Source organism: Cupressus sempervirens, chromosome 3, assembly GCF_028749045.1.
Source record: "Cupressus sempervirens isolate cs-2001-9-10 chromosome 3, ASM2874904v1, whole genome shotgun sequence".
Taxonomy (NCBI): Eukaryota; Viridiplantae; Streptophyta; class Pinopsida; order Cupressales; family Cupressaceae; genus Cupressus; species Cupressus sempervirens.
In genome coordinates this window covers 494,878,080-495,022,258 of record NC_143120.1, presented here as the reverse complement: position 1 = coordinate 495,022,258, position 144,179 = coordinate 494,878,080, and the positions used below count along the sequence as shown (strand labels likewise).

Below are 144,179 nucleotides of genomic sequence, written 5' to 3'. Positions count from 1 at the left end.
ATCGCAGCCTCGTTTTGGTCTAAACATTGAGAGAGAGTATCGTGATAACCTCGACGATATAGGGTATTGGCTATGATAACATAGCAGGATGATTTTCGAATGAGGTTCTAGCGTTGGGTACGTGTGAGGTGAGGGGATATGATACCATCGTTAAGGTAAGTGTGAATCTCATGGTACCAAGGGGATTGGGGACCAACCAAGATATAAACACGGTTTGAATCCTCATTCGCATAGGCGGGTGTGAGGAGCTGCTCCACTAAAAACTCATACTGTGTAGCTGCTTGGGGAATTTCTAAGAGCAAGCCTATAGTAGCCATAGCATCTGCTGCTTTGTTCTATATTCGAGGCACTTGTGTAAACTAAAGCCTTGTAAAATGCTGGGTTAGCTGATCAACTAGCTCTTTGTAGGGTAATAGCTTTTCATCTTCAGTTTGATATTCATTTAGGGCTTGCTTGATGATGAGCTGAGAATAGCCAAAGATTTGTAGCTCAACAATGTTCCATTCTGCAGCTATCTTTAATCCTGCTATGAGGGCCTCATATTTAGCTATATTGTTGGTGCTAGGGAATTGTAGCTTGAAGGCTTTTGGAATGTAATCTCCTTGAGGTGTGACCAACAATATTCTTGCCCTTGATCCATGAGATGTGTATGAGCCATCAAAATAAAGTTTCCATGGGGGTTGTTCTTCAATTAGACAGATATGCTCATCTGGAAATTCTGTGATCAATGGATAAGCATCTATTAGAGGTGCATCAGCTAGGTGATCTGCTATAGCTTGCCCTTTGATTACCTTTCTGTCCACATACTGGATGTTAAATTCGCTAAGGAGCATAACCCATTTGGCCAAATGGCCTGTAAGTATTGTTCTGGAGAGCATATACTTGAGAGGGTCAATCTTGGAGACTAGTTGGATGGTATGACTTAGCATGTAATGGCGAAGCTTTTGAGTTGAGAAAACAACTGCCAAACAAGATTTTTCTATAGGAGTGTAATTGAGTTCATAACCAACTAGGGTTCTGCTGATGTAGTAGATGGCTCTTTCTCTGTTGTGGTCATCGAGCTATGCTAGAAGTGCCCCTAGAGCAGTAGGTGTTGCTAATATGTACAAAATCAGGGGACGACCAGGAACTGGTGGAACAAGATAGGGGGATTGATGAGATACTGCTTGAGATGGTCGAAGTTGCGCTGACATAAAGGATCCCACTTGAAGTTCTCATCCTTCTTCAGTAAATGTGAAAATGGTGTACACTTATCTGCAAGCTGGGAGATGAAGCGCCGAACAGATTGAAGCTTTCCCTGAAGAGAACGAAGTTGTCGCAGTGTCTGGGGAGGAGGCATGTCTAAGATAGCCTTGACCTTCTTGGGGTCGATCTCTATACCTCATTTAGAAACTATAAAGCCTAGAAGCTTGCCAGATGTGACCCCAAAGACACATTTCTTGGGATTCAGCATGAGATGATATTTGGCTAACCTATCAAAGACTTTCTCCAGGTCAGCAAGATGATCCATGAAGGTATGAGACTTGACCAAGATATCATCCACATAATCCTCCAAAATGCTATGGATGAGATCATGAAAAATGGCTGTCATAGCTCTTTGATAGGTAGCCCCAGCATTCTTTAGGCCAAAAGGCATCATGTTGTAGCAAAAGGTTCCCCAAGGGGTAGTGAATGTTGTCTTATGTTGATCCTCTTCTGCAATCTTGATTTGATTATACCCAGAAAATTCATCCATGAGGGACAAAATTTCATGTCTAGCTATAAGATCTACAATCATATCTATGTTGGGCAAGGGAAAATCATCTTTTGGACAAGCTTTGTTAAGATCTCTAAAATCAGTGCAGATTCTGATGTCACCAGAAGGCTTAGTGACGGGGACCATGTTGGAGATCCGCTTTGAATAGTCGATAGGTCGGATAACCTTAGCAGCTAACATTCTTTCTAACTCAGCTTTGACCAGTAATGCCACCTTGGGGTGCATTTTTCTAAGCTTTTGTTTGACAGGCTTGATCTGTGGATTGACTGCAAGATGATGAACTACAAGCTTTGGATCAAGCCCTGCCATGTTCTGATATGACCATGCAAATTAGCCAATGTTCTCTCTGAAGACCTCAAAGAGGAGATCAGCCTTGTCTTGTGATAGGGATGCAGCAATGTGAACAAGCCTAGGGATCTCTGAAGAACCGATGTTGACTTCCCTAGTATCCTCAATTAGAATAGAAGATATCTTTGGTCGATTATCTTGAGGAGGTAATGCTAAATCCTCGTGTTCTGCTTGTGGCTTTGGATGTTCTTGCTGAGGGGTTCTCTTCACTACCTTAGCTAGTCTTAGATTCACCTTAGTTCCAGTTTTGGGTGTATCAGAACTAGGTTGGGGATTTTCTCCAAAATCCCCCTTGGGATCTAGCTTGTAGATATAGGCAGAATCTGGCTTTGTTTTCTTGTGAGGTGTTTCAGCTCCCATGAATCTTAGAAGCGCTTCCTCTAATGTGAACTCATCAATGTGTATGACGCTTGGTTGGTCCCAATCTATGAGTTGTGGATGGGCGAGTGGTAGGTCAATGAGGTGGATGGATAGTTCTTGGAGAACAGAGTCTCTGAGGGAGATTTGGTCTAGGATATCGTCGTAGGCTCTCTTTTCAACTTCCTCAGGAATGTCTTCGATTTCGACAAGGTCGCAGTGAATGTTCAAAAAAGCGTGACCGTCCGTATTGGTGCCCTCAGTTGTGGGTATGCCAAAGCTAAGACCTGACTTCAATTCCCACTTGTGTGCGTCGATGGGGCACTGCATGCCTCTTTCTTCTGGTCCTAGACCACCACCTTGATAGTTCCATTTGTCAGTGATGAGCTTATGTTCTTGGGGATACTTCTGGCTGAAGTGATCAAGGCGTCCCTGATTCCTTTGAGGTGCATCCTTATGTAACCAATTGTTGATATCTTGAGTGAGCTCCTCATGAAGAGGGATTTTCGAGGATACAAAGGTTGTTGGGCCAAACTGTTTGTATCAAGGAGGTGGAATCTCCTTAGCTTTGTGATATGTTGGTTGTCCATGGGCATGTGGATCAAGTGGGAGTGCCCCAACAACAAATGCATCCGATAGACTATACTCTCCACAGCCCTTGTTATTGATCTTCATGGTAGATAGTGTAGAGGCGAGGATGGTTTCTGGGTCATTACAAGTGTGGGATGAGCTGGCAATGGATGTGCCAATATCAATTCCAGGGCAATGGTTTGTATATGAAGCTTCAACCGCATTGCAATAAGCAAAGGGTTCTAGATCGACATGGATGTTACCTCAGTGCCTTGATGCAAAAATTTGATGCACTGATGGTAAGTGGATGGACCGGCTTGCATGGCATGAATCTATGGGCGACCGAGGAGGATGTTGAATGGTAGGTTTAGATCAATAACATGGCAGAGTGTTTCTTGGATGACTGGCCCAACCTTGATTGGCAGCAAAATAGTTCCTTCTGTGGTTCTTTCCAAGCTGTCATAAGCTTTGATGCTGATAACCTCACTGATGATATTTGCCTCAGTATACCCAGCTTGTTTTATGAATTTTAGGGTGCAAATATTCAAGGCTGATCCATTATCTATCATTACTCTTTTCACGGCAAAATTGGATACCATGATGGCTACGTGAAGCGGAAGGGTGTGATCTGGCTTGACCACGGGTATGTCGGTGGGTTTGAACGATAGGGCACATGAGGATGAAAGGTGTCCAACAAGATTACGAAAATTAGTAGCATTGATATCAGAAGGGACACGAGATTCTATGAGAGCACTGTCAAGGGTGTTCTTGTACACAGGACTAGTGCGAAGAAGGTCTAAAATGTAGATTTGGGCTGGCATGTTCCCAAGGTGTTCCAAGATATTGTACTGGCTTTTTGATGGAGCTGATGGTGCTGGTGAAATGGGTGGGCCTGCGATGTTAAATTGGGCTCTTCGAGTGGTGACTACACACTCATTGTTTGGTCCTTGGATATTGATAACATTGACAGAAGGCTCTTTCTTGGATATACAACCTATAAGGCTACCATAGTCTATATAGGATGAAGTGTGGTCATTGTTCTTCCCATGTTGTTGGTTTGGCTGACGGTTGTTGGTGTTGTTGTTGTTGGTTTGGATAGGTGCTTTTCCAGGATTTTGATTGTTGTGAGGAGGAAAAGCATTTTGATAGATCTGTAAGCCTGCATTGGGGGAGGTTTGGGCACCAACAGTGATTTCCTTCCGATCAATGAGGTCCTGCACATAGTCTTTCAGTTTCATGCATCTGAGGGTAGTGTGACCTTTTATCCTATGAAATTTGCAGTACTCATTGTCTTTGTACCATGCAGCTTTGGATTGGCTTGGGTCAATTTTCTAGGTAGGAGGAAATTTGTTGAGGTTTTCCTTGACTAATTTCTCAAAAATGACATCCAATGGCTCACCAAGGGGTGTATAGTTTCTAGGTGTAGGTTGGAATCTGGGCTTTTGTCCTGCAGCTACATTGATGGCATTAGCTTGATTGCTAGACCCTTGAAAGTTTGGTCTTGGATTGTGGTTTTGATAGCTGTGGTTATTCTGCTATTGGTAGTTGATAGCTTGCTGATTGTTTGGTTGATAGGGTGGGTTGGACTGGTTGTGAGAAGGACCAACAATATTCACATGTCTGGTGTTAGTGATGCCATCTGTTACAACATGCTTTTTTTTGTTCCAATACCTAGACTTGTCATTGGAATGTGATTGATTTTGGTTGGCTTCCTTGTAAATCTTGACCACACCATCTTTAATGAGTCCTTGCTCAAGGATCATTCCTTTCTCTTTGATATCTTTGTAGGTCTGCAAACAGTTCATGGTCATGTGGTGAGCCAAGCTAGGATGGGCATTATCAATAAACATTTTCACCAAATGGCGCTCTGGCAAGGTGCAAGATATGCGGGTGGTAAGGGTTTGCCATCTTTGCAGATATTCGGGAAGGCTTTCTCCACCTTTTGGCTTGGTGTGGACAAGATCAACTACTGATAGCTCTGTTTCAACAAGATGGGCATATTGGGCTACAAATGCCTCAGATAATTCAGCAAAAAATTTAATTGTGCCATAGGGGATTCTATAAAACCATTCAAGAGCTGGTCCGGCCAAGCTTTTGGGAAAGAGATGCAAGAGGAAGACATCATCGTATGCCACTTCTTAGCAGTGCATGTAAAATTCTTTGATATGTGTGACAGGGTCTCCTTTTCCTCTAAATTTGTCAAATTTGGGTGTCTCAAAATGCTTGGGGAATGGTGTCATGGTAATGGCTCTGTCAAATGGGTAAGGGCACACATTCTCAAACTTGAAATTTTTTGGATCATTTCCCTCTTGGATGTTCTTCAAAGTTGTTTTCATGGCTTCCCATTCTGAATTAATGGGTGATGGCTGGGGTGCCCCCAATGTAGGAGTGCCTTGAGCTAGGTATGCACTAGATGGGGCCACTGAATATGAATGGCTATGAGGGATTTGCTGATAGGGATTGTACATTGTTTGGGTAGTTGCATGGTGGATGACAGTTTGCTGAGGGGGAGGTGGCGCATAGTGTTGCACGTGCTGTGAGGCTTGCTGTTGATATGGGATTTGAGGTTGGGATTGAGGAACATAAGTTGGCTGTGGGATAAATGAATTGCTTTGTGGAGGTAAGGTATAAGATGGTTGTGAAGCTTGGAGAAAGGATCGAGGGGCTTGTGGGGTTTGACCAAGGTATGTGGGTTGCGTCCCCATTTGGGATGGTACTTGCAAATAATTGGTGGTTGGCTGGATTGGTGGCTTACCTTCTAGAAGTGGCATTGAAAAGTAGTTGGTAATAGGAGGTAGTGGATTAGTTGGTGGTGGAGGTAGTGGGAATTGAAAGCTAGAAAATGGAATTGATGGGGTTTGATAGCTTGGTGGTTGGATTTGAAAGCTTGGTAGAGTGGTGGCGGGAGCTTGGGTCACTTGAGAGCTGGGCAGAACATTGGTAGTAGCTTGTGGGGTTTGATAGCTTTGTGGAGTGAGGGTAGTAGCTTGTGGATTTGTGGCTGATGACACTGAGCTCCCAAGACCTAATAGAAATGATGGGATTGTGCTTTGGGTTGTGGTGAACAAGCTGGGGGTGATGAAAGGTTGATTACTTGGCCCCATGGGTGGCATCCCTATTGTATATTGTTGAGGTTGACCAACGATGCTAGCATTGATTTGGGAGATGGGTGGATTTGGAAGGCTGGGTTGGGGAGCAGCAGCAGCAATAGTGAAGGGCGTGAACGGTGAGGTGTTTTGGGTAAAGGGGGTTTGGAGCGAAGAGGTATGAACCAAGGATGGAGTGGTGGTGGCTGGGTTGGCTTGCGGCATGGAGATTTCAACTTGGGTGGATGATGGTATGTTTGGGTCTGTTGGATCATATGGATTGGCTGGAGGCTCTTCTTTTGGCATATATTGAGGATAATTTGGATCATAAGAGCCTATGGGTGGTGGCAGCTGCCGAAACAACGGGTGAGATGGATCTGATAATGGAGGGGGTCTTCCAAAGTCAAAGGTTCCTACATTGTCCCTTCGAAAATTAGCCATGATTGTCTCTTTGTTCTTGTCTATAATGGCGTTTACCAATACTACATTTCCTGGTTGGTTCATGAAAGCTTCAATGTCAGTAGATGATGGCATAGCTTTCTCTGGGCTGAAGGATGGCTGAGTGCTCAAGGGGGGTGAGGTTGTTCGATCCAAATGATAGGGCTCCATTGTTTCTTTCTTCTTGGCTAAGCGAGTGACGGGTGGCATGAAAAATGCTCCTAGGGATGAGATGCAACAAATGCTAGTGGATGCAAAAGGGAGGAAGGCTTTTCTATGCAAATGATTTCCTAGGTTGAGGCAAAGCTATATGACAAAACCTAAGGAGGATTGGGTTGGGGATTCTAACTTCAAAGATATGTTGCCAAAGCACAAAAGGTCTGCTTTCCTATGTGCAAGCTTGGTGGTGATTGTGTCAACTTAAGGATAGATTGATGATCCTTTAGGAAGAACATGAGATTGACCACTCGTGGATCCCAACCTTTAGCTGAAGGTGATGAGGGATAACAAGTGGCAAAGCTAGATTACCCTAGACAAAGCTTTGTCAAAGGGATAACCTTGGTGAGATTGGTGGTCTTGAAAGATTTTAGGAATGGAAAACTTTTAGCAAGGTGACAACAATATTTGAAGGCTTGGATGTGAAGATTTTGGATTGCTAGCTAGATGGTTTGGTCCTAAATGAGATGGATGAGCTAATAATGCTTAAGGGGATAACCTAAGATGGCTGACTTTTCTACAAAGATGACTCTAAGGTGAAGCTTATCCAAGAAGGTGTGGAGAAACAAGGGTGTCTAATCATAGAAATCATGCCTAGTTGGTAAGGCATAAGCAGGATTAACTCTTGGATGTTGGCTAAATTTGATGGTGCACTCTAACTAGGCCTCTTTAAGTGCTTCGTCGATAGCTTTATCCTCTGCTTTGTAGAGTTTGGCAATTCGAGGACTTGGTGTTAGTTCCTTTCTCTTGGCTGAAAGTTCTTTGTATGCCTGAGATGGTTTGAGTTTAACTTTGTGGAACTTCTATTTGGGTTTGGGTTGCTCTGACATTAATTCTTGAATTTGCTTGGCTTTGAGAGACCTCGGTTATTTTGCTTCAACTTGTTCAACTTCTAGAGTAGGCAGTGACTACGCTAAGTGTACCCTAAGCTAGGATTGACCAAGTTTGGCAAACATTCATTCAACAAATAAAAAAGCAAGCAATAGATAGGAACAACCAGATAGAAGTTTTTGATTCTCAGAATGTGATACTTGCGCTGAGGAGTGTGTATGTTTAACAAATGTTTCGATCAGTCACTTCAAACACATTAACACTCTAGATGGTTGTCTACAAGGTTGACAGCTGGTTTAGCTAGGGAGTCCTCAATATACCCAAAGGTACGTGAGGCCCAAATCTGTAGATGAAACCAAAAAGATGTCACACAGCCGAGAGGAGCGACAACCCACTTCTCCTCTTTCACTTCTCAAGGGTATAAAGTTCCTTGAGGCTTAGCCCGAGTGACAAAAATCTTGATTCCAAGAGAGGTGTCTTTCGATTCACCTCCTGATTCTTATACTCCGCCAGAACGCTGGAGTTGAGGTCATCCGAGGGGTGATGAAATCCCAAAGCAAGCCTCCTAAAAAGAAATAAGGTTTTGGATCCTAATCTTATGCACCCAAGATGGCCTCGAAAGACAACAAGGGGAGAGAAGACTTGGATGACCTTGGGCTAAACAAAAAAAACACGCTTGTTCTTTTACCAACTGACTCTTATGGGTGCTAATCTAGACTTTGCAAGCACTCATGTTTAAGAGACAATGTTCAATTCCAACTTGAAGCGCCAACAAAAGTAAATCGATCAAAGAATGCAAACAAGAAGAAGAGTTAGGGTCAACAAAAGCAAACTCACGTGCCCGAAGGCCCTCCATGTCAAGTATCGATTAATTTCCTTTAAAACATTCAAGAGTTGGTGTGATTTTGTTTTAAGCCCAAAGCAAAGATATGTGAGACTCGATTTGTCAAGCGCACGCCCGGAGGCCCTCCACGTCAATAGTTGAGCAATTTTAGTGCCCAAACTTGAAGTGTGATCGATTTAATCTAGAGTTTTGGTCATTTAAATTTTTTGATAAAGTTAAAGCAAACGTTCAAAGACCAAGTGAGTGAGTTAGATTGTGGAACATTTAACACCTTTTTCAAGTAGACCCATCCCCATAAATGGCACTGAGATTGCAACCAATGGTTGAATTGATAGGTGATTAGAAAAGAGGTGAGTCCAAGGAACTACTCAAATTGATTTTTGCAAATTTGTATTTAACTTAACAAAGTTTCTTAAATGTCAAAAAATCAAACTTTACCTAAATTGCATGTGGAAAAGAGATTTGTTTTGTTCAATTTTAGAAGCTCCAAATGAAGTGTTTGATATTGCAATGGTTAATTGATCCTTGGCATTCAAGATTGGATTTGTTGTTTTAGTCATGCATTCAAGGAAAATTTGATTTTAATCCATAGCATTCAAGAGTGTGTTTAGCAACATGCATTCAAAGACAAGTGATTAAACATTCAAGTTTTTTCCTTTGAGCATTCAAGATTGAGATTTTGTGTGTTGTTTTAAGAACTTTGAAGTGCTTTGTTTTAACCTTAGATCATTCAAGATTGTTTTGGACTCAAAAGTGAAAATGACTCTTTGGACTTTGGTTTTCATTCAAGATTTTGTGTTCTAGTTTGCGTATTTTAAGCCCAAAAATGATATTCCTAGATTGTTTTGATGCATGAAAAACCTAAGAAACATTCAAGATTTTGCAACAAGACATTTGTTTGGAACAAATAACAAAGCTTTTAGGACAATTTTTGGCAACCATTTAGGACTCTTAGTTTTCATGAGATTTTTAAAAAAATTTTAAAATATTTGCAAATGAGGTTCATTTTATCCTTGATTGATGCTTTGAGTTTGATTTAGATTTTAGTGTGCACTTAGTGTTGATTTTGAACCTTTTGAAATGGAAACTTGAAGTTCTTTTTAAATTTCCAAAAATGAAGTGTTCCTAACTTTGCATGAATGCATCTAAAACCTTGATGTTGCAAGGATGCAAATGATTGAATTGGTTTAGTTTCACTTGTTAAAAAGCTTTTTTTTTTTTTGCAAATTTTTAGTTTTTAATAGATTTAAGTATGATTTAGGGGTTTATTTTAAGCACTAAAAAGAAGTGTGTATGATTTTGCTTCCTTCAAAAAAAATGGCCAAGATCTCCCACAAGAAGAAGAAGAAGAAGTAGATGGAATAAGAAGAATATAGACAAGAAGAGGAAGAAGAATTCCAAGTGCTTTGTCCACCTATAAGCTTGAAAAATCTGCAAACACTATGAGATAGATTATGAGTTCCTTTGTCTTTTTCATGCTCATGTGGACCTACAAAACCAATTTATACAATCCTACCAATCACAAAAACAAACAAAATTAGCCAAAATTAGCAAATGACATACAAAACTTGACTAAAAAAGCTAATGAAGATGACCCATGCGGGGTCCCACTGGGCATGCCAAAATGTATATGAGCAATGTTAGTATGCTAATAGAAACCAAATTTAAATAAAGCTTCTACAAACTAAACAAAATTCATAAACTTCAAGATAGACTAAGATGAACTCTCAATTGAGAATATGAGCCATTAATGAACTCTCTCAATGAGAAGCTCTCTTGTTGAGTGGCTTTGTCTAAATAGATAGGATGTATGCTCAAGCTTATGCTTCAAAAAGGGCTTCAAATGGAGTTGGAATTTGGGTGTGGGTGTATGGTTTTGATGTAAAATGGCTTCTTAAAATGGCATTATGACTTTACTTCATGGATTGTGTTATTTTGCAAAGGGGAAGGATCCAATTTATAGGCAAGAGGCTTGAGGGATTGAGGGCTAAGATGCAAGGATGGGAAAAAGCTCATGGAGGGCTCAGATTGCATGAGAAGAGAGCACATGGATTGTGCTTCCTTACAACCAATTAGGGAGTGACACATGTCACAGGGTGAGAGGATAGAGGAAAGGGGAAGGATGAGTCAACAAAGGAGGCTCAAGGGATAAAATCTTCATAAAGACCCTCATAATGGCTTGTAAGAGCAATAAAAGGGCTTAGAAGAGTCATTTATGACCTTGTGGGCTTCATAAAGTTTTATGGTTGAGATATTTTGAGGGAGATGAGAGCAATTTCGACTTGGGCTTGATTAGAAGGGTTTTAAGCTTGCTTAGGATTATGCAAATGATTAGAGGATGGAGTAGGATGGTTTAGGATTAGCTTAGGGATAGGCAAGTGGATGGCATTTAATGAGGGTGGGTGAAGGAGGAGATATTTGTTAACTTTGGCTTGGGTTAGTAAGTCTTAACCCATGTTTAGGGAATGTGACAAGGTTAGGAGGGGATTAGGATTAGGTTTAAAGACATCTTCTAGAAGAGTCTAGACTTTGGATGAGGATAAAGACTTTCTAGAATAGTCTAGAATTTCCTAGGATGAGGATGAAGACTTTCTAGAAGAGTCTAGAACTTTTTAGGATGAGGATAAATTAGATTTTTAGGAAATAAATAAAGTTTTATTTATTTCAAGGGTTTGGGTTGAGGAGATATTTATTAAAACTTTTTTAATAAACATGAGGATTAATATTTAATCTTAATTAAATATTTTGAGTTGGGATTAGGGGTAGGAAATGATGGGATTAGCCTTTAGTCAAAATTAAAGAAGGATTAGAAAATTTTGGAAGAGGTTAGTGGTCTTAAGAAAATTGACCAAGTTTTGGGCAAAATTTTATTTATTTATTTATTTTGGGTTTTTTGGTCAATTTATTAATTAAATAATTAATAAATAAGGAAATAATGTTTAAATAAGATTTAAACATTTTTGGGAGGGATTCCTTAATTAAATATTTTTAATTAAGATAAAGGGATTTAATGGCATAAAAATAATTAATTAATTAATTAATAAATGATGATGTCATCAGGAAATTTTCAAAAAATAAAAATACTTTATTTTCTAAAGGTTTTTAGGTGTCTACAGGTGATTAATCAAGTGAAAAATCAGAATGTCACTAAGAATGGCTTGCTCAAGTCTTATAAACATAGAGTATGGGATTTTCTTGAAAGTTTCGATGCAATTAATATTTAGAGCATCCCTAAAAAAGAAAATAGACATGTTGATAGGCTTGTAGCAGTGGGTACATTTTATGATGTACCAAGGAATCTTGAGGAAGAGAAGAGGCAACAAATCAAAGTGGTAGTTAGGTATACAATTCCTGACAACAACACCAATTGGAAAGTTTTTGAATATAATGCACAAATTGTAAATTTCTTACAAAATGAGGTTGAATTCTCAGAGAGAAACCAATCTAGGTTACATGACCAGTATGGAGATCAAATCATCAATCTCAGTTCCAACAAATTGACGAAAGGTTTTATTACCTTGGAGCGTGTTTTCAACCTTGATGACCAAGCAAGAGGTAAATCATGAACTTAACTACTAACAAAAATGATTATACATCAGTTGTGGTTGTTGATGGAAAGACCTTAAACATAGGGAAGATATGCTTTGAAACTAAGCAAGAGAATTTCATTCACCTATGTCAAGAATTTAATGATATATTTTATTGGACATATGATGATTTAAAAGGTTTTGACCCAAGGTTATTTCAACATACTGTAGACTTAATTGATAGTGTCAAACTAGTAAGACAAAAATAGAGGCCAATGAATCCTAAAGTTGAGCCATTAATGAGAAAGAGCTATCCAAGATAATTGAGGCTAACATAATTTTCCCTATCAAGCACTCATCATGGGTAACAAACCTTGTCCCTATTAGGATGAAGAATGGAGAGATTAGATTATGTGTGGATTTTAGGGATCTTAACCAAGCTTCCCTTAAGGATCACCATCCCCTTCCTTCCATGGAATAGATTTTGTCCAAGGTTAGTGGCTCAGAGAGGTTCTTATTTCTTGATGGATTCTCTGGTTACAATCAGGTACTAGTCAAAGAGTCTGATAGATACAAGATTGCATTCAACACCAAGTGCGGCACCTATGCTTATAGTAAGATGCCTTTTGGACTAACGGGTGTAGGTACCATGTTTCAAAAGGCAATGGAGATGGCCTTCAAAAACATAATTGAAAAGTTTGTATCGATTCACCTTGATGATATCACAGTGTATTCAAAGAATGTAGAAGATCATTTTGGTCATATTAGATAAGTGTTCATAAGGTGTAGAGAGTTTGGGGTATCCCTTAACCCAAGCAAGTGTGTCTTTACTACCAATCAAGGAAAACTATTAGGACGATTTGTCTCAAAGGATGGTTTAACTATTGATCCAGAGAGAACAGAGATGATACTTGCACTCTCCCTTCCTAGTCATAAGAAGGGTCTAAAAAATATTCTTGGTAGAATAAATTTTCTGAGTAGGTTTATCTTTAATTTAGCTACCATGATGAAACCTCTTACAACCATGCTTAAGAAGAATATGGTATTTTTGTGGACCAAGAAAGGGAAGGTAAGTTTTGAAGAGATCAAATCAATAATAGTCTCAACCCCTACTCTTATCAATCCAAACTTTGAGAAAGATTTATTTCTTTATACTTTAGGTGGTGAGTCAAGTATCTCTACTATCTTGACCCAAACAAATGATAAGGATGAAGAACAACATATTGCCTTCTTTAGTGAAGGGCTTAAAGGATATGAAGATAAATATAGCTATGTTGAAAAGCAAGTCCTTGCAATCATCAGAGCCTTGAAGAAATTTAGACACTTTTTGTCTCATAACAAGATCCATTTGTTGGGTACCCCATGCCAATGTAAAGGATTTCCTTTTGAGAAAAGATATTAGTGAGAAGAGAGTTGGCTGGATTACTAAAGTAATGGAATATAATGTTGACATCCAGATTACCAAGTTGATAAGAGGGAATGGGTTATGCAAACAAATGATTTTATCTCAGGAGTCAAATGAGGAAGTTATCATGATATTGACAGAACAACAAGAAGCAAGAAATGGTAATCCAAAGAATTGGATGAATGGAATGATGACCTTCTTTATAGGAAGCAAATACCCTCAAGGATTGGATAGAACTAAAAGGAGACATTATAGGTTGCAGTCAATTCCTTATGTCATAGTTGATGGTATCCTTTTCAGGAAAGATTTTAATGGAGTCCTATTAAAATGCATTGGCACAGACCAAGCTGAAAGAATGATCAAAGAGCTTCATGATGGTCCTGATGGTGGCCACTTATATGTAAGGACAATTGCAATGAAGATCATGAAGTCTAGTTGCTACTAGCCATCCTTGTTCCATGATTGTCATAAATATGTAAGGAAGTGTGTAAAATGTGCCTTCTTCTCTAGTAAGCAAAGGCTTGCAGCTCTTCCTCTTCATCCCATCCAGGTGGACCAACCTTTTGCTCAATGGGGATTGGATTTCATAGGCCCTATCAATCCTTATTCTAGCTCTGGTCACAAGTGAATTTTAGCTGCTATAGATTACTTTACCAGATGGACATAAGCAATAGCATTAAAGGATGCTATAAAATCTTTTGTTATTGAATTCCTTGATGGAATCGTGACCAGGTTTGGTGCCCCTTCAACCATTATTTCAGATAATGCAAAATCTTTTATAGGAACTCAGATTTGTGCATGGGCAGTTGATCATAATATCTACTTGAGCACATCCTCAAACTATTACCCTCGAGGCAATGGATTGGTCGAGTCATCCAACAAAAACCTAATCAGGATTATGAAAAGGACTATAGAGGACAATCAGAGATGTTGGCATTAAAAGTTAAGGACAACACTGTGGGCTAATAGGATAACACTTGAGAGGGCCATAGGAAATTCACCCTTTATGTTGGTATATGGTAGGGAAGCAAGGCTTCCAATTTCATCAGAGTTTCCATCCCTTGAACTAGCTCATTAGCTGGAGCTAATGGAAAATGATGCCATGATAGTAAGAATAACATAATTGATGGAACTGGAAGAGAAAAGGAAATAGGCCATGCAAACCCTAGAAACACATCAACAACAAGTGAAAAGGAGTTTTGATAGGAAGGCCAGGGTCAGAATCTTCAGAGAAGGTGATTTGGTATTAAGATGGGATGCAAATAGGGAAAAACCAGGGAGACATTCAAAATTTGATACACTATAGAGTGGTCCCTATGTGGTTATCAGTTGCAAACAAGCCAATGCTTTTCAATTAAGTAGGCTTGATGGTGAAATTCTGCCTATTCCAGTTAATGGAGTATATCTTAAGTCCTGCTTCCAACAAAGGATGAGCTTTTCATGTATATAATTTAGGATAGTTTCCTTTCTTGTTTCTTGTTTTCCAATAAGTGCATGAGCACATGTGTTTTGTAGAGGTTGTAGAAGGTTTTTGGGTTCCTGGTTCCAGTTGCAAAGAGGCAGTTTTGAAGTTTCTTGGGTACGTTTTATGCAATTTTTAGGGTTTTGCTGGGCAAATTTTCACATTTTTATGACTTTGTAGCCCAATGGATGCTTTAGGCCATTGGTCTACGCATAGCTAGCTTGCATCCCCTCTGAGTAGCCAAAATTATTGGCCAAATTTGCCTTCCTGCCAAAATCAGCACATTTGAATTTAAAAGATAAATAGCCACTTCTCATACTTTTTAATTTTTAAATACCATGGAAATGTAATATCGTGAGGTCGGGAGCCAGAAGTTAAGGGCCTATGATGCTATGAAATTTTGTAAGATCGCATGAGGAAAGTATGGAGTGTTGCGATGTTATGGTGGTCGTAATATTAGGGAGCCTAAATTGTGAAGGTAAGATGCGATGACAAGGGGTCCACCATAAGATCGTAATATCAAAATGATGTTAAAGGTCATCATAGAATCGGTAAAATGAAACATAAGGTCCTCTGATATTATGATATGGCGTAGAATTAATAAAGTGAAACATAAGGTTTACAATGCTATGATGTGGGATAGAGTTGGGGATGTGAAACATAAGGTTTACGATGTTACGCCAGAGTCGTAAGATCGAGGAATTGTAGGATTGGGAGAAGAGAGAGAAAGGCTTAAGATTTTATGTTGGTCAAGTGGTTGGAGGCCTTAAAGGGCTCATTTGTGATGTTACAATAAAAGCCTTAACCGTAGCATCGGGAGGGAGAAATGTTAGTGATACGATGCTACGAAAGTCAGAGGATATCGTAAGATTAATGAATCATAGGATCGTAAGGCCAAAGATGAAGACATGAGATATTATGAAGTTGTCAAATCCCATGAGATCGTAAAGGGAAATTTGCTTGATTTTGATCTTACGCTTGAGAGACACGTGTTCAAGGAGATAGCACTACAGTTGACATTGGCAATTGGGTTGACATTTTTTGTTAACCACTGAAGGTAAGTTTGAAGGAGGTGCAGTTAGTTAAAGTGGTATGGTTAATCGCATGGAGAATTTGCAAGGTGGCAACACAAAATCATCTTGGTTGCAATATTTACTTGACCTATTGACTATGCTGGTTCGTCAAGCCAACTATGAAGAAGAGATGTTTTTTGCACAATCTGATTGTCATGATTGATTTCAACCACTCTCGAATGAATGCCATGCCCGGTGAATAGTGGAAAACACTCCACCATCTTTGGTTTTATCCATCTACTTGGTCAGAATGACTTAATGGCATCGTTCTATCTTCTCAAGGCTTTGTTTTGGAAAAATATTGGATTTCATTGTATTTGAATCTGTACCAAGATAAGATTTTCCCCATAGTTGTATGATTATTCTCTAAAGCATTTAAGATAGTGGTTGGGGAGTAACTCCAGTTAGAAATATCTCAGTTATGCCTGAGCTATAAAGGCAGATTTTGTAATCTTTGTAAGGGTTGATTTTTTCTGATTCTCTAGTACTGCTTTCATGCGTACTACTATAATTTCTCATGCCTATGAACCATTGCAATCCTCTGTCGAGTCTCTTTCAACCATTAACACACTGTGCAAGGTTCTTTACCTCTGGCTAATGTTTTTGTCTATGTTCTACAATTTGCATGATTGTATCTACTTTTGACATTTGAATGATATTAAGTGGAGTTTCTTCCTATAGCATTCTTTTTTTGTCTACTCTACATGTAATTGTTGAATTAAGCAAGGTCTGAATCTGTATTATTTGAGGTTACAACTGGTTGATTATGCATTCATGGGTAGAGATAAGTTCAAACACTCTATTTTGGTGCATCATCCCTTTAGGTTAGAGTAGGTAGATTTGCTTTCATGCATCCCTTCTCCCTTTTCCTCTCCAAGAGTAGTTAGGTGCATCTTGGTAGCAAAGGAAGTTGACCTTCTCTAGAGACTCAACCTCATAGTTTAAGTCCCATAGCTTGGAGGTTGTTTCCATGTTTCACAAGGTTGTCCTTAGGTAAAAACTTTGGACAAGGGTGCAAACTTTTGTGACAACAATCCAATTGTTATTGGATTCTATAATTTTGATATCTATTGATCGCATGTTCCATATGATTTTCATTCCTCCTAAGGCCCCATTTGATTCTTTCATTTCTATTTTCCATCTACCTAGTCTTTTCTTTAATTTGTCTCCCTCTTCTTTATTTAATTTAGTTTCTTATAACAATATTATATCTGATTCAATAAGCTAAGACTATGTTTTAACAATCATTGCTTACTAGGGGCATTTAGACCCTTAGCATTCCATGTTATGATCCTCATTGATCACTGGTCCTTGTCTATTAATTCTTCAATTATTTGTTCAACGAATTCATTATCCTCTCCATTATTCTTTTGTTCTTTTTCTTTTCTAGCCTTCTCACTTTCCTGCGGGTTAAATGTATCATTCAATATCCCAAATTCTTCCCAGTTCTAGTTTTTTTTTTTGTTTGATCGGTAAATGGCCAAGGCCTTGATTATTTTTATTTATTCAAATAAATAAATTACAACAACATTTCCTCATTCAAATGGGCACTGGTAGGAAAGAATGGAGAAGGAAACCTCCAGTCTAGCCTGGGACAAACGTCCTTTATTATTACATCTTAAAAGGGGGCAAACCCTAGTCAAAATTACAACATGTTTAATTACATCTTATTTAATTACATCATCAAAGGGGCATACACTAGTCAAATTACATCACATTTAATTACATCTTTTAATACCCTTGACGTGAGCAAATATGCCTGCTTAATAGAGTCAAGTCTTGCCTTTACACTAACGTTTCTCCCAATTTGAGCAACTCACTCATCCCTCCTTCTTGGCTTAACATTCATCATGGTTAGTGAAAAAATAGACATCTAAACTAATAAATGATAACCTTGGAAAGTCACCAAAAGATTTTGTTCTTCATATATTGGCTGAATTATATCTACTAAATTTATAAATTTCGTTATACCTCTACTCACAAATTAAGAGCAATATTATGATTTGATATTTCCCAGTTCTAGTTATTACCAATATGCTCTACCTCGAAATTTTCCTCTACATGTGTAGATTTTTTCTCCTACTCTTGAACTTCTATAAAGGTTGCTACTTCTAAGGGGATCAAAGATCCCTCTGTTCTACTTAAGTCTATGTTTGATTCTTCTCCAAATATGTCTTTCCCATTTGTCGATGTCTGCCATAATTTATAACTCCTTTTCTTTGATTTCTTCCAGATTGTTATATTGCTCCCATGAGCTGAGTTAGTTGATGGTATTAAGCTTCCACCTTCCTGATGTTCTCTTCTCTCTTTTATTTCATTGCAATCTTGACTGTAGGATTCTGATATTGTATTTTGATCAATAGTCTGATCTTGGTTGGTTCCTTGTCTAAATGCTATTTATTTTTCTTTGCTTACATTCTCTTGAATACTTACTTCCTACTTCTGAGTTTCTCTGATTCTTCTTTTTTCTAAAGATTCTCCTCTAATCTAGCTTCTTAAGTTCTTCCCCTTTAGTTTTGAATCAATTAAGTTTTTTCTCTTTACTTTCTTTCTCATCCTATTGTGGTCTATACCCATGCTCGAAGTGATTCTTTTTTTTTTGAAGATTCTCCTTTGATCTTGATTCCTAAGTTCTTCCCCCTTAGTTCTAAATTAATTAGGTTTTTCTCTTTACTTTCTTTCTCATCCTATTGTGGTCTATACCCATGCTTGAAGTGGTATTGTTCACTTATCAAAATTTGGTCTTCAATGTCATTTTAAAGTAATATGATATCACGAGTCATTTTATTTAATTCCTAAACACTCTTCTATGTCTCCTTTGAAGCTTTATTCTCTTTTTGGCATGTCTTAAATTGTATACTCGACCCTTGCTTGCCCAATCCCCTTTGCCATGAGCCAATATCTTTACCTTCGTTATACAGTAAATTCATGAGCCAATATATTTACCTTTGTCATATAGTACATTTCAGTCAGTATTAGTCCTATTTCGTAACTTGTATACAATTCCTTTAGAGTGGTAAATTTGTTATGAGTCTTTTGAAGATCTTCTATTCTCTTATATATTTCCCCATTATTTCTCATGTCTCTTTGTTTTGTTCTTTTCTCTTCTATATTTCTTTCCACTGAATGACTATTTTGACCAATGACTTCCCTTTCTATTTTATATCCTTCCTACTTACCCTTACTGTCCCTTACTTTCTTTTCCTTCTGAGCTTTTGATTCCTTTGTTCTTTCCTTCTTCTTATTCATTCTTATGCTCCTGAGTGCTTCTTTCATGTTTAATGTTTTGTAATCAATATACAAATTGGGTTTAATGATTACTGTGATTTCTCCCTCATACTTTGTAAAACATAGCTTGTAGAAAGATCTATTTATTATTAATTTTTTTGTTTTTAATTCTTCCTAACCATACATTGTTTTGATTAAAAATTTATATTGCTAGATTGGTTATATTTAGCTTCGATGCCTAATAAGTTCCCTAGGGATTTACCAATTTTCACTAGGGTTTGAAGATGTTTAATTTTAGGTGAATTTTTTTTACATTTTATCCAGGTGGGTATTTGCTTAACCTTTTCATCATTCCAATTTGGTTCCCAAGCTAAAAACTAATCTAAGAATCTTTTACAAAAGCAACTAGAAATTGAAATTAATCTATTCTTGATTTCCTTATTTTCGTAGTGAATGTAAAATGACAATTTTGGAAAAGTACTAATACTTACTCGTTGCTTGTTGATCTTTTCTACTCTTTTTAACAGATTTGATAGATACCTACTTGGGCCGCTCTAGTATGTGTATATGCCTAGCTCTGAGCATTCCTTGCATTTTTCTTCTACATACCTGTCACTTATGATTAGTATTTCAAAAAATTATTTGTGATTAGATGGCATCTCCATAGAAGGAAACGATCCTTTATTAGTAATGTCTTTCTTTTCATTTATTCTTTTATGTAGAGGAATGCATACTTTCAGGGTTTGAGTCTTAATAGTGGAAACCCTAATTTCCTCTCCAGGCAATGATTGTTGCTAGTTTTGACCTAATGGGACACAATTTGCTTCTAAGATTTTGAAAGGCTTTGGTATCTTTTGAGTGTTGTTTGTGTCTAACTTAACTATGGATGGGATCTGATCTATGGCCCTAGCTTATTTCTTTGCATATTGTGTTTTGCCGAAGAAATGTTCTTGGCTATTGATGAGTTCTCTCGCCGATAGTTTGTTGATGCCAGTTGTTATTATTTTTTGATACATCTTTCTTCTCCTATTCCTTCTTGATTTTACTCGTTGCCAACCCTCTTCTTCCTTGGAGGTCAAGTTTGGGTTTCCTTGCATTTTGATAATCTCCCCATGTCTTTCTTCATTTAATTTGACTATGGTGTTGAAGGCATCTCCTTTTTGAGCATTGTCTCCATTTTTTTTGTTTGATAATACTACAAATTTGTTGCTGATAGGAAGACGAAGGTGCGTTTGCTGATCATTTTGGTTTCCTTCTAATAGATACATAGTGTTTTGAGTAAACATTTTTGCCCTACCAGGGCAAAAGCTTTTCACTAATGTTTGATTATTGGGTTCGATTATCTTATTTGTGCATGTTGCTTTTTTCGAGTAGTCTGCATTTTTTTGCATATTTCACATATTCTACTTCTGTCATCATGTTTCATTAAGTTACTAGTTGTTTAATCTTTTATAATTAAAAGATAGATATATATATATATATATATATATATATATATATATATATATATATATATATATATATATATATATATATATATATATATATATATATATATATATATATATATATATATATATAGATATATATATATATATAATTTTTTCATTTTTTAAATTTAAAATTTATTTTTAAATGCTTGAGAATATTTCTATTAATAATCATATAAAAAATAAAAGATAAGTTACATGAGGTTTAATTTTTTGATTAAAAGCTTTCAATAATATACATACATACATACATACATATATATATAAGAATTTTCCTTAGGGTAGAATTCACCCAAGACCAAGGAACTCAAAACACAAGCACAAATTAGACCAAAGTATGATCAAAATAATTGTATAGTATTCAATACAATGTACAAGTACACTAGGAGTGCCTCAATGTAAAGGCCTTTGAGATGCATCTTGAATGCCTCAAAATCAACATCATGATAAGTCCTACAACTAGGCACATGCCCACCAGATATGGGTTATCCTCCATTAAGCATGGAAGTAAGTGCAATGATGAGAGGATAAGCCTACAATGGTGTGATACACAAAATAGTGTTGTAGACAACATGTGCTAAATTAGAGTTGCGTACTTCTATGTTGTCTACATGGAAACTCAAGAAGGTGCACAAACTTCTAAGTGTCTCATAAAGAGAAATAATAAAATAATGCACTAACCTAAGTAAACTTAAGTAAAGTGTAAATAGTAAATACCTATTTACACCAACACCCCCCCTTAAGTGCAACTTGGGGGAATGCACTTAAGCTCACTAATGCAGGATGGGTCTTGGCTATGAGGCCATGTTAGGTACCCATATACAAAAGCAATGCTATAGAATGATGCAATGCAATCTCTCATAAAGTGGAGAAAGATGGAAAACCTCATGGGAAAAGCCCTCCTCCAAAAAGAGAGATGAGTACAATAGAGAAGATGAGAGAGAAGACCTCAAAACTTCTGCAACATCCCGCACCCCCAAGAGATCTCACAAATGAGTATACTTGACCTCAATGAAGGGTTGGGTGAAGATATCAGTGACCTACTCTGTTGTAGGACAGTACTATAGTGCAATGATCTACTCATGTATAAGCTCTCTAATATAGTGCATATGAACCTCAATGTGCTTAGTCTGTTGATGCTAAATTGGATGCTCAGAGATCTCAATGGACTTTGGTTGTCACAATGAAATAATTGTAGGCTTAGGGAGATCAAATCCAAACTCCTCTAGGATGTGTTGTAACCAAAGAGCCTCTGTAGCTACATTGATAGCTCCTCAATACTCGGCCTCTATGGAAGAAAGAGCAACATTGTTCTGCTTCTTACTTTGCCAATAAATAGGGCCAGAACCAAGGTGAAATATGTACCCTGAAGTGGACTTGCGAGAATCTAAGTCTCCTGTATAGTCTAAGTCTATGTATCCAACCAATTGAAGCCCTATACCTACTACATCAAGAGTTTGTTGTGCCTAACGAGGTTTAGTGGAAGAAGAAGAAGGAATGGCCTCAACTATTTGTTGACCTTGCGAAGGTGGTGTCCTGTTAGTCAGAGTTGGAGGAATCTCATTTTTCGAGTCACTTTCATCACTATCCATGAAGGAGGAAGGAGGAGTTGAAGAAGCCAAACTTGGACATGTCTCTTCAAAGTGAACACTCCTCTCATAAAAGATTTCATGAGTCTCTGGATCCATTAGTTTGTATGCCTTGAGATGATCAGGATATCCAACAAATATGCATGGTTTACTTTGTGGTTCTAATGCCTTTCACTTTTGTGGAGGTATCCTTGCCCATGCTAGACAACCAAAAACTTTGAAGTGCTTTACACTTGGTTTTCTGCCACACCATGCCTCAAAAGGTGTTATTCCATCTAAGGCCTTATGTGGACTTATGTTTTGGATGTAGTTGGAACAACACATGGCTTCAGCCCAAAACACGTGATCGAGAGACTTATGTTGAAGCATACAAGTGGTCATTTCCTTAAGGGTTCTGTTCTTTCTTTCAGCTACACTATTCTGTTATGGCGTATATGCAACTGAATGTTGAAGATCTATCCCCTCATGTGTGCCAAAGCCTATAAGTATGGAGTTGACATATTCTTTGCCATTATCTGTCCTTAGGATCTTGATGGCTTTCCTTGATTTTTTCTCAACTTGAGCTCTGAATGTGATAAAGTTGTCAAAGACTTCACTCTTATGACCAAAGAAAAAGACCCAAGTGTACCTTGAAAAGTCATCAATAAATGTGAGAACATGGCGGGCCTTACCAAAGGATGGTACTAGAAAAGGGCCAGCTACATCACTATGAACCAATTCTAGAACAACAGTTGCCTTCCAAGACTTCCCCTTGTCATATTTCTCTTCGAAATGTTTACCTGCTTCGCAACCTAGACATACACCCTCTAAAAAACTTGACTTAAGGTAGACCAATGACCATTTCCTTGCCACTTAGCTGCTGAAGGTAGCGATAATTAAGGTGTCCAAATCTTTCATGCCATAGTTTACTTTGTGTTTAAATGAGTCAACAAGGCAAGAGACGTGGACTTAGGCACAAAATGTGAGAAAGAATAAAGTCTAGTCTCATGGTTTGCCTTTCCAACCGCCACCATTGAATCATCTTTGAGAATTTTCACCACTACTGTGTCGGGGAGGAACTCTACTTTGTTGCCACATCCATGGTGAGTGATTTGATAGATGGAGAGAAGGTTGGTGCTAAGGTTAGGAACATGAAGTACATTCTTGAAGATGCCATTTTCCAACTCAAAATTGCCTTTACCTTCTACTTAAACTTGAGTATCATTTCCCACATAGATGCAAGGTACATTTGATGTTTTTAATGAGGAAAATTGCTCCCTTAAAGCACCCATATGATGTGTTGCTACTGAATCAAGAACCCATTCCTCTGCATTGTTTGTACTTGCAACTAAAGCTTGTCCCTTGCCCTTTGAACTGGATGAAGATCCCTTGTCCTTATATGCATTTGGTACATCAATTTTGTGTTTCCTCATAATGTTGACCAATTCATCAATCTGCTTATCTTTGCACTCATGTTCATCATGACCATTCCTCTTACAATAAGAACATGTTTTCTTCTCCTTCTTGTTGGAATTGTTCCCCTTTTGATTATTCTTGGAAGATGACTTTTCTTATTGTGAAGAAGAATGTTGAGTGGAAGAAGATTGATTTGAGGAAATTGTTGTTTTGAGGAGGACTATTATGTGTCATCTTGTGGCTTAGCCTTCCATTGCTTCTGCTTCTTGTTGGAGTTTTTACCACTTGAATTATCTTCATTTGCTACCAAGGCTTTGGTTTTGGAAGACTTGAGAATTTCCATACCCACTAGATTGTCATGTTCTAAGATCAACATTTCTGAGAATTTCTCGAATGAAGGCTTAACATAGGCACTACCCATTGCCAATTTGTGTGTATTAAAGCTAGAAACAAAAGGAGCATATTCAGGTGGAAGATAAGTCATGATGTGTTTGATCATCTTTCCATCCTTGATGGGTTCACCACAATCCTTCAGTTGTGCCCTATACATTTCTACTTGGGTGAGATAGTCCTTGATGGTGTTGAAATTTCTAGGATTCAACTTGAGAAGTTTATCCTCTATAGTGTAAGCCATGTCTTCATCTACTGTCCCATACAAAGCTTCAAGTTTAGCCCAAACCTCTATTGGATTTGTAAGCTTCCTAATGTGAAATTTGATAGGATCAGAGATATTTTTCAACAAGGTTCCTAAGGCCATCTCTTGTTTGGATTCCCAGTCTTTTTTATGAGTTGCATCAGCATTAGTAGGAGGTTTCTTTGCTACACCAGTGACATAACACAATAAACCTTTTTCTACCAATGGCTCTTTCTGTTTTCTTTCCAAGTAGCACAATCATGTGGAGTTAACTTTGAAAAAGAACCCATAATGCAAGAACACAAGATCAAGGAGACATAGTACACAATACACACCCCCCCCCCCCCCCCCCCCCCCCCCCCCTTTTCACTCAATCAAAAAATCCCCCCCAAATGAATGATTTTGGCACTTTAGATATAGTGCGTTTACAATGGGCCACTTGCCAAAAAGGACAAAGTGGACTTTTTGATTTTGCTGATTACAACCTTTTTATAGAGTACAAATCTAAACTATTACAATATAGCTAAAAATTACAACAATTGTGAAGCAATACAATGCAAAACAAGACCTATCTTTGAAAGTGATACTTTTGTCCAAATAAGACTACAATCTAATTGCAGATTTGAAAACTAGACGAAAATATATGCGCTTTCAAAAAAAAAAGGAACCTGAAAAGGAGTCTAGATGTGCCCATACGATGCGTTTAAAGTTGCAAATCGCAGGATTAGACAGGTGCAGTCACCAAAAAATGCTAATTCTAACAAATCCGTGCACCAAAACCAAAAACTAGCTGCACCACTAAAAAATTCAAATTTTTTTTACCCAAAATAAAAAAAATCGCACGTGATTTGGAGTCTAGATGATCAAGTTATGGCCGTTTGAAGTTGGGCTGCCAAATCAAAACTGGATCTGAAGAGGGGTCTGCAAAGGAAAACACTGTGTTAACTTTGAGGGTCAAACAACTGTCACAACAGTTAAAAAATGCCCTAGAATGATGATCAAATGACTGTCAAATTTAGGCTCGTGATTTACTGACATTAGCAAAAATGACAGGCCCGTGATGACATTACCTTGTACAACTGCTGACGTGACATGTATGGATTCGTACAAAAATTGTACACAAAATTACAGAAAAATCCTACATGGATAGTTGATGTGTAAAGTTGCTAATGTGTTGTGACTGTCTTTGACTACGCTGACTGGGTGCTGGAATCCACGTGTCGGTGGTTTATTGAACGTTGGGTCTGAGCTGGCATGGTCAGAGAGATCAGTATTACCGTGCCACATGTCAATTTGTGCACTGCCGTGTGTCCTTGTGCAGGGGGAGCTTACCGTGTGGCGACTTCACTGGCTACTGCGTGTGTGGGCGGGGTCGGAGGTCGTAGCGGAAGGTTTTAAAAAATGCGGCATCAAATTTTATCACAACGGTTGCCGACTTAAATTTTTTGGTTGCCGAGTTTTATTTAAAAATCCCACATTTAGCGGGTGTTGGGTCTGTGGTTATTTTAAATAGAAGAGCCCGTGTAGAGTAAGCAAATAGACCACCGATTATGGACTGCTCGCACAGACTTTGGCTTGGTCAGTGGAAAGTAGTGGTCGTCGGTATGTGGGGAATCTAGGCCGCCGATCTTAAAGGAATATTTGCTGGACTTTAAGTGTGAAATATGCGGCCCAAAAGCCTGCAAAAATAATAAAGAATATTCTGTGAACTGTGTAATATTCCACACTGCTCAAGGCCGGGCTGTGACTACCCGGTGCTTGGGCTAAATTTTTTTCTCTACCTGGCCAACAATTTCAAAAATGTAAAAAAAATTAGAATTAATAGATCTGAATAATGAATTTATCAGATCGAAAAAAGATCATACCTGACTTTGCAAATCGGGCCTTCGAGTTCTGATTTGCAATTTTTTTTTGCCTATCGGTTGACTATGGCCTAAAATAGGCAAATTTATAATCAATCTTTACCAAATTGTTGCTCTGGACGCAATAACGAAGTCCACTTTGGCTCTAGACGCTCCCAATTGCTACTAATGCTTTAGATTTGAATCGGGTCTCTTAGAGAGATGAAGCAACCAGGTCTCCAATGGCTATGTGACGAGTATCTTCCTTAGCTCTAATACCATGTAAGAATCTGCCTTAGGGTAGAATTCACCCAAGACCAAGGAACTCAAAACACAAGCACAAATTAGACCAGAGTATGATCAGAATAACTGTATAATATTCAATACAATGTATAAGTACACTAGAAGTGCCTCAATATAAAGGCCTCTGAGATGCATCTAGAACGCCTCAGAATCAACATCATGATAAGTCCTACAACCAGACACATATCCACCAGATGTGGGTTATCCTCCATTAAGCACGGAAGTAAGTGCGATGATGTGAGGATAAGCCTACAATGGTGTGACACACAAAACAATGTTGTAGACAACATGTGCTAAATTAGAGTTGCGTACTTTTATGTTGTCTACATGACAACTCAAGAAGGTGCACAAACTCCTAAGTGTATCATAAGGAGAAATAATAAAATAATGCACTAACTTAAGTAAACTTAAGTAAAGTGTAAATAGTAAATACCTATTTACACCAACAATATATATATAAAATTTAAAATATTTTAATTTTTAGAAAAATATCTTGATTCAATTAAATTTTAAATAAATATATTTATTCTAGATTATTGATGAAGTTGATTGAAATTAAAAGATAATATTTAGTATTATAATTTTATAAATTATAAAAAATATCAGTTCAAATCTAATAATATTAAGTAGGTTAGAAATAAGATATTTTTGTTTGGAATAAATTTTAAATAATGAATATATTAAGTTATGTAGCTATTATTTAAATAGTAATTCTCTAGTTTAAATTAAATTATTGAAAATATCTAAATTGCTCATATAAATAATTAAATTAGATTGTTAATTTTATTTTTAAAAAATATTAGAAAATGTTCATTTTGCTTGACTAATAGTCATTATTTTACTATAATTTTTATTTTTATATTTAAAAAGTAAGCTTTTTATCGAAGAATTATTTGGAGGATGTCGAATGAAAATAGAACAACTCAAATGAAACTAAGAAAACAATATTTGTCATGTCACATGGTAGGATATTAAAAATATTAGCTGAACAATCAAAAGAATGAGCAATTTTGCAAGGCAAAAACCATGTGAGATTAAAATATACCACCAGTTTGGACATAAGACATGGTTTGAGTGCGAGACACTAAATTGCATTTATGGTAGGAGTTCATATTTTTGTTTGGAATAAATTTTAAATAATGAATATATTAAGTTATGTAAATACTATTTAAATTTTTATTAGAATAATAGTAATTCTCTAGATTAAATTAAATTAAATTATTGAAAATATCTGAATTGTTCATATAATATTTGTTATTTTACTAAAATTTTTATTTTTATATTTAAAAAGAAAGATTTTTTTTTTTTTTAAAAGAATTATTTAGAGGACACGAATGAAAATAGAATAACTCGAATGAAATTTAAAAAATAATATTTGCCATGTCACATGATAGAATATTAAAAATATTAGCTGAACAAGAGAATGGATAATTTAAACCACATAAGATTAAAAAGAGTAGAGACATGGTTTGAGTGCTCAAAGAAGAAGTCTATCAACTTAATAATATATTTTTATGAATAATTCCTTCTTTATTGAAAATATTATTTATTTCTTTATTCTTTCTTTCTAGTCTACAACCGGCTTTAGACTAGATTAACATCAAAATGGCTCATCTCAATCTGTTCCTCCACTCAGCGCTTCGTCCAGCTACATTTAGTCCACTGAAATCTTTTTTGAAGAAACCCATTAAATCAATATTTAAAAGTCCCGAGATCCACCCTGAATTCTCCATTAAACATTTTCCTACAGTTGTTTTCGCTGCTGCTGGAGGAAGGGGAAGAAGAAGCGGGCAACTCAAACAATTCAAAAGAGGGATATCTACAAGAAAAGAAGGCTCTAGCAGTGTTAGAAAACGAAGTTCAGAAATGGATGAAGAGGAACCCAAAGATTTCAATAAAAAGAGGATGGAAGGGCGGGATAAAGCAGGTCCCAAGCAGGTTAAGCTCAAGACTAGGAGTATAAATCCTGTCAATACCATTGCTTATGTCCAGGTTGGTTTTGTTTGTTGCTTCTGATATTTTTTTTATAGATACTGTGTTTCAGATCATGTAAGCTTTTATGCCTTTCTTTTTGGGTTGCTACAGGTCCTCGGGACTGGGATGGACACCCATGAGACATCTCCCTCTGTTCTGTTGTTTTTTGATCATCAGCGCTTCATCTTCAATGCCGGAGAGGTGATTTCACATGTTATCAGGACTTTACTTAATGGAAAATGTGCCAATGTTTCGAAATAGTGTATTTGCTTTGTAGATACGTATTTAGGATATGATCTTGATTTATGTCGAGGCCCAGGTTTCTTTTTCTGCAAGTTCCGATTTTAAGGGTTTAGGGTTTATATTAGTTCATGAGTTATGCCTGCAAGATAATCACATTCATTGATTTTAAAAGCAATCACCTACAGCACATTATAAAAGCATCAGAAAAGACTGGCTAAAAGACACCCATGAGACATCTCCCTCTGTTCTGTTGTTTTTTGATCATCAGCGCTTCATCTTCAATGCCGGAGAGGTGATTTCACATGTTATCAGGACTTTACTTAATGGAAAATGTGCCCATGTTTCGAAATAGTGTATTTGCTTTGTAGATACGTATTTAGGATATGATCTTGATTTATGTCGAGGCCCAGGTTTCTTTTTCTGCAAGTTCCGATTTTAAGGGTTTAGGGTTTATATTAGGTCATGAGTTATGCCTGCAAGATAATCACATTCATTGATTTTAAAAGCAATCACCTACAGCACATTATAAAAGCATCAGAAAAGACTGGCTAAAATCCAATACTTTTGTTGTTAACTTATGCCCGTAAGTTAAAAAGTTTACCTTTTCGATCACTAGAGGCACTTCGGGTGTAGATGGACTCATTATTTAGGCCGTGAGATCAAAATATAGAGGTACAAAATTTGAACAGTACAAAGTGTAGAAGTACCTAGCTTAAAACATTACGGATGGAGTTGGCAAACGAGTCAAAGCTGCATCATTTTACACACTTTGCTTAAAGAAAATAATTTGGGCATACAGGAATGAAAGAGGCGCAGAGCTGTGCCTTGGAGCCACTGGCAAAATCTTGAAAACAAAATTCTTTTATTTGAAATAAAACAAGCCCTGCTTTGTTAAAGGAAAGGAAATTGAACTATACTACATATTCATTTATGCCCACACAACCCACGAAACAGTCAATATTTTTATAGTTCACGAGGGTAACAAGGAGAAACCTTTGATTAGAATTTTAGTCAGGGCAGAGTAATATGTAAAACACCTGATAACAGTAACGTCACCATTCTGAAACAACTATTGCTTGTGCTTGACTTTGCCCTAATTAGAAGGTGGGGACAATATTTGAAGTTGGGTCTAGTGGTGACAACAAATACGTAATACATTGATTTCTTTTTTGTGTCAATCTGTATGGTCCCTTAGTTCATGGCACACACTTGGACTGGATTGTCAAAGATTCAGTTACATATCAAACTAATCAGAAAGTGAGCTACATAAAAATATAACATGTTTGATTTAGAGGGGAAATGTGTGGTACCTGATTGTTGAAAGCATTTATTAGATTTACTAATAAATGCAGGAGATGCCATGTCTTTCCTGCACAATTGTCTCACATTTGTTAATGTTTTGTAGTATAAACTGTGGTCAGATTTTCAAAGAGAGTTATCTTTTTGTCAAACAAACTTTGTCAATCAGGCTAGAGTCTGCACCCTAAAACACTAAGGTTACAAGCTTCAGAATGCACATTCTTTCTTTTCAACAATCAGAATAAAATCCAATTTCAATCTTTGCAGATATGTATCGTCTTGGGCCTGGATTTATTTCCTTTATATCAGCATTTTCTACCAAAAGCTTTTCTTGACAGGTTGTTATCGAAGGTAGCTCCTGATAAACTAAGAGAAAGATTTGTTGCTTGTCCTGAAAGTAAAATGTTCCAAGATCTTGACAAAGGTAAGTATTTGAGTCATAAGGGTAGGTAAAAGCTGGAGTAACTGGCTCTATGAAATAAAAAAAAGCATAAAGAGTTAATGTAAATATGACAAGATGAAAACAAGCTCCAATATGTCCCTTCCGCTTCAAACAGAGAGTTATTATAGCAGCCATAGAATGTATTTCTTTTTAGATATATGTTTGGGACTTATATCCTGAATGGCTGATTAAACATGTATATAAAAAAAGGCAAACTGAGCATTAAATTTTTCTCGCCCTTAATAAATATATTTTGAACTTATTTGTATTTTTCTATTTCATAGCATCATCTTGTTATTGTGATTTATGGATTTTTTTTTTCATATTAGTAGTGGATAATAGGTTAAGAACCCTTGTGAAATACTGCATTCGTAAATGTGCACTAATCTCAATTGTGTCTATTCAATGCAAAAGAATTCAGGTGCCTATTGTTCTTTATTGACAATAATTTCCAGTAATTTACGAATTTTAAATTAATAATGTAGACACTGGGAACATCACGACTTTCAGGGAAACTGTTAAAGTCTTTTGAAACATTGACCAAATTAACGAGGAAGGTTAAATTAGGAGGCTTTTCAAAATTAATGATCATTGTTCTCACATGGCGATAGAATTAATTTAAGTGGAGAAAGTATCTCAGGTATTGAAGTTTATGGCAGTTTTCGTGTGTTATATATCTTGAATTCACACAAACACCTTCCTTGTAGGTTCCATAGCTTGGCGAGAGCCATTGCAATCAGGAGAATACTTGCTCAAGCTGATTATTGGTTATATTGTATAGGAAATGGTTAATATAATGTGATATATTGCTGTTGTGATTGACCAGGGTCCAGGAATAACATCATTTTATGTTTGTTTTTGGACGCTTCCTTCAAATTAATACTTCTTATTGGCATTTGAGATGATGTTAGGGGAAGGGCATGCGATCAATGTAAATGTTTGTTGGTCAGTTGTTTGAATCAAAGCATCACTAGCATCACATGCAGGTTTAGACAATTTCATTAATACTAGTTTTGGCATTTCTTGTGCATTTGGAAGGTGATTACACAGCTGAATAGACTTTTCTTTTCTTTTAGGGGATACAACGGTTCTTTACTGAACACAGGTTGAAGTTATCAAGAGTAAGTTGTATTTTGAAGCAAAGTTTTTCTCGGTTTGTGAATATTAAAGGTGATTGCTTGCAAGATAGATAAGTAAAGTTTATTCGTGCATTACCTTTATGATAAGTGAAGTTTATGTGTGCATTACCTTTATGACAAGAATTATTTTGTATTCATAGTTTTGTTGAGGCCATTGCATGTATTGGCTAAGAACCTATAATTTTTGGCCTCAGTTGGATCACATATTCCTCACTCGGGTTTGCTCAGAAACTGCAGGTGGTCTTCCAGGTTAGTAGCTAGGAATGGTCTCACTAGTTATTTTATTGTTGTTTGAATATGTTTAAACAATCCATAAGAATCACATTGATAATTGTTGAATTTTTCGTACTGATGTCAATTCCTTGGATATGTTTTTCTTAAGCATTCATGTCATGATTTCTTTTGTGATTTGTGTTGCACAGGCCTTCTTTTGACCATGGCTGGCATAGGAGATGATGGAATGACGGTAATCAAATTTCATCGTCTTGCACCTAACATAATTTGTTTGGGAAATGAAGCTCAATACTGAAGTTCTAAAGATATCATAATGGCATTAAATATTTCTGATGCGTAATCTGATCTACAACTAGTAATAGAAATTAATAACTGATGCAAAATTTCACTGTGTTACTTGTAACTAAAATAAATGACAATCAGGAATAAAATTGTTGTACAAGAGAACTGTACATACAGTTTTTATCCTGAAAATCCCTTGGAAAGTGTAAAACCAGCTTTGGTAGTGACTCATACACGACTACTGAATTGTTGCTTTAAGCTAGAGAATTTTCTTTAGTTGTGAAGGATCATAGAAAGCAATCCACTCCTGCTTGATTGGGTTACAGTTACACACTGTTAAACCTATGGGACAAAACACAATGATCTCTACTCCTCTATGTTCTATAACACTCAACTCTACCTCTCCCATGGTACAGTTCAACTTTCTCTTACCCTTTTATCGATTTTAGGATGTCCTTGTGTGCAAGAAAGTTCCAGAAGTAAATCTGGAAGGAGAACCTCAGACTGTTCGCTTCCAAATCTCATTTTTTGGTATCAGGATAAAAGTGCCTTATATTGCAAGTGCCGCTTTCGAAGTTACCAGGACAGTTTTGAAATCACCGCTTCAGAATAACCAGCGGTTTCAAAATTGCCCCCTATAGGGGCAGCTGGTTTCATTCTGGTTACAAAACTGAGTAGCTTCTGAGAATTGCAACTTCTGGAAGTGATCACTTTCTTGATTTTTATGGATCAATTTCTCATTGGAAAATATGTTTTACTTTCCTTAATTAATCATGTTGACCAACTGGCATGTTTTATTCTTTCTAACAGGTCAACATCTGGGGCCCCTCTGATCTAGAATATTTATTAGGTGCAATGCGGTTGTTTATTCCAAATTCTGCTGTTGTCCATACCCATAGTTTTGGTCTAGGGCTTGAATCAGAAGGTAGTGCAGTGCCTCATACTTCTAATGGAGGCATATCAACACAGCCAATAGTACTTTACAAAGATGAGCTTGTACAAATATCTGCTGTTCTTTTATTCCCCAGTAGTGTAAAAAGACATCATCAGGAAGCAGAATTGGGTATAGAAGTTTCTGATGGGACTAATAACAACACAGAAAATAATATGGAGTCAACTCCTAAGCGTCCTCGTTTAGGATCAGAAGCATCGTCAAAAATTGCAGAAACAACCATGAAACTCCAGGAAAATTATGAGCCTGGTGATATTGCTGTTGTGTATATCTGTGAGTTGCCTGATATCAAAGGAAAATTTGATCCATCAAAGGCTCAAGCACTTGGGCTAAAGCCTGGACCAAAGTACCGTGAACTCCAGCTTGGAAAGTCGGTGATGTCAGATAAAGGTGATGCAATGGTATGTTAAATATTGTAATTTGCAGCCTTCACTTTTGTTACCCTCTGTAGAAATTATGTTCGTTTCATTTTATAATCTGTAATCATGTTTATTGCATTTTCATGTAACAGCAATAAATTCTAAGATTAATTGACTCTGTAACTATGCAGGTACACCCAAGTGATGTGTTGGGTCCATCATTTCCTGGTCCTATTGTTCTCTTTGTTGATTGCCCAACAATTTCACATTTTCCAGATTTACTGTCTGCACCCGCTCTCAGTAAATTCTTTACAGGCATGGATGTTGGCTATGAGAAGCTTCAGAAACCTGTCAATTGTTTTGTTCATCTTAGTCCTTCTTCTGTCACAAAATGTTCAGATTATGTAGAATGGATGTCAAAATTTGAGGGCGCTCAACATATTATGGCTGGGCATGAATTGTATGTGTTTGAGACAGATAATTATTTTTATCTATTGGTTCCATCAATTTTTGCTCTGGTCAATATATGCTTTAAACAAATATGTATGTATTCATATTGACAAAACACATGATTCATTCTGCTTTGATGTTTAACTGTTTTGTTAACAAGAGATGTTGGTCATCAATACACAACCTTTTAAAATTTCTGAAAGCTTTTCTGAATTTTTACAAGATATCAAGATTTTTAGTTTCTCACAAATGCATTATCTTGTTTTTTTGTTCCATATTTTTAACAGAAAGAATACACGATATCCCATATTGAAATCCAGTGCAAGACTTTCAACACGGCTTAATTTCCTTTGCCCACAATTGTTCCCTGTTCCTGGCTTTCGGTCTCTAGGTGTTTCAAGCATCTTGGAGGGAGATTCTGCTCAAATAAGCCAGGTTTTTCTATGGTGTGCCTGATGGGCAGTATAATTTGATTTCTATATATTAATGCATATTGTCAATTATGGATCATTGCAAAATTTGATCAGTTCACAGAAATTATTTCCCAGGACCTTGGAATGTATTTTTAGCAGAATTTCTAATTATTTCAGGATGAGGATATGATATCTCATGGATACGTTCTTGCTGATAATCTACTAAAGGTATGAAAGTCCAGATATTTTCTAGCAACTTTTCAATTTCTGAAATCCTTTTTTCAAAATTTGTGTTAGTTTGAAGAATGGTATGTTTGTTTTATCTGCATTTAATGTAATGAGGAGTATTTAATATGCCCTTTTGTTATTCAATCTTATTCAATGTCTTGCAAAGAAACGTGAATCGGAATCGGATCGGAATCGGCAAGGTCGAATCGAATCGTGAATCGGCAATGAATCGGCAATGAATCGGCGATGAATCGGCAAATTTGAAAAAACCCGTTAAATTTAAAGATTTTAACAATTTAAAACTTATTTCATGCACCCTTTATTGAATATAACTTAAGCACACTATAACATCATCAAATAGAAGTTAAAACTTAACATACATAAACATGAAACATAAAATCCATCACATACGTAACTATGTTATCTAAGATTCTAAAATGTAAATTGTAGGCTAGCTGAAGTAAATAGAAATCAAATGATCATAATGATTTAAATCATAGAATGTATGTAAGATGATCCATAAGACATCAAATCATAAATTTATGTAAGAATCTAAGATGAAGATCCATGAAAGTTTGAAAGTTTGAAACATATGTCTATCAATGATTCAGTATCAATATCTGTAAACAAAATATAAAAACAAGGCTCCAGCTCAAGCCTCAGGCTCATAGTCATCATCATCCTCAACATCATCCTCAAGCTCGGCTACAGCCTCAGCCTCAGCCTCTGAGTATCCAGTCTGCCTAGTAGCAAGGCGTCTAATGTAGGTCCTAGAGGACTGTCGAGCCATATCTCCCGCATATAAGATGGGCTCACGAATGTCGCTAGGGCCTGTGTCTGTGCGTGCACGTGTGCGTCTACCAATGCCTGAAGAACGTGCTCTAGCTGCCTCAGCCTCTATATCCACCTGGTCAATCCACGCACGGTCTTCCTCAGTGAAGACTGGATCTACAACCTCTGTGAGCCACTCTGATTCTGGATCAATCTCCTCCAGAATGATCGGAGAGGAGTCAGTGCCCAAAATCTGTCTGATCCTAAGACGGAGGTTGTAATGAACGAAGACAAGATCATTCAACCTCTGCACTGTCAACCTGTTTCTCCTCTTCGAGTGGATGTGCTCGAACATGGACCAACTGCGCTCACATCCAGAAGCGCTGCTTGGCTGACTCAGAATACGAATGGCAATTTTTTGAAGTTTTGGGGTTGTGGCCCCAAACATTTGCCACCATCTATCTGAAATAAGGGAAAATAAAAATAATTAGTCTCATTTACAAATTACAAATTACAAGTTAACTCTAAAATTACATAATCAACTTTAAGTTTAGAATCTAGATTCATGAACATTGAATATATTATTTAATTTTTACCTGGCTGTATTGTTTCCCGAGCATCTATGGCTACCTTGCTAGAGAAAAGTGGCCCTTCTTTATTATTGAACTTATCAAGTTCAATAATTGCAGCACTGCTATCCTCATCAGTACTCAACCTCTGGATCACTGTATATAATCCGGTGAGAACCTCCTCATCCGCCTTGAAGTCAGGACGGAAACGAAATGCCGAATTCAAAAAGTAAGCTGCTGCATGGATGGGTCTGTGGAGCTGATTCTGCCATCTCCTATCAATGATGTCCCAAATAGGGGCATACTTCTCTTGCACTCCTGCATACTGAGCTTTAATGGCCTCCTTGGCCCTATCCATGCCCTCATATATGTAGCCCATAGAGGGCTTCTCCCCATCAGCAGTTCGTAGGAGAGATACAAGAGGCTCAATGGCCTACATATAAAGTAAAACAAAAATTTGAGTCAAAACTTAAACATAGAATAATTCAATAATATAAGGTAAAACTAAATCATTAAACAATTAGCATAGTAAACTGTAAAATATTAAATGTTAAATTGCAATAAAATTACCTTAAGTATTTCTCTAGCAGGTTTCCAAAAACCATCATCATCAAATATGCAATCCACCACATCTATCCCTGCAGTGGTCGTAGCATAAGAAGATGAAATCCACTCCCGCCCAACAAACATGCTCCTCAAATCATCCCTTGATGTCAACAAGGACTGCAAGGTGATGAAATTCGAGGAAAACCCCGTGATCCCTGGACGAGCTAACTCTTTGTCTCCTGTGTACTTCCTCATTGTGCTAAGGACAAATGAATGATTATAAATAAACTTACATATGTTTTTTGCCCTTTCCACACATGACTTGACCCACTCAAGTTTGCCAATTTCCTCCAACATGAGGTCAAGGCAGTGTGCTGCACAAGGGGACCAAAATATGGTGGGGTGCCTCTCCATCAAAAGTTTGCCTACAACAATTTTAAGATAATTAGAAATTCAAATTTCAAACATGTTAGAACTTAGAACTTAGGAAACTTAGAAATTCTAAGTTAGAATTAGAAAAAGTTCAAAATTCAAATAAATTTATTTTCAAAACTTAAAAAGTTAAAAGTTTACCTGCAGCAACATAACTTGCTGCATTATCCGTCACCACTTGCACCACATGTTGTTCCCCCACCTCTGCTATAACTTCCTCAATAACCTCACATAAGTATGTGGCGTTTTTTACATGAGCAGAAGCATCAATGGATTTGAGGAACATGGTATATCCTACAAGTAACAAAACAACGAATTATAATTACTATTAGCAATCAACAAATCAAAATTTGAAATAGTCAATCACGATTCAAAATTATGTATGTAGGAAAGTAGAATGATCAATCACCTCCACAGGATACAAGAAAATTGAGGAGTGTTCTTCCCCTCCTATCTGTCCAACCATCAGTCATGATGGTGCAACCCTTTTCGATCCACTCCTTTCGGTTGTCCTCAAGCTCATGCCTCATATCCTCAACCATTTCCTCCAGGAGGTATCCACTCAACTCAGCCTCAGTTGGGGCTTTAAACCCCGGACCACAAATGGCAACTGCATCTATCATGTTCTGCCAATAAGGAGTCCTGTCACAAATAGATAATGATATTGATTAGAAATTTAGATGTCAAAAACTAAAATCATAAAACAAGTAGATATAATTAAAGTTTTACTTTTACTTTTAACTTTAACTTTGAAGATAACAAAGAAAAAAGAATCAATTACCTGGCTGCAATAAATGGAATGTTGCAAAAGTACCAGAATTTGCAAATCTCTTTTCTGGCAGCATCATGAATCTCCTTGTTCAAACCCATGCCCTCAAGCGTGGGTTGGGAGCCAGGAGTAGTGCGGGGCACAAAGTAACTATCCATTCTGCTTTTCCGCACTCTAGGCCGAAATAGGTTGGTGTTGGACTCTGTCTCAGTATGAGACCGACTACCACTAACACTCACATGAGCACTAGCACTAGGATGAAAAGGAGGCCTAGAAGAACCCTCCCCAACACAACCTACGGATGCGGAAGCTGATGCAGATGCACTTGCAGATGTAGATGCGGTTGCGGATGTGGGAGCACGGGAGCCAATACCTCTTAACCCTTCAAGTTGCATTTTCTTAGTCAACTTGTCTTGTTCAATTTTTTCTAATGCCACTAAACAAGAGCGTTTTGCCTCAGCGGTTTGTTGAGTACAAACTGTGACATCATGGCCAGGTATGCCAGCAATGTGGTATTTCAATCTATAGATACCTCCCGAATTTATTTTTTCTTTGCAAAAAATACATTTTGTTTGATATTTGGTTCTCCCAGGAAACTCTTCATTATATTTCCAGCATTCATCTTTTTTACCCATTGTGGAAATTGGAAAATGAAAGCAAAGGGCTGCTGCAATAAAAAAATTCATGTAAAAAATCAAAGTTTGCAACTAATAAACAAAAACTACAAAACAACAAACCCTAGTTTACAATTTAGTAAAAGTTAAAACTAAAAATAAAAAACATTCAAGATTTGCAAATGAACACTAAAAAAATTTAACAAAAAATGCATACTACACTAACATGCAAAAAAAAAAACCAACACTTACCTCTTGCAAATGAGTTGAGGAGTGTTGATATTGACTCCTTAATGCTCCCAATGCAATTTATGGCCTCCCCAAATGGACTTCTGATCTCTTTGGTGCTCTTCCTTCTTGCCGGTTGGAAACCTATGGATTCTCTTTTCTCTTCTTCTCTCTCACTCTTCCTCTCTTCTACTCATACTAAGCAAATAGAAGGCTCTTTAGGGTTATAACAAAGAGGAAAGTCAACTTAGAAAGCAAATAAAACATGTGTTTTTTTTTAAAAATTGAACTTTCTATCCTTGCTGCCGCGGCCGATTTCTGGCGATACCCGATGGCGATTCTGGCGATTTTTTCCATGAATCGCCGATTTTGGCGATTCAGGCGATTCATGCGAAAAAATCGCCACCAGCGATTTCCGATTCCAAAAAAATCGGGAGCCATGAATCTTATCGCGATTTCGGCGAGTTCGGCGATTTCATGGCGATTTTTGGAACTATGATGTCTTGTACCTAGTATGTTATATGAATTTGAGATATTTTCTGTAATACTCAATAATTTTTCATGAAGGTGACTAGGAAACTTGTTATGTGACAGCCAGAATATTTAAGAAGGTCCATTTTATTTACTATAAAGTCAAGTTACTTTTTCGGATTTGGGTTCGATGGTGTGGGTTCGCAGGTTCGTTCAAATTTTATTTGGGTTGGGTTTGTCCATACAAAATATAAAAATCAGATATATATACATATTTACAGCAGAAATTATTTTCAAAATACACAATCATATTAACAGTCAAATAACAGAGCAAAATACACCAACATATCCATACTCAAATATTTGTCAAACTCGAATGTCATGGTACTCGTCTTTGATCAAATATCATATGGGTCATCAAAACTATTATCATCATTATCCATATTAAATGACGTATGTGGTGGTAAATGAGAAGTGTTAATTCTGTAACTCTGGTAATCATAACTGATCTGAACTACAGATCGTACTGATCCAGTAAAGCATGGATATCCTTATGTAGGATTTGCCTCTTTTATAACCTTATATAATTAACCTTATCGGCGGCTTATCTAGGAACATTTAATAATGCTCATTTTGCATAGTTGTTAGTATAATTACTATCTAATTATAATTTCTAAGAGACGCTGATCTTGGAAGATTATCATTTGTTTATTCATAAGGGCTGACCTAGAAGAGTCATGTCCTTTGTAAGGACATCCCTCTTGGGTGCAATATAAACATAAGGTAAGTATGAGGATAGAGAACACACAATACACAATCAAGTCTGCTCCTCTACATTACTGCCTTATGCGATTTATTTTCAGGGATAAGAAAATCTCCAGAATAGTTATTATACTATGGGTAACACTTCTTACAAGTCTGATATACAAAGGATCATCTTCAGCAAGTAGAATAAAGGCATTATAAGTTTGGTTGTTCGGAATTTGCAGAAATTTTACATGGTATCAGAGCTCTGGTAGTCAAACCTAGGCTCTACAAATTGACAATCAGATTTAAAATATCTAGCAACTCTTTCTATCTTCAATGGCTAGCACAATTAGACCTGAAGATAGGTTTGATGGAAAAAAACACTTCATTGCTTGGAAATTCAGAATTATGATGATTCTTGAAGACAATGATGTAATATAGTTTGTTGATAAAGAATCCAAGAGACTTGATGCTGATCCTCATAAGACTATCTAGATTAAAGGAAACAGGAAAGTCATGCAAATCATATTAGATGGGGTTAAAAATGAAATAGTATCTATGCTAATGAAACATCAGACAACATTTAATATGACGAGTGCATTATTAAATGCATATGAGGTTAACAATGCGACTAGAACCTTTCACTAAAAGGCAACTAAATCATATACAGATAAAGAAGGGAGAATCTATGAATTCATACTTCCTAAGGGTGGCTAGTCTAAGAGATGAACTTGCAAGTATAGGGACCATAATTGAAGACAAAGAGCTAACACTTATGGCTATAGATGGGTTACCGGATTCATGGGAAACATACTCACAAGGAGTAAGTGCTAGAGACAATTTTCCAAACTTCAATAGACTTAAAGGAGATTGCCTTCAAGAAGACTCTAGGAAACTTAAGAAAGGAGGAAAATTGAAAACTGAAGATGAAGAACTTCATGTTCTCAACACAAATTTCTATAAAGGTAAGAAGAAGCACTTCAAGAAGAAGAAGGGTAATCAAAGAAATGACAAACCTCAGAAAGATTTATCCAAAATAAAATGCTTCAAATGCGAAAAATTTGGACACTAGATCTAATGGCCCCGAGAATTCAAAGCAACAAATAAGCTGTACAAACGTTACTAGGAAAGAAGAAAACTATGATCCTGAGAAACGTGTATTGTATTCTATACTATCAAATGAAGTATCAAACACAACATGGGTAATTGATAGTGGATCATCTCGACGCATTACAGGATACAAAGAAGTACTAGACTCAATATCAAAAGAAGTTAGTGGAGAAGTTACCATAGGTGATAATTTCCAATCATTCAGTCAAAGGAATTTGGGAATTGCACCTTGAAACTAAAGTCGGGTATTTCTCTCCATCTCAAAAGAGTACTCTATGTACTAGGAATAAAGAGGAATCTAATCTTTGTTACAGTACTTGAAGATGATGGACATAATGTTGCATTCATGGACGGTAAAGTGATGACCTGGTCTAAGAACTCTTCATTTAAGAAATCAAAGTTGATTGGTCAACGAAAGGGATTCTTGTATGAATTAAACATAGAACTTATTCAAGCCTTAATTCATGAAGTTGCTGATATAAATGAAATGTGGCATAGAAGGTTAGGACATCTAAACTTCAAAGCCTTATCAACTATGGAGAAGATGGTCACCAATTTACCTAAGTTGAATAAAAATCATTCAAGCATATGCAAAAGATGTGCTCTGGGTAAGAACACCAAAAGTCCATTTCTTTTAGCACTAGAAAAACTAACAATATTTTGGAATTAGTCCACCTAGATTTATGTGGACCTATGTATGTTCCTTCTCTTGGAGGATTTTGGCACTATATACTTTTTATAGATGATTTCTCTAGGAAAACATGGATTTACTTCTTAAAATGTAAAGAATCAGAAGAAATCCTTAAGGGTCCGTTTGGTGAGCGGAATAGGAATACGTATTCCAAAAATTTTGAATTTCTTGTTTGGATGCACCAAAACGGGATTGGAATACGAGGTAAAATAGGAATACGTATTCCAATTTTGGCCCAAAAATAGGGTTTTGCAATTCCAACCAAATAGGTGGTATTGGAATACGTATTCCTATTCCATTTTTTTAAATTTTAGAAAACATAAATTTTCGGGTCCGCGAATTCCCATCAAATATTGGCTGAACCAAACGGAGAACAGGAATACGTTCTATTCCAGAATACGTATTCCGGAATACATATTCTAGAATAGGTATTCCTATTCCGCTCAACAAACGGGCCCTAAGAGATTTAAAAAATTCAAAACCTTAACTGAAAACTTATCAGGATACAAAATTAAAACTCTTAGGACTGATAATAGAGGGGAATATACTTCAGACTTGTTTAAAGATTTTTGTAAAGAAGCAGGAATTAAGGAGTATATTGTTCTTTATAACACATAACAAAATGAGGTAGCAAAAAGGAAGAATAGAAAAATTATAGAAGCAGCAAGAGCTGATATTTGATCAAAATTTAGAATATTATTTTTGGGTAGAAGCCTCTTGTACTGTTGTCTACATTCAAAACAGATGTCCACACTCCCACCTTAGAGATAAAACTCTTGAATAAGTCTTTTCTAAGGTTAAACCAAATATAAGCCATCTTAGGATATTTGGGTGCCTAGTATACATACATGTTCCAAAAGAAAATAGAACTAAGTGTAGGTGCACTTTCAATACACCATTTTTGAACTTCCAAATCAACCCTGTCAAAAAGTCAAGTTCAAATATCCAAAGCTAAAGAATATTTAGATATCATGGCACTTGGTTCAGAATCAAATTCTGATTTACAGTTTCAAAGAGCAACCTCCAAGTCCAACTTCATGAACACGTGTTGCCAATTTAGATAATGAGATCATCAATTTCAGGTCTCAGATTCAGATTTCCAAAGTGCAATATCATAAGTGCAAATTTGGGTTCATATCCCAAGTTTACATGCTCTATTTTTGAATTCAAAGGAATCAATTCGGGTTTATAACCTTAATGAACAAATTAACAGCAAGACTTAAATGTATATGGTAGCCTATGTTGTTACTAACCAAGCATGTATGGTGATCATGATGTATAGTTGGAAAGTGAAAATTAAATCAGAATGTTAAAGTCAGGCTTTTGCATAGACCCCAAGTGTCTTGTGTATAGAAACCCGATGGCATAACATTCAGTGGAAAAATAATCTTTTGCATTGGCTCTAAGAACTAAATCATCAGAAGTCACAAAGCTAAAAGCTTCAAACCAGGAGTTATCTTAGAAGTTGGAGTCACAGACCTAGAGAATAGAACTTCTAATTTCTCAGAACATGGCCTGTGGCAATAGTGCATTGGGATCTAAGAATATTGTCAATATGCAGGATGGACATGGAAATTTGCGGTGGTCACACTGAAAGCAAAACTTAATAGATAGCCGACTTTCCTTGACTTTTGTAGCATCATTAAGTGCATCGACATCTTTAACAAAATGGCGAGGTGAAAAATTTGATGTCGCAGTCCATCTTCAATTTCCCACCACGGGAGAGGCTAAAAATGAATGTTCCACTACAGGGAAGTCATCAAGTGCATCGCAAGTATGTTGAAGCACACATATAATACATCATGTAAATTGGGATCACCCGAACATGAAGAGTTCACTTTGGTGGAAAATGCCCTCACATGTTCATTTTCCGCCAGAGAAGCTATATTGATATTTTCCACTGGAGAAGCCAAATTGCCATTTTTCGCCAAACATCAAATTCATAATAGAGCATGGCTATCAAAATAAATCTATTTATGTGCTTCATCTCACCAAAAGTGGCCCTGTGAATCCTCCAAAACAGAGTGAAAACTCTCTAATAAAGCCAAGGTGGAAAATGTATACTGTGGTACTCCGTCAAAGCAATCTTGTGAAAACCCGCCAATAGCTATGGTGCATGTGGGGAATTAGTGCCGAACATAGGAGCTCGGGCCTTGGAAGAGGATGAATGTCAATTACAAAAGTCATAGCCATGAGAGACCTCGAGCTTGATAAATTTGATGCTCTAAATACATTTTATGTCTTGTGCCCATTGGGTGCCATAACATGAGCTTGCGGGTGTGAAAGCCCAACGTCTAAACTCGATATAAAGGAGGGGAACATTCCTATATGAAGTTTCTGTTTTGTTATGCTAATGTCTGAAAAAATATACTCACAGCCAGTGAAGACTTGGTGGTCACGAAGGAAGTAAAAGTCTCAAAAGCCTTTCACATGCGAACAAGAGACAACATCCGCTGAGCTCTATTTGGAGAGTGAAGAAAAAGCACGCGGTTTGTGACAAAGACATGGTAAATATGTTTTGACCAAATGCTGACAACAAGATGGAGAAGCTCCGCGGCCATACAAGAGATGAATCAGCCCGAGTGTCTTGGGGATTGCCATTGAAGACCACAGAAGACCCATGGTCATGTGAAGATGGTTATGATCTGTTCATACACAATATGTTTTATGCAAAACTATGAAATCCCGCCAGTAGAGGAATTATGTGATAATGCCTGCAGTTTACCAAGCAACAACACAAGTGCCATGGTATAATGAACCTGAGCTTGGAGTTGTGTTGCAAGCTATGTAGGGAGTACAGAAGAGAAGTAATTTATCCACAACCATTTGAACTTTGAAGTGAAGTAGCACAAGGACGTAGAGACTGATACTGCACGTATTCTTAGTTTTGAAGTCACACCTTTCAGTGTAAAGAATATGAGCAGCCTTGGGAACCCGAGAATCCACATTTGATAACTTGCAATGCAAACACTAAGTGTTATGTTTTAAGTTTTGATCCTCCCTAGGAGGTAGAGGAAGGTAAAGAGGTCATCTGCAGTTATGATGTCGCTTTCAAGGATAGCTTTGTGAAATGGGCATCTCGATGGGATACATATCTGCTAATGTGAGATGATCAGATCCATTGGTTCTCCATAATTAATTCGTTGATGATTGTGTTGTTCCTTTCTGGCATGGTGGCAATGATCATGATGAGAACTTTGTATAGGGATATTTCAAAATACAACCAATTGGAGACACAGGATGAAGCCCAAGAAGAAATAGGATAGAAATTGGTCCATGGAGATGTGTTCGGGCCTCCTAGTCACTTTAGCTTGCTTTATGTTTTTATTTGCTCGCTACTCTTCAGCTCGTTTGTATAAGATGTTCAAAGGCACAGAATAAAAAAATATACCCTGAAGTCTATTTTTACGTTTTCGGTTACTTTAGGTTCAAGAAACCTACCATTGAGGATCCAATGAAGACAAACAAGACCCCTAGGCAAATTCCAGAATAGGCTTGGTACATGTAGCCAATTTTCTCCATATTAATTGGTGGCATCTTAACCTTTTGGAGCTGTTTTCATTGAGCTATTTTTCATTTTGACTTCCATATGGCTGAATCATTTCTACTATATCTTTGGGTTCTTGTTCATTGTCTTTATCACCCTTTTGGTCACTTGTGCCAAGATCACTATTGTTATCTGCCACTTCCCGTTGTGCAGTGAAGATTATCATTGGTGGTGGACAACATATCTAACTTCTGGCTCATCAGCACTCTATTTGTTTCTCTATGCAATATTCTACTTCTTCCCAAAACTGGAGATCACCAAGCTTGTTTCTGATATACTCATCAATGAAGATTGATTGAGCTACTCAACACAACTATTCCTAAAAAAAGGCAGAGTATTCCAGGCCAATTAGATTTTGGATATGAAGAGTCAAAGAATCCCAATAGTGATAATATTCAGAAGACTGTCGCAATACTCTGAGGAATCTTTTGCCTTGAATTCATAAAGAACGATACCATTAAAATGGTCAAGGTACTAAAAGTTAAAAGAATAAGATTCGAAAAGAGTGAAAATAGATTATCATTGAGAAATGATTAAAGACTTGGATGAGAAAGAATCAGTTATATTGGTGATTGAAGGGTCATGAAGATGAAAAGGCATTAAATAAGGAATTGGATGAGGATAGGAGGGTTCTTCTTTTCCTACATACAGTCAGAGAGCTGGAGTAGAGGAGAGGGCATGTTAGTTTATGTATTTCATTTCATTGCATATAGGGGTTATTATTCTGATTTCTGTAATAGATTTGACAAGAAACTGTGAGCAAATAAATCTGGGTATTGTATTTGTGCATTCAAAACAGAGAAAAGTTTCATTCTGAATCAGAGTGTTTAGTTGTTACTTTTCTAATTATATTCAATCGGAGTGTTGGTATATTCAGTCTTGGACAATATCTTGCATTTTGTGTCAAATATCGAATGTGATGTAGATCATAGTGTTTGCATGCCTTCCTATGATGAAAATTGGAATATTTAACTTGCACTCCATTTTTCATTTTGCATTGCATCTGCATTAACAAATTCTTCATATTGCATTACCAATATTGAGGAGTCATAAGATTGTGAATTCTTGGGATTGGCTAGGTTTAGAATCTCAAATGTGCCTGAGCTAGTCTTGCCTAGGATTAGCTTGGTTTCTTGTCTTCTGTTCTTAGGTTAAGAATGCACCCAGTTAGTTTAGGAAATAAACAAATTCATTGCATATCATTCTATAAGGGAGCTGTACCTTTCAATTCAGAGGAAATCTATCAACCCCATGATAGATTATCCAAATGTTGGCATCTAATTGTTCTTTCAGATTTGGTCATTTTGGGAGTTTATTCAAAAGAACAATCTGTTTACCAACACTAAGTTAGAACCCTCCGGGAGGAAATGTATTTTTGTCGGATATAGTGAAACATCCAAGGCATATAGAATTTTCATACTTGGTCAAAAAAACATTGAACTTAGTAGGGATGTAATATTTGAAGAAGATTTAGCATTCAAAAGAGCCCTTAGTTCTGAAGATCCCACACATTTACCTAGTTTTGAAGAAAATCATGAATCTAAGTTTCAGAGTGAGAACATTGAAGAAATTGAAGATGAAATTCAAAATCTTAATCTTGAGGAAATTCACAATCCTAAGAAAAGACCACTTTGGGCTGTTAAGACGGTAGAGGAAGCACAAGACTTTGCTGCACCATCTAGAACCTTCAAAGAAAGCAAAAGACCCAAAAGATTTTTTAGTTATGCAACAACCATGAGTGATTTATCTAAATCAGAACCAACCAATGTTTCAGATACTATTAAACCAATGTAACGAGACTCGGACTCGGCAAGGGTAACTTGACTCGTGACCTGGCTCTGACTCGTGACCCGACTCGGCAGTGACTTGGCAAAGTGAAAAAACCTCGAAATTTTGAGATTTTTTAGGATTTAAAGAACATTCCATACACCTATTATTGAATAAAGCGTAAAGACACAATAACATCATTAAATAGAAGATAATTTGATCATAATGCATATGCCACATACTTAAAGGTAAAAACTTAAAAGTCAAACATTGATTACATATGTACAACACTACAAACTACAAAGTTACAAACTTACAAAGGTAAATTGCTAAAAGTAAATACTATATTACTAGTAATTAAAGTCAAACTAAGATAAATCCATGCAAACCATCAAAATGTATATGTATTATCATTTATGCATTATGAAATCCAACACATCAAGATTCAATAGTCATCATCAAATTCAAATGTTCCAAATGCTGATCATATATTAAGTTACTGTTAAACTATTAAACAAAAAGTTAAAACAAGACTATAAGTCTACAGCTATGGCTCCTAGTCGGAGCCCTCATCATCATCCTCATCCTCAAGCTCATCCTCATCGTCATCCTCATCATCATCGTCATCCTCATCCTTATCCCCAACCTCAGCCTCAACCTCAGGCTCAGGTTCAGTATAATCTACAAAATGCCTCTTAGTAAGGCGTCTAAGGTAGGTCCTGGATGTCTTAGTAGCCATAGCATCAGCTCGTGAGGTGCCTCTAGGATCAACTGTACTCTCTGCCTCTGGCTCTGCCAATGTTTGTGAGGTGCCACTAGGAACAACTGGAGCTCTCTGGTCCTCTGCTGCCATAGCCACAGCCTCAGCTTGGCCCTCTCTATCTGCCTGGTCAAGCCACTGTAGGTCCTCATCATCAAAGACAGGATCAGTAGCCTCAGTGATCCAATCAGACTCTGGATCAACCTCCTCTAGAGTAATCGGAGAGGTGTCACTATCCAAAATCTACCTGATCCTAATGCGCAAGTTGTAGTGCACAAAGACTAGACTATTCATTTTCTGCACAGACAACCTGTTACGCCTCTTCGAGTGGATGTGCTCGAACATGCTCCAGTTGCGCTCACATCTAGAAGCGCTACTTGGTTGGCTCAAAATGTGGATGGCGATTTGCTGAAGGTTTTTGGTTGAAGTCCCAAACATTTGCCACCATCTATATGAATTTTGAAAAAAGGAAAACAAAAAAATATTAGTCTCATTTCAAAATTTGAACTTTAAGTTTAAAGCTAGAAATTTATAAACTAGATTGTATAAGGCTTAAGCTGCAATCTTTACCTGGCTGCAATTTTGTACGACCTTTTTTGCAAATTTGAGTTGAAAAAATGGGCCATGATGCATTATTATAGGCATCCATCTCAAGCAATATATCTGTGGGATTAGGGCACATCTTCGATACCATTGTGTATAGGCCACTAAGAACCTCCTCATCTGCCTTGAAATCATCAAGGAAACGGTATGTCGGATTGAGGTAATAGGCTGCTGCGTGGATGGGCTTATGAAGGTGATTTTGCCATCTCCTACCAATTATGTCCCAAATAGGGCTATAGTTTTCCTCAACTCCTACATATTTGGCCTTAATAGTCTCCTTGACCCTATCCATGCCCTCATAAATGTAGCCCATAGAGGGCTTCTCGCCATTAGCAACTCGTAGGAGGGCTACAAGGGGCTCAGTGATCTACAAAACAATTAAACAAAAAAACAATTTAGTGAATGATGAAACTTTGCAAAGTTGCACAATGAAAATAAAACAAAAATATGTATGAGACAAATTAATTTATAAAATTTTAAGACTTAAGCTTTTAAAATTTAAAATTAAAATTTAAAATTACCTCCACAATTTTCGAACATGGCTCTCAAAAATCATCATCATCATAAATGCATTTTGTTGCATCTATCCCTACAGGGCTGCTCGCAAAGGAGGAGGAACTCCATTTTGGACCAACAAACATGCACCTCAACTCTAACCTTGAACTTAGCAAGGATTTTAGTGTGATAAAGTTAGAGGCAAATCTTGTGATACTAGGACGAGCCAACTCCTTTCCCTTCGTGTATTTCCTCATAGTGCTGAGGACCAAGGCATGATTATATATGAACTTACAAAGATTTTTGGCCTTGGTAACACATGATTTCATCCATACAAGCTTGTGAATATCCTCTAACATGAGGTCGATGCAATGGGCCGCACATGGAGTCCATATGATTTTTGGGTGTCTCTCCATCAATAGTTTTCCTGCAGCAATTTTAAATTATTTTGTAAACAATGAAAATTTTTGATGTATTAAAAAATTTTTAATTTTCAAAATTTAATGAAAAACTAAAACAAATTTTTTAGAAGTAGAACTTAGAAAGTTAGAAGTTCAAATTTTACCTGTAGCAACATAATTAGCTGCATTATCTGTCACCACTTGGACAACATTGTCTTCCCCCACCTCCCTTATGACCTCCTCAATAGTCTCACATAAGAATTTTGCATTTTTCACACATGAGGAAGCATCTATGGACCTCAAAAACACGGTGGATCCTGAAAGTGAAAATTAAACAAAATAATTATCATTCAAGAATCAATACTCAATAAAACAAAATTTTTGTTATTCAATAATAGTATACATTAAATTTTAAACTTCAAGAACTAGAGCATGATGAATTACCTCCGCTAGAAACAAGAAAATTTAGGAAGATTCTGGACCTCCTATTTGTCCATCCATCTGTCATGTTGGTACACCTCTTTTGGCTCCAAATCTTTTTGTGGTCCTCCAACTCAAGTTTCATCTCCTCAACCATATCTAGCAAGAGGGGGCCACTCAACTCATCTTCAGTGGGGGCTTTGAACCCCGCACCATAGATGGAAACTGCATCAATCATCCCCTACCAATAAGGAGTCCTATTACATTTATAAAAACATTTTAATTAGCATATTTCAAATTTTCAACATCAAGTTAAAAGTATAAAATTGAATATAAATTGTAAAACTTAAAACGTAAAACAATCAAATATAAATGAAGTTGAAAACTTGAAGTACTTGGCTGCTATAAATGGAATGTCGCAAAAAAACCAAAACTTGCAAATTGCTCTTACTCCAGCTTCATGTATCTCCCTATTCCAGCCCATGCTCTCAAGTGAGGGTTGTGCACCAGGAGTGGTACGCGGTACAAAAAAGTTGTCCAACTTACTAGATTTTCTGACTCTAGGATGAAGAAGAGCAGCACTACTAGAAGGGGCAGTAGCAGTAGCATCACTAGAAGTGCAAGGAATAGATGTAGAAGAAGCACGAGCAACAGAAGCACTAGGACGATAGGGGGGACGGGAAGAACCTTCTCCAACATAGCCTACTGACTCAGAAACATTCGCAGATGAGCGTGGAAGGGAACTAGAACCAATTAAAGCTAACTCTTCTAATTGTTTTTTTTTAAATTCTTTTTCTTGTTCATATTTTTTCAAGGCTACATAACAAAAACGTTGAGCCTCAACAGTTGCAGCTCCACAAGGCTCAATATCATGACCACGTAAGCCAACAATATGGTATTTTAATCTATTTATCCCCCCACTATTAATGGTTTTGCAAAATAGGCATTTTGTTTGAGTTCTCTTTCTACCCGGAAATTCTATGGTGAACTTCCAACACTCATCTTTTTTGTTGCCTTTAGAGAGCTTGGGTTTTTTTACCTCCAGAAGCCATTATGACTTAATAAAGGAACAATGTAAAGGTTGCCGCAATAAGACATTTTAGACCAAATATTACCATTTCAGCATTGCATTTTATGAAGATCTAAAGTAAAAAAAAAACTCATAAACAAACAAAAAAAATTCATGCAAAAAACCCATAAGCATAGACAAAAAAATCATCAAAATCTAAACAATCAAGTCTTACCTCTTTCAAATGCTTTGGGAAGTGTTGAGAAGAGCTCCTATAAACTCCTTGATGATCTAAATGCAAGCTCCAATGTCACAAATGCAAGCTTTTCTCCTCCTCCTTTCAGCTGGTTGCAAAACAAGAGATCTCTATTTCTCTTCTACCTCTCTCTCTTTCTTCTTTTCACTATAGACTGTTATGAGAGCCCTTTTAGGGTTATATGAGTGAGATATGTTAAAAAAAAAACATAAATAAAACATGTAAAAAATTATATTTTCAAGGCCCGGTTTCATGCCTGTCGCGATCGAGTCAAGCAGGCCGGGTCACGCGAGTCACGAGTCATTGTGACTTGGCGAGGTCAGTGCGGCTCGCTGACTCACCTGACTCACGTGACTCGCCGCGAGTCACGTTGCCCTGTATTAAACATACAGCTTGGAAGGATGCTATGACAAAAGAATACCAATCCATTATTAAGAATGATGTTTGGGAAATTGTTCCAAGGCTTGGAGGAAAATCTGTTGTTTTTTCTAAGTGAATATTTAAAATCAAGCATGTTGCTAACGGTAGCATTGAAAAATATAAAGTCAGATTTGTAGTTAGGGGATTCTCTCAGAAGAAGGCATTTGATTATGAAGAAAACTTTGCTCCAATTGCCAGATACACCTCTGTAAGGGCAGTCCTAGCTATTGCAGCATCAAAAGGATGGATAATACATCGGATGGATGTGAAAACAACACTTCTAAATGGAAAGACTATAGAAAAGGTCTATGTGGAACAACTTGAAGGATTTGAAACTTATAACCCTAAAGTGTTTGTTTGTAGGCTCAAGAAAGCTCTTTAAAGGCTTAAATAGGCTCCAAGGGCATGGTATGAAAGAATTGATAAATATCTCTCCAGTTTAGGATTCTTTAAGAATGAAGCTGATCCAAATCTCTATTATAAAAAAGATAAAGATGATATGATAATTTTGATACTATATGTTGATAATTTATTAATCACAGGTGATGATCATCTTATAGATCAATGCAAGAAAGATCTAATCAGAGAGTTTGAAATGAAAGATTTAAGACTCCTCCATTATTTCCTAGGACTAGAATTATGACAAAACTCTGACAACATCATACTTAATCAAGGAAAGTATGCATTAGACATCTTAGAAGAGATTTGAAATGTGGAATTGCAGACCTATGGCTTCTCCTATGGAGACTAATCTACATAAACTTAAGGAAGCAGCATCAAAATCACCCTCCATAGATTCTACTCTTTACAGACAAATGTGGGTCTCTTATGTACTGGGTAAATAGAAGACTTGATATTTGCTATGTTGTTAATGCTTTAAGTTAGTTTATCCCAAAGGGATTCACCTAGTTCTAGTCAAACACATCATGAGATACTTACAAGGCACTCTTAACCTTGGGCTCAAATGAGAAAGTTGACTTGGACTTGCATGGATTCACAGACTCAGATTGGGGTGGAAGTATTAATGATAGGAAAAACACTTCAAGATGCTATTTCAGTGTAGAATCAACAATGATATCATGGATATGCAGAAAGCAGTCATCAGTAGCACAGAGTTCTACCAAAGTTGAATACATTGTAGCAGCAGTGGCCTCTCGGGAAGCAGTTTGGCTTAGAAAGTTACTCGTGCGATTATTTGGTCAACCCATGAATCCCATGATTATTCACTGTAACAATCAGAGTTTCATCAAGCTTTTTTTGAATCCATTTTTTCATGACAGATCCAAGCATATTGAAATTCTTTAACATTATATAAGAGATATGATAGACAAGAATACTATAAAATTAGAATATATTTGCATTGCAGATCAGACATTAGATATTCTTACCAAACCTCTCTCTTGAGTGAAGATAGATCACTTTAGGAAAAGACTTGCTATGGTTGAATTATGATAAATTTGTATTTCTTAATTTTTAATAAAATAATTGTGTTAAAATTATTATTGTCAAGCTATTGACTGTTATGGGCTTCGCCATTTGTATTCATTATTTAAGAGGTGACGATCTCTGAGATAATGAACACTTGTATAAAAGACATTATGAGAGATGACAATCTCTTAGATAATGTGATGAACAATATAGAACTATTGTCAGATCTAGATGAGTTCAAGATCGTATTGTGATGTAGACATTTCTATGCCTATGAATCACAACTTGGATAAAGGAAGAATTTAATTATTCTTCAGATTTTATCCTGTGTATCGGAAGATCTTAACACAGGATCATATTGTGATATAGGTCTGCCAGTACCTATGAGTCATAACCTGGATAAAGGAATAATTTAATCATTTTCCGGATTTTATCTTGTATATTGCATTCCATGCAATACTGTTATCACAAGTATAAGTGATAAGTCATATCACATGTATCATAATATGACATAGTATCATGTGTTCAATGATACCACATGCTTAGAAGATTCAGATAGATATAGAATATCATCTATGCTTATTCATCTTAATTGGTGATGCTAGATATGTTATCTCTCAATATTATTATCAAGTTAAGAGGGAGTGTTAATACTGTAACTCTAGTACTCATAACTGATTTGAACTACAGATCATATTGATCTAGTAAAGCATGGATATTCTTATGTAGGATTTGCCTTTTTTATAACCTTATATACCTTATCGGTGGCTTATCTAGGAGCATTTAATAATGCTTATTTTGCATAGTTGTTAGTATAATTACTATCTAATTATAATTTGTAATAGATGCCTATCTTGGAAGCTTATCATTTGTTTATTCATAAGGGCCGACCTAGAAGAGTCATGTCGTTTGTAAGGACATGCCTCTTGGATGCAATATAAACATAAGGTAAGTATGAGGATAGAGAACACGCAATACACTATCAAGTCTGCTCCTTTACGTTACTGCCTTATGCGATTTATTTGCAGGGATAAGAACATTTCCAGAATAGTTATTATACTATTGATAACACTTCATACAAGTCTGATATACAAAGGATCATCTTCAGCAAGTATAATAAAGGCACTATAAGTTTGGTTGTTCAAAATTTGCAGAAATTTTACAAGAAGAGCCACAAAGAGTGCTACTCACACTAGTACTAGCTCTAGCTCTAGGACTGACACTAGCTCTTAAATGCTCACTAGTTTGCTCACAGTCATCATCAGCATCAAGTGCAGCAAAGCGAGGGGTCGAAGCATCCAAGTAGATAGGATCCAGGTCAATATCCCACTTCCATTCCCACTTCCATGCTTCCTGTCTTTGTAGCCACTTCATTTTTATGTAAGGAGCCACAGGTTTGAATGCACAAACACCAAGTTTGTAATTTACAAAAATTGAATTGAGAAAATAAAGTAGTTTACTATCGTAAAAGTAACATATAATTATTAACTTACTTTCAACAGCTCCAATTTTGAGAATGTTCAAAATATGCCTTGTGACATGGTATTTGGTGACAAATATTTGGTTATTTTTGGCCTTAGCATACACTTAATTGATCCAATCAGTTTTGGTGCTAATTGTTTTGTAGATAAGGTTGGGGGAGCGGATAGGATAAGGTTCCCAAAAAATGTGTGAATACTGCTAGTCAGCCAATAACTTAACAACATTTTGATGGCCTACTTCCTCATGGATTGACAAAGAATGCTATCAGTAAATCTGCCATCCTTCACCTCTCTTTCTCAATTCACAGCTCTAAAAAATATTGCCCTTTTAGGGGACATTATAATAACATTGAATAATGGATGATTTTTTGCATCATTCCATCCATTGGAAATGGACACCCATGTTTTCACACATGAACTCTTTATGGCCTTCGAGTCTCCTATAAAATTCACCTTTTTATCGAATAAGGTGCTTGACATCTCAAAAATTAGCCCCTTACATGTTTTTGGAGCCTTATTAATTGATTTCACCAGTTTTTGCCAATATGATGAGTGAACAATATTGAATACCAATTCATTCATATAGGTTGTTCATTGGATATGAGAAAGAATGGCTGACTCTTTGTAGGTTGAAAATGAGAAGGTGGTGGAGGGGGCTTCATCCCTCGAGGTCCTTTCTTTACCTAAGGTTGATTTGATTTACGGCTTCATGCATGGTCTACTTTGCTTTTTAATACATGCCAAGGTTTGTACATTTGGAAGGCCTTTATCATCTCTTCCTTGACAAAATTTGATGCCTAGTCCATGGATCCTACACAACTGGCCTTTCATTTGGCTGCATGAGCTCAAATATCTAACTTTATAATGACCACAAATAAAAATATAATATGCACCACTTGGAAGCTATTGTTCCATTTCAACATATTTCCAAAAGGAGAGTTTGGATTGGTTAAGGATGGGTTTGGTTGATGGAGCTGGAAATTGTTTCCATTGTAATATTTAAGACCACATGATCAATAACAACAGATTTAGAGAATTAAAAGAAAATTGGAAAAGCTGTAAAAAAAAAATACAAAAGAAATAAAATATATTAAAATCCTACCTTTTTTGAACAATCTTCCTCTACAATGTCCTTGACAACAAACAAACACTTGCAAATGCATATGAATAGCACAGCAACCAGCTTGGAGCATTGAATGATTAATCTTCCACTTTATTCGTGCATTTTTAAGCAAGAAGATAAGTTCAACAATAGAGGAAAAATGTATTTGTTTTTCTTTGCCAATATGAAAAATAAATTTGTTTTTGCCTTTTCAATGTTTTGTATTCAACATTTTAGGGTTACAGGTTAAATGACAATTTTCGAGTGAAAAACTATTAATGTCCTCTTTTAGAATATTCCTTACTTTTGCCCTATGAGTATTAATTTACCAATTGAAATGCCCTTAATATCAGAATTTTTGGTCTAGGTCCTGCAAACAATATTAGACACTCAATTATAAGGTAGGATAACATCTATTTTTACTAAGCATCAGTAGGCATTATCAAATGACATAAACATCATTCATATTGAAATTCATTTAAAGCAATAATCATTCCAAAATATGTTCCTATAATAATCTCATTAGGAATTCAAAACATTTGCAAACCCAAAGTTGGTTGCCTTTGTATTAGAAGAGCATGGATGGTGGGTCACCCTTCCATCCCTGAGTTTATCTTGGAGGCTAGCTGTCCTCCTTGATGAAGTTTAGAAGCATGAAACAATATTTGCTCCACTCCAGCCCCCAACCCACAAGCATGAAAGGCTGGTCATCCATTCCATCTCTAGGTGGCGTACTTGATAACAAGTGTGAAGGCTGGCTATCCATCTCTCATGAAGCTGAAGGCTAGCAATGTTTTGTGTTTGCAATCTGTTTCTCCTTAATTCAAAATGGATTGCTATACAAAATCCATTACTATATATTTATAACAAGAGAAACATTTAGATTACTCATAATGATGAATAATTTCTGCAGATTATGATTAATGCACCTATCCATTTATAATCTAAAATCATTCTTAGCTTATCTCGCAATATTAGCATTTCAGAATACAATATTCATTTGTATTCTATAATTCATTTTCCTTTTCCTTTTTCTAAACGAGAGTTGATTATTCTTACCATTCCTCAATTGAGGCTTTTTCCTTTTATCCCTTCAATGGTGAAGGGTCTTAACCCTTACGAATAATAATCACCATACAATCCTGACTTTTCTGATTGATAAGGATAATTGAATTTAATAAGGGTAGCTGACCAGCTTTGCTGATATGTAATAGTCACCCCTTTCCTTGCTGAGTGCCACTCCTTGGTATGTTAGTGATTTCCATTGTAATAAGTTGCTATTTTTGTGGTGGAGCATGCCAAAAAAATGTCAATGGAGAGTTAAAGATTTCTAATTGATTGATTGAGTGTGTGAGGGAGCAAATTCTTCTCAGGTTTGCCATGGCCAGACCTACAGGCTATGGAGGAAGCCTTGGATGAATCTGCAGGGGGCTGGACCTGGACATTGAACCCCAGTTCGGACTAGATTGAGACATAGGGCTTCCTTAGGGGGAGCTGTAGCACAACTATAAAGGGGAGAAACATGTCTAATTATTTTAATCTCATCTGCAAACATCCACACTACTCAGTTTATAGACAAATTGATTTAACCATATAGGTAAAATGGCACTCATATACAAACACAATTGCAGATAGTGGGGATTTTGGGTTTATAGTACATTTAAGCATTCATGATTTGATATATTGTTTGTAGTACATGTAAGCGTTTATGATGTGTTTGGTTGTTTCAACTCTCAACCTAAGTTTGTTGTTTGGTTATGGGTTCCAGTACAGGTTGGAGATTCACTGGTTTTTTGTTCTAGGTATGGTGTTTTTGGGTATTGTTAGAATTTGTGAAAACAAATATAAATCCAGATACTATTGAAAGAGTTAGATCAAACAACAAGAAATGAAATTGACATGATAATAATGTGAGACCAATTTCTGATGTAAATGCTCAAAGGCATAATAGCATCAATATTTCTTAATGTGTTGCATGATATATTTGATATATATCTGAAATATGAAATACAAAGAGCTAGCCTGTTTATATAGGCATGAGTTGGGAGGAAACTTGGACAAGATTGAGACAAGTGTCTCAACTTGGAGGAAGTAGAGTCCTAATGGAATCAACCACCTACTATGCACTTACAATCTAGAAGGGTGGTGTCTAAATTGGAATTAACCACATGTGACATTTTAGGAGTAGTTGGACTCAAAAAGATGACTCAACAATATCCTCCTAATAGTAATATCTAAAATATATAATTCCTCCTAATTTATTAGCTCATCTAAGTAAATTTAATATAATAGTGAAATGGAAAAGAGCCATTTACTCTTAACATGTATGACCATTGTATATATAAAATATAAAAATATGGAAGTGCACTCGTAATTTGTAAAATATATAAAATTGAAAAAAAAATTTTTGATAGCTATAAAGATAATTGATAATTATATTAATTCAATTTAGATATACATCAAGAGGAAACAATTTTTTTTTGTAAGTTCATAGATATAAATATAAATATGAAATCCTAAGTTGATCCTTGGCCCACAGAGCTATTGTTCCTAGCGATTTTAGGCTACACCAGTATCTACATTTTTTGAAATAAACAAATCAGTAAAAATATACATTAACAGAAATGAAGGCTACCATTATTACCTAAAAATATGAACAGACAAGAGAATAATATAAACTGTTTCTAAAAGAAACTTGTGTGTAGCTTGGAAAGATATTAGAAAAAACATTGATGGGGAAAAGCACATGTAGAATAAAGATTCAAGTTGATATAAGCTCCTTGATCTTCCTAGCACCTATCTAATGCTCCTCGAGGCATAAGAAAAACAAGGGCAGGGCATTTGAACACGTTGAAAACTTGCAGCCTTGAAAAGTAAGCAGAAATAGGATATTTTGGGTGATTTACAATGCAATGTAGGAATGTATAGACTTTTATTTTTTAATATTGTTTGTGAATCATAAATCACATTTTGAGTTGATCCAATTCTCGTCGAGGCATAAGAGTAACAAGGGCGGACATTTGAACACGTTGAAAACTTGTAGCTTTGAAAAGTAAACAGAAATAGGAATCATAAATCGCTTTTGAGTGTTGGTTTGGGTTTGGCAAGGATTTATGTGTACTCGGCTTCATAGGTTTTTGAAATATTTTAAAATCTTAACCCACTCAACTTTTTTCTGTCTTCAACCTACCATATCATGAAGAGGTCCAGTGAATGTTATCTTTTTTCAAAAAGAAATCCAAGGTTTTCTAACTCGCATGACTGTAAATTTTTATGTCATGAGATTACGTAGATTGACCCCATGGACAATAACAGAGTAGAATCAAAACATTTCTTATGGGTTAGTTTTTAGGGGCTAATTCTGGCATAAGCCAGAATTACCTCGAGAGTTTGAAGGTGAACTGTAGTATGAGTTATGAAGAGAAACATTTAATGGGATTCTTGTTCTTCTTTACAGTTCTTGCAAAAACATTGCAAAATTTTATTGCATTTTATTTTTATTAGTGCTGTAATTTTTAACGTTGCTGCTTATTATGCAAGATAAGCATGCTTTCTTTATGAAATTTCCATTATCTATTGATTTGTGGCACAGTTATTTTTTGTAATTAAATTGTATTTTGCTTATGAAGTTGAAGTCTGCATACTGACATCTTATCTTTCAGTTCTACTTACGTCCTTATGCACGACTTGGTTTGGATCGATCTTCTGTTCCTAGTTTGCCTTCTGCATCTGATATAATTGGTGAGCTGGTTTCAGAGATCCCTGAGATTGTGGATGCTTCCAAACAGATAGCCGACCTCTGGAACTCTGTGCCAGAAGATTATAATGAATATCCTAATCACAATGAACTGCAAGTTCCTACTTCTGTGGAAGAGCCTTGGACACCAGAAAGCACTGGCATATCTGAATTGGAATTGAAAGTGACAAATGATGGTGATGGTCAAAAGGAAGCACAATTCAAACACCCACTTGGAGTTGATGGTTGTAAGAGCACTGAAGAAATCCCCAAGTGCTTAGAAGGTATAAGCAGGGATGAGATGGAGATTGTCTTTTTGGGTACAGGCTCGTCGCAGCCATCAAAATATCGTAATGTCAGTTCCATCTTTGTAAACCTTTTTAGAAAGGGTGGTATACTTTTAGATTGCGGAGAGGGAACTTTGGCTCAACTGAAAAGGAGGTAAGCTGCTTATATTAAATGCTTATAAACAACTTAAATCTGTTGCTAAATTTTCTGTCATGAGACAATTTTGATGAATTGCCACTTTGTATTCCAGATTTGGTCTTAATGGTGCCGATGATGTGATCAAATCTTTGAAGTGTATCTGGATATCACATATTCATGCTGATCATCACACTGGAATTGCAAGGATACTGTCTGCACGTAAACATTTATTACAGAACAGATCTCATGAACCCTTACTGGTGATTGGACCAAAGCCACTGAAGAGATTTCTGAATGCATACTCTAGGCTGGAGGACATAAACATGCATTTCCTGGACTGTAGACAAACAATGAAGGAATCAATTGATATGTATGAACAAATATATGCTGATTTGCAGGATGAGGTGGGGGGATGTGGTGAAAGTTCAGGATCTAAGCAAGAGGATTCAGTTATTAGCAATCTAGTTAGTTTAAAAACAGAAAACGGGGAAGCTCCACATTCTATGCAGAGTCGAATGCTGAGTTATGCACAAAGACCTGGAGTTCAAGATGGAACTGTATTGGATCTCAAAGGACTAAATAAGCTGAAGAAAATTTTGTCTGTAGCCGGGATAGAGTGTTTGTACAGTGTACCTGTTGTTCATTGCAGAGAAGCATTTGGTGTTGTATTGCAAGCTATAGGAAGAAAGAATAATGCTAATGAAATAGTGTCAGGGTGGAAGCTTGTTTATTCTGGTGATACCAGACCTTGCAAGAATCTCAGGGATGCAGCTTTTGGGGCCACTGTACTGATACATGAGGTAAGCATTGGTTAAAATTCAAGTGATTCCTATCCCGGAAAATTGAAAACTGTAACACTTTTCTTCCCAAAGTTGAGGAGCCAGTGATAGCTAAGCTATCATTTAAGGCCAAGATTGTTATTTTATTGCCTTTATTTCTCAGATGTGTTGGTTTATTGGTGTAACAAATGGAGATGATAAATGAACCTTATGATTGTAATCCTTGTGAGCTGATTGTTTAGATCAAGCTACCACATATGCCCTTAAGGCCTCTCACACATGTACAAGGTGCGGGTTTGGCCAAGGGTATACCTGTGTACGTATGTGTGTGTTTGGGGCCCAGGGTATGTACCTAGCATAACAGGGTGTTCCCATGTGTATTCAAAGGCACTGAGTGGTAAAAGTTCACAAGAGAACACATTTTTTTGACTTTTTTTTGGCAAACTAAAAACCTATAATGCATCTAAAGCATCATTATGCCCAATACAAAGATCATTTTGGTTTGTTTTTTCTCACATCTAACACCTTTTGCACCATCTCATTGCTGTCCCTCAACACATTAGGCTCTCCACTGTTATCACTATATTATTGATCATTGATGAAATATCATACTATCAATATCAAAGATTCAAATGTGATGATACGAAAATTAAGCCTTTCCAAAGTTTTCACTAGACCAAAGAAGAGGAATATGTAAAATGTTGTAAATGCGTTTTATGAATAATGTTGAATTATGATGCTGAAGGCAATCATCATAAATTCAAAATAATTGTCATCTAACAATTGTGGAGAAAAAATATCCCCACCCTCCAGATTGATAAAATCTCAAGGGATGAACCGACCCTTGCACCACCTCACTAAACTAGTGCTTTGATGAGCTAGAATGATCAAGAAGATTAACTAACTAAATAGAACTTGAAACTCAAATTGACATATGGTAAATTAAAGACAGTGAAATAACACTGTGTGACTAACAGATATAAACATTTTGACTACTGGGAATAGGAAATAAAAAAGTCAAGATCGACTGGCTAGCTTTATGAGCTCATTTTTGTGGAAGCCTGCAAGAGAATAGGATTATTGCATGGATTCAGGTCACTCTGTAGTACACGTGCATCCTGTATAAATAGAGTACAGAGGTAGGGACCAAAAGGGTAACTGCGAGAAGAGAATATACAAATAAACTGTAAAAGCAACTATTCCAAAGAATACAAGGGAGAGAGAATGATTACAACCCAGAGGTAGAAGAATCCCAAGATCACTCACTGCCTCTTCTTTTGAAACCTACACACAAAATGGAAAGAAAATGTTGAGGCTATTTGATTAAGAAGCCTGCCATAGTTAGATCCCCATTTTGGTGTTTCCACTTCCCTGGACAACCAAGATAGATAGATAATGGATAAGTGATAAGTGATAATAGATAAACAGAAAATGCTTAGGATACTATGATATGCCAAACAAATGAGATGAGATGCGTGTGAAACAATCTCCCTTGAAGACCAAAAAGCCAAAGTCAGTGAGATGAAGATGAGATCAAGCTGGTGAGTGACAAAGGTGGTATCGCAGCAACTATGATGGCCAAAGAGCTGAGAAAGCTGTCCAAGATGATGAAGCACTAAGAGAGTCCCAAGATCCAATAAATTTGAATTGCCAAAATACCAAGGCAAGCTAAACCATTAAGTTTTAAGCAATTGAAATAATTATTGATGTCGATGGTTGGTGGGAATGTTAGAAACAACAGTCCACCAATATAACTAAGAGGGGGTGGGGGTGTGAATCAGTTATATGAGAATTTAAAAATTTAACCTCTTAAACAATCTTGACCATTCAAAGTAAACAACAACCATAAAGAGATGCACATAAACAATTACACTAGATATGTTGACTAGGGAAACCCTTTATCAGAGGGAAAACCTTGGTGGGAATGATGCCCACAAAATGATGTACTAATATGAATGTTCCTTGTTAGAGGATGGACCCTATTAGGAGTCTATTACAACACTTAGTACAAGAGTCCCTGTTAGGAGACTTCGAATCCCTGTTAGGAGATTCCAACCTTGTTAGGGTTTGTGGAAGGCAGCTGAACCCACTATCCAAATAGTTTCAGGATTGAATCAACAAACCCACTGTCCAATTGACCTCGATACTATTCCTTTTAGAATAATAGATGTGTAACAGGATTTTACTTCTTCCTCTTTCTAGTACGTCGGACTTCTTCACCTTCAGATCATGCAATCAGATCTGGAACTCTATGATTAGTAACAATAACCCTTAAGGTCACTTATACGCATTAGTATGTCACTCTGCTTTGCTGCTTAGTAATTTGCAAGTCTTCTTTGCTTCCATACATCTAAAATACAAAAAACATCTTTCCTTTATACCACATTTAATTAATAAATCCTTGAGTCGGCCTCATACTTCATTATCATACGTTAATTAAATGAAATACACATTTAATTAATGCTGTTGGCTCATAGTTATACACAAACTTTCACATGTGTGACTTCCGTACATGCGCACTCTCTAATGTCATCCACGATCAGTAAGCTATCTCCATTTCATTGCGCAACCCTTCACTGCAATTGTAGCTAGCTGTAGCAATCATGCAATAGGAACTGCTTTCTTGATACTCTGTTTCTATACGGTTCTCTATAAGTCAATCATATCTTTCGTACACTATTGATTCAGGTTTTGCGCACTTGCCCATGTAGCAAATACACAATGTAGTATGTGTTGGTAATTGCACATAAGCAGATAAGTAATATAATGTGCTCAATACAGAAATTACAGTTTGCTGCTCTGTCAGTCTTTTACAAACTTATTACTATGTTGTCATCAATGACAAACACAGTTATAAATACATCATAACAATGTTCTGCAATGCTCCCCCATAGCATCAGTATTCATGCTAACAATCTCCCCCTTTGGCATTGATGGCAACATAGATGAAAAACATCTAGTTCCAAGAATACCAACAAGTCTCTTCATCAATCAAATCTTGCTTCATGCAAATCCTTTATTGCAACAATTCTCCCCCACAGTAAAATGTTTTTCATGCCATACTTCTCCCCCATTGACATCAATGTCAAAGATAGTACACAAATGGTTCAATTTTCTTGAACATCTAATCAACACAACCACAAGCCTATCTGTTGCTTTACAATTTTGTATATAATTCCATAAACAACTCAAGTGTGTAAAGACACTGTTGTATACTAATTACCAATTACCAAGAGTCCTTTGCTGACTCTGTTCATTACAGACACTACCCCATAGAGGAAGCATCAGTATTCAATCCAGTCTAATAATGATGCTATGTACCTTGGATTGATGCACTTTTGCATCTTTTATTTTGAAATAGGCAGGGGCATAACCCCAAGCATACCTCTTAGGTACGCAAACGTATCCTTTGGTAAGGCCTTTGTGAAAATCTTTGCAATCTGTCCCTTAGTGTTAATGTACTCCAGTCTGATTTCTTTCTGTGCAACTTTTTCTTTCAACACATGATACTTTATAGAGATGCGTTTAATCTTAGAATGCAAAACAAGATTCTTAGACATGTTAACTGTGCTTGTATTATCACAGTAAATGATAACAGGTTCTTTGAATGTAATTCCAATATCCTTCATCATTTGCTTCATCCATATGACTTGATTATAGTTGTTCGCTGCTGCAACATATTTTGCCTCTGCAGTGCTTTGTGAGGTGCCATCTTGCTTCTTGCTGAGCCAAGAAACCAATCTTCCACCAAGAAAGAATGCTCCTCCACTAGTGTTTTTTCTATCATCCCTATCTCCAGCCCAATCAGCATCAGTATAAATGCAAAGAGTAAAGTCATTGCTTCTGTTATACCAAATGCCATAATCAGATGTCCCTTTCAGATATCTAAATATCCTTTTTACTGCTGCGTAGTGATATTCTTTAGGATCAGCCTGAAATCTTGCCACAATTCCAACCGCATTTGCTATATCAAGTCTACTTTGAGTTAGATACTGCAATCCTCCAATCATAGATCTGATACCAATTTCTTTAGGATCAGCCTCTGGTTCAACAATAGTTACAAAAGCTATCTCTTCTACTATTTCCTTTTTCTTGATCTTATCACAATCATTCATGAGTTCTTTATCTTTATTAGAAGGTAAATTCTTTCTAGATTTTCTCCACCTCTTAGGACATTTACTAGAAAAATGACCAAACTCTTTACATGTCCAACAAACCAGAAACTTCATACTTTCAGGTTTTCTCCTTGTCAGTAGATCAGTACCTTGTTTTATCTTAATATCATTTTCTGTTCTTGGTATATCTTTGCCTGTTTTGCTGGTCCTTTGTATGCAGTAGAAGGATTCTGGATCTGTAAACTCAACATTTTGTTCTTTACACAAATTTGATAATTCACCAAGAATTTCCATAACTCGTGTGTCTAGATTGCTTTTGTCAGAAGCAGGACTTCCTTCTTTGAATATGTTTAGCTGAAATGCATTACCTCTAGTTCTTGTGCCAGTACCAAGCAATTTTCCTTCCTTGTTCTTGATAATGCATGTGTCATTACTAAACTACAATTGGTAACCTTTGTCCATAAGCTGTCTAATACTTAACAAGTTATGTTTCAGTCCATCAACAAAATAAACATCATTAGTATTTGTTTTACCATCTAGTGTGATAGATCCAATTCTTGCAATGTGGCAGGCTGCATTGTTCCCTACTTTGACAATTCCTCCATTATGGCTTTTGAATTTGACAAATTTGCTCATATCACCAGTCATGTGATGTGAACAACCACTATCAATGATCCAATCTTTCCTTTCAACTTGTGAGATCAGCGCGCTTTCTTCTTTGGTTTCTCTGTCGAGATCATCATCCTTTATAGCTATGAATCCTAATTCATCTTCACTTTTATTTTGATTAGATTCTTCTTCCTCTTCCTTCTTCATTAGCATATAAACAACTTCTAGGTTTTCTAGATTTGAATCTTCCCTTATACTTTCTTTCTCTTTTGGGACACTTAGATGCATAATGACCATATTCATTACATGTCCAACATTTAAAGATATTCTTACCATCTTTTTCTCTTTCCACAAGAAGAGCCACTCCTTCCTGGATCCTTTCCTCAATAGACTTGTTGCGGCTAGCAATGTCTTCTTGTGCTTTTGTGTTCCTTGCTAGACCAGGTTTAATGTTAAATGCACTAAATGCTTTCTCAACTTTTGTTAACTCTCCAGATTGTTTCAGATCAAATTCTTCAGCTCCAATCTACCAAGCAGTGTTTCTTTGGTGAAATTAGTGGTACAAGGTAACATTACCCGAATCATCTGTGTTATTGTCTTGAAAGGTGGTGTCAGACTTTTCAAGATCTTCCATATTACTTCATCATCAGATTTCTTTCCACCAAGAGATGTGATTCCTGCAACAATCTTAGATATTCTACCAAATAGCTTCTTACAGATTCATCTTCCATCATTTTAGCATCTTCGAATGTGAAATACAAATTTTGTAATCCAACTCTTTTTGCATGAGTATCACCCTCATAATTAGCTTCTAAGGTTTTCCAAATTTCATGAGATGTTTTGAGTTGTTTTACTTGGCTATACTCACTTTTAGGTAGAGCTGACAATATTGCTTCTCTTGCCCTTACGTTGCACATGAATACTTCTCTTTGTTCCTTGCTACAGCTTTCAAGATTGTCTTCTTCTACAATGTTTTTAGATGCCTTGGTTACAAGCCAATATCTTGGACCCATGCACAAAAGATGAGTCTTCATTTTATTTCTTCCAGTTGTAATTTGTGCCATCAAATCTCAAACTTTCTTTTTTGAACATGTTCGCCATGGATCTCCCAAAGTTGTTAGACTTTTTTTTTCAAGGACTTGATACTCTAATACCAATTGTTAGAAACAATAGTCCACCAATATAACTGAGAGGGGGGGTGAATAAGTTATATGATAATTTAAACATTTAACCTCTTAAACAATCTTGACCATTCAAAGTAAACAACAACCATAAAGAGATGCACATAAACAATTACACCAGATATGTTGACTAAGGAAACCCATTATCAAAGGGAAACCCCCGGTGGGAATGATGCCCACAAAATGATGTACTAATATGAATGTTCCTTGTTAGAGGATGGACCTTGTTAGGAGTATTACAACACTTAGTACAAGAGTCCCTGTTAGGAGACTTTGAATCCCTGTTAGGAGATTCCAACTCTGTTAGGAGTTGTGGAAGGCTGCTGAACCCACTGTCCAAACAGCTTCAGGATCAGATCAACGAACCCATTATCCAATTGACCTTGGTACTATTCCTTTCATAATAATAGATGTGTAACAGGATTTTACTTCTTCTATCCAATACGTCAGACTTCTTCACCTTCAGATCATGCAATCAGATCTAGAACTTTGTGATTAGTAACAGTAACCCTTAAGGTCACTTATATGCATTAGTATGTCATTCTACTCTACTGCTTAGTAATTTGCAAGTCTTCTTCGCTTCCATATATCTAAAATATAGAAAACATCTTTCCTTTATACCACAATTAATAAATCCTTGAGTCGGCCTCATACTTCATTATCATACGTTAATTAAATGAAATACACATTTAATTAGTGCTGTCAGCTCATAGTTATACACAAATTTTCACACGTGTGACTTTTGTACATGCACACTCTTTGACATCATTCACGATCAGTAAGCTATCTCCATTTCATTGCGCAACCCTTCATTGTAATTGTAACAAGCTGTAGCAATCATGCAATAGGAACTACTTTCCTGATACTCTGTTTCTATACGGTTCTCTATAAATCAATCATATCTTCCGTACACTGTCGATTCAGGTTTTGTGCACTTGCCCATGTAGCAAATATGTCGTCGGTAGAAATTGTGTATCAGCCGATGGGTCCCTTCGGAAAGGAAATTGTGTATCAGCCGACGGGTCCCTTCGGAAAGGAAATTGTGTATCAGCTGACGGATCTCTTCGGAAAGGTTTTTATGTAACATGTATGTGGCCGACGGACTCCTTTGGGAAAGTTCTTCGGAAAGTATTTATAACCCCTTCGGGAAGCATTGTATTCATCTTATCATCGAAACATAATGTAATGTTTTGGCATATGCGAATAATAATAAGAATTCTGCTGTTTGAGTTCGTGTTCATTATCTATGTGCAATTCTTTTTTTTTTTTTTTTTTTTTTAGACTGCAAGAATCTGTGCAACACGGCCCCCCTATAAACTGCAGTGCGCCTGGTAAACTTTTTAACGTGACCGGTAGCGCTGGCGCGACACGCCCACCGGTACCACGAGAACGGGGGAGACTAGAACCCGTGACCAACCCCTTGCAACAGGGAAGATTTAGCCAACCGAGCTAAGGCCCCCGCCCTATCTGTGTGCAATTCTTAATTACCCTATGCGGTAAACATTTGGCGCCGTTGCCCGATGGACCTGGTACGCAGGCAGGCGGATATGAATTAAATGCCGAATCAGTTGAACAAAGATAAGAGTAAGCTGAAGGAAAAAGATGACATACGCGTTGCGCAGGAAAATTTAATTCTGGCTCAGCAGACAGAGCGTCAAAGGAGATTTCAGAAGATTGCCAACGGAAACAAGAGTGCGGAAGGATTGTTGAAGGAGACTCGACAGCGGCTCATTTTGGTGGAAGAAGCGAGGGGAGGAGTTTCTGAACTTGCATACGCCATGGGAAGAGAATCTTGACGGAAGAAGATCGACTCGCACGGCTCGAAGTGCCGAAGGAGCACGAGCGTGGAGTGACCTCTTCGTCCGAGATATACTTCCGGAACGAACAGCTTCGGTTGACGAACCCTCTTCTTCACCAAATAGTGCGGAAGTCGAAAACAGCGTGGGTGTTGAAAACAACGCGGAAGCCAAAAACAACGCGGGTGTTGAAAACAGCGCGGAAGTCGAAAATAGCGCGGGTGTGTGGAACAACGTGGGTATGCAGAACAGCGTGGGTGTTCAGACCAGCGTGGGTGTGCAGGACAGCGCGGGAGCTCAGAACAACGCGGGTGCTCAAAACAGCGCAGGAGTGCAAAACAACGCAGGTACACAACAAAACCCCCAACATATAGTGATAATGGTAGGTCCGAAAGAAAAGTTGCCTAAATTTGATGGTGAGGAAGCAGATGATCCCATTCGACATTGTAAAACATGTGAAACGATCTGGAGGGCAAATGGCATAATAGATACAAACGAATGGATTCGACAATTTTCCGCTACCCTACGGGGTGTTGCGATTGATTGGTTTACTGATACTGATCCACAGAAGTTAAACAGTTGGGATAACATTAAGAAGGAGTTCATCACAGAATTTCAACTTCTACACGACGATAATGAAATCGTAGCGGAGATATTCAATACCAAGCAAAAGAAGAATGAAACAGTACGGGTCTTCGCCAGGAAGTTGAAGGACTTAATCAGTAAAATGGAGAATAAGCCGGCAGATGGGCTCCAGAAAAGATGGTTCATTGAAGGCCTTCACCCGAAGTTGCGGAAAAAGATGAAGATCGTGCCACCATCGACATATACTGAAGCATACAATCGGGCATTGAACCTCGAAAGTGAACAGAAGACAAAGAAGAAGAAGACCAGTTCATCCGATTCAGATGACGACAAGCCTTCAGGAGAAGATAGTAGCGACGATGAAGGCAGCAGCAAGAAAGTTCGTGCTCTTCAGAAGGACATGCTTCGGATGATGAGGGAGTTCAAAAACATGAACAAGGAGACTAAGGGCAATAACCTATGGTGCACAGAGTGCAAGAAAGAAGGCCATACGAAGGGATCATGCTTGAAAGAGCAATTTTGCGAGGTCTGCCAGATTATGGGACACTCGGTAAAGGAATGCCCGTTCAATTTGAAAACAAGAACACCGCAGCAAGTGTTCCTCATGCAGGAGGCATCTTCGTCAGGAGGGAACGGGAACACCAGTACGGAAGGTGCCACATTGGGCGGATACAGAAACAACTGGCACGGTCAAAACAACAACAGCAGCAGTAACAACAATAATGGCGGAAGAAGTCGAATCCAGTATGATGCGAATGGCCGATTGATAGTTCAATGCCGTGCATGCAATTTGTGGGGTCACTTTGCCCGAGAGTGCACAACGGCGAACACACCGAAGTTGCTATGCCGATGGTGTGGACCTGGCGATCATGACGATGCTAAGCGCCAGAAGTCTGGAGTAAACTTGATTACTGTCGGGACAGGCGAGGAAGAAGTTCTGGCAATAACTCGGAAGCAGGCGGAGCTATACCCTGATCCGACAGAGGAAAAGAAGAAACTGGAGGAAGCACGGGCAGAGATCCAGAGAGCAACGCAGGCAGAAATGGCACACCTGAAGGTCACGCCTAGTACCTCCGTACGGAACTACGCAGAACACAACATCGTACGGCAAATTTTGCAAGCCAAGATACCTATCATGATAAGTGATCTGTTGCTCACTATGCCTTAGCTCCGATCGGCACTCACAAACATCGTTCTCGCTGCTCAACTACTAGGAGAACATGGAAGGAAGCAGGAAAGTGGAGCAAGTACAGTGGACAAAAAGGAGAAGGAAAGTGGCGCAATTGTAGAAGATCCGATGTTGTTAGCCCTCTCATTTGGACGCCATCCGGTAGTTGTCAAAATGGGAATTCTCGAGACTGTATTGACTGAAACAATTGTGGACGGAGGGTCTGGTGTCAATGTGTTGCCTGAAGACACTTGGAAAAAGATGGGACAGCCGACATTGTGGCCACGTACCTTCCAGTTGTTAACAGCTGATCAACATGGAATCAAGCCATTGGGAGTACTCACAGCGCAACCAGTGATGATTGGAACACAACCATTCCTGTTGGACTTTGTCGTGATCCCATTGAAGCGGAGAGGATATGATGCCATTCTGGGCCGGGGGTGGTTAATACAAGCCAAGGCAAAACACGATTGGAAGAAAAATACTTTATCACTTGAAAGCAAAGGCCGGAAGTATGTCATCGATCTACACACTCAGATGGTTGGAGAAGAAGCTCTATCGTCGGATTTTGAAGGAGAAGATGATGAGAGGAGGAAGAGTATGGAATCCGATCAGGAGGGAGTCCTATAATTGGAAGGAGATGACGATCTGGATTTAGTAAATGGTCTTTACCACTGGCAGATAGAGGATTACGAGCTCTTTCCAAGTTGTAATATGCTAAGGATTGACGAAGGTAAGGCAGAAGAAGGAAATGAATGTCCGAAGGAATGTAGGGAAGCCGAAGGAGGAAATGAATGTCTGAAGGAACACAGAGAAGCCGACAGAGGAAATGAATGTCCAAAGGAACATGGAGAAGCCGAAGGAAGAAATGAATGTTCGAAGCAACACAGAGAAGCCGAAGAAGAAAATGCGGATATGACTGAAGTTGAAGGATAGAACATACAGTAGGAACCTAAAAGAAGGAAAGATTCTACTGTACGACTGCGCAGGAAGAAAGTATTACGTCGAACCACAGATATAGCAGAAAGGTACCGACGGCAAGGAAGACACACGATACGGTCTACACAAGCAACAAAGAGGAAGGGTTCAATAAAAGTTGTAGCAGTACAGAGTGAATGTGTTATTGACGGACAGAAGGGGCAGCTCACGGAGTCCATGGTAGCGAGCTTCCGGAACAAACTGAGCGATATGGAGATGACACGGAACAAGTGTAGTAGGTTTCAACTCGGACAGTGGGTGTTGAAGTACGACGACTGGAATGAGATCAAACCAGGCAAGTTTAAAATTAAATGGGTTGAGCCGTACAAGATACAGGAATTTGGTGATAATGGAGCGATGAAGTTATCGACAGTAGATGAAAATGAAGTGGCCGACGCAGTGAATCGGTCGAAGTTGAATGTCCACCATGGAAGAAGCAATGCACCCCCGTGGACGAACAACTAAGAGAAGACTGTAAGTACTATATATATGTAAATATTGTACGTAATTGTTCCAGAAGTGAGATTTTCCAAAAAAAGAATTAAAAAAAAAAAAAAAAGAAAAAATGAAAAAAAGTACCGTACGGATTTTGTTTGTTCACCGTACGATTTTCACTTGGTTTTTGAGTTGTACGGTTTTTAGTTGGGAGCTGCTGTACGGTTTGAAATTAAACTTTGAAGCATCGTACGGATTTAACCTGCTCATCGTATGGAGTTTGGAGGAAGAGTACGGTTTTGCAGGTTGTTGTACAGCTTTCTCCTGTACGGATTTCCAGCAAATGTACGTTTTTTTTGGTGTACGGGTTTCAATATTTGAAGACAATGTACAGTTTTTAGGAGCTGCACATTGTAACATCAATTTGAGACCACCGTACGGTTTTTTAAATAGTCTGGGAATGTACGGATTTTTTTCACCGACAGGATTTCATTGCTCACCGTACGGATTTTCTAATGAAGATGCAATGTACGGATTTTAAAAGGCTACAGTACGGTGTTTAGCAGGCAGGCTGTGTACGGGTTTTATGCAATCACCATACAAACTTTTCAAATGCAGTGTAGCTGTACGGATTTCCCAGATGCAGTCAGATAGGCACTATACGGATTTGGAATTTCTTTGCAAGGCTGTGCACGGATTTGGGAGCCAGTCATTGTAAGGATTCTAGGAGCCAGTCACTGTATGGATTTTGGAGGTTGAGTTACTGTATGGATTTGTTAAAAAGCTTGCCGTACGGATTTTCCCATATATATGTTATTTTCTGTACGGAATTCGAGTCTCAATGAGGATTTTTTAAACAGCCATCGTACGGATTTTCCAACATGGTCACCGTATGGATTTTCTGAAGCAGCCAACGTACGAATTTTCAGTATAATATGGTGTACGGGTTTTGCATAAATGATAAATATGGCGTACGGATTTGGCGTACCGCTTCTACCTGTTATTGCATTCAGATTTTGAATGGCATTCTAGGTTATTGCATAAGGAATTGGCGTAACATGGCGGAGGGTGGCAGGAGGTTTGCTAAAAAAAAAAAGAAAAAGAAAAAATTGCCAAATCAAGCGTGCTCAGAATGAGTATCAGATGATGCCATAGGGAAGGGGAAGCATCAACGATTGCTAGAAAGAGTGTAGAATTGGCAGAAAATAACAGAAATGGTGCATTTCGTGCAGTTTTGTATGGGTTTCAGAGTGCTCATTTGGTCTTGGCGGCGAGGGGCGCTGCCCCTCAACCCCGCCCTGTACTGCGACAAGGAGTGCACCCAGGCAGGACCCCACAAAGGCGTTGCCCCTTGGACCCCCGGTCGTTGTGGATATCAATCGTGGGAGTCTGACCAGTTGAGAAGACTTGGAGCTGCTGCAAGCATGGAGTGTCTGTGTACCAGAGGCACTGCGAGTAGGTGTTGGCCGTGAGGCTGTCTTGGTGGATGCGTAGAGAGCTCGAGAGGAGTTGATCATCCAGTTGAAGGCAGTACAACGACACTTGGTTCAGTGTACCCAGAATTGGAAGGCAGAAAGCGGCACAGGTGGCTATCAGGGTCAGATGTCAGATTGGCTAAGGTGACAGTGTTGAAGACCAGTTAGTCAGTCAATGTATTTTGGTTGTTGATTTGTCTCAGAGATTTTGTCTCTGACTAGCTGAGAAGACTTGGAGCTGCTGCAGGCATGGAGTGTCTGTGTACCAGAGGCACTGCGAGTAGGTGTTGGCCGTGAGGCTGTCTTGGTGGATGCGTAGAGAGCTCGGGAGGAGTTGATCATCTAGTTGAAGGCAGTACAACGACACTTGGTTCAGTGTACCCAGAATTGGAAGGCAGAAAGCGGCACAGGTGGCTATCAGGGTCAGATGTCAGATTGGCTAAGGTGACAGTGTTGAAGACCAGTTAGTCAGTCAATGTAATTTGGTTGCTGATTTGTCTCAGAGATTTTGTAATAGTCGTCAAGAGACGACTTTTCTTTTTGGGGGGGATGATGTCGTCGGTAGAAATTGTGTATCAGCCGACGGGTCCGTTCGGAAAGGAAATTGTGTATCAGCCGACGGGTCCCTTCGGAAAGGAAATTGTGTATCAGCCGGCGGATCCCTTCAAAAAGGTTTTTATGTAACGACATGTATGTGGTCGACGGACTCCTTCGGGAAAGTTCTTCGGAAAGTATTTATAACCCCTTCGGGAAGCATTGTATTCATCTTATCATTAGATCTTATCATCGAAGCATAATGTAATGTTCTGGCATATGCGAATAATAATAAGAAGACTTCAGCTGTTTGAGTTCCTGTTCATTATTTGTGTGCAATTCTTAATTAACCTATGCGGTAAACAAAATACACAATGTAGTATGTGTTGGTAATTGCGCATAAGCAGATAAGTAATATAATGCCCTCAATGCAGAAATCACAGTCTGTTGCTTTGTCAGTCTTTTACAAACTTATTACTATGTTATCATCAACGACAAACACAGTTATATATGCATCATAACAATGTTTTGCAATGCTCCCCCATAGCATCAGTATTCATGCTAACAGGGAAGAGGCATTACATGATAGAAACATTAGTGTAATGTCCCAGTGGTCACTTGTGTGTTTGAAGTTATGCAAGATGAGTGCGTCACATGGACATTTTTGTGACATGCACGAATTATGAGCCAAACATGCCCCCTGTTTAAGAATTCCGACAAGGTGGCAAGTTGGATGTGTTGGTACAAAGGCTTTCATGGAATTAAAATTTTCAGCTAAGGTGGAGGCATTATGTAACGAGGAATTACACATGGTGTATTTTATGACACCACATTTTGCCCTCACTTTCAGGAGCATATCATTAAGATGCAAGCCAAAGTACAGAAAACTTACTTAAGGGTCTTCTGTCCATGCAGAGTTGCTTCAAGTGAAAAAAACCTAAAATTCTGCAAGATCACATTTTAGCTCATAAGCTGTAGACAAGCGTGCTAGGACATAAGCTGTAGACAAGCATGCTAGGGGAGAGAGAGAGAGAGAGAGAGAGAGAGAGAGAGAGAGAGAGAGAGAGAGAGAATAATCATGGATAGTACGCTAATATGAGTACCAAATTGTTTTATGGTAGATAGCCATACGATATCGCTATTCTGAGTGCTAATATGAGTAGCAAAGGCTAGATAATCACATGATAGGGTGATTTTGATTGCACCAATATGAGTAGAAAAAGCTAGATAGTCATATTATAGAATGATTTTGATCATGCTAGGATGAATAGAAAAGGCTAGTTAGTTGTAAGATAGGCTAAGAGATTTTGATAGCTTTAGTACAGGTAGTAGTGATAGATGGTCATATGATAGGGAGAAATGTTAGGATAGGTAGCAAATCCTAGATGGCCATATGATAGGGCAAAAGATTTGATAGGTCAATTGGCCCACACAAAGATAGATATAATCGATTAAATTCTTTTTAATTATTGGAATAACTTGTGCTATAGATCTAATAATTCCCCCAAAATGGAATGTATCACACATAGGGGAACATGATACATTCGAAGGAGAAAAGAGACAATGTGGGATGTCCACATAACTAGATGTTTCCATGGAATGCAACCCCACAAGAAGTGATACATTATATACACAACATCAAAATAAGCAAGTAGAGACGTCAAGGTCTGATTATTTAGCATTAGAATCCAAATAAGTAAAAGGATTTTTGATATATGAATGTGTATGGGTATTGATGATGCAAGTTTTGTGACCGTTCAACATGCATGATAGAATACAATGTATTCAATCTTCTCTTGCACAAGGAGAACCCAAATGATAAACAATGTAGAATATTGTGTGATCAAGTAAAGTGACCCCAATTTTACAATGCTTACTTGCAACTTTTTCTTGGACACAACTCAGTTTTATGATGTGATTTGATTGTATCCGCATGAGGATTTATGATATTCTTTTGTTTAGGGTCTATATGGCAATTTGAGTTCTACAACTAATGCTTACAATGATTTGAAATAAAATGCAAATGGGATGTGGGTCTAGGAATCTAGGCTAACTCTATCTCTAACTCTACCAATGCAAGAGACTATTGAATATGGGGAGAAACTAAACCAGTTCTTGCTTTGCCAACTCAAACAACAATGCTAAGGAGGGTGCTATCTTCTAAGGGTGCGTGTATGATTTTCAAATTACTCATCTTTATCAAAACCATAGAGTATGCAAATCAGTGAATATAAAACAATTGCAGTTAAGTGCTTGCAATAGTGTAGTCTAACAACAATTGAAGTTAAGTGCTTGCAATAGTGTAGTCTAACCTTGCATTGTTACTTGCAATCAACAAGTACCAAAAGATATGAACATAAGTGTAATACGCTAAAACTGATAAGAGAATGTAATGGCTGGTTTTTGATTAAAAATTCAGAAAAAGAGACTATTCTAATTAGCTAAAAATGCTCATATGCTTTTTTTGAACAGATTAATTTAAAACAAATAAACATAAACTAATACATGTTTTTCAACAATTTTGCAAGAAAATTAAACTGGAAATTAAATCTTGTCCGCCTCTTCAATTTTTTGCTACATGAACAGATACATCAATACAGAATACCGCATGGAAATGAATTTATTTAGCAGTTAGAAATGGCTGACACTGGGGCATCCTTACTTTCTCCTGTCTTGGCAAAAAGTATCATCATGGCATTTATGCACCCAACCAGGGATCAGCCTTGATCCTCCCTTGCACACTTCTAGGCTCTAGCTGAAGTGGGCCTGGCTGTCCGCAAGGGATGAGGGGTGACTAGGACAAACCTTCTAGGAACTGGTGTTAGAGTCCTACAACTTAGTTGGCCACACCCTACAGCTCCCATTGTCTTGGTATGATAACTGACTAGCGGCGTATCTGGAATCATTGGACTGACTAGCACTGGACTAGTGCACCTTGGCCAAGGATTCACAACTGTGAAGTCAGCCTCTCGCCCTATCCCACTTGCACTTTGGTCACAATAAGTTATTGATTACTAAGGAATAGGTTTCCCTTCTAATACCTCCAGTCTTTGAGGAATATATTTCGGCTTCTATGTATATCTGCTGAAAACTTTCAGCCTAGCAATATGATTTGATGACTCTTGTCAAACATCATTGATGTTTCAAGTTAAACACTTAGTAACATGGACAAGTTCAAGTTTAACTGATTCATTATTATTGAACTTGAGACCAACATAAACTCAACAACAAGAAAGTTTGAAATGGTGTTTGATGGATTACGTATGATAGATGGATTTATTTCTGTTGTCTTTTACGTTTGAAAACTTCTCTACTGGTATACAACAGTTTGAAGAAACATAAAAATTCTGAACTGCTTGTGTTACATGAACAATCTCTTAAACTCCGAGGATTGTTATAACTTATCATTACTGGTGATAGACAACTAAGATGTCAAGCTACCTAGCTCATAGATGAGACAATATAAAAAAACAGCAGCTAGAATGTACATGGATATAGTTCTATTTCAAGTTAATTCTGGATGGTTCCACTGATTCCCTATGCGAACGGCTATAGAGGCATACACAGCCGTGCACTTCTACGAAAAGAAAGAATGGTAAAGGACTCTTCAGTTGTCAAGAACATACTACCTCTAAATGCACATTAACGCTAGTCTGCCGGAGAGAGTAAAGGCTATTGAAGCTACTTGGGTTGTCCCTAGAAGGAGAACTTAAAACTCTTATTATATGCTATACAGAAAATATCAGAGAATAGCAAATGGTCTACCAGCGTATGCAAGCTCCAACTGTAACATTTCTTTTCTTCTAATGCAAGGACTAGATAAAAGAAGACTTAAATCTCTTAAGAAATCCTTAGCATGAAGCCTAGTGTCAATATAATACAAGCTACAACATTGGCAACATCTTTTAGAAGAGAAAAGATAACAGAAAACCTTTAAGGATTGAGATAGAAAGAAAATTTGCCTGAAACCTCAAGTACGTTGGAAATGAATCATTGTAGTACTTTAGTAGAGATGTTTGCTAAGTGTGTGTTGGCATGACACTCTCTTGCTACAAGTTCTATGTGTTTAAGTCCACATGTTATTCCCGTTGGCTACTGCATTGCTTATGGAGATTGAGGCTTAGAAAGAAGACACAGTGCAAAAGATAATGGAGAGTGTATGGATTGTAAGCCGTACAAACTACTCCCAAAGGACCTTGTTTCTCAACATAGAGATGAATATTATTCTTTGCACGTAAAGATTAGTCTCATTCCCCTTTGTATGCTACCCTTTGATGATCAAGAAATACTCAAGAATAAGGTAAGCTAAGATAAACCATTAATGTCCAACAAGAGACCACAAAACCACAGATAGGCCTGAGGGACTAAAGATACAAACAGAGGCTAGAAGGCAGTAGGACCACCAAATGGTGTCCGAGAATTGTTTAAATTTTTCCTTCCTTCTACGATGCCACCCTAGAAGTGTTTAAATCGACGTTGTCTGATGTACTTACTCAACTCTAAAAATTGGTCACTCTCCATAGTAATCGGTGAGTGAATTGTCGATACGATTTACAAATTGATAATACTATTATTGGAAAATTCTCTTGATTGAATGAATCAATTTCTAAAGTTGCCCCCAAAAAATTAAGAGGATGTAGAAGATTTATGGAGATAGTCTAAGCGACTCATCATTCGTGATAGAGGTGACAAATATATTAGTTAATAACTATATTGACAATGGTTAATTGAGTTCAAAATATCATTGTGGTAATGCTTCGTCATTGCAATAATAATACATTTGACTTATTCTAACGAAAGATATAAATTCAATTGGGCAAGGATGATTCATAATCATTGTGTTATGGCTAGATATATGCTCTTAAGTGAACATTTCTATAAGATACAATAATTTTAAAGTGGGGTAAATTGAGGTTAAGGAGTGCGACATTATCGACAATTCTTCAAGTGTTGCAAGTAGGTGGACCAAACGAAGTGCAAATTAGAGCCAAGGCTAGTCTTATGATTGTGAGATACAATGCGACACTACTCTAAGCTCCTAATGGACCCTAATCGCCCAGGTCTCACTAACCTTGGACCAGGCAGTCCTGCCAGTTTTTAGAGATCTTGCGCCTGTAGATCACAAACATAACTCATCCCTCTCTTCTGATGATACCACCTCCCCTGGAGGTTGCATCGGTCCTGCACCTACTTATCAAACAACAGTTGTCCATCTCTTATTATAGCATAGTAATCTCATCAAAATACAAAATGCAAAACAACAATTACTTCTATCCTTGGCTTGCTTGATCATAAACAACAATATAAAACCAATATCAACCCATTCAATAATTATCAGTACTAGATAATATAATTTCAAACCCATGGTTTGATGGACAATTCTACAAACCACTGTTTAAATTAAATCGTTAAACCATTTAGGGCACAATTTACAAAACCACTATTTAATTTAGATCCAAAAATCCATTTAGGGTACAATTTACAGAACCACTATTTAATCTAAATCCAAAAACCATTTAGGGCACAACTTACAAAATAATTGTTTACTCTAAATCAAAAAAACCATTTTGGGCACAATCCTCAAAACTGTTGTTTAAATTAAAGCATTCTAGAGTGGTGTGACAATGAGTTTTACCATGAGTCATCGATGGCAATATCTTTCATTCAACTATTCAACTGTTTGACAATTTCTACTTAATTAAATCCTACTTTGTGAGAAGTATGAAATTAGTAGCTATGCAACACTCTTAAATAAATCAAGTATTCACCATGAAGCAACAATGTTGCCAAAACAAAGCAACAATGTTGCAATTGTTTTGGCAGCATCTTATCAACAATTTCTCCAAAATCTCCTTTTACAAATAAGCAAAGATTTTATATAGGAGCCCCAATTACAAGCAACAACACATATTGATTTGGAATCAATGGCTAAGATCATTCCAAATTTAGGGTTTATTATCACTAAATATAGTGCAACAAAAGTGGAAAATTATCCCCATAATAGATTTTGAGGAAAGAGAACCAATTGGAAAATTAAATGATAGTCATTTAATATCATCTTCTAAAATGTGTGTGCCTTTACCCCTTTCTCTTGTAGCATATTAAATGAATTTGGACATCACCAACTTAAGTCACTCAATTATGACACTCGCAAGCTGCTATTATGAAATTTAATCATTTGTAATTCCTTTGTGTGAATTTCAATCACTTCTAAGCCCTTCTAATCCAATTACAACCTATTAAATTATTTTCATTAGTAGATAATATAATTTCAACCCCATGGTTTGATTAATTCCCGAAACCATCTAGGGCACAATTTTACAAAACCATTGTTTAAATTTGTTAATGTTAGTGTAGTTTTAGTTGGATAAAACTCACTATATATATGCGATATTTATATACATGTGTACAAATATTTATGTGTTAAATATCAAACTATTATATTAAATACTAATGAATAGACATGTCCCATGAAGGGATATATCTAGCCATATTTCATCTAATATAATAGAGATGGCTGCCATTTGGAAAGTACATACCAAAACATTATGGTGGTGCTATTACATGTGCAATAGGTTTGGAAAGTCAACATGGTATTAGAGCCAACTGCAAATGTAACAAAAAACGTAGCATCTATCCTGTGCTAATGGGAAACTCTATGAAGATTGAATGTTTCACCAACAAGGATCGATGAACTTAGAAATAGTTTTTACTACATTGTGTTAAAGACAATCAACATATTTCACCAATCTTGTGTTGGATCATCGAGAATAGTCATGGGACTCAAAGAGAACTGGAATAATCGTGAATGAGCAATGCGAGGCTGCATGGGTAGATCAGATTGCCGCAATGGATGGGCGTGTTGGTTTTGCTCAAATGCCAAGATGTGCGGATTAGGGCAATAGTAGATTGGCTCGACCTTAAGATTGAGAGTTGCCGAGTTGGAATCAACTTGTTCTCAGAGCTACTTGTTTCCCACAATGGATTTGATAATGTGGGGTCTGCGTGTGTAGGTTGGGCGGGATTGTGCGGACTGCGACTTGTCCCAGAAGTGCTTGGAGGACTGGTGTTAGGCTTCCTTCTTGGATGCCTTAGAACAATGATAATCCGATTTGGAGGTGATTGGGCAATGTCTTCGAATTGACATTGTCGACCCGGGGTTGAATCTACCAAGTTGTCACGATCATTGTCACGTTGCTTGGCCATTGAGATCATGTAGTGTGAAGGCTTAGATTTGAGGTGAATCCTTGTAATTCCAAATGATGTGTAGCTTGACTAGCACAAGACATATTGTGACAACAATTGGATTAAGAGTTTTGCTGTTCAAAAGGTACAAAGGATAAACATATTACTATGGTGACGTCAACAACTAGTTGTATAGGATAACTTACAATGTGTATATTTAGTGGGCATTTATAATCAACATATGCAATTTACTTTTTGGAGGGAATAGAGGTAAAGTTCACGTGAGGTAAGTTTATGAAATTATTTCATTTTACATGAATTTGTGTTATTTTATAGAGGCTTATTTATGTTATATTCAGGAACATATAAGATATAAAATGAAATAAATATACATAAGAGATTGGAAAATTGGCATTAATGTATATATTTAAATTAGACATTGATCTATATTATTGAGTATTATATTAGGCTCTCTCTTATTTCAATGTGTAATATAAGAGATATTTGTTTTGATTTTTTCCTTCGAGCATGTTATTGTAGGAAAAGGTAGATTGATATCAGATTCAGAAGCAGTCTAACACTTCATCAAAGGCAACATTGGATGAGGAGCTCAGAAGAGTGATGTTTAGAGGTAGCTTGACACATTTGTCTGGAGGAGCGGATAGAGGATATGTTTTAGTTGATCTTTGAAGATCTTGATCATATTAGAATGAGAGGGAGTTTTGATCTCATGTAAACTTTTGGTATTGTGTGTGTGATTGCATAATTTAATGGGCCTACCCCTTGTGTACATCATGAGGAAATGACGACTTCCAAATGATTACCACTTGTATTTGCAGAATTTTTTGAAAGGTGACGATCTTACAATAACTAAATTTTCTATTATGATGGATGTCTTACGATGTCTATGTAGATCATGATAGATTATACTTTGCATGGTGGATGTTTATATGCTAAGCATTATGAGAATGCATGTGCACATACCTTATAAACATTTTTGAGTACATGGTGAAGGTTATGCAAATTGATGTCAAGATGACATTACATAGAGTACTTGGTGATTATCATATGAGATGACATTCAGGAGACCATTGCTCAAAGAGTACATGGTGAATGTCATATTAGATGACATTCAAAAGGCCATTACTCCCAATATCATTACTCAGAGTATTTGGCGAATATTATTTGTTGATATTCTGGAGGCCAATACTCATGATATCAAATGTGATATTAAAATGTTGAATATCTTCTGATCAAAGATATACTTATCCTCCCTAACTAAGAGGGAGTGTTAATGTTAGTGTACTTTTAGTCAGATAAAACTATTATATTAAATACTAATGAATAGACATGTCCCGTGAACGGACATGTCTTTCCACATTTCATCTATTATAAGAGAGATGGGTGCCATTTGGAAGGTACATACCAAAACATTATGGCAGTGCTATTACATTTGCGGCAGATCTGAAAACTCAACAAAATTAAATCAAGAAACCATTTAGGGCTCAATATACAAAACCATTGTTTAATCTAAAAGGTTAAATTGAAAAACCATTTAGGGGACAATTTACAAAACTAATATTTAATCTAAATCCAAAAACCATTTAGGGCACAATTTACAAAGTCACTATGTAATCTAAATTCAAAAACCATTTAGGGCATTCTAGATCTCAGTTCTCATCTCATTTATGAAATCCTCTATCATTTGCTCTAGTCTTCTAGGATTGGGGACATTAGAAAGTCACTAGCCCAACTTATAAGACAATTAAAGTTGGCTTTGGAGTTAAATTAAAACTATTAAAAAAGTGTCTTTTAACTAAAACGGAGAAATGGTGACAAAGGGGAAATAAGACGAAAGATAGAATGAGAATCTTAAGAGTCACTGTTGAACATTAAATTGGCTTTGGAGTTAAGTTAAAACTATTAAAAAGGTCTTTTTTAACTAAAAAGGAGAAAAGGTGGCAAAGGGGAAATAAGACGAAAGATAGAATGGGAATCTTAAGAGTCACTATTGAACATTAAAAGAGGAAGTCTCATTCATTTTGGGCATGCTTGGATATTGATTTGGTTGAGATTTCTCTTGAAGAAACTAAGGAAGCTTCAGCTTCTATTCAGAATTTGAGGACGTAAACCTTTAGATTCTTCTTGGGTGGATTGGACGTAGCCTTGATTCATCATTTGTTGTGAATTCACAATGGAGTTCACAGTTGCATTTCAGGTTCATTTCAGGTTATCCAATGTGGCCGTTATCACTGTTTTTACGATTGGACTGTTATTGTATTGCTGAATATTATAATGCAATAACATTTTGAGTAATTTCTATGAGCATTTATTGGTTAATATTGCTGGTCTTCATTGCATAATTTATCTGTGTATATTCGGAAAATTATAGTGGTAAAAATTGGGGAGAATATCCGGGTAGGATATTATAGATTCGTTCTTCTAGGCAACATGTTTACCAAGATGACAATCTCCAATTCCTCAGGTTCAACAATCTGATTACAAGTGTTAAATTGTCCAAAACTGATCCGACAATCTACCAACACCAGCAATTTGCCTCAAGCAACTGGATCTGTTCGGTAACCAAAAAACTATTCCAATTCACCATCTAACAAATCCTTCTTGTACAACCACCACATTGCAGGTCAGATCTGATCTGCTGCCACCCCACAACCATGTTCACAAGTGTGATCTCCAATATTACAAGAGCCAATCTTTTTCTTGCCACCTTGCACTAGCTTCTGGTTGAGCAAATCAGAAACTCAGCTTCTGCCACTCCATGACTAGAGATTCAAGTCAAGACATGGGATTCCAAGTGATTTTTTTTCTCTGATGTACAGCCAGCAACCAAGTTTGATACCATTTGATGCAGTCAAGGATAGAGGATCCCCAAAGGAGACATCCAACCATATAGCAAGCATATCCACTAGCGAAAATGCCTAAACAATCTAACAAGCATTGAACACAATTGGAAGGAACATTATTGGGGTTATCATTAAGTTGGCTTGCGGATGCAAATATTACATAGCTATTGTCAATATACAGCTGCTACAGATTCGTAGTCCTCAAATTAATAAACCACAAACAACCCGAAGTTATTGCAATTGCTTCTCCAAAATTATTCTACTTCCTAAACATGTAGCACACTTTCCACTTCTAGCACTACCTAAACTAGAACCACTACCCTACTTATATACAAGATCGCCAACGACGAGTTGACTTACACGATCATTGATTTCTAAGACAAAGGAAATGTATTATAAACAAATAGGTTTGGACCCAAATCATAAGAACAACCCCAAATGAATACACTGTGTCATGCGAACATACAAGGAGGTTGATCAAATGTGTTACAATATTGAACAATGCGCCAATTCGCATTGCATGTTGTTTATCTTCATTGCAAGCCACAACTTGCACCCTGACCGTTAGAACAAGAAAGCTAGTATAGGAACAGACCAATTTTAAGATAAGCTCATATGGAAACATCACATCAAGATGCAAAGATGGACGTAGGATCCTCATGACGCCTAGACTACGCCATAAGGATCATATAAGAAAATGTGCCAACTAGATCGATCACAAGCTAAAAAATAGGGAACTGTCCAAATGAATAATAAACAGATGAATGAAAGGGAAATATTCTTTGGTGTTGCAAGTTTGCCAGCGACCCAAGGACACTCTTGCATCATATACTTTGCTTTATTTTGGTGGCCCTCTCCCTGTTGCTTTGCCTCCTGTTGCTTTGCCTCCATATGGTCCAATTGTCACCGATTAACATATTCCTCTTTCACTTGCACAAGTCATCTCGAACGATTAAATTTGATGTAAAACAATCCTCAACAACCTGTAACATAAATTAGAGCCAAAAAACAACTATTAGATATATGTTTTACAAAAGAATGCACATTAGACAATCAAAATATAAAATCAGAAATTGTAAGATACTATTTTTTAAGAAATTAAATTTCTAACTTGAGTTCAAGTTCACTTACCTTCAGTACCTTGAGTCATGTGGTGGTTTGTGATGAACATCTAGATGTCCTTAATCTCTGCATACATCTCTTTGATCCACCTAATTTTGTGCTCAATTTTTTTTAGCATAAGATTGAGTGAATGGACCGCACAAGTTGTTCAAAAGATATGTTGATATCTCTCTTCTACCAACAAACCAACGACAACATTTCTAGCACCCACTTGTTAAATGAAAGAGATGAGAATATTAGCAATAAACTGCCCATCTTTTACTCGTCCCTCACAATCTACATATTTCAAAACCATTGCCTCTTTAGGGGAGACCACCAAGGCATTGATCAAGGGACGATTTCTTACATTTACACCCATCTGAAACAATTGATACCTTTGTCTCAATCCATGAGTCCTTAATAGGCTTCAAGTGATCATCAATCCCCTTGGCATCTTGCTCAAACAAGGTGGTCTGTACTCTCTCATAATTAGGGCCCTTATACCCTCTTGCAGCATCATTGGCTGGGTCTTTTCAACATCCTCTTCCAATATGGAGAGGGAACGACACTAAAAGGCAATCCATTTGCAAACAAGCATCTTGCCACATTAATGTCGGTAATTTCCCAACCCTGATTTTGAAATGCAATTTCTAGTGGTCCCTCTCTTTTGTTTAAGGGGTGCTTCACTTTTAGTATCAAGGCCAACTAAGGTAGTAAGAGGGGTGGTCTTCTATCACACCATTTGTAGAGGGGGGTTGCATTCCTTTTTTTTAAAAAACTTTAACTACCATTGATTTTATTTTGCGTACATTCTTTGCTCTCTCTTCTGCTGACTCATGCTCTGCAATATATTCTAATACTGTTGCATTTGGTACAAGTGCACCTTTTTTCTAGGGCGTTTCTTGACTCTTATAGGGTATCCACACAAATAGTCTGCCATGTAAAAATATGAACTATTCATTTCTACATCACAACTCCGACATTTCCAATGGAATGCGCCACCTCTTGGAAAGGGTTTTACAATACAAGCATACTTACCCAAAGGAGAACTAGAATGGGGTTCAATTCTTTGTTCAATATTGCTTTTGAGGAAGCGGTAGAAGCCATTGTAGTTCCTTTTCCTGTGGCAAGAAACTGTATGCATATTCAATATAAAAGCAAGGGAATGAAAAATTCTGTTTTTTTTTGTAGATCTTATGAACAATGGAAGAGAAATGACTAAAAATAAAAAACTTAAGCCAAAAGAAAACGCAAATGGAACAAGAACTTACCTCTTCCACTCATTGTTAGCTTGCAAAGGTGTAGGAATGAGGCACAATCACTTGAAGATCCACAAACAACCAAACTCTTGGTCAACCACAAATGAGAATGAGAAGTCAACATAAGCCTTTCAAATCCTTTTTTCAAGGTTGTGGATGTCAAAATATTATAAAATTTACCCAAAAAAAAATTACATAAGCACCACCCGCGGGCCCCAGTTCATGTGTGGTTTGATGCAAAATGTCTTGGTCTGCCCGGGTTCCATTCTCCACTGGCCTGGTTCGAACTGGGTAGCTGTGAGTTGGACCTTGTCAGGATGCACGGAGGGAACGGACTAGATCACAGAGCAGTTAGAACTTGGCCTGGTCTGTGGGCAGAAATGGCGAACTGGTCATCTTAGCTTTCGGCATCATTGGAGTCTTTAGATCTTTGTGATATTTCATTCCGAAACTTGATGTTCTCTCTTTCGACAATTAGATTGTCCTTGGTATCATATCGTTCTTTTTGGTTTCCATACTCTGATAGGTTTCATTTTTCTCCTCAATTAACTTTGAGTTCCTTCCGAATTTGTGTGTAAAAATTGGAGACAGCTCCCTCCTAAACATGTTAGGTGATGAATTTTTTTTGTGTATACCTCTCAAAATGAACCTTAGGCCACATCTTTTGCTTTTTGTGTTTGTCCCCATCCAGCTAGAATGCACTATCATTATTGTACATTTGTTTATTTGACACTGACGAAGAGTGTAAAAATACAGTTTAGGTGGCATCCCTTGATCTACTGGCTAATCTGTTTTGTTATTGTGTGTTGTGGTTGAGAGTGTTATATTGGCTTTGCCCTAAACTAAAATGGTCAGAAATCACATTTACTTCATTATAGGTTTTCCTGCCTTTATTTTGTCGCTTCCCTTACTATTACATCCTATTCAGGATTTCATCCTCCTCATTTTTTTCAGAGATTAATAATTATGTCAACCATCAAGGACTACGAAGATTATTGTTTGTCAGTCTCCAGAAAACATATAAGTGTAGCCTAATACGTGATGTTGATGGCAACTTCCTCTTGTAGCACCATTCTTTACTTTGTAAGGTGTAATTTTTCATTCTTGGCTCTAGCTCTTGCTATCTAGATCACTGAACATATAGCTTCATTCGACCAGCTGTTCCGTTGCTTAAATGATGACAGCATCATCTCATAAATGGGTTTTGTGATGTCACACTTTATATGATGACCCCAATGGTCACTTTAATAATTATTTCCTAGTTCCTATCTATCAAAGATAGAAGCATTGATTATGCAATAACAATCTTCTCTACACACCCAGATACTCTCAAGCCCGTCAACTGGTTTTCTCGCTTCTTTATTTCCTTGCAAGTATTTTCATTTTTTAAACAAGATTACTAGGCAGCCAAATAATTCTTCGGATTTTTGAACACAAAAATATATGCTGGGAGAAGAATTATTATGAGCAGTATTAGCAGCTAATTCTTCAACGGGAATCAACTGATGCTGCTCGATGTATTGGTGGATGTCTCTCTGGACAGAATACAAAAGTTGAAAGAAATAATGTAACAGTTTGCTCTGTTCTATATTTACATTTTAAAAATGGTGTGTTTTTCTATTGGATTTGCCCTGTATCGCTGTATCTTGATTCTAAGTCTATGGAATATAGATGTTGAATCAAGGGTGCTTTGTAAAGGATCATTGGCATTGTTTTAAATTAATATAATGCTGTTAGTCCATGTTTTTGGATAATATTATTAAAAAACATAGCAGTATTTAAAATGTATTTAGCTGCTTTTGGGTTGTTTATTTGTGCCCCCCTAATATGCCTGATACATCAGACATCACAACAAATGTAGCTTTTCAACTGTTATAAGGTCTTGTAGTTCCACGTATATCTCGATGTTCACATTGTAAACTTAATGACATGTTATCTCGAAGAAAACATATCTATTATTTGTGATGTATAATGGTGCTGTCTGAACAGCAATTTGATTAATATAAGTTATATGCTCAATGAATGCAGGCCACTTTTGATGACAGCATGCCCGAAGAAGCAATTTCAAAGAATCATAGTTTGACCAAGGAGGCAATTGAGGTGGGAGCCTCCGCAGAAGCATACCGAATCATTTTGACACACTTTAGCCAACGTTACCCCAAAATCCCTGTTTTTGATGAAAGCTATACTGACAGGACATGCATTGCTTTTGACTTGATGACTGTTAACTTGGCAGACTTGCCATTTGTACCAAAAATTAATTCTTATTTGAAACTTCTCTTCAAAAATGAGATGATGGCTGAAGAAGCATCTGAAATTGATAACACTACCGAGGATACAGCTATTGCATTATAAGAATTATTCCAAATTTATTTGTTGCTTCTTTTTATTGTTTATTTATTTTTTGTACCAATCAGCTTGTGCTGTGTAGTGAAGAGTTGCTTGTTGAAAAAAAAGAAGACCACTTTCTTCTTTGCTTTCTTTGAAAAGTAACAGGTAACCAGAAGGCCTGTTGGGGTTAGAGCACCTCATAATGTACTTGGGAGGTTTTAAGCTCAAGTCCTACTTGGTTTATGCAAAACAACACAGTATCAGATCCACAAAGAGGAGATCAAAACTACTGAAGTGTGGCTTGAAGGGTGGTGTTGGAGGAAAGATATTATAATTGATTAATGCAAAAACAGGTTTTAAGGGGACCCAAAAACCCATACAAATATTAAATCAAAAGATAAAGCATTAAGAATCCCCAGTACTAGCAACGGGCCATCCAAAGCCAAAAACCATCACACAAAAAAGCGACTAGCAGCCCAGAACCACAAATCCCCACTAGGATTTACCTGTAGTCTCATCCTTATGGGATGTAAGGGTCATATCAAATGCACGTGACAAACGCTTAAGAGTGTTTTCCTTTCACAGCATTCCATCTTTCCTCAACTTTAGCAGCAGACATGCCAGCTCAAAAATTCTGGAGCCAAAGGCCCAACACCTCCCAAGATGTCGCAAGCAGCCCGAGACTAGCCAACTCAGGGCCAACACCGATCATGCAACCAAGGCCAGCCAAAGGAGAAACAACAGGTCCAACAATGCCAGCTAAAACAAAGAAACCAATAGATTCACTATCCCTAGCCAACAGAGTAGTATCCGAAGTAGCATTAACAACCAACTCAGTACTAGGTAGAATATCATCAACAGATCTAACAAAAGCTTTACAAGCAGACTCAACAAAAACGTTTCCAGTAAGTGTTACCAACAGTACCAATTTCCTGCAAAAGAGAAACCGGTGGCAGTAGAATTCTCTCCATCAGGAGACTCTTTGCAATGATCTTGGAAAAGTGCTTTGTAAAAATAGTATAACGTTCAAAAGAAGCACCGTCCCACCAAGCATACTTTTTTTTGTCTTAGCCCTCTCTAACTCACATTGGGCCACTAGATGACAAGTTTGAAAGCATCTCCTGCATCTAAAAGGATGCCCTTCAGTCCAAAGTTTGAATCCAGAAACCATTAGAATGCTCTAGCTTAATTTATTTTGGCAACCCCTTAGAGGTATCCATCTCTACCAAGACTTGTGCATAGTTAGAATGCAATATATTAGATGACTTATCATCCACCATCAAGGAATCTCCAAGAGCCATTCCCACCTCCAACAGGGAGTCAACCCACAGATGAAGAGTAAGATGGGGGAGCCTTACCAAAAGCAGAACCTTATTAAACGTTTCAGATGAGGAGGACAAATCGGGGTGCCACAGCTTTACCATCAGCACAACAAAAAAACTTCTCAAGTAAAAAAACAATTGCGCAAAGTCAACTACTATCTTTAACATTTTCAAACTTAGCAATAACAAATCCCTTGACCATAGGCAAGATGTGAGCAGTACTAGATAAAATAGGTTCCCAATGAGAGGAGATGCACTTGTTCAAGCCATAAAGACTTTGCCATAAACCCTTGAAATGACATATCAGACCATGGGTTGAAAGATCAAAGGAAGCAAGCTCAATATCTTTCACCACATCCTCCTCCAAAGAGACCAGAATAGGGTTTGAAATAGGGAAAGGCTCCTTCAATTTTAAACCCAAAACACCACCTTTCTTTGACCTACCAAAAAGAGGAGCAAAGCCTTCTCCCCCAACCAAGTTGGCCTTCAAGCACAGGTGAGAAGAAGCACCCCCAGGGCCCAAAAGCAAAATTCAATTTTTTTTCCCAAGACAAGGTATTGAAGTTTGCAATGACATATCAACATTAGTGCTAGGAGAAGTAGCTGTCACCACAAAAGAGGAAAACCCAAGTGCTAAAGACCCAACACTTGTTGGAATTGTTGCATGCAAGGAGGCATGGCCGCAAGAGGAAGCCCTAGCGGATCCATTGATTGCCACTGAAGGGGAACCAATATAAATAGTAGCACCGCGCGGATGTGACACAACCCTAGAGGAAGGAGTATAGACAACGAGCGCGGGACAAGACATTGCACGACATTGATGTTAGTACAATTAAGAGATTTTTGGAAGAAAGCAATTACTCTTAGACAAAAAGTAGGTAGTAACTTTGAGGGGTTGGTGGTTTAGTGGTAGAGCACTCCCTCAACTACATGGGATGTGTTTTTTTGTGCCTTAGCTGGTCATTGCAAAATGTCAACAATTATTTGATGGTTCCAAATCCTTACCAAATGATGTGAACAATCTTATGTTTATTATGCTGAATGCAATCGCTTGCTAAGAGGAAAACCAAGTGTGTTAAGGTATAGCCATGTGCAACGTCTTAGTCCTTTCTTCAAGTAATCTACAACATTAGGTACATAGGTAATGACATATCATGCTATTTAACATTAACGATAGAAAGACAAAGCTGCACTAATTTCTTGTACAAATTTTATTGATATCCATTTTTGTTATTTTTCCCAAGTCCTCAAATATAGCAAGTTTCAAAATTCTCATGAGACTCAGACTGATTCTTACACTACTTTCCCTTAACAAGAATGTTTCCATCTTAGAAATCCATATTGAGACATATCCAGACATAAGGCGAATTTAGATGTAGCTTCTTGGATCTTTGTGCATCTGGTCAACTTCCAAAACAACTAAATTGTGGTTGACAAATTAAAAGAACAAAAGGGGCACAACAACAAATGTGTTATTGGTTGTGGTTTTTTCCCCATAAAACAAACTTGTATTACAACAGCAAAACAAATTCTTATGGAAACTCGAGGTAAAAGTACAATGATAGAACAATAAGACATTAAACGTGTTGACACCTGAAAAAATAATGTTTTAGGCTTAAGAAATGTTATGTATTAAAGTTTCATCAACTGATTGGAACTACGGTTCATTTTAAGGGCCTACGAAGATAATTAAAAATGATAACACATACCTCCTAATTTCATTATAGTCTAATATTTTAATTTTCAATAAAATGATGATTATTAAATATTAATATGGTTAAACATTTTCATTTATTTTAATATCTTACATTTTTTTCTTTGGTAAAAGAAAGAAAGCATTATTTTTCACAATCCATGAACTGCTATACAAGCTTGTTGGTTATAGCTATGTTTTGAGTGGTCAAGGTTATCGGATGGCTCCTTCACGTGATGATGTTGTTGCACAGGCTGGGGCCATCATGCCCTAGCTCGATTCCGTCTTAGTGGTTTCGTGTAATTTGGTTTGTTTTGGCTACTATAAGGGTGTTTTTGTTGATGAGGGCCTTTTTTTCTATGTTAGTGATAGGGAGGTTGCTGCTACTGTGAGGGTGGTGTTTTTCTATTCTTCATGTCCTTATTTTGTTTGGGGTTTTTGTTCTGTGTTGCATGAAGTGTAGCATTATCGAGTTGTTCTGCTCTTAATTGTGTGGCTATAGAAAGGTAGGGTTTTGCATTCCCTTTTGTGTGACTAGCTCTTGTTCTCCTGTGGGCCTTGCATGGCCTTGCATACTAACTCCTTGAAGATGGGCATGTTTTTTAACGAGCACTTGCTAAGAGACTCCTCCCCTGATTTGCATGCTAAGTATGAGAGTGCAAGGAATACTAGAGGTGTAGTCAAAAGTTCCTCTCATTCTGATGGGCATCAATCTCCAAAAATTAATGGATGCTTGGCCCGAAATAAGAAAAGGATTGTTCTCATTATTCAACCAAAGACTGTAGAGGAAGACATTAGCTACTTATCCAACCATGTTTTGATTTGCAAACTTATAGGGATTCTGGTTTCGCTACCCTTTCTTGACTAATGGGCTCAATGTACATGAAATCTAAAGGGCAAAACGAAGGTGATGTTGACTATTGACAACTACTTGTTATTTTTTCTAGCATTTGCGAGGATAAGAGAGACATAAATAACAATTACATGCAAATATAACCAATATTAGAAAAGAATAAAGCACACAAAAGAGAACAGAGGACACAGATTTAACGTGGTTCACCCATTCCCTAGGGTATGCCCATCAAACAATGGGTCCAATTTTTTTATTATCTAGAGATTTCAACTTAATTACAATCCGCAATCCCTTACAACTCAATACTGCCGCAAGAAGCTACTAAATCATCATACATAATGAAATCCTTAGCCCTAAGCCATTTTATACAAGACTTTTGCCACTTACAAATTTATAGCTAGAATGTGTCATCCAATAGAAAAAAAATTAACTGGTGACACCTTTTACAATTGTAAATTCATTTTTGGCTTTAAGTGCTTTGCCCCTTGACCTTGCCCTAGGTCCATTGACCCCAAGGAACACACTTGGGGCCGCTGACCCCAGGACCCTGCAAGGGGCATTCCCCCTTGATGCCGCCTTGGGCATTCTCCCAAGACCCTACATACCTCTAGAATGTGAGCATTGTCCCCAAACACTTGTAGAAATTTTTTGGGGGAAATTGCAACAATTGAAGTGGGGGAAAATTAACTTCCGAGTCTGATTAGGCTCCACTTAACAACATTGCTGACATAAACAAAACTTTTAAAGTTAGTCCTTATTTCTATAATCAAGTAGGTTTGTTCATTAAACTATGACATGTAGGTTTCAACCCTACAAAGGAACTTCCATCTAGGGTTCCAGTCTGGACAAGGCTCCCATGGTTTCCTCTTGAATTTTGGAGGAATGATATATTACAGTTAGTGTCTCTTTTGCTAGCTATTAGGTTCGATGGATATTCGTTTGGACCATCTTCTTAATAACAACATATAGGCTATGAAACTATACCTTTTCGATGTTGGATCTGTCATGAATATGGCCATTTGCAAAGAATGTGCTCCAAGATAAACTCCATTGGTCCATCCCGAAGTGAGCTTGCCCGTCACTCCCCTAAGAAAGATAAAGGGAATGCTCATTTGGTGGAAGATATGGAGGGTTTTGTCCTAGCTAAGTCTTGTGGTAAGGGAAGAGGACAAAAAAGAACAAAGAAGGATAGGCAGGTTGATGAGATTTTTAATAATATTGAGGCCCTAAAAGAACCGGATCAGTTTGATGATGCTCTTGTTGGACTACCTATTGGCCAAGAACCCATAACAAATTGTTGGGGAGCAAGAAATTATTCCTCCTTTGGACTCTCAGGCATTAGTTACATATACACATATGGATATAGATGTCACTGTGATGTTATTTTGTGCTCCAAGGCAAGTGGAAAAAATTGATTAAGGATGGCTCAAGTTTGGAGAGCTTTTGGGTGGTGCTGAAAAAGAACTTCAAGATGTTGGGAAAACTAAAGGTTCATCATTGGCTTTAGGGGTGCAACAAAAAATACTCAAAAAGACTACCCTGATAGGCCTTCTAAAGTGGGAAGAAAAAAGAATCAAGAGAAAGTTAAAATGACGAGGGAGAACTTGGTTGAATCCGGGACAGTCTTATTGATATACATTTCTCTAAATCTCAGAAATGGTTGTGATCTCACTCTCCTAATGTTGTTTTCATTTAGGAGACTAAATTGTCAATGGATGGCATGTTGGATTTGGCTTGTAAGCTTTGGGGTAGATGTCAGTGTGAATATGTTGGGGCTCAATGAAATGTTGGTGGGGTGACTTATTTGTTGGATCCTTGTGAAAATTGATCCTCAATGGTGGGTGTCTAGTAGTCATTCTTTCTCTATGTCATCCTTTATTCTAATGCTTATGCTCCAATTGATATCATAGGTAAGGTTAATCTCTAGCAGCACATCAGAATGGTTAGGGCCATAGCTTCTTACCTCCCCTAGATTTGGGGGGTAGTAAAATGCCATTGTTAGTTTAAGTGAGAAACAATAGGGCGTTGGCAGGTTAGAGCCTAAATCCAATCTTTAGAGGGATAGTATAGATCTTTTAAATTTGATCGATATCAAACCTCCAAATGATACCTTTACTTGGAATAATAGAAGGTGGGGTGAAGATGCTATCTTAAAAAGGCTAGATAGGTTCCTTGTGTCTTGCTTCCGATTGGGACACAATGGGGACACCGGCTCAAAGATTTTGGATTGGAGAGGTTTAGACCATTGCCTAGTCAAGCTCTTAGCTAGTTCTTTCACAACCACAAAGATCCCCTCTTTCGAATTTCAGCCTATGTAGCTCTGAGATTCTTCTCTTCAAAAACATATGGTTGACTGGTTGCTTAGGGGTAAACATATTTTTGGGATAGTAATGTTTTCTTTCTCCAGGAGGCTTAAATTTGTGAAATACAAGTTGAAGAGATGAAATAAACAAAGTTTTGGTAATGTTTTCATTTACAAGGCTACTACTCAATCTCGCTTGGGTGATATCACTTGTATGATTAGGGATCAAGGAGTCATAGAGGAGTACTTCCAGTTGGAGGCATAAGTTGCTAAGGATCTTGAGGAATGGGAGCTTCCGAAGGAAGTATTTTGGAAACATAAATCTCACATTGAATGCCTTTGAGAAAGGGATACAAACACTTATTTTTTTCACAACTCAGTTAAGGATAGAAGGCAAGGTAACATGACCATGTCTCTTAAATCCTATGACGGTCATTTATTGACTTCTTTCAATTTGATCTTGTGGGAGGGGATGCATTATTATTTGAATATCTTTTAGGAAGATAATTCTATGGTTAGAGAGGAGGAGTATTTAATCTGGAATGCATCCCTTCTGTGGTTATTATGAGATGAATGTTTTTCTTATCATGCATATCACTTTAGAGGAGATGGAGAGGATTTTTTTTCCAAACGAAGAGAGGGAAAGCTCTTGGTCCTGATGGCTTTCCTATTGAATTTTATCAATAGTTTTGGGATATTATGAAGTTGGACCTATTGGAGGTGGCTCAAGAGTCATAAAAACAAGAAAATGTTGAGAGTCATGAATGCCACCTTCCTAGCACTTATGCCAAAATGTGAGGGAGCTAATTCTTTAAATCTCTTTCAACCAATAGCTCTATGTAATGTGGTCTACAAGATTATTTACAAGTTGATTGCTTAAATATTTAAGCCTTGGCTTAAATATTTGATTTTAGAAGAACAAGGGGGCTTTGTAGCTAGTAAACATATTTTAGATGAAGTTGTGGTTTCTATTGAAGTTATTCACTCTATGGCTCATCCCAAAGAAAAAGTAATGGTTATCAAGTTGGACATGGATAAGGCATATGACCGAGTCAATTGGTCTTTTTTGGTGAAAATGTTGAAAGCTTTTGGCTTTGGAGGTGAATGGATTGAGTGGTTCATGAGTTGTGTTATCACTTCTTTTTCTATCCTCATTAACAATGAACCATTTGATCTTTTGGGGTCTTCTCTTGGTCTTTCGTAGGGAGATCCCATCTAACCTTACCTTCTTTTCTTGATGGATGAAGTTTAGGGAGGTTTATCAATGCTAGAGTACAAGGGCAAATCTAGGGTTGGAGCTGGGGAGACAGAGTCTCTACTCGCTCTCACCTACAATTTGTTTATGCCACTTCTTTAATGGGCTTGGCTAGAGTTAGTGAGGCTGAGAATTTTAGAAGATCCTTGTACACTTACATGGAATCTTCTAGGAAGAGAATACATGAAGACCAATCATTTATTTTTTTCTTTAATACTTCTAAGCCTGTTCAGAGTATAATTGCTAGAACATTGTGCTTCTAGGTTCGGGCTTTATCGTTTGTTTATCTTGGCATTCCTATTACTGTTGGTGAGTTACCTAGTAGGTATTGGATACGTTTCGTAGAAAGATCTCTCACTAGATTCACAAGAGAGTAACTCTTCTAAAAAATGTCATTCAAGCCCTTCCTCTGTATCAATGTTTTTTCCAAGGTGCCCCTTCTAACTTCATTTAGGAATATGATTCGAGATCTAGACAATTCCTATGGGTTGGTAATTTACTTTCAAAGAAATGGAGTCTTGTTAAGTGGGATTCAATTTGTAGAACTAAGCAGGAAGGGGCCCTTAGTCTTAGGCAAACTTGGTTACTTGGTTAGGCCTTGGTTCTTAAGCTATTTAGAATAGAATTGCTAGAACATTGTGCTTCTAGGTTGGGGCTCTGTCATTTGTTTATCTTGGTATTCCTATTACTGTTGGTGAGTTACCTAATAGGTATTGGAAGGAGGTTTTGGATAAGTTTCATAGAAAGATCTCTCACTAGACTCATAGGAGAGTAACCCTTCTAAAACATGTCATTCAAGATATTCCTCTTTATCAGTGTTTTCATCCAAGGTACCCCTTTTAACTTCATTTAGGAAATTGATTCTATGTCTAGACAATTCCTATGGGTTGGTAATTTACTCTCAAGATTAGGATTAGGCCAAGATTATCGTTGTTAAATATTTTGGAGAGGTTGAGCATTGGAATCTTCCCCGTTATAATTTGGAAGGTAAATGATCTATTATTTGGAGTAACCTCAAAAGAAGGGCAAAATTGATCAAACAAGGATTTTTTTGATTTGCAATAAAGGTTGCGAGGCTTTATTCTAGATGGATTCATAGGATGGATTTCCACCTATCCTTGATGAATTTCCACACCTTCATCCTTTGAGTAATATTTTTCTTGTGGCTGGATGGACTAAGGTGGAGAACTATCAAGCATCAAGATAGTTGGGACAATTGGAGGTTTTTAGTTGGAAAGAATCACATGAATGGCCCACTAGTGGCTATGTGAAGGAACAACAGGAACTTGAGAGAATTTTTATAGGTAGGGTCTGTAGTTCTTTAGGATGCTCACTTGGGACCCACCTGAAAAGGTAATTCATAGTTGCTTTGGGTTGGAGTAGGATGATTTGTGAATCTGATTCATAGGTTGTCATTGATATGCTAAATAAAGAGGAAATGAAGGATACTAACTGGCAATTAGTTGGGGTGATTGGACAAATTACTAGATTGAGATGATCTCTTGATTGTGTTACCTTTTTCCATGTCCTTGGGGAAAGGAACACAGTAGCAAATTGTTTAGCTAATTGGGCCTTTGGACATGTGGGAATGTGGGATGTCAACGATTGGAGTTAGTTGTATTGTGAGTATTTTGAACCATTGGAGATCTTGTTATGGAAGTTATGAGAGTTTATATGAAGGATTAGATGGTCATTGGTTACTAGCTTTTGGCCAGGTGTGGTGCCTTTCTTGGCTTCTTTGTACTTTCTCTTGTGATTGAATATTTTTTTACCCCTTTCTCTATAAAAAGAGTTGTATTTTTAGTATAATTGGAAATAATTAGGAAACTAGATCTATGGTCTTACAAAAGAAAGAGGAGAGAAGGGGAAGAGAAATTGGAAATAATAATGTAATAAAAGACATAAGAACATAAAATATAAGAAAATAAAAAGAACATGAAAAAGCTAAAGAGAAAGAAAGAAAGAAAGTGACACCAAAAGAAAAGAGTAGAAATAGAAGAACAAATAAATAAATAAATAAATAAAAATTCGTTAAATAGGAAAATGTCAATGTTCAGAAAAAAAAATAGTGAGAAGGAAAAAAAATAGGGTGAAAAAATGGGAAGAAAATAAAAAAGAGAGTCAAATAATAGCACAAAACAAAATGAAAAATAAGGAATTGAAGTGAATAAATCAAAAGATCAAACAAGACAAAATGAAGATAAAAAAAGAAAAGAAAAAATTAAAACTGGATTAAAAAGAAAAGTAATTGAGTAAACAAGAATATCATCTAACATAAAAACATAAATACATATATCACTGGAAGAAGAAGAAAAGAAAAGATGCAAAGAAAATAAAGGAAATGAAAATAAAATCAACAATAAAGAATCGAATAATAAGAAAATTGAATATAAAAATAAAATAAATGAATTAAGCTTAAAAATAAAAATATATATAAAATAATAGAAGAGAAAAGAAAATGTTTAAGCAACATAAGAAATTATAAAAGCCCATCACTATTAAAATATAAAACTAAATAATAAGATGAGAAGGAAAGGGAGAAAGTAATTTAAACAACAAAGCATATAAAACAAACAGACAAACAATAATAACCAAAGAGTATAGAAGAAACAGGAACAAGGAATGAGGAGGATGAAAAAGAATGAGAGGACAAAGGAAAAGTAGTTAAGATAGGAAAGACAAACAATAATAATGTGAGAGGACAATAAAGAAATCACTCAAGAGAGAAAATAAGGATGGAGTTTAGAAGTGGTTACTAGATAAGGTAAATGCATAGTGCCCTTCATCCTTATTAAGATTATTTTTCAACTGTAATAGCTTCATTGAGTTCTCATTTGAAAAAAACAATCTTCCTATTATAATTATTACTTGCATGTATGACCAATATGGTGTGAGTTCTTTGCAAGAGTTGATTTGAAGAGATGATCATGTTTGATCTCTACACCATGTTCCTTGAATCTAGTTGATGAGTCTAGAATTAGTGTCTTTTGGGGGTGTTTTTAGTTTCATGATACTTTGGCTATAATTAAACATATTATGATGGATCTAGTATGGTTATTATATGTAGAAAATAATTTTACATATTCTAGTTATAATTCTCTATGAAATGGTAATTGACTATGATTTATGTTATATTTGGGGATAAATCTATGTGCTAGTATATTTTCTCTTGTCTGAGCTAACTTGTAGCCAAAGAGTGTGAAAAAGTGAAGCTTCAAATTATGGACCAATTACTGCTATAAGGAAAGACATAATAAACGTGAGATTTTACAAAGCATGATGCTCCTCAAACATATATTTTCACACACAGTTCAAGCGAGACACTTCAATTAGCTATGACTATTTAATTGAGAGGAAATATAACCACACACCCCCTACTAGATGATTGAATCTTATTTAAAATTCCAAGTTTTCAGCTTTGTTTTAATAGTTTTTTGTTGTTGTTGTTGTTGTTGTTGTTGAATAGGTCCTATCTCTTATTGACATATGTCAAGTGCAATAAAGCTTTACAAGTTTTTGTTGTTATTGTTCTGAGATTTCTCCTATAAGCAATACTTAGTTGACAAAGAATAAAGTGATAGATCTTGATCAAGATAGTGCTACAATTGATTGCTATTGTAATTTTCGTTATGATATATAGAAGTGGAAGGTGACTTTCATTTCTAAGGAGTATTGTGTTGATTTGAGGTTACAAACCCTCAATCAAGGGCCACTTAAGGTGATGTAATTCTCTGTTAGATTAAGGTGATATAATTCTTTGTTAGATTAGAATAGTTAGTTTCATTTCTCTTAATTTTTATTCATTTATAAATTTTGAATTAATATAGTTAACTTTCATTAAATTACACCTTGATGCAATGAATGGTTGATTTAGTAATTACCAGTTAATTCAGTGCATGTAAACCAGTTTAGTTTTCATTAAGATTTATGTGATAGATTAATGTTAAGTAGCTATTTTAGGTTAATTTTTAGCATAAAATGATTATGTTTACATGCAACCATAGTGCCTTAACGACACCCAAAGTTAAATCATAAATAATGTAGGATGCTTTCAACGTGCTTTTCATTTTAGTTATGGTTTTGGTTAATATGGGGTTGAGTGTACCACTCATATAATGTAGGTTCCATCCAAGAAAATACGTCTATGGTCAATAACTAAATGAGCTTCTATTAGGATGTGAGACTACTTAATAGAAGATCAATTGCTTCACTGGGATAGTGTATTGAGTTGTCTACAATTACTAATCATCCTTATATAAACCATTCCATTTTGACATTGTTGCTAGGGATGGTACCAAGGCATAAGATTCCTAGTGTAGTTTTCTTCCTTGTTATTTGTTTCCATGGTATGATTGTTATCTTTTCAACGTTTAGACTTCTAGTTAGGATAGATCTTAGTTAAACACACTCCACTAGCAATTGTAGAAAGAGAATCAAATGCTTGAGTACATTTGGCATGTGATGAAGAAGTAATGTGCTAGAGAGGTTTCTTCCCTCTATTTCAAAATAGGAAATACTAATTGTGAACAATGATTAGGAAGATACCTCTAATCTAGTAAGGGAATGAGAAAGGAGAGAAAATTTGAAAATCCAAGAGCACCCTTTAAGGGATCTTGAGGAATAAGAGCCTTTCCATCGTCATAAAGTAGAAGACATTTATAGTGAAGAAGTTGAGAATCCTATTGACCTTGGCACTTTTGAGTTTCCCATATCATATCAAGAGCAAGATGTTGCTATGAAGAAAATACCTCCATCTTGTTTTACAATGGATTAGTGATAGAGGATCTTGAAACCTTTCCATATGACTTTGAAGGATGTAATTTTAAGGTGGTTTGTGGGTCTTGACAAAAATGCTATCGAATTCTACGCAAAAGTGAAAGAAAAGTGCTTGCAAAAAGTATTAAAACTATTGTAGAGGAGGAGACTCAATAAAGGATAACATCTTTAGGATGATTCAAAAGGAAGATGAACCCTTGGAGGATTATATAGAAATATTTTAGTTTACTTTGAAGAAATCTCCACCCCAAAAAAACTTTCCCCTAAGTCTCTCAAGCTTGTCTTCTTGAGAGGATGCAAATTTTTGTTATTCAAATCCTACACTCTCTCATCCTGATGCTGGATCACAAAGTGTGATCGAAAACATTGAAAAAAATATACATAATAAAATCTAGAAATAAGTTTGTGTAAAAAATGGATAACATGAATGTCATATTGTTAATTTCTTGAGACAAGTCAACAATGATTATATTGATGTATTATATTCTATGGGAGGAGGAGGCATAAAATAGTTGACTTTTGAAGATATTTGCAAGCTAGCTCAGAACTATTCAAGGTCGATGTTAAGAACATTTTTCCCACTTCTAAATCTTCAATGAAGTGGCTCATATGGAGCTTAGTAATTTTATCTCAGACATGAAGTTATATATCTTAAGTCACATGTTATGCAGTTGGACACTCCACATATTGAGAAAAATCATGAGAAAATAGACACATTCATTGAATGCTGTCTACATTGTCAGTTAAATAAATCCTCCTATCAATGCAATAAACTCACAACAATAATTGAAGAGAAGCCTCCAAAGCTAGAGTTCCATGTAGTCAAAGATGATGATGGTCAAATATTTTATATTTATCAATGCAAGCTATGGAGATAACATCAAGTTATGGCCCACAATCCATTATCTTATGGTAATACATCATTTGGGTTCAACTCAAATGCTCTAGGTTGGAATAGTCATCCGTGGGGAAATTCAAATCAATCATGATAGGGTAATGAGCATACTATTTGGAGACGAAAATAAGGCATTGGTCTCATTCATCTTCTTACCATACACACAATTATAAAAAATCCTGGTCTCAAACATGGAGGGGTGATAAAAATGCCCTTGAGCTACTCCACAATTCCTGTAACGAAAACAAAACTATAACCAACGACTTTCTTTAATGCTCAACCTTACTTCACAACATCAATCTATTATGTTTTGGAAATTTAAATTTGTCTCCACTCAAACAACTTAGAGGAATTAATAGAGGTAGTGGCTATGGTGCAACTTATATGCACCCAAACTAGTGTTAAATAGTGTTTTAAGTCTTTTATATGAGAATGAAATAGAGGTGCATATAAGTTGTACCACACAGTCTGTCAATTGTATTAATTTTTTAGGTGACAAAAATATATTCAAAGCTAAGATTATCGGAATTATATTTTTTAATTCATTTTTCCCATTGTAATTGCTTAATTCTCATTGGTCCTAGAGCAATTTCCTGGGCTAAAATCTTATTTTTAGAAATGAAAAATACTGGAAAAATGCCAGCGAATCTGGCATCATGCTGCAGAGCCCTAACCGCCACGGGAGACTTGATTGTTTAAGAGTGGTGCGGAGCGGACAGTACTGAATCTCCAGGCAAGAATGTAGTTCTTTACAAACATAGCTCCCATAGCTCCTGTGAAACCAAGGTACAATTCTTCTTGCAGAATGTGAAACAGACTCGTAATTTGCAAAGATAGAGGGGTTTTCGTGGACAAAGGAAACCGGCTTGAGTAATTGTTGTATCGATCTCTTTCTTGGATGGCTGTAATCAATCCAGGCCTGGCTGCTGTGTCCATTATTGAGAGTGAGTTGTTCGAACGGGGCACCAGAGCAGAACACCACTGCAAAGAGATGATTATAAGCCTTTTCAATGGAGGTTGAACAGACCGAGGTACACCTCTTTGCAATCCTCAGCCAAATGGCACCCAGTGGCGACGCCCAATCGAGCGGCAGCATCTGAATTCTCAACCCCGTAACACTCGTCTACAGCAAAGAGTATCTGGCAATAGATTCTAAGTCTTATTTTATAAATTTTATTTTAACTATTTTGTACATTGTTTCTATTTTGTGTTTATGTTCATTAAATTACTCTAAATTATTATTCATTTGTTAGAGCTTAACGTGATTCAATTTCAGAGACCAATTATTAAATAGATATATGACTTGCTTATTTAGCCATTCCAAATTTACAAGTCAAATAGATATATGACTTGCTTATTTAGCCATTCCAAATTTACTAGTCAACAAGATCACACAAATAAAAACTTTTGATTAGTCTTTTTTAAACATCTATTCATTTGTGTCAAAAGATAATGTAGAAATATTAATCGTTATCTTGATCATAATATTTCATTTTTATTCTACTATTTCTTTAAAAAAAACTCATTTTCATTCTGCTATTTCATTTTAAAATTATTTTATAAATTCATTGATTTTTATATTTTACAAGAAATATCTACTTTATTTAAATAAAAATTAATTAATAACAAAAGAAATAATAGATGGTTGTTATTAATCATTTTTTCAATTGTACGAAATGATATATGTGATTTCAATTAAGAAATAAAAGCTCAAATTTATTTTAAATAAATTCAAAGCATGTGTTGACAATGAAACATAGAAAATAGGTGCCAAATGGTAAAGCATAGACAATGCAAGAATATTGGTAGAATCTAAAAATTTCACTATGTAAAATTCCATTGTATTTCTATAAATATCACAAGACGATTATTTAAAAACTTTACAATTGAAAATTGCTAAAAAATAAAATTAGGAATGCTAAAAGCTAGATACTCTAATTTTTGCTTTTTAAAGTTATTAAAATAATTACATAATTATATTTGTAAAAGAAAATTATATTCGTAAAATTTATGTGATTCTAGGATACAAAACTTTAGATGTAGAAAACTACGATACTTTTAATTTCTTTGGAGTGATTATTTAGTTTTCTAACCTTTTCCAACACTTGCACATTCAGTTTTCTTATTTCAAATTCATGTACAAAACAAGTATTCATAAACACTTAGAAGAAATGATTATAATTTTTTAAAACCTAATTAATATTGCTACTTTAATGGTGTCATGTGTACAAGCTTCACTTTCACGCTTCAAAAGTTAGACATTCAATTTTAAAAGGTATTTTACTAATCAAAGATATTAGCAAATTCCTGTGATGAAATCTTGTACCCACATAAAATATCAAAGGGGTGTGCACTCAACTAAATTCATCAAAATCTAGACTTTACAACTCTATCTAAGCCAACAAAGGCTCAATCCACGAATCCAACATGATTTGCATAGTAAGTTGGCATATTGGAATCCATTTTTGAGAAGTCTTTGACTACTCTTTTCGAAAAGGCAGGGACTCCAACTCTATAGAGCTTATATTATTAAACTGATAGCTAAGTCTTATTGTGTTTGTGGGAGGGAAAAATTTAAAACTTCAAGGGCTTCAGCGAATCAAATTTCATTATCTGCTTACATTTGAAGGTTTTGACACAATTTATACTCAAGGTTAGAGTTCATTAGATCTTTTGGTTTGATCAAGCGATTCAAAATGACGGGCAAAGGTGAGGGTCCACCAATTGATATAAAACTAGGTACAACATGTTCTTGCGTGGGCATGTGGCAACATGATTGTAGCCAATGACCAGAGCAATAGCACTAAGGCACCATCTTCACAACAATTTATTTGAACTTTAGTAAAAAAACATATTATTAACAAACTAATAGGACTACACCTTTACATGTCACATTTATTGATACTGAATGCCTCATTGGAGATGTGGCCATGAATCCTAACAATACTATTTTCTGTTAGTACACCTGGATCTTGTATTTTGCTTGTAGTTATGTTCAAAGGATGTGGTAGATGAGAGATGATAATTGCATGGTGGCTAATCAAGTAGAGCAATCAAGTTTGAGGTATGTTTCAAATATCTTTGAGTATATAGAGCTTGCTTCATTAGGCTGCAGTGTCATATATTTTGGATATTTGGGAAAGCAATTTGAAGGTTCACAACATACACTTGGATGCAATGCATACTTTTTGGTTTACACATTAGTATCAAGCCTTCATATGTAAGGAGATATATTTCTAAGGTTTCTCTTTAATCAATTAATTGTCTAGTTGCAGGCATAGGAATATAGAATAGGGATGCATAGTGGGAATAGGAATGACTATTCCAATAACAACTACTTTTTGGAATGGACATAAGCTCATTTTAGGGGTGAAATGAGAATATGTATTCATATTCTCTATATTCCAATTGATGCACCAAATGAAAAATATAAAACATATTCCTAATTTCCTATTCCTATTCCTATTCCAGCAACCAAATAGTTATGAAGAACTTGAATATTATTCTAGTAATGAGACCCATCACATGCATTACCATGTTATTTGATTTTGAACCTCTAATGTTTGAATTGCCCCCCTACGAATAGTTCTAGTCAAACAAAGCATATTGAAATAAGGCTTATTTTGTAGACAACTTTAGAACTATGTTACAAACATGTATACATATATTTTGTACTTATTGTATATTTATTATTACAATGGCGACTTGATCATATATACTTTGTACACTTGCTCACATCTCTTCATCTTCTCTAACAAGATTCTCTGCCTTGGGTTGATCCCCACTTCCATCATTTTGAGATAGTTGATTTGTGTGCACTTTTTCTCTTATTTATTTCTAGACTTCATGTTGAATGCTCTTTTGTTTCTATTTGGGACATTAAATGCCAACACTGAGACTATAGTGGATGACTTAAGACAGGAAATGAGATTCAATGCCTATTAGTGCTCTATGGACGACTATGAAAATGAGATCACTACTAGCATTTTTGAAAATGATTGAGCTTTGGATCTTTAAGCTACTTGATTCAATCTAGAAGGAGGCATTTAATAGAAAATCTTTAAAATATGAGATTTGGACTCATTTTCAATCTAACATGTGTAGTTCACTCTTAGGTACTCTCATGGCTCGAAGATAAATGTTAATTATTATTTTAGCAACCTTTTGAAAGAAAAAAAAATGGTGATTAATGCTTGAAAATTACTAACTGGTCTTTAATAATGTTGGGTAAACATGAGGTTTCACGAAGTTCTTTGGAGGTGGTCTATCCAAGATTGGTGAGTAGTTAGAAGAGTGACATTGTTGTTTGACTTGTACTAGAGTTAACTTTAGCTTTTGTATTCAATACTTTTATTTGTGAGTACTATAATTAACTTTTGCATTTAATATTCTATTAAACTTATCGTAAGTTCATATACATTATTCTCATAAATGGAAGAATGATTAATAAATCTATTAAATGAAATCTTCCTTTTATTAAGAATATTCATTTAAACAGTGTTTACATACACAAATCGGAAAATTCTATTTAGAGTAGTTAAAATTTCTTACAATTTTAGATTTTATTTGTATAGACATTGAATTTCTTTGATTTATTATAGATTATGAAGTTTCATTATAATTCTTCCCTTGTATTCATGTCTTGACAAGCTTACCATTTATTACTTACATCAGAATAAATTTAATTAAACAAAAACTAGATATTGAAGCTAATAATGTATTTCTTCTAATCACAAAATGTTTATTTAACTTTTTCATTGATAATTATGTTCTTAATTTGTAACCCATTTATTAATAATTTCATTTGATACAACTTTAAAGTTCTTGATATATAAGTGTGTTTCTTAAACAAACAATCATGAAAAATATTACGAAATTGATGCAATTGAAACTAAAAGTAAGTTATACGTTAAATCTATAAATTTTCAAATAGAACACTTTAAACAAAAATCTACTTTTAATATGTTTTCTATATAGGATGGATACTACAGAGACTTGCTAAGAAGTGCACATGATTATAAATTTTTTGTCTTCACACATGAAAATGATCTAGGCAATTTTTTCTTCTTCCATTGGACAATGTATTTTATTAATCCATAGGTTTACATCTGCCTAATAAAAAAATTTAAAAATATATGATATTCTAATTCATGACAGGTCTTAATTTCAGCGATTGCTATAAAAATAAATTTTATTTTTCTATTTTTCTTTTTAAATAAATTGAATTCAATCATAGACAAGATTCTATATTATTTATAAGATAATTTCGTATTTGTAAAAATTCTTATTAATATTAATAAAATACTTTTGATAATAAGATTTTAATTTATTTGCTAAGATTGTTTGATAAATTAGAAAGATTAAATTTATTAAAAAAATATAATTATGAAATATTTTAAAGTTAAAGATTATAAAATATTTTTCTCTTTGGTAAAAATGTATGCTCATTTTATTAATTGCAAATATAAAGTATACATTAAATCTAGTTTAGGGGGATAATTAATATCATAGGAAAAAAAAGGAGTGAAGAAAACCTTTGGTTATAGTCCTATATGCAAAACCTAAGACCTAGGACACAATTACAATAACATGGCAAATAACCATATCCTAGAACAATGTAGACGCTTGATGTTGTCACATTACTATGGCAATCAACCATTATCTAGTACACAATACAAAGAAAAAAAAAAGATAGTCATGGAAAAAATCCAACCTTTTTTTGAAACAACGATGCATATCCATCCTAACATGTTGTGAGATATGATGAAATGATGTAGAATCTATGAAGAAAGTAACAAAGTTGGCTATGGATTTAAAAACAAAGGAGATGGATCAACTATCTCAAAATGATGTAGGTGGAGTTCAACCTAGGGCAAAAAAATGTTGAAGAAGATGAAGAGATGTGAGCAGACATACATAGGAAAAAATGTAATCACGTGATTCAGATACTTGTGATTTCTATTAATGTACTTTATAGAATCTATAAATGAGTAATATAGCCAAAGTAATTCAACTCACAACCAAACATTAAGAGAAACTTAGAGGAGTTATGGAAAGAAGGCAAGGATTCCACATCAATAACTTGTTGAAAAGGATCATCAACAATGGCTTTGTTCACAAACGAATCAACAATCTAAGTATTTATTTCATAATAATAAAATTTGAACTCATATTGAGATAGTGCACAAAACTAAAAGAGGATCTTGTCCAAATGATATTGCAAGTTTCAACAATTATATTTTCTATAATCAATTGCATGATAAATGACCATGGAGTCCCCCTCAATGCCAAGTCTTTCGATATTTAATGCAAAGGAAAAATAAATACCTAAAATCAAAGCCTCAATTTCAACAATGATATTAAACCCAAGAGGATATTTGTAAAAACAACTTTAACAATTTGGCTAGAAAAATCCCTAGTGATAACACCAACATGTGACAAACAAGGATTGTCCCTAGAAGCACCATCAAAATTTAACTTATAAAATCCTATTAGGGGAAAGAGACCAAACACCATTAGACCTCTATTCATTGTTATTCTCTTATTCCCTACACATTGAGAAGGAATAGATTTTAAAAGAGGCAAGGTCTAGTAAATAAGTCTATCCCAATGTGTACATGTCTTAAGATGCTTGATTGTTTTATACACATCAGTCATAACAACCTCAGAGATGATGGTGATCTACTTTTCCCTAAAATTCCTTTTATCTTTCTAGAGTCAAATATTTGAGATAATTATGGAAGGACTTATTTTGTAAATAGAAGTAAAACATAAGGTCCTATGGAAATGACCAATCTTTAAAAAATGTCAAAATTTTAGGTCCCATTATTAATGACGAACCCAACTTGGAAAATAACCAGTTAAAAAAATAATGTTGAGGTCAAAAAACCCCTAGAATCAAATGGATCTTGTAAATGGATCTCTTGAGAAGGTGGTAGATTTTGTGCACACACCTAGTTGTTAACCCCCAAAACTACTTCTATGTGTGGTCGTCTAATTTTATAATTATAATGGCCCACCCTAGGACCAAGATGACCCAAAAAGTTTACCTATGACACTTATATCCTTGGATAATCATAGACAACTACCACTATCCATTTCATGGGCATTCACCATATATAAATCCCAAGGATTGACTCATAAGAATTTACAACAATTGATATCGGTAAAACAAAACAACAATATTTGACTTTTACAACTATATCAACAATTAAATCACTAGAAAACCTTTATATAGAACCACCATTCTCCTTTTTTTGATATTCAAGAATGAAAAATAATCCGTATATAATTATCAAGAAAAAGGAAGAGTCCCAATTGCAACAACTCCCCATATAGTATGAAAAAGTACAAATATCACACTTTTCCTTTTGTGCACCAAATTTTATTTCTTCTAGCTAATATTTTATTTTTTCATTTTTTATTATTTGGTGTGCTTTTGTACCATTTCTCTATTGTATACTATATGCCTTAACATTGGTCATTTTGTGTGTTTAGTTCATCACTTTTTTATTGGCTATATTTATGTAATTTAATATTCTCTTTCCTTAATGAATATAGATGTTGTGTTACAGTTATGGTGATAAGATACCCTTTGTAATGATGCAAATCATATTTTTTTGAAAAAATGTTGTAAAATAATGTTTACTTAGGATAGTAATGGCTCAATGGTCATTTCATCCAAACTTCTATTGCTTGAAATCAATCATTATCACCAAACTCTTCTTCCAAAAATAAGCTACTCATTACCTTGTAATTCATTCTTTTAAACTTACAAACAAAAATGTGTATAAATGCATCTCTTACTTTGCTTCTAGGATAGTTTACTTTGTGGGCAATACACATACCACTTTAACTATCTTTGTTTTTTGTTTTCTTCTTCTACATTTCTTTTTGTTTTATAGCGCGCGCGCACACACACACACACACACATATTAATTAAGAACAAATTATGTATGCGACAAAATAATTTATTACTAAACTATTCCAACTTTACTATGTTTATTTTGTTTTCCTCTTTTATGTTTCCTTTCATATTATATTAAATGTTTGACACAAAAAAATGTGAAAAATCATCTTATATAGACTTGGACCTTTTGTCACTATTGGTGTACCCCTTGCTCCTTCTGGTGCAAGTGCTAGTTATTTGAACTATTAAACGAAGCTCATACATAAGCACCTTCTCTAGGCCTAATTGGACGAATCATGTCACGTACACACAAATGTATATAATTTATCCATATGGTATATTTTGGGATCAATACAAGGTAACTTAGAATATACAATATGTTACATAAGAAAATATCTACAAGGAGCTTAATTGAATTACACAATTAAAAATAGGGACAAGTTTTTTTTTTTTATGCAATAAATAATTTTGGACACTACATATCTATCAAATCTATATTCATTCATACCGATGATTAAACTATTAAAAATCTCACGAAAAAAACTAGTCATCAGTGGACATCTAGTATGGTGGGTTCTATTTCTATAGGAGTTTGATATCACAATTCTAGATAAACTTGAGAAAACCAAATTAGTAGCTAATTTTCTTTCAAGATTTCCATGTGCATCATCTAATCCACAAGTAGATGAGTCATTTCCTTGTGAACATCTATTTTCTTTGATTATTTTTGATGCATGGTTTTTTGATATAGAAAATTATTTAGATATATGGCACACTCCACATTTTTCTCCCAAGGAGAAGAAGCAATTTGTTCAACATGCATTCTCTTGTTCTTGGATTACAAGGTATTTATTTTATAGTGGTCTTTACTATGCGATGTGTAGATTCTCATGGGAAGATGAAATTTATGATATTCTTAAACAATGCAATGTTTAATCACGCGGTGGACACTTTGCAAGAAAATAGCAAAACTCAAAATTCTTAGCAATGGTTATTACTAGTTGAATCTTCACAAGTATTCGATTCAATATATGTGTGATGTGAAAAATGTCAAAGAATGGAATGACTGACCAAGAGTGTTTAAATTCCCCTACATCCACTACTTGTGCTAGCCTCATTTGATAAGTGGGGCCTTGATTTTACGGGCCCCATTGAACCAACATCCAATGCAAAATACTATATATTAGTACATGTTGTTTATCTTACTTAGTGGGTTGAAGTAAAAATATATTACATATTTCAAATATTAAAAAGTTTCTAAATTTTTGTATGAGGAGATTTTCATCAAGTATGATGTTCTTAAGAAGATTTTTATAGATCAAGGACCTCAAATTAAATATATCTTATAGTCTAGTTGGTATGACAATATCAAACAAGACATAAATAAGTCCATACCTTATCATCCCCAATCACACGGTCAAGTTGAGGTCACTAACACAAAGATGGAGAATAATCTCACAAAGACAGTACACCTTCATAGGCAAGATAGGGTTAGAAGGTTTCCCGAAGCAGCCTAGGCTTATAGAATAACTTTGAAAATAATGAATTTTATGCCCTATGAGTTAGTATATGAAAAAACTTCTTTTCTCCCTATTGAATTTAAATAAAAGATATTGCACACTACACTTTAGCTAGATATGGACCTCACTCAAGCACAAAAAGATTAAATTGAGCAATTGAGTGCACTTGATAAAGTACACATGGATGCATTTCAACTAACACATCTTATACAATAATAAAAGAAAATGGTGCACATCACACACACACACATACACACACACACACACACACACACACACACACACATCTATATATATATATATATATACATATAGATATACATATAGATATACATATACATATATATATACACACACATACATACATACATACATATATATATATATATATATATATATATATATATATATATATATATATATATATATATATATATATATATATATATATATATATATATATACATATATATACATATGTATATATATATATATGTATATAAATGTATATATATATGTATATATGTATATGTATATCTATATGTATATATCTATGTATATATATATATGTATATGTATATCTATATATATATACATAGATACATACACACATATGTATATATGTATATGTGTATATATATATACACACACACACACACACACACATATACACATACCTATACATATACATATACATATATAAAGGAACTCCATGAGCATGATTGATCTCTCCTCTATGATTCTAATTATCAAAAGCATAAGGAGAAGTTCTAAACTTGATGTCTTGGGGCCTATCAAATTGAGAAAGCAAATTGTTGCGAAGTCATTAAGCTTACCACAATTGCTATAGTTTAGTTGAATCTCATGCTTAATGGTCATAAAATTAAGTTGTTTAAGAAGATACACAATAAGAAATATTTTCTTAAATAGTTATGGGCATTATTTTCATCATGCACCTTAGAGATATCCACTAAACATCCTACTACTGAGTCCAATAATTATATATCTCGTTCACTTCAATAAAAAAAAAAGAACCATGAACCATTATAGTTCCTCTAGCCAGTATCCCCCCATCAATCTATGATAAGCCATCATCTCAACCACATGTTGTGGATGAACCATTATATTCACAAGCACCACTTTAAGACCTTTGAATAAAACTATTTTTTCTACATGCAAACATTGTATGTACACCATCCACAATTTGTTTAGATTCCTTTCTATTGTTTCAAATAATACCACATGTACACACAACAATGCAGTTTTGGGACCTTTTAATTGTTGCTTATAAGATCCACTTCAATAACTATACACATGCAACACCAGTGCATGTTTCCAACCATTTTGTGCCAATTTTAATTTCTTGCATCACTCAAATTTGACTTACCAATTTGCATTTTCATCACATTTAACATATTTGGCACTTAGTTAGAGGGAAAATTGTGGTGGGGATAACACCCACTAATCCTTCACTAATGCAATAATAAGGTTGCTTGTTACGGCATACAAAAGTGTCACTTCTAGTGACTTACTCTCTTAGGAGCAATACAATGGAATTAGTTAAAATCTAACTAGTTAAAGGATTTTAGCAACACTCTTCAAGTGTGCACTCCATTAGGAGATTTCACAATCAGACTGTTAGATCCACTCTATTAAGATATTTTTCTACTACAATTGTAAGAAACTAACAACAAAGTGATATGGTAATGTGAAATTTACTTTTCGTGGTCTTAGATCTAATTTTCTCTATACTAATACCACCTTCTTGTGACTAATCTCAACTATTACATCTTTAATCTGTTCTCAGTAGCTTTGTTCTACAACAATGTTATCAAAGTATCATTCCTTTAGCATAACTCTATCTCTCATCAATCTGTAATATGTTCTAGATCCATCTTTATATAGAAAACTATTGGCTTCCTCCATACGTGACCTAATTAGGGTTTAGAAACTTCTAGAGTGCTCGATCAGTTTTATCAAGGATTCTTATTCATCCTTATCTTCGTGAACATTTTGCCTCTTTTTTTCATTGGTCAATAATTGTGCCTCAGGATCTATAATGTTATGTTTCATTTCCAATAAATCTTACCTAATCTTCACCTCGATCTATGCGAACCATGTCCTAGCTCAGTTAGAATCAACTACATCAAATTATGCACCTTTGGAAACATTCATATGCCTTCTAAGTTGCTTAGTAAACACTTCCTATTCTACTCGATAATATGTTGTCCCTTGGTATTTCTCATGCTTAGTCATTACTATGCTCGGTATACATACTACTCGATTATCACCGCGCTTGGTACTTATTCTGCTTACTGACTTGAACTTCATTCGATGTCCATAATTGTTTGGTGTAGGAGTTCACCAAACTCTTTATCTTCCATTAACCAACCTTCCCCTTCATTATAGATTCACACTAATGACAACACTCAAATGCAAATAGGAGAAACATAAATGAGTTATGTACATGAACTTCATTTTATCTTTTCATTTCATTTAATTATATTTGTTAGGAGTTTCACACTAAATTGTAATCATTGTATGTATCACATATTAAATTTTTACTTTAAAATGTATATATCTATTGCACTTTCATCATTTGAGGAAAAATGATAATTCAAGCAAGAGGGGGAGGGGTGTTGTGTGATGCCATTTGTACAAAAGTACTTATTGTATTTTTTTGTGACTAAGTAAGTTGTAACATTTTAATTTATGTATAATCATGTCATAATATGGCTAAGATTTGAGCTAATACCCTAAACATTTTTAATTGGTGGGATATAATGTTCACTATACTTGTGTACGTAAAGACCCTATTTGTATTATTTTATAAACTAAAAGTACCAAACCAGTTACTTGGATTAGATCCATTCTTTCACAATGTTTTCACAAAAAATACTAGTTCATTGCTAATTAGGAGAGTTTACATTGAAAGAAGTTATGGTGTGGAATATAGACACAAAACAATTAGAGATTTCATTCAAAATTAACAAGGAAAGAAGAGAATGATTATTAAAATAGAAGAAATCATAGGTGCTGACCCTATTCACAAAGAACCTATGGATTATGACTAATTCTTATAGAGGCAAATACTTTTCCCTTCTTTGAGAGAGTTCTTTGGATTAATTTCTTCCTCTTCTTCAATGAATACAACTAGTAAATGAAAAATAATTTGTAGAAATTTTTCTTAATAATGAAGAAATTATTAAAGGGCTTATAGTCAATACATCTGAGGCTAATTTTTTTTTCCTTACTTGAAAATGAGATTTCACATGGTAGGGTGAATAATTTGAGTCCACATTTTAGGGCACTCAACATTTTTCTCTACGACCATTTTGAGGGTGACTGTAGAACCTATAATCAAGTATTTAACATTTGATTGTTGCAGTTATTTGTTATATTCTTACTAGCTCAAGTTAATGACCCATTTACAACATAATAGTTAAGACAATTTTCTGAATCATCTTAATAAGATGTTCACTAGGATGACTACAATATATAAGAAGAAGGTTATAAAATATATTCTCTTCCTTATGATTGCTTAGTTGTGTTGTTGGTAAAAATGTAACTTTTCAACTCAATAGCCTAATGTTTTTGGGAATGAATTTAATGAATAGAAGACTCCTGTATAATGTTCCTCTTTAGGAAATACTTATTGATGGAAATGAAAATGCTAGTGAGAAATCAGAAAATGAAGAAATAAACCATTTGATGTCTTCAACAATAGAATAAATTTCTCATGAATAAATGGATTTAGAGGAGTTGACAAGAAAATTTGAAACCCTAACTATTGTGAAGGTACCTACATCATTAAGAAAATAGGGGTACGAATCCTCACTAAAATAAGAGATATCCTCACTTAGGTCTCAGTGAAGGAAATTATAGGAGTTAATTTCCCCTTCATCCTCTAGCAAAAAAATCAAGAAGAAAGGGAATGAACGGGCTCTAATAGGAAATGCCCAAAATAAAATACCTCTAAATCTAAGAAAAATGAGATATGGATTGAAGAAGAAGAGGCAAGAATGAAGAACAATAATGTGAGGAATGCAAACAAATTCAAGTTTTTCCTGAGAAAGAAGGATTTGGGGAAGAAGAACACACATAGGATAAATATCAAGAACTCTTACTTAGGGGAACACCCAAAGTGAAATAGTAAAGATGCTAACAAATAAAACAAAGGTCCCTAAGAGGCATTCATAGTGCTTGATAAAATAGAGTGAATTATCCAAAAAACTCAAGAACTGTGTTTACATATAAGGATACAAATTATGAATGAGAAAAGTGCTTCAAGAGAAATAGAGAGAAAAATGAATGACTGCAAGAAGAAGTCCAACATGAGAAACTGAGAAATGAAGATGATATAGGTAAATAGTAATTTTGGGTTGGAGCATGACATACCAATTGTTGAAGAATAGGAGGTTGACCCTCCATTCAAGTAGGAAAATCCATCCTTGATTCTATTGCACTTTCAATTTCTCTAGTTAAAATGAAAAAAGAACACAGTAAATAACCAAAATGTATCCTCATCAATGATGGTGATGAGAGTGAATTGCATATAGAATTAAGAGAAATCAAAATTTTAGAAGAATGGTTATAGTGTCCATAAAGAAAGGAAAACTAAATTGCTAAAGAGGTGAGAGATTTGAAATCATAAATTAAAACAAAACCTAAGAAAAAGGAGGCTCACAAAGAAAGCATTGTAGAAGAAGAAGATGCCCCAAAATCATTGCCCATGCTTACAATCGTAGCCCTTGGTATGGAAATGTAGCGACTACATCTGAAATTTGTGTCGCCTAAAGAGAAAAGGGCTAAAGAAAAAGATAAATTCTAGCTTACTCATTAACATAGCTAGAGGAGAATGAGGAGGTTTAATGAAATTAAAAATCTCCCTGGAGAGCATGATAGATTTATCAAATCAAATGCATAGTTGTAGACCTCCAACAAGGGTTTATGCACTTTACTTGCAATAAAATCTTATGTATTTTTAAATCAATCAATTATTAAGTAATCTTCTTATTTATTCGGTCAGTCTAGGTACTTTTACAATTTATTTTTATAGCGCACTCAAGGAAATGCAAGACCAACTGTTTGAATTTTACATGTATAATCTGATGGTGTTGTATCCATTTGGAATCCTTTATTCTATGTCAAAGATGTAAAATTAAGAGCTTTAATTTATTATCTTAAAAATAAAAAGGAAAGGAGAGAGCTACCAAAATATTACATCAACAAGATAAGGGTCACCTATTATATATCAAGGAAGAAGCCAAGAAACTAGAACAAATCACTAATGAATGGATTGATGTGATGTTCAAGGGTAGAGTTTCATAAGTAGTTAACCAATATGGGTTTGACAACTACAAATAGTCAAAGAATTGTCTTCTACATTTGGCATGTCAAGAAAGGTGGTCTCAACTCACCGAAACATTAAAGAAAATTGAATCCCATTCCATCTATAATTGCATTTCATTAGAGTCACAAGTATTCAAGTATATACATGTAGGAGTGGACACCAAAAATAATTGGCTCCCCATTGAAGTTTCTTCCATCACTCCTCTACCTAATGTTACACTCATTAAGTGGACAAGTGTTTTTTCTTTGTTAAATACTATGGAAGATGGAAGAAAATTAGAGTTGAAAAGTATTTTTGTATTACAAAGGTTATAGGTGTCACCCATATTATATAGGTCATAGGCTTAACTTTTTGTATTATAATAGTAAGCCTTCTTGAGGACAGATGGGAGTTTAAGTGGGAAAGGGGGTACGACAAATCTATGATTAGTGTCTATTTTGGTGGGTGTTTTGAGTTTAGCTTTTGATATTTTAGTAGACTTTCTGAAGAATTGGATGCACTTAAATATAATATGATGGATCTAGTATGGTTATTGTATACATAATATAATGTTTCCTATTATAGTTATAACTCTATGTGAAATTGTAATTGATTATAATCTATGTGATATTTTGGTATAAATCATTGTGCTTGTATATCTTCTCATGTTTGAGCTAACCTGAAACTGCAGAGCTTGAAAAGTCAAAGCTTTAGATGATGGACCAATTATTGTTATAAGGGAAGACTTAATCAGTTTGTAATATGATCTTATATGAAGCACAATACTCATGAACCCACTATTCCCACTAGCAATTCAAACCAAGACTTTGCAACTAGTGATGAATATTTAAATGAGAGGATATAATCTTGTACCTACATAACTGCACATCCACTATTGAATTGATTGAGTCTCGTTCATTGTTCTACGTTTTTAGAATTTTTTAAATACTTTTTTCTTTCTTGACTATTAAGAGATGACAAGTGTAATAAATATTTAAAAAATTGTGTTGTTATTGCTTTGAGATTTCTCTTGTAAAAGCAATGAGCTCTTACAATCAATAACTAGTGGACAAAGAGTGATAGATCCATTCTAGTTAGTATTACAGTTGACTTTTATTATACTCTTTTTTAATGATAAATAGAAATGGATAGTGATTTTAAGTTAAAAGGAGTACAATGTTGATCTAGGGTTGAAAATCCTCAAGCAAGGGATATTTGACATGATATAACTCTCCATTAGATTAGAGTAGTTAGTTGCACTGTTATTAATTGTAATTTTTAAAATTAATTTACATTAAATTTCATTTTCATGCACTGATTTATTAATTGGAATTAGTTCAGTGTAGAGTTAACATAATTTAATTTACATTACAGTTCTTGTGATAGGTTATATGAATTAGTTGGTTTTGGTTAATTCACTATATAGGATGATTATATTCATACAAAACCATACTAGCTTAACCACAACCAAAGGTGTATGCGACATAATTAGTGTAGGATGCTTTAAACATACTTTCTTTTCATTTTAGTTATGTGTTTTGGTAGATAGTAGGTTGAATGTGTTGCATGCATACTATAGGTTTCATCCAAGAAAGTACATCTCTTGTCAATAATTTAAAAATATTCTATTAAGATGAGCAGTTAATAGAAGATTAGTTTCTTCATTAGGATAGTGCATTGAGTTGACTACACTTAGTAATCATCCTCAATAAAAATCAATCAGTAGTTACAATGGATTGAACCCTCTTCAATATAAGGGATTTTGCAAGACTAGTCAATATTATATACTCCTGAGTGGAGAAGAGGAGGTAAGGAATATTTGACCAAAGGGACAAGTATATACCATTCTCCTAAAGGATTTTAGAGATTTTTTTGGAAGACCTTCCACATGGCCCATAAATTATGAGATGCTAATGGTTTCGTAACGAGATAAAAAATGACTATTACTGTGGTCAAAAGCTCCAAGGATCTATCAACTATGATAACCATCGAGTTTTTAAAATATGATAGAGGTGTGAAAGTTCAAGTTTAGTGTGGTCTTCATAGTAATTACAAGAGGCCAAAGTAGAATGGGCATTCAAAACTCCCATTTTTTTGGGAATGATGATGGACTAGGATGAGGCATGTAGGTAGAGGTATGTGTGAGTGGATTTTATAAAGATACAATGATCCAAAATTCTATACGCTTTCATAGTGATAAGAATATCAATAAAATATAGTTGGTTATTGAATTCTAGTTCTTTAGTTTTTAAAATTCATTTAAATAGGTCAATTAGGTGGGAGTGCAAAAGTTCAAGTTGACCAAACCCTTGTGGCCAAAAAACATTGGTTTCATCTAAATAGAGTGTCCACCAAAAAGGTTTAAAGGGGAAGGAATTTAGTTCAATATATTTGAAATATTCAATTTAAAGGTTGGATATGACAATGGAAAAGAAGGAATCATGAAAACTTTATTTGTTTTCTCAAACCACGTTTTGGAACATAGAGAATTTAGAGTGAAAAGATCAAACATATAAGAAATATCATGAATAGTTTTTTAATCAATTAGCTCATTTGTAAATAGGGACACCACATAAATTTTCATAAAATTACCATTTTTTTCAACTTTATTGTCCTTGAATACAATCAATGAAATTTTTGGAGTCCTTAATGAATGCCTTCAAAGTTTCTATCAACTACAAGATCAATTGGAAAGGAAAGAGGAAAATTTGTAGATGAGATATAGGAAGTATCCATAATAAACATATGAGGTATTTCATCCTTTTAGAAAAATAATTAATCAAAATAGATCAAGGGGAAGAATAATACAAGAGAAAAATCCATAAGCTTAACAAAGGAACTACTAAAATGCCTTGGAAAAATAACACTATATCCATTTAATGGAAGTGAAAAGATATGTTTGGAGAGTTTTCATATCTTGACCTTGAGTAATTTTAGATCTTGTTTATTCATACTCTAGATGATACTCTTGACACAGATCCACTTCTAAGGATGTTACAGTGAGCATTTGCATTTGGGATTCTCAGATGGAGTTCATTTTTCAGAGTAGTGCAAAATAATTTTGAATGTGACATTGAAAATGGAACACCTTTGTGTAAATCCTTATCAAACCTAATTGCAAGCCCTAGATATACTTCTGATGAATGCATAAAAAATAAACTTAAAAAATCTATACTTAAATGCACTCATGAAACATTTGCCTTAATTTCTTTCGCATCATTTAAAGTCTTGAATTGGAGGATATTTTCTCTTAGAAATAGAAATAATATCTACAAGAATTCATTAAAATAATGGGGTATGGTTGATTAATGCAAGATGATAGTATGAATATAATGATGATTAAATAGTTTATCCCAAGATCACAAGTAGGCTAGTATGCACAAACTCACAATAATATTAGGTCTTAAAAGCTCTCTAGTTGTAACATGATAAGAGAGAATATTCATTTATAGAAATCTTGATAAAAATTAGGTTTAGAGATTAATAGATGGAAGAGTAAAGGATATGATTAGAGAGTAGGTGCCATGCTCCACTAGCTGAAAGGACAGACTAAAAGTTGCTAGGTTTGTTACACTTTTTTTTTTGAGACATATAATTTACATTATTTTCGTGATATAGATTTCAAGAGTCCTAATAGGTTTCCCAACGTTATTCTTAAAATACAACTACATGATACCTAGAATCCTTAAATTTAGTTAACATGTAACATCTAATTCACAAAAGAGATGAAGATAATAGTTTTCTTTTCTCCATTATTTGTTTCTTATATTGACTAGTTAACTTTCTTACTCTAACTCTTAAGTTTACTTAGGGATAGAAAACTAATCTAGAAAGAATGCTTACCCCTGTTAAATCCATACACTTCATTTACTTTTTTTTTTTTCCTTTCAAAATAAAATAGGATATTGTAAGAAAACATTACATTAGATAAATATTCCATAGCATTATTTCAACCAAAGGTAAATAATAACTTTTCCTTGATTTATTTTCAACATAAGAGTAATAGAGAATTTTTTTCATGAAAACTTCTAGCATAACAAAGGGATATAATTTATAACATACACAAGTTCATAATGCAATTTCCCCTTTTCCCTTTCTTTAAACTACCCTCCCAAATTACATTGCCTTTGATTAGATATATACTAGTACTTGCACTTGAAGGAGCAAGGGGTACGTGGATAGTGGAAAAAGGTGCAAGTGAATATAAGATAGTTTCCCACATATATTTTTGTTAGGCATTTAATATGATATGAAAGGAATCTAGATAGGAAAAAATAAATTAAATATTATTAATTTGAAATAGTTAACAATTATATTTAAGATAGTTACATTCATATTCTTAAATTCATATAAGAAATGTAGAAGAGGAAAAAAAATCCATGATAGAAATCACAGTGTTTGGAAGTTTTAATAATTTAAAAATTGAAAAATAAATCATAATACAATTTTTTCCTTTATTTTAAATTAATAAAAATTTTGATGAATAGTGGTCCCTACATAGACATTGCCTAAAGTTTGCACCTTTCTGTTTGATATTCCTTTTAGTTTCATCAATTAGGTTCTTTAGGAAGTTTTTGCACAATTTTGTGGAATGTTATAAGAATGTTTCTATTTGTGGTTAAAGATCACCAAGTTTCAGTAAAAAATGACTATACTATATACAAAGCATGTAGCACTAAGTTGTGTAGAAAAAACATGCTACCAATTGTTTCTCTAGAAAACACATATGTAATAATTGGTCTCATTTAGCATAAGCATAATAGATGTACACAATGCAATACACATCAAATATAATAAAAATATGGTAAACACCAATATTAATAATTGACATTGGGTATATGCAAATATGAACAAATCAATAAACTACGATGTATCACCACAAGAGGTATCTTCTCACCATACCTATAACACAACAACTTTATACATTAGGGAAAGATGATGTTGAAATGCATAAATTTAGCCAATTAAATAATTTATGAATTAAACTCACATAGAATCATATATATTAAGGGAAAATATGATATTTTGTACCTTTTGACACTATAGTGAGAGTTGTTGCAACTGAGACTCTTCCTTTTTTTTGATAATTGTGTATGGATTGTTTTTGATTCTTGAATATTGATCAAAGGAGAAAAATGGCTCTAAATGAAGGTTTTCTAGTGATTTAACTCTTGATATAGTTATAAAAGTTAAACCTTGTCATTCTGTTTTACCTATATCAATTATTATTTTATGAAGTGTCAATCCTTAGGATTTATGTATGGTGAGTTCCCATGACATGGATAGTGGCATTTGTCTATTATTACCCAAGATCATAGGTGTTATAGGTAAAATCTTTGGGTCATCTTGGTCCCAAAATGGACCATCATAATTATCGAATCGAACAACCACATATAGAGGTAGTTATAGGGGTTTCCAACTAGGCATGTACACAATATCTACTCCCTCCCCAAGCGATCCATTTACAAGGCTCATTTGAATCCAAAGGTTTGTTGTTAATATTTTTTTTTGGAATTTACATACCAAGATTTTTTTTGGAAGTCGATCAACATCACTATCAAGGTTTGGTTGTAGGTGTAGTTTTACTACAATACTAAGTGCAATAGGAAGATTGTGTCATTTAAGAATTTTTTGTTTTGTAGCCCAACTAAATTCTTTGTAGAGTAAAGGTGTGTTGACTAGTCAAATGTAATTTTTTGAAAAACATATAGTATTTTTTTTTTCATATGTTGCATTAGTAATTTCCAATCTTGTTTATTCAATTCTGCATTGCACATGTTTTGCAACATGCGATGAAAGTCAATTTGAGTTTGAGTGTCACCTTGTTGGAAAAATATGTTGGTCAATGTAATAACTATTGTGAATTTCTCAAAAATGTATTTGGCATTGGAGTGTGATGCGTAGATTAGTTTATCCATGACAGGGGATAGTTGTGCTAGGTCACCAACAATAATTATTGATGTACCTCCAAATAACATTATTTGTTGATGGGGGAAACCTTAACACAATCTATTGTTTATTTTCAAAAGTAGTTTTGGTCATATGAAGCTAAATTCATCAATAAGAAGGTATTTAACACATCTCTTCTCTTCCTAAAAGACTAATAGAGATTTTCCACATAGTGGGTACATTTCTCTTATTGGTATTCTAAGGGTAGCATTCATGGTTGAGGCATAAATGTTGAATGCCACAATTCTTGTAGGAGAAACAACAAGGAGTGGATTCTTTTTTAGATGCTAAAACTCGAAGTGCTTGCCTAGTGTAATGTATAAAGTACGATCTCCCTATTCCTTTTGTTCCTTGTATGATCATGTTGAAGGGTTGTTTAGAGGAAATATCATTATAATGTTCTTTAATAGTGGTAAGTGCTAGTTCTTATTTGGGAGATAATAGATATAGTAGACCACACTCTTGTAATAGAGTGGTCATCTCTCTAGGATGCCTTGTTTATGCTAATGAAATTCTCTATTATGTTGTGTGAATGTGGAGGTATAGAACATACATCCCATTTGTTGATATTATCAAAGTCATGTTGACCAAGCATTTCAAGGGCATTCAAGTTCTCGCCATCAAAAAGCCCCATTTGATGTAGCAACTCCTATTCGTTCATTTGATTTTTATGTCTCACATCAACTTCACTTGTATCATCTAAATCCTCTTCATGGTCAACCTCTATATCAACCGAGCAGTCCACATGCCAAACATGGTAGTTATTTAATTTCATTTGTTTCCAATTTGTAACAATTTCATCTTTAGCGAAACCAATATCTATAGAGATTCTATGGTAATGCTTGTATAAAAAAAGCTCACTCCAAAAACACATCTCAAATTGTTTAGATTTCTCATCATTAATACTATAGAAATGAGGCAAAACATTGATAATTTCCTTATGTTATTAGTTTTCTACTTGCACTCTTTGCAATATTCTAAAAATGAAAATGATCTAGCAATTTCAATTAATGGTATTAGTCTTAGGGGTAGTTGTATGTAAGAGTGAAGATAACTCACTGGTAATATATTATCATCCAAATTTTTATTAATCCAATGGAAAATTTCATGTCCAACATTTAGTGTTATAAAAGAGAGACTACCAACAACAAATGGTAATTTTTGTAATATAATACATGTCTCCTATGCACCAATATCACAATTTGCAATAATCTCAGCCATAAATATGTGATATGTTGCTTGTGCATGGTCTTCACCTAAATGTTGTTTGCATATGTGCATTAAAATATTGATACAAATCCCTAATTTCCTTTTTTCCTTTGATGCATACTTTTCTATATATTTAAGAACAAGCATGTTTGACACAACTAGCTAGAAATCCATATTTGCTCTCCATACTGGTTGTGTATATGCAACCTATCATCATTTTGTCTTGGAACACACTTTTTTTTCCCAAAATCATCACAAGCCAAGGATGAGGGAGCATATTCAAACCAAGGGGTTTTATAGTGAAACTCTAAAGTAGTACCTTGTTTGCATAAGCATGTTGCTTCAGTGCATTTTTGTGTCATTGGACACTATTGATCAATTCCTCATAGTCAACACACATATCTCTAGAGAAGATAGCTATTATTTCTAGCAAGAATCTTCTTGAAAAGATTAATTTCGTGTGTTGTTTTTGATAGATGGAGTGTGGGGATCATGCATGCACATATTTGTCAAAGCATGAGATTTCTCATTCTACTTCTCATGGTTCTTCTAGTCAAGTTCTTTCATTTTAGGAGCACTAGGAATCCAAATGTATCCATGCATGTGTCTTGATCCCCAATGTTTCCATTCTTATATATACTAGTAATTTGTCACAAAAAGAGTTTTTCTATTACTTCTTTGCAAGCTATTGTGAACATTTGATGCAAGAATAGGGAAGTGGTATGTGGGTTATTGATAACATTTTTTTGTTCATTCTTTGTTGGTTCAAAGGATAGATGGAAGACCATTTGGAAAATAACATTATAATTTAGGCCATTTAGTATCTACAAAACTAAACATGAAGAAAAGAGTAGGGGTTCCTCTCTAGTTGATCATATTTGAAAGCTCAGCATGATTTTTACTCCAATACATGTGATTTCCCCTCAAGGAAGATCCAAAATACATCAATTTTTCAGCCAATTGAGTGTTGGGAAATCATTGTATGTGCAAGAGAAGGATTTCAATGGTGGTTGGGATGTAGACAACTTGATTTTTCTTGACAAACAAAAAAGAGAGTCCTTGAATTTGATGTCTCATCATTAGATTTAGTATAAAATAGCCTAACCTTGGGTGGATCCCAAATCTACTATCATGGTATCTCATTAAGTGAAATACATATTCGTGCATCTTAACTTGTCGATAGAGAGGTTGCATTGGTAATGAAATACCATCTGGGAATAGTGTAGGAAAAGCCATATCCAAAAGTCTCTCAATATTGTATTCATTTATTGGGGAAGGATCAAGCTCTTTCCAATGCATAAGGGTGTCATTTGCATTTAAAATTTGTACTATTTCTTTGATGATATGTATCTCACATTGATTATTTGGTAAGTTAGCCAGAAATGATGATGAGAATGTTATGTCATTTTCATTTTGATCCTCACCACAAATATGTTCAAATTTAGTTAATAGCTCATGTTCACTCTCAACATCAATAGTATGAAGCATACTTGAAATGTATATACTTGTTTCTAGGAGTTGTTGTTGAGATTCAACGTCGATTAGAACATCCTTATAGTATGGGTCATATTTGATATTATATTGTAATGAAGCCCAAACACGACTCCTACTTACATAGAAATCATAGTAATTTCCATTGGTATGGAGTCTTTGAACTATTAAGACATCCAAATTTATGATTATGTGTGAGAGGTATTTCACCATTGACTTAATGCCTTTTGGAAAGGTAATCATGTGACCACAATATTTATATTTTCCACTACAAATGTGGGTTACTTGCGCTATTGAATTTATCCATGATATGAACATCTCTTCAACTTGGGTTAGACTTTTTAATTCATTTGGTTGTATTAATGGGTCTCTACTAATAGACATTGTGAATCAATGTCTCCTTTTTTCATGAATACATAGAGTGCAAATTGGGATACAATCTATTGAAGAGATGTGCATGCCAGGGTAACATTCATTGCATAATTTTCATATTTGCATGTTTGACAATGCATCTATTCTAGTGCAAAATTGCTTAGAAGCTATTGCAAAGTTTTTATCCCTTTGGGGTATGCACTAGCTTGAATGAATGGTTGTTGTCTGAGTACTCATTAATATATTTATGTCATAATATTGTTTTTTTTGTGTTGTATATGACGATGAATACTGCTTTCTTCTTTGTGGTAAGCATAATAGTCATGATTTGTTTTACGATAGTGATATTTTTTATTTTCAATTGTTGAGAGTGTTGTTTGACAATGGGCTTGGGATGAGCTCATTATTTGCAAACAACATTACACACTTCATGGCTGATATTATATTAAAAGTAATATGCACAATAAGACAAGAATTGTATCAATGTCAAACCAAAAAAGTAATAACCTATTCAAACATGTAGTGTAAAGAGAGGATGTTGAAATGTAGCAGAAATAATATTTCTAGATTAATCTCCAATATTTATTTTACTAAATATATATCATAAAAAATTTAAGTTGTTGCTAATGATTGTCATTGGACTTAATTAAATATAATCATACATATTTAAATTTACCAAATATAAATATGCTTGTACATATTATTAATGTTGGAAGTACAATTATGTACTTGTATTATTAGAGAAACAACAATAGAGGTATATTTCAGCACTTTTTATTGTCATATCATTATTTTCCTTGAGAAAGGAAGTATTTTCTTTAATAGGATTTAGCGTGTCAACTTTGGTGATTTTTGACTTCAAGCAACCTTGAGTGACACTTGAATCATCTATAACTAAGATAGTCAATATGAACTATTTAAAACAACCTTGTTTTATTATTGTCGCTGTGCCAATTTTTGCTTCTTGATTGAATTGGAGCATAATTCATGTGTAGACATATTGAGAAGGTAGGTGACAAGTTTGTCAAAAGAAACAACACAAAGTGTGCCTGTATGATCTGCTAGCTTTAATTGAAGTAAGTACTTGTAAATGCAATCTACAAATGTGACTTTGCACTTTGGACAAGTCCATGTTTCATGAAAATTTTGAACAACTCTTTTTTACATTGTTTACCATTTGAAAAAAGGAGGAAAGATGGATAGTAAATTGAATTTGTTTTTATGAATTGAAATGTTTCCTTTACAAGTACTAAAAATGTTACAAGACATTCATAGTTTGTTTTTCAATTTTAGTGATTTTTTTCCTTGAGATTTATAGGGGCACATATATAGATTTTTTTGATGATGATAAGATATCCTTCCCATTCTAATCAAATCATAACCTTAGTTTTGTTTCCTATGTTTGGATTTATGAAGAGTTGGGTACTAGTCAAAGTGCTTACCGATTTTAATTGCAAGAACAACAGCATTGTGTAAATAGTACATTTATTGGAGTTGTGTCCCCTCTTTCTGAGTGGATGGTTCCCATAAAGTTATATTTATAGTAGATGAAGACATATCTATCAATTTGACACTCCTTATAAGAACTTATGTCTCATCAAACCTTCTTATTGTGGTGCATGGATCTACACAAACAACTATGCCTATAACATTAACAAGACAATTATTGGCCACGAGCATAATTTCATTAACAAAGGTGAAAGAAAATTGATGTTTTAGAATTGATAGGTCATCATCTGAGAGAGAAACCCTTAAATTGTCTTCCAAAAAAATTTCAAGCTGGCTATTAAGTTTGTTGTAGAGCCTATTCGTTGTCTTGACAGTGCTAACTGTTATTACATATATATATCCTACTTGGATATTCATGTAATGAAGATCTACAATTTTGTTGAATCAAGTGATATGTACCTAATTTTTCTCATAGTCTATAATATCAAAGGAAACTATCTTTCCTTCTCTATTTTGGGTCTTGAATTGGTGAATTTCTTTTTTTCACTATAACATGCCCCTTTATAAGCCACCTTTCTTGACATTGATTCAAGTTTCTAATTGGAGTAATATTAGGATTGATTTCTTTATTCTTTAAAGATGTTAATATCCCAAACATCACTCTTCAAGAAGAGAGTTGTGAAACATCATATTTTTGAAAGACATCTGTCAATGGAGAGCTTAAGTGGGTTGCATTTCTTGTTCCTTGCATATGTATATGGGTTCACCAATGATATCACAATGAGAACAAGTGGTGTCTATTTTAGAAACAACAGTCCACCTATAAGAGCACATTGATTTCATGTATCACATATCATAACATATCCTAAAATTTGGATTAAAAAATGAATTTTTTAGAAGTGGACATTATGGATAAGTTTATAGAATAACCTATCTATATTTACAAATAATATCTATTGTGATGTCATATTGATTGTAGTCTTGAAAAATCCTAAACCTAATCTTAAAAGGCATCAAATTTAGGATTTGTAATAACAAGAGTAATATCAAATTCTCCATTTCTCTACATCCATGAAACCTATTAAAAAAAATGCATAACTATACTCTCATAGATTTCCTTGTTCCTTTTGCAAATTCAAAATCACAATAAATTAAAATATAAAAATTCTCTACAAGAGATCCTCAGATGAAATTTAAAATAAGTGATTAGTGCCATATACAAGAAATTGTAACTATTCCTCTCTTATATTCTCATTCCATGTCCAAGTGTAGATTGATGAAAACAAGAAAATTGTTAACACTGAGCTTCAAATAGGGCAAACAGATCTTTAAGCTTACTTTGTCCATATAGTTATTTTTTAATTACGAAAATTTAACCTGATTGGTAAAAGTTGTTAAACTTGACCAAACCCTAAACAAATTAGAAATGAAATTCAAAATCATTAACATTACAAGTCATTTAAAACTGTCAAAAATCATTGATAACAATAGGATTGGAGATGCGCCTGCTAGAGGAGCTTATGCCATCAATGACCTATCCAAAGATGACATATTTTCCTTTGAGCCTCTTAGTCTTGGTGGTGCAATTGAGTCCATGACCAATGTACCTCCTCTAGAGTTCTTAGCCATAAAATTTGCACAATAAATGAATTATCTATTGGTTCCATTAGAGTTACTCAACACATTAAGACCCTGCAAAAGAAAGCAAAAATAACAATCAACTAAATATATATCAAATTATGATGCATAGAATAAAAGAAGAGAGGTAAGGTGCCAAAACACCATTGATAGTTGATGTGAACAATTCCAATAGGGGGATCAACAATAAAAGTGATGGCTTCCTAAGATAGATTGATGGTGTAATCAACTATCTTCACAATGATTGGTCCTCACCTACATGGCAATGTACAACCCTCATTCACTGGGTTAATGGGGATATCATAGAGGGAGGGGCTTGCTTGACATGCAAATGTCATCTTTTCTAGTTCAAAGCATCTTGAAGTTATCTAAAATCTTTGATATTACATTAGTAACCAAGTCCATTATAATTCAACTCTCTGGTGTGTTTCTCATTAACCATTCTCTCCTGAAACTATACCATATTTTGCAAGCATTTTTAAAATATATTTAATAACAGTCTTACACGGTGTATGAACATGGAAAAGATGAAACCAAAATATACTCACTTTATTATGAAAGATTGCAATCAAATCAAATAATTTATTTGGTTTGATACTATATTTATTGAAAGATATGGAAAGTAGATATTTACTAAACTAGCAATCACACCTTAATGTAAAATGGGTCCACTACAATGGTATTAAATGTCAACTAATTATTTTCCTTTTTGTGCCTATCTATCTATACTTTCTAGATATCCTTATCTCTCTATCAATATATCTCACCATCTCTCTCTCTCTCTCTCTCTATATATATATATATATATATATATACATATATATACCTCTCTATGTCTCCCTTTCAATCTCCCTACATCTCTTTCTATCTTTACCTCTTTATATATATATTCCACCTCTCACTATATATTCATATGTATCTCTATCTTCCCCCCTCCATGTGTAGATACATCTCCCTCTCTGTATCCATCTATATTTCTTCATTACCTCCTTTCTATACCTTTAAATCTCTACATCTCCATATTTATTCTCCCATCTCTATCTCTATCTTGCTATCTCTCCTTCCCTCTATATACCCCCCACCCTCTCTCCCTCTCTCTCTCTCTATGTGTGTGTGTGTGTGTGTGTGTGTGTGTGTGTAAATTTCTACCTTTATCATCATCTTTGTATATATCCCTATCTTCTTTAGAAAAGGTGTATAGAGAGTAGGAGGTGGGATAGGGGTAGAGGGAGGGAGGGAGAAAGAGAGAGAGTGAGAGAGTAGGGGATTAGAAAAGGTAGGATAGGGAGAGAGGGATAGAGAGAGAGAAAGAGAGAGTAGGGGATGGGAGAGAAAGAGAGAGAGTAGGGGATGGGAGAGAGAGAGAGTAGGGGATGGGAGAGAAAGAGAGAGAGGGATGGGAATGTGTGTTTGTTTGTGAGAGAGAGTAGGGGATGGGAGAGAGAGAGTGAGAGAGAGAGTAGGGGATGTGAGAGAGTAGGTAGGGGGAGAGGGAGTGAGAGAGGGAGAGTGAGAGAGAGAGAGGGGATGGGAGAGAGTGAGAGTGAGAGAGAGTAGGGGGTGGGAGAGAGTAGGGCTGGGAGAGAGAGAGTAGGGGATGAGAGAGAGAGTAGGGGGTGGGAGAATGAGAGAGAGTAGGAGATGGGGGAGAGAGAGAGTGAGAGAGAGAGAATGTAGGGTATGGGAGAGGAGAGAGAGCAAGAGAGATTAGGGGGTGGAAGAGAGATGAAGAGTGAGAGAGAGTAGGGGGTGGTAGAGAGAGAGTAAGGGATGGGAGAGAGAGAGAGAGAGAGAGAGAGAGAGAGAGAGAGAGAGAGAGAGAGAGAGAGAGGTGATGGGTGAGGGAGTGGGAGAGGGAGAGAAAGAGAGAGAGGGTAGGGATGGTAGTGTGTGTGTGTGAGAGAGTAGGGGATGGGAGAGAGAGAATAGGTGATGGGAGAGGGAGAGAGAGGGGGGGATGGAAGTGTGTGTAAGAGAGAGTGTAGGGGATGGAAGAGAGTGTGAGAGAGAGTAGGGGTGGCAGAGAGAGAGTACAGGATGGGAAAGAGAGTGAGAGTAGGGGATGGGAGAGAGAGAGAGTAGGTGGTGGGAGAGGGAGTGGGAGAGGGAGAGTGAGAGAGAGAGAGGAGGATGGGAGTGTGTGTGAGAGAGAGTAGGGGATGAGAGAGGGGAGAGAGAGAAGGGGGATGGGAGTGTGTGTGTGTGTGAAAGAGAGAGTAGGGGATGGGAGAGGGGAGAGAGAGTAGCCTGAGAGAAAGAGTAGGGGATGGGAGAGAGAAAGTGGGCAGTGGGAGAGAGAGTGGGAGAGGGAGAGAGAGTGGGGGGATGGGAGTGTGTGTAAGAGAGAGAGAGAGTAGGGGATGGGAGAGAGTGTGAGAGTGTGAGAGAGAGTAGGGGATGGAAGAGAGAGAGAGTATGGGATGGGAGAGAGAGAGAGTGAGAGTAGGGGATGGGAGAGAGTGAGAGTGAGAGAGGGTGAGAGAGAGAGTAGGGGATGGGAGAGAGTGAGAGTGAGAGAGAGTGAGAGAGAGAGTAGGGGATGGGAGAGTGAGAGTGTGAGAGAGAGTAGGTGGTGGGAGAGGGAGAGTGAGAGAGAGAGAGTAGTCAGTGAGAGAGGGAGTGGGAGAGGGAGAGTGAGAGAGGGTAGGGGATGGGAGAGAGAGAGAGAGTAGGAGGTGGGAGAGGGAGAGTGAGAGAGAGAGAGTAGGGAATGGGAGAGAGAGAGAGAGAGAGAGAGAGAGAGAGAGTAGGCGGTGGGAGAGGAAGTGGGAGAGACATATAGATAGATAGAGAGAGTAGCGGTGGGAGAGGGAGAGAAAGAGAGAGAGGGGGGATGGGAGTGTGTGTAAGAGAGAGAGAGAGAGTAGGGGATGGGAGTGAGAGAGTGAGAGAGAGGGTATGTGGTGGGAGAGGGAGTGGGAGAGGGAGAGCTAGAGAGAAAGGGGGGATGAGAGTGTGTGTCTATGTGTGTGTGTGAGAGAGAGTAGCTTGAGAGATAATAGGGGATGAGAGAGAGAGACATTGAGAGAGTACGGGGGTGGGAGAATGGGAGAGAGAGTGAGAGTAGGTAGTGGGAGAGGGAGAGTGAGAGAGAGAGTAGGGGATGTGAGAGAGAGTGAGTGAGAGTAGGTAGTGGGAGAGGGAAGGCAAGATAGAGTATGGGATGGGAGAGAGAGTAGGTGGTGGAAGAGGGAAGGCAAGATAGAGTAGGGGATGGGAGAGAGAGAGTGAGAGAGAGAGTAGGTGGTGGGAGAGGGAGAGTGAGAGAGAGAGTAGGGGATGGGAGAGAGAGAGTGAGAGAGAGAGAGTAGGTGGTGGGAGAGGGAGTGGGAGAGGGAGAGAAAGAGAGAGGGGGGATGGGAGTGTGTATAAGAGAGAGAGTATGGGATGGGAGAGAGAGTGAGAGAGAGTAGGTGGTGGGAGAGGGAGTGGGAGAGGGAGAGCAAGAGAGAGAGGGAGATGGGAGTGTCTGTTTGTGAGAGAGAGTAGGGGATGGGCGAGGAGAGAGAGAGAGAGTAACTCAAGAGAGAGAGTAGGTGATGGGAGAGAGAGATTGAGAGAGAGAGTAGGGGGTGGGAGAATGAGAGAGAGAGAGAGAGTGAAAGAGAGTGGGTGATGGGAGAGGGAGAGAGAGATAGTGAGAAAGATAGTAGGTGGTGGGAGAGGGAGAGTGAGAGAGAGAGTTGGGGATGGGAGTGTGTGTAAGAGAGAGAGTAGGGGATGGGTGAGAGAGAGAGTAGGTAGTGGGAGAGGGAGAGTGAGAGAGAGGGGGGATAGGAGTGTGTATCTATGTGAGAGAGTAGGGGATGGGAGAGGAGAAAGAGAGAGCGAGAGAGAGAGAGAGTAGCTCGAGAGAGAGAGTAGGGGATGGGAGAGAGAGAGAGAGTAGGGGGTGGAATAATTAGAGAGAGTAGGGGATGGGAGAGAGAGAGTAGGTAGTGGGAGAGGGAGAGTGAGAGAAAGAGAGAGTAGGGGATGAGAGAGAGAGTGAGAGAGAGAGAGTAGTGGTGGGAGAGGAAGTGGGAGAGGGAGAGCAAGAGAGAGGGGGGATGGGAGTGTGTCTATGAGAGAGAGAGTAAGGGATGGGAGAGGAGAGAGAGAGTAGCCTGAGAGAGAGAGTAGGGGATGGGCGAGAGAGATTGAGAGAGAGAGTGGGAGATGGGAGAGAGACTAAGATAAAGAATAGGCAATAGGAGAGGGAGAGCAAGAGAGAGAGTAGGGGATGGGAGAGAGAGAGAGTGAGAAAGAGAGTAGGTTGTGGGAGAGGGAGAGCAAGAGAGAGAGTAGGGGATGGGAGAGAGAGAGAGTGAGAGAGAGTAGGTTGTGGGAGATGGAGTGGGTGAGGGATATAGATAGAGAGAGAGTAGCTTGAGAGAGAGAGAGTAGGGGATAGGAGAGGTGAGAGAGTGAGAGAGAGTAGGGGATGGGAGAGGAGAGAGAGTGAGAGAGAGAGAGAGTAGGGGATGAGAGATAGAGAGAGAGTGAGAAAGAGTAGGTGGTAGGAGAGGGAGAGCGAGAGAGTAGGGGATGGGAGAGAGAGTGGTAGAGGGAGTGGGAAAGGGAGATAGATAGATAGAGAGAGAGTAGGAGATGGAAGAGGAGAGAGAGCGAGAGAGTAGGGGATGGGAGAGGAGAGAGTGAGAGAGAGAGAGTAGGTGGTGGGAGAGTGAGAGGGAGAGGGAGATAGATAGAGAGAGAGTAGCTTGAGAGAGAGAGAGTAGGGGATAGAAGAGGAGAGAGAGAGTAAGAGAGAGTAGGGGATGGGAGAGGAGAGAGAGAGAGAATAAGGAGAGAGAGTAGGGGATGGTGGGATAGGGAGAGATTATTTTTCACATAGTGCATACACACTATAGTGTGTACATGCTTTATAGTGCATATGTGCTATAGTGCATACGAACTATACGAAAAAACAAAAAAGGTCATAACAAAAGTTTGGGTCCCTACTGATCCATATTCTTCTTTTTGTCTATTGTGTATTTTTTTGTTCTAACAAAAAACACAAATTTCATGTTGTTGGAAGTTAGAAAACACTATTTGAGTTCTTTTTGAACATTCTTTCATTCTATTTGAAGCTAGAAAACACAAAATTCAATCATTAGATACACTATTTGAAGGCTTTTGAATATTCTTTCTATAGAAAAGGTTAATGCAGTCCTTTTTAAATATTCTTTGTTATTATATAGAGACAAATTTGATTATAATTTGACATGTTTAATATATAGTGAATCTATTGAAATTTGTATGTTTGAATGAATTATTATTTGGAAATGGTTAGAAATTTGATAATTTGTTTAATATATATTGTGTATTCATTGAAATAATTGTAATTTGTATATGTATTTGAATGATTTTTAATTTATAAATTGTAAGTAATTTAGATTTTTGAATAATTTGACATATAGAAATCGTTATCATGCCAAGGAAAAAACTCAAAACTCAAACAACAGAAGAGAGGGAGAGAGATTTGGTAATTAAAAGAGATAAAATGAAACTACTACATGAGCAAAGAAAATTGCAAAGCAATAATGAAGAATTGACTTTCGAAGAGGAACAAGAACCATCGATAAAAAGACAGAAAGAAGAAGAATTGGAAAGACAAAGAGAATGAATGAGAATGTTACACTCAAGAAGACAATTGAATTTTGGAGCTACACCATCTTCCAATGTTGGAGTCATATCATCATCTCATGTTGAAGAGATGCTAATTTGTAGATCCAATGATGTACACACTCCATCATGTCATGTTGAAGGCACAACATCAACATATCAAGTACGTGATACTTTATCTTTTGTATCTTATTGCCAAGAAACATCATCTTCGATTCAAGGTACGCAAAGCACTCAACATTATGTTGATGTTCAAAATGTTGAGAGAATGGAAGAGATTATAACACCTTCTAGAATTCATTTTAGAAGACCAAAAATTTTAATTGATATTGATACTAACATTTTGAAATCAATGTCTAACAAGATTAGCAAGCATACTTGTTAAAGAAAAGTTAATCATATGTGGAGATTATTCTTTGAAAAATTAAATATTATAGGTCAATGCCAATTATCTGTTGAAATAATGAAAAATTTTAAATTTAGGCCTATCATATAGATTCTTGGACTAATAATGATGGAAAATTCAAATGAAAAAAACATTGTAAAGAATCTAATGAGTGCTTATGACAAAGTGGGTTCTAAATCATGCACCAAAGATAGTAATATCACAAGATGAGTACTTACATCAACAATAGTAAGTGCCCAAATGAAGAAATCTTGACTCATGAGAAAGACACAAAACATTAAAAATTGGTAGAGGTAGTCTAAGGAGAGCCAGGCTAAGACATGAGAGATTGGAATATCCAACAAAAAATGAATTATGGACATTTAGCGGTAGACTATTGCGAAAGGATAAATAAATTAGTGAAGTTTTGAAATCATTGATCAAATATTTTTGGATAAATAATACACTTATTTCTCCTAATCAAAGAGATTTTGTAAGGAGGATTGGTAGCCAAAATCACGACACACATGCAAAACATTTTTTGGACTCAACTTAGACACAATTTTTTGCAATATTTATTGGTATGTATCCTCAAATTCAAATAATTCAAAGATTTTTTGAGATAGGTAAACCTTTTTATGTGAAGATAAATCACACATGCACAACTTAATGTTGTTTTATGATACATATTAAATTTTCTAACCATTTTGATGTTTTTAGGCACATATGTGTGTTTTTGCATTCTAAGTTTGTTTTGCAAGATTGTGACATGAATGAGCCACTTAGATCTTCTAGGGAATTCATATCCAACATTTTATGTGAAATAGGGGATGACCAAAAATTTTACAAGACATCATGCTTGGATGGTACATGCTTTTTTTGTGGTTCTTTGCAACTTTTATCAACTTGTGAACATATGGATAATACACATACAATTGGAAATGAAATAGTAGATTACAAAAAATATAAGACAGTGACATATGCTCTAAAAAATGGGAAATAGGGTAAAAGATTTGAATTAGTCATTGAAAAGATTCCATTGTATGAGTTCATGAAGATTTTTGTGAAAAGATTGTTTACAAGTATGCAAGGCATACACATAGAGTTCGATGGTTGGATTTGCAATTCAAATTGTGCAAGGATATGTTTCCATTGGATACCTTTGTTTTAGTTGTAGACTTCACAAAGAACTACACACTATAACCACAAAATGAGGTGCAAGAAAAGTATTATACTTCTCAACAGGTTTTCATATTTTTTTACATAACATTCATGCATTCACCTACAAGTACAGAGGATGACAAAAAGATTTTGAGGGAGTACCATTTTTATATCAACAATGATCAATCACATTCTATAGAGTTAGTACATGGTTGTTTTCAAATATTTTATGGAGATTTGGTAAACATGAGGCATACCATATCGTCAGCACATTATTTGGTCAGACAATTGCACATCTCAATTCAAGAATGCATAGATGTTCTATTGGTTGAGTAGGATGCATAGGTTTTTAAAAATTCAATATATGTGGAATTTCACAGAGGTTGGTTATGGAAAGGGAGAGCATGATGGTGTAGGTACATGCATCAAAAGAGCCTTAGCTCGTGAAGAATTAAAGTACAAAGATGGAGCAATATTGACAAATGAAAAATCCATTGTCTAGTGGTGTAATGCTACAATGGGTCCAGGTAAGGAAGGTGAGTCTACGGTTCATTAATTTTTTTTGTTGATAGATAATACTAACACTGCACCATATGAGGATTGTTGCACACTAATAGGATCAAGTGAGTTACACTCTTTTAGAAGCTCCAATGCAGGTTCATGGAGTATCCACACACAAAAAATGACATGCTATTCTCCATCATATGCAGAGAAAAATTGGGATGAGTGTAAGTCGACTGAATGGGTGGACAAATGGGATATACGAGTTTTAGAACCAACTGACACCTATCGTCCCCCACAAGCACTGCAAATGGTACATATGGATTCATCCATTGACTTTGACCACTTGTCTGATCTAGTGCAACTTGGTTATATATATATATATATATATATATATATATATATATATATATATATATATATATATATATATATATATATATATATATATATATATATATATATATATATATATACATCTTTGTAATTTCATTATGTAACTTTATAAATTTTACCTAAGTATTTTTTGAATTAATGACCACATTTTGTACATTTATCACTGTAGGCCATATTTTTGTTGTTATTGCACCTAAAGATAATGAAGAAGGGAAATTTATTATTTGTGCCATTGTGTCCAATCCAAACAAAAATTGGATCACTCGGTTATAGATGGTGAAGTTTTAGAGTACCATATCAGTGTAGTGGTTGTAATCGACACATGGTTTAGATGATATTCTATGAAGAACCCTAACTTGTGGTTATTCGAGGATTGGAAAATAGAGAGGAAGATTCTTCATTATTCAAACTTTATTGTCACATCAAATGTCCACTTGATAAAATATGGTGAAAAATTACATAATAAGACTCTTTGGAAAGTTTAAGAGTCAGACCACGAGGCAATACTTGAGACATTAAAATGTAGAGTAGATCCATTTGGTTCATTAGATTGAATATATATATATAAAGAGAGAGAGAGAGAGAGAGAGAGAGAGAGAGAGAGAGAGAGAGAGAGAGAGAGAGAGAGAGAGAGAGAGAGAGAGAGAGAGAGGCACCTTGAATCATAGGGCCCTCAACTTTTCATTTTTGTTGTGTTGTGATCCAAGTGAGCCTTGTAAGTAGAATAAGGGTCATTATACCTAGGTGTGGTAGTTAGGGTATTGGATGTCATTTAATGTCCTTAGAAGAGTCACTATTTTGGTCTAAAAATCAAGGCATACATTTCCATAGAGAAATGAGTAACCTAAGGGATGAGTCATTAGCTTAAGGAAGGGCCCCTAGCATGGAATTGCTAAGGGATTTCCTAAATAACAAGTTAGAAGTGTTAAGAAGAGCAAGCAAGAAAAATTCCAAAAGTTGCTATATTGCAATTTTTGCAAAATGCAGATTTTGCAAGAAATTTTGAATTTTCCTTTTAAAAGTTGAAGGACGCTGATGCAAACCATAAGGATGAAGGGGAAAGACCTAAGAGGAGATATAAAGACTTTCCAAACCCTAAAATGAGAGAAGTTAATATCATTGTGTACGGTCGACATGATATTTGAAGGCAAAATTATTAAGTTTATGAGTTTTAAGGCATTTTTGACATTGTTTTTGTAGACTGTACTAGTTTCCATGGTAGGTTAGGTTTTTTAAAACAATATTGTTTTAGGAAGTTTGGTTTGATTATCTTTCTTTTCATAGTTGCTCAAAAAGTTGCTCGACAACTTTTGAGCAACTTCTTAAAAAGTTGTTAAACTTTCAAAAAATCTTCCCCAAAAGGCTAGTTGGTTCAAACCAACCTTGTAACCTTTGGAGACAACCTATATTATCCCTTATAGGCGTGTGATAGGTATGACATACTTATTTTGGTAAGAAATCAATAAAATAACATATTTTTCATGTAAAATTCCATGTTTTAGAGCATTGAATAGATTGGTACAGTGTTGGGACATGTGCTAGTGACCCCAAGAATTAGAGGGGTGAGTTACCTTTCATTTCCACTTGGCTTCATGTTTTGATCCTTTGTATTTTGCAGGTTATTTAAGTTTTACTGAAGGTGCCTAGAAATCAACATTAAACCAAGGGTTTCACCTAGGTCCTTGTTGTTTTGGCACTTTCCACCATGGGAATTTGATGCCTCTTGGTGGAATGAAAGCCATATCAGTGCACTTCATGATTTTGTAGGTTTTATATATGGCCAAGCAAGGAATTAATTTTCCCACCATACCCTAGGTGTATGGCTCCATACATGCACCATTCAACATTTCACCATAGTCACTATAACTTTTGCTCTAGAGTGATCCAAGGTCTGTAACTTTGGATTTGGACTTGTTCCACATGCCCCTAGATGTTCCAATAATTTTTTTTGTAGATTGGCACATATGAAAGGGTACCTGTAGTGTTATTATAGCCTAATTAGGCCTATCAACACTTTCCAAATGTTGTTACAGTAGTGGCTTCTAGTATCTTCCAATTTGTGAGGTTTACATATGTTTTATATGTCCTAAAAAGGTGTTTGAATATCACTTAAAAATGTGTCTTCATGTGGGGTTTTTCCATATTATGTTCAATTTATAGTTTGAAGGGCCACTAGCCTTTTCAATGGCAAACTATTGTAACTATATATCAGTGTTGTTTGGACAAAAGAGAATCAATTTATTTGCTGTATATAGACCTTAATAGGTCTAAGGTATGTTTTCATTCCATTCCATGGTCATTTTTCTCTTTTCATTCATGTTTAGGGGTATGTTCCCTTATTAGGTTTTTGGAGAATCCTTATATTTTGGTGCTTTTGAACTTAGGCAAACCTAGTGATTAGGTTCCCTGCCTTGTTTGGGTTGTGATAACCTGTGATAAGTTCATTATTGATGCTTGTGATAAGTGTCCAATTACTAAACCCTCTTTTTGAGAAATTTGAAGGATTCCAACCTTGTCTAATTGCCTAGTGGCTTGCCTTTTAGAAACTTCCACTGTGCACTGCTGAATCACAACCTATCCTAAGTGAACTATCTAAGATCCTTAGGTGCCTTCTTTGATGAGTCTAGAATGGGTGCTCCTGCACCAATCATCTACTTGACTGGGACATGTTTGGTAACTAAAAATCTCCATTTAAACTCAAGTCTCCATTTAAAGGTGGCAATGAGCTTTTTGTTGTTCTGTTAAGATCATTAATATATTTTGATGAGAACTTTAAGGGATCATGCCCAACTTGAGTATCTTGGCTTCTGAAGTCCTATAAATGCAAGGCCATTGATGAATAGGCATTTCTAATTGAAACATATGTGATGTTGGAATGAAATGTGTGACCAGATTCTTTGCCTACTAATGAACCAATTTGAGGCTTCACTTCACATTTCTCTATGGACAATTCTATAGCACTTGTTACTTCTCTATCTAAAAATTTCGTGTCTGTGTACATGTGCACTCTTTCACCATAGTTGTAGGTTTTGTCTCTTCATCCTAAGTGATTGGAACTAAGATAACCATTTTCTTCTAAAATGTCATTTTCTCTCAGATTAATCTCTCTATTAAGTAGGTTTTCTATATCTTCCTTTTTATATTTAACATATGTAGCTATAATTCTCCTATATATATTGCTCTATATATTAAGCTTTCCTCCATAGGAATGAGAAGGCATGGTGAATGAGGCCAATTGTTGGTCACTATATCAAAAAAGTAGTTCTTGGCCATGCCACTAATGGGAATCATTTCAATCTTACTTTTAGAATCGGTACCTCATTTTTCTTGAAAGAATAATATATATTATTTTCAATTTCTTTGAAATATCTGTAGCTAGTAGCCAATTTCTTATTCATTTCCTTTCAATATTCATGGGAAACTAAAGTATTTGGTTACCTAATAGGTCCTAGTAATCTTAAATAGGGTCCTAGAATAGTCCTAGATGGACCCATTTGACCTAAATATGTAAAGAGAAAAAATTGCATGAGAAACATATTTTTGAAGGTTAGAAGGTTTCTAGTCAGATTTGCATTTTTAAGCAACTTTTACAACTTTTGCAATTTTGCACAAAAAGTGCAATTTTTGCAAAGTTCACTAGATTTCACTTCTAGGACTTGGAAAAGGTTCCAAACTATTAAAAAACAACTAAAAAAACCTAATCCTAGGGTATCTTGACTAAAAATAAAAAAGACTCATTTTTTCCTAATTAGAAACTTTTTCTCATATCTTGCATAAAGTGGCCTAGGCATACATATCTTGCTCATATATCTCTCATCGTTCATTGTGGGATCAAATTGTCTATTTCATTAGCTCTAGGTGGCCAGGTTTACCCTAGCCCTAAGCTTGTCCCATCTTGTTGAGCACTCAAACATTCTCTGGCATGCTGAACTGAATCATCCCTAAGAGTCACTAGGTTCCATAGGGCAATGATTTTTGATGTGGCATATCTCAAATCTTGTGCAAGGTATGGATGTGATTCTAAGTGCTATATGATGGTGTTGCATAGAAATAAAATAAAATCTCTCACTTTTTTGAGATCTTATTCTATTTTGATTTTGCAACCCCATCTCGGGTGATGTTGAAACTTGTAGTGTTGGCCAGTACAAAGTTGCCAACTACCGAATCTCCCTCACTGTTTGTCATGGGATCAAACTATCTATTCCATTAGCTTTGAATGGCTAGTTAAACCCCAACCCCAAGCTTGTCCCATCTTGTTGAGTGCTTGAATGTTCTTGGGCATACCAAACTGAAACATCCCTAAGAGTCACTAAATGCCATAGGTTAGTGATATTTAATAGGGCATATCTCGAAGCTTGTGCAAGGTATGGATGCAATTCTAAGTGCTATAGGATTGTGTTGTAGAGGCCTACAATAACCTCTCTCACTTTTTGGATATCTTATTCCATTTTGATTTTGTGACCCCATCTCAAGCAATGTTGAAACTTGTAGTGTTGGCCAGTACAAAGTTGCCAATTGTCGAATCTCCCTCACCATTCATCATGGGATCAAACTGTCTATTCTATTAGCTCTAGTGTTTAGGTAAACCCTTGCCCCAAGATCCTCCCATCTCATTGAGTGCTTGAACGTTCTTCGAAATGTCAAAATGAATCATCCCTAAGAGTCACTAAATGCCATAGGGAAATGATCTTTGATGGGGTATATCTTGGAGCTCGTGTGAGGTATGGATGTGATTCTAGGTGCTATATTACCATGTTGTGGAGACCTACAATAACCTCTCTCACTTTTTTGAGATATTATTCCATTTTTATTTTACGACCCCATCTCGTGTGATGTTGAAACTTGTAGTGTTGGCTAGTACAAAGTTGCTAACTGTTGAATCTCCCTCACCGTTCATTGTGGGATTGAATTGTCTATTCTATTAGCTCTGGGTGATTGGCTAAACCCTAGCCCCAAGCTCATCCCATACTATTGAGCACTTGAACATTCTGAGGCACGCCAAACTAAAACATGCATAAGAGTCACTTAATGCCATAGGGAAATGATCTTTGACAAGGCATATCTCAGAGCTCGTGCAAGATATGGATGTGATTCTAGGTGCTATAGGACCGTGTTATAGAGACCTACAATAACCTCTCTCACTTTTTGAAGATCTTATTCTATTTTGATTTTGCAACCCCATCTCAGGTGATGTTGAAACTTGTAGCATTGGCTAGTACTTGCCAACTATCGAATCTCCCTCATTGTTCCTTGTGGGATAAAATTATCTATTATGTTAGCTCTGGGTGGCTAGGTAAACCCTAGCCCCAAGCTCCTTACATCCCATTGAGTGCTCAACCATTCTCTGGCACGCTGAACCAAATCATCCCTAAGAGTCACTAAGTGCCATAGGGCAATGATCTTTGACAGGGCATATCTTAGAGCTCATGCAAGGCATGGATGTGATTCTAAGTGTTATAGGGCCATGTTGTAGAGAACTACAATAAAATCTCTTACTTTTTGGAGATCTTATTTTACGATTTTTTGATCCCATCTCAGGTGATGCTGAAACTTGTAGTGTTGGCCAGTACAAAGTTGCCAACTGCAGAATCTCCCTCACTGTTCATCGTGGGATCAAACTATCTATTTGGTTAGCTCTAGGTGGTCAAGTAAACCTTAACACCAAGTTCATCCCATCCCATTGAGTTCTCAAACATTCTCAAGCATGTTAAATCAAAATGTCCCTAAGAGTCACTAAATACCATAGGGCAACAATCTTGAGGGGGTATATCTCAAAGCTCGTGCAAGGTATGGATACAATTTTAGGTGTCATAGGACTGTGTTGCAGAGACCTACAATAACCTCTCTCTCTTTTTGGAGATCTTATTCCATTTTTATTTTGTGACACCATCTTGGGTGATGTTGAAACTTGTAGTGCTAGTCAGTACAAAGTTGCCAACTACCAAATCTCTCTCACCTTTCATCATGAGCTTTGAGTGGTTGGGTTAATGCTAGTCTCAAGCTCCTCCCATCTTGTTGAACACTCGAATGTTCTCGGGCATGCTGAACTAAATCATCCCTAAGAGTCATTAAATGTCATAGGGCAGTGATCTTTGATAGGGCATATCTTAGAGCTCATGTGAGGTATGGATGTGATTCTAGGTGCTATAGGACCATATTGTAGAGACCTACAATAAACTCTCTCTCTTTTTGGAGATCTTATTCTATTTTGGTTCTGTGATGCCATCTCGGGTGATGTTGAAACTTTTAGTGTTGGCCAGTACAAAGTTGCCAACTATTGAATCTCCCTCACCATTCGTTGTGGGATCAAATTGTCTATTTTGTTAGCTTTGGGTGACTAGGTAAACACTAGTCCCAATCTCCTACCATATTTTTTATCACTCAAACATTCTCAGGCATGCCAAATCGAATCATCCCTAAGAGTCACTAAATGCCATAGGGCAACAATCTTTGACAAGACATATCTTAGAGCTTGTGCGAGGTATGGATGCAATTTTGGATGCAATTTTGGGTACTATAGGATCATGTTGCAAAGACCTACAATAACCTCTCTCATTTTTTGGATATTTTATTCCATTTTGATTTTGCAACGTCATCTTGGATGATGCTAAAACTTGTAGTGTTTGCTAGTACAAAGTTGCCAAATGCCAAATCTCTCTCACCTTTCATCGTGGGTTTGAATTGTCTATTCTACTAGCTTCGGGTGGCTGAGTAAACACTAATCCAAAGATCCTCCCATCCTGTTGAGCACTCAAACATTCTTAGGCACGCTGAACTAAAATATCCCTCATAGTCACTAAATGCCATAGGGCAGTGACCTTTGACTATGGCAACTAGATATGTCATCTCATCCAATGATGGAGACTCATGATAGAAGGTAAAGGGGTGATCATACACCTCATTTTAAACATGTTTTTATTTTTTATTTTTTATAGTGGTAATAAGGCAATCCTTGTTTGTAAGGTCAAAGAACTTAAGGTCGCATATAAACCCAAGTTGCCTTAGTCCTAATGATTTTACTTTTTTTGTTATTTTTGTTAATAAGTTTACTCAATAAGTGTTTTGAGAGTCATCAAAACTTATATAGGTCCTATGTGTTACCAAAAACCACTTGGTTAAGTTCTAGGAAGAGTTAGCGCAAAAATTGCATTTTGCAATAAAAGTTGCTGACAACTTTTTAGCAATTTTAGCAATTTTTTGGAAAACCTTGAAATTAACCTTATAACCAATCAAACCAACTGGTAATTGGTTGGAATGGATGTAAAATGATTCAAATAACCTCTATTAATTTAGTGGAGGCATAAGGTGTTAGTGATTACTAAGGTTTTTTTTATATGGCAAGGAATTACTGCTGATGTTAAACTTGTATATAGGATCATTGAGTTATTGTCAAATATCATTACTTTATATTTGGAACAAAAAACTCATACTTTTTTCATAATGAAACACTAATTTAGTTGTATGCTATCACTAAATGGAGTTAGTAGAAGATGTCAAGGATCTTCTTGGTCGTCTTAATAGCCATTTCATGGGTTTGAAACATAATCACTTCCCTTTGTGAAGAGTTGTCCAAAAATTAGCAAATTACATGTTGTTTCAAAGAAAATACAATCATAAGATGTTGGAAGATTGTTTTCACTCATAGGATGTTGAAGAATCTCTTGGAAGGATGGAATAAATGACAGACTAAAGTTTGTGAGATAGTTATTAGGTGTTCCTTGAAGTGTCTAAGATGTTAGTTTGAAGAAAGAAGTTGATTATGATTTATTTCTCAAATTTGCTAATTTTTTCCTTATTGCTTCCCAAGTCTTAAATAGAGAAAGTGATTAAGTAGTTTTGTGAAGTTGGGTAGAAGTTTTTTCAATGTTGTAACCAAGTTGGAAAGAGTCTTTGAAGACACTTAGGAAGGTGGGAAAGGTAATTTGCCTTAAAAGTGTTCTTGTTGGGAATCCACTAGCTTTTGGTGTGAGCACTCTGCATAATTTTGGATACAATTTATATTAAAATGAAATACATGAAATGTACTTAAAACGTAAATGAGAAAAACAAGATATAAATTATAATAACCAATAATGTCATACATGAATAAACATATAATATATTATGATAACCAATAATGTCATACATGAACGAACATATAATATATTATGATAACCAATAATGTCATACATGAATGAACATATAATATATTATGATAACCAATAATGTCATACATGAACAAACATATCATATATTAACCAATAATGTCATAACTCTAATAATGTCATGCACCAAATATATGTCATACAAAAAATATAAAATGTCATATATACATCAAATTTATATCAAATATGTCCACTGACATAAAATCCAACATATACGTTCACTAATGCCTAGAGATCTTTGATCGTTGTGTGGAGGGAGATAATGGGGATGATGGGGTCTTCCCAACATGCTTGCTCATCCTCTTGTTTAGGTTCTTCTCTAACTCAAGCTGATATAAACAAAGTAGATATGAATCAATAATTATTATATATTGAAATCAAATATATGTACACACAAAATTAATTATTTTCTTACCGC

The 144,179-nt window shown here is 35.9% G+C and overlaps 2 protein-coding genes and 1 pseudogene across 5 annotated transcripts; 2 read left to right on the top strand and 1 right to left on the bottom strand.

Annotated features, from left to right (window-relative positions):
* Positions 1 to 27,972: 27,972 nt before the first annotated feature.
* On the top strand, positions 27,973 to 87,654 carry TRZ4 (tRNAse Z4). Of its 3 annotated transcripts, none has more exons than XM_089820523.1 (12): positions 27,973 to 28,385; positions 28,479 to 28,568; positions 31,428 to 31,472; positions 31,685 to 31,739; positions 31,913 to 31,956; positions 32,817 to 33,359; positions 33,509 to 33,777; positions 34,055 to 34,202; positions 34,358 to 34,408; positions 58,708 to 59,222; positions 59,320 to 60,007; positions 87,300 to 87,654. In XM_089820523.1, exons 1-12 carry the CDS (start codon positions 27,999 to 28,001, stop codon positions 87,624 to 87,626), a joined length of 3,162 nt encoding a protein of 1,053 aa, XP_089676649.1. In that variant the 5' UTR covers positions 27,973 to 27,998; the 3' UTR covers positions 87,627 to 87,654. The 3 variants fall into 3 exon arrangements, with proteins under 3 accessions (XP_089676649.1, XP_089676651.1, XP_089676652.1); XM_089820525.1 differs by lacking the exons at positions 27,973 to 28,385; positions 28,479 to 28,568 and adding exons at positions 28,602 to 28,902; positions 31,263 to 31,337; XM_089820526.1 differs by lacking the exons at positions 27,973 to 28,385; positions 28,479 to 28,568 and adding an exon at positions 28,603 to 28,902.
* LOC149567349 (uncharacterized) lies at positions 34,839 to 38,828 on the bottom strand. Of its 2 annotated transcripts, XM_089820528.1 has the most exons (7): positions 38,362 to 38,828; positions 37,508 to 38,162; positions 37,136 to 37,368; positions 36,868 to 37,020; positions 36,319 to 36,719; positions 35,776 to 36,181; positions 34,839 to 35,641 (listed from the first exon to the last, which is right to left on the bottom strand). In XM_089820528.1, exons 2-7 carry the CDS (start codon positions 38,128 to 38,130, stop codon positions 35,061 to 35,063), a joined length of 2,397 nt encoding a protein of 798 aa, XP_089676654.1. In that variant the 5' UTR covers positions 38,131 to 38,162; positions 38,362 to 38,828; the 3' UTR covers positions 34,839 to 35,060. The 2 variants fall into 2 exon arrangements, with proteins under 2 accessions (XP_089676654.1, XP_089676653.1); XM_089820527.1 differs by lacking the exon at positions 38,362 to 38,828 and having other exon boundaries at positions 37,508 to 38,298.
* LOC149567348 (transmembrane 9 superfamily member 7 pseudogene) lies at positions 43,897 to 44,715 on the top strand (annotated as a pseudogene).
* Positions 87,655 to 144,179: the final 56,525 nt, after the last annotated feature.

Bases quoted from the DNA above. Each gene is read 5' to 3' on its own strand.
- LOC149567349 (XM_089820527.1), bottom strand. From the start codon at position 38,181: ATGAATTTTTTTATTGCAGCAGCCCTTTGCTTTCATTTTCCAATTTCC. The intron at 37,369-37,507 runs GTAATTGATTCT...TATTTGTGACAG, and splicing joins ATTCCATTTATTGCAGCCAG to GACTCCTTATTGGCAGAACA. The intron at 36,720-36,867 runs GTAAACTTTTAA...AAATTGTTGTAG, and splicing joins AGCAAGTTATGTTGCTGCAG to GCAAACTTTTGATGGAGAGG.
- TRZ4 (XM_089820523.1), top strand. From the start codon at position 27,999: ATGGCTCATCTCAATCTGTTCCTCCACTCAGCGCTTCGTCCAGCTACA. The intron at 34,409-58,707 runs GTATGAAAGTCC...CTTATCTTTCAG, and splicing joins TTGCTGATAATCTACTAAAG to TTCTACTTACGTCCTTATGC. The intron at 60,008-87,299 runs GTAAGCATTGGT...CAATGAATGCAG, and splicing joins CCACTGTACTGATACATGAG to GCCACTTTTGATGACAGCAT.